This window comes from Tachyglossus aculeatus, chromosome X1 (assembly GCF_015852505.1).
Source record: "Tachyglossus aculeatus isolate mTacAcu1 chromosome X1, mTacAcu1.pri, whole genome shotgun sequence".
NCBI lineage: Eukaryota > Metazoa > Chordata > Mammalia > Monotremata > Tachyglossidae > Tachyglossus > Tachyglossus aculeatus.
Window position 1 is genome coordinate 117236238 of NC_052101.1, and position 121896 is coordinate 117358133.

The window sequence follows — 121896 nt, forward strand, 5'->3', positions numbered from 1 at the left end:
TCTTGGAGGAGGTGAGCTCTCAGTAGGGCTTTGAAGGGAGGAAGAGAGCTAGCTTGGCGGATGTGTGGAGGGAGGGCATTCCGGGCCAGGGGGAGGACGTGGGCCGGGGGTCGACGGCGGGACAGGCGAGAACGAGGTACAGTGAGGAGGTTAGCGGCAGAGGAGCGGAGGGTGCGGGCTGGGCTGGAGAAGGAGAGAAGGGAGGTGAGGTAGGAGGGGGCGAGGGGATGGACAGCCTTGAAGCCGAGAGTGAGGAGTTTTTGCTTGATGAGTAGGTTGACTGGCAGCCACTGGAGATTTTTGAAGAGGGTAGTAACATGCCCAGAGTGTTTCTGCACAAAGATGATCCGGGCAGCAGCGTGAAGTGTAGACTGAAGTGGGGAGAGACAGGAGGATGGGAGATCAGAGAGGAGGCTGATGCAGTAATCCAGTCGGGATAGGATGAGAGATGGAACCAGCAAGGTAGCAGTTTGGTTGGAGAGGAAAGGGCGGATCTTGGCGATGTCGCGGAGGTGAGACCGGCAGGTTTTGGTGACGGATTGGATGTGAGGGGTGAACGAGAGCAGATGCAGTTTAGGAATCCCTGTCTCGGGATCTGACCCAAGCATCCTTTCTCTCAGTTTCACCTGAGTCACCCCTCCCCTTGAGACTTTCAGCAGGCTGAGCCACCTCAGCTGATAAGGTACTGCCAAGGCAACACCCTGGGGGAGGAGGGGGTGAGCTGACTGCTAATATTCAAACAGTGGTATTTATTGAGCGCTTACTATTCGCAGAGCACTATACTAAGGACTTGAGAGAGTAACTGAGTTGGCAGGCACATTTCCTGCCCACAACAAGCTTACGGTCTAGAGGGGGAGACAGACATTAATATAAATGTGAGTCAGGGACTGTGTCCAACCTGATTATCGTACATCTATCCCAGCCCTTAGTACAATGCTTGGCTCAGTGAGCACTTAAAATAACACCATTGTTATTATTATTGCTTCTTGAGCAATTACTATGTGCCCTGATACAAGATAATCGGATCAGACACGGTCCCCGTCCCATGTGCAGTTCATAATCTAAGAGAGAGAGAGAACAGGTAGCTCATCCCCATTTTACAGATGAGGAAACTGAGGCCCTGAGAAGTTAAGTGTCTTCCCGAGGTCACACAGCAGCCCAGTGGCAGATCTGAGATTAGAACCCAGGCCCTCTGGCTCCCAGTCCCGACTTCTTTCTATGAGTCCACTCTACCTCCTGCTTCGAGCCCAGGATGGACCCAGGCGTTCAGCCCTCTAGTTCCCACTTCCTCCCCGTTGGGGGCTGGGGGGGGGAGGGGGGCGGAGATCCTGATAAGGGGCAGGATGCCAGCAGGAGAGGCTGCTTCCTGCTCTGAGCAGGATCGGAACTTGGGGCTGGGACTGGGGCTGCTGATAAAACCTTGGGGTTGGAATTAGCTGGGTGGGACAAGGGACCCAGGAGTCCTATGCCCCCCCCCCCCCCCCCACGCTCCTGCTTGCACCCTGTGCTGTGCTTCTTCAGCAGGGCAGGGAGGGAGGGAGAGAAGAGGGAAGGGAGGGAAGTCCAGAGCCCGGACTCCTCCGCAGCCCTTAAGCAGAAGTTGTGGTTAAAAGAGAGGCAGGGACCAAGCCCAGTGAAGCCCCGGATCAATAAGAGAGCCTGAAGAAGCCCTCCTGGCTAGCTCGCCCCACCCCTTGGCTGGGAGTCCAGGAGTCCAGACAGATGCACCTCATTCATCTCCAGGGGTCTTCTTGGTCCAACTGGCCTGTCTTCCCCAGACCTGGATCCTCTCTCTGGGGGAGAGATGGGAAGTTAGATGAGGGGACTCCCTCCCAGCCCCGCCTCCCACTTCCCCTCCTGCCTCCCCGCAGCTCTATCGCTGCTCAACAGCCCCTGGGCCCCCAGTCCCTTCCCACCAGGCCGCCCCTGCACACTGAGCCCAGGCATCCAGAGCCTCAGCAGCCATGTACGGGAATGTCGGGCAGGAGCCCAAGACCCCTAGGGCCCTGGAGGAGAGAAGGAAATCAGGTCCAAAGCCAGGAAGCAGGGGGGCAGGGATGCAGGCACGGTAGGGGGTGCTCTCCCTCTGTCCTGGAGGAGGAGGGGGGGTTGCCCCTCCCCTCCAAGAGGCAGCTGCATCGAGGAGAAAGGGGGCCGGTGAGGTGGGAAATGGAGAAGGGGCTGGTAGGTCCCGGTCCCGGTGCAGAGGGCCGTAGGAAGCGGGACAGTGAGGTTGGAAGCGGTGGCCTGCTGGGGACAGAAATGGAGAGGTGGGGGCTGGGGGCTAACGCTAGCCCAGGGTCGGGGGACAGGGGCGTCTCAGGCTCCCTCTCCCCGCAGGCTGCAGCGATGTGTACGTCCTGGAGGAGAGTGAGTACGAGGCAGTGGAACCAGCAGGAGGCTTGGCGTGGCAGGGCTCTGTGTCCAAGGGGTCTCTGTCCAAGCCTGGTGAGTAGCTGTGCTGTCCGCTGCCCTCCTAACCTCCCCAGCTGGCTCCCTTCTTCCCTCCGTTCTTCCCTCCCTCTCGGTCAGCCTGTCACCTCCCCCCTCTTCCCCTAGCCTGGGACCAGGCCCGAGGTGGAGACTGGGACCGGGCCTGGAGTCGGGGCTGGGCCTCCAGGAGTGGCGTTTGGGCCTTCGTCGGAGGGCTGCTGGCCGTGTTCGTATTCTTCCTGCTGCTTCTCACCCTGGGGGCCACCAAGTGTGAGTGAAAGTGTCCAAGGGACGAGGAAGGGTTGGAGGGGCAGGACCGTGGCAAGGGGGGGCAGGCCGGGTGGCGCCAAGGGGACGGGGCAGTGCCCCGGGGTGGGGGGCAGAACCGAAGGGAGTGCTGGAGGCCCCCCACCGCTTTCAGTGGGGCCTGAGCCCGGCCCCTCCCCGCTTCCCGATCCCTAAGCTGCGTGGGGAGCGGGAGCCGGGCCCAGGATGAGACAGGGGCGGCGTGTTCTCCGCTGCCTTCATACCCATTTTTCCCAGACTCGGCTGTGCAGTCGGAGAACCAGCGTCTCAGGGAGCGGGGTGAGTGGAGAGAAGTCAGGGGAAGTGGAGCAGGCCTGGGAGACTGGGGGCCCGGGGAGAATAGGAGGGATCAAGATGCCTGCTGCCCATTTCTCCTCCCCTTCCCCAGCCTCCAATTCAGCTGTGTTTCCTTCACCTCCATCATGACTCACTCCCCCGCCTCGGCCACTCTGACCCCTGGCTCTTCCCTACCCTTTGAGCCCGGTCCCCCCTCTGACCACTGCTTCTCTCCCCCAGTCTGCCGACCCTTCCTCCTGTACAACGAAGACCACAGACTGTGTGCGGTAGTGACACGGCCCGAGAGGGGCCGGGGGCGGGGGACTCTCAAGGCCGTCCCCTGTGACCCTGGGGCCCCAAGCCAGGCCTTCTTGTGGTTGCAGGGGGGGCGGCTGCTCAGCCTGGCCCAGGGCCTGTGTGTGGGGCCCAGCCAGAGGGTCAACCTGGCCCCGCTGGTGTTGGTGCCCTGCGGGGCAGCCGGCTTGGCCTGGCACTGTGGGGAGGGAGCGCTGCTAGGCCTACGTGGGCAATCGCTCTACTTCAACTACGGCAACGTCGCCTCCCATCTCGTCGTCCTCTTCTCGGGCAACCGCTCCTGGAGCCGCTGGGAAGCCCTAGCCCCCGGCCAGGTCCGCCACCCCAGTGGCAGCTGGGACGCCTGCAGCACTGACTGCCACCAAGGTGAGCCCTTCCCCTCTGGCCCAGGGTTGCCTAGTGCCCCGGCCCCCACACCTCCCACCTTTGCCTTCTTCCCGGTTTCCTCACCACCCGCCCCCCGTCAGTTCCCGCTGTCCCTGACTGGCCTCCTGCCAGCCTCTCCCCTGTCCCCTCACTCTCTTCCTTGGCCCCTGACAGTTCCCTCACCGCCCACTCCCCTATTCCCCCTCCCCCCCCCCCCACACCGTCTCCTCACCTCCCTGTTTCCCCTCACTATCTGGGGCTCCCGGAGAAGAGGGTCCCTCCCCCGACTCACCCCGGATCCTCTCGCCATAGATAGACCCCTCTGCCGCCCTGGCTGGACACCCCTGGGGAACCGCTGTTACTTCTTCTCCAGCTCCCTGGATGCCTGGGCTCCTGCAGAGGCGGCCTGCGTTGGGTTGGGGGCCCGGCTCCTCTCCATCAGCGACCCCTGGGAGCAGGTCCGGCCGGGTGTCGGGGACCAGGAGGGGGGCAGCCTGGCAGGGGCGGGGGCTGGGCGGAGAGGAACACCTACCTCCTGCCACTTTCCCACAGGACCGTATTATCAAGCTGCTGAAGGAGCAGGGGACCTGGCTGGGCCAGTCCGGGGCTCCCAGCTCTGCTAACTCCAGGTGGGATTCCCCTGCCTCACCACGGACGCTCGCTCTCTCATCGCCCCCGCACGCTCCTCCAGCCCCCTCTTGCAGCTCCTAACTCCCATAGACCACTCACTCCATTCTCCACCCCTTCTGTAATCTCCTTCCCCCTCCCAGTCCCCGCCTCATTCCCTTTTCTTGCCCCTCAGCTCCTGTATGGCCCTGCTTCCCAAAGGGACCCAAGTATCCTGGCCCTGCACAGACCCTCTCCCCTGGACCTGTGAAGAGGAGTCCTTCTGAGCCCCTCCCCTCTGCCTCCTTCCAAACCCACTCTGCACCCAGGAGGTGCCGAGTATTAAAAAAAGTTCCCCACTCTGGCTCTGCTTCCTACTTCCAGAAGGGCTATAGGGGGAAGCAGCAGAGGGAAGAGAGACCTCAAATCCCTGCTCCTCCTCACTCCCCGTGGCCCCGTCCTTGTCCCTGATCCCCCTACTCTCTTGTCTTTCCCCTCTGGGAGCCTGGGGCGGGGGCGGGGGGGCGGCAGGGAGAGCCATGCCTTGTTTCCCTTCTGCAAACCTAGGGAAGAGGCAACGGGAGTAGAGCTTCTGAGCTGGAGCCCCAGGGCTGAGGGAAAAAAATGCCAGGCGGAGACCACCTTCCTGGGGCTTCAGCCCATCCTACCATCCCGTTGCACATTCTGACTGTTAACCTGAACCCTTGGCCTCCCCAGCCATTTTAACCTCCTCCCTTTTCCCCTCAGTTCTCATCTCCCAATCCCCCGCTCACCACCCCCATTCTCCCCCACCCCCATCTCCTTGTTTTCTCATCTCCAGCAGTAGTTGGGTTTTCCCATCTCCTCTCCCAGCTTGCCCAAATCCCCCGAGTCCTCCGACTTCAGGGGCTGGCTCACTGCCTTTTTAAAATGGTACCTGTTAAGCGCTTACTACGCGCCCGCCCTGGGGTAGAGGCCAGCTAATCAGGTTGGGCACCGTCCCCGTCCCACCTGGGGCTCACAGACTCCATCCCCATTTTACAGATGAGGTGACTGAGGCAAGGAGAAGTTAAGTGACTTACCCAAGGTCACACGGCACACAAGTGGCAGGGCTAAGATTAGAACCCAGGTCCTTCTGGCTCCCTCGCCCATGCGGTATCCTCTAGGCCGGGCTGCTTCTCATTCCACTGTCCTCCCAGTCTCCCCTCCTAGTTCCCTGCCGCCCCAGGGACAGGCTCCCGAGGAGGGTCTGCCCTGATCCCGGGCCCCTGACCCGTCCCCACCCCTTCCACCAGTCCCTTAATCTTCCTCCCCTCTGGGCTCCAGAACTACATATCCCAGCAGCGCTCGCTCCGGGTGAGGAAAGGGAAAAAAAAAAAACAGTTTGGGGAAAGCATTCCTGGAATTTGTTTCCTGCCGGAGGGAGCGGGCTAGCGAGGGGGCGGCGCGGGGCGCGCCTCCGGGGCAAGGGATCAGGGCCGTCAGGACCCCCGGCCCCCCTAGCATGGCTGAACCCCTGCTCAGAAAAACCTTCTCCCGCCTGCGGGGCCGGGAGAAACTTCCCCGAAAAAAGTCAGATGTGAAAGAGAGAGGTAACGTTCTGGGCCCCCGGGAAGGGGTGGGCAGGGACGAGGGAGAAAGACGGGGTCGGGGGCGAGAAAGGGGGCAGGTGGGGAGAAAGAGAGAGAAGGAGGCCTTGGGTGGGAGGGAGAAGAGGGGCGTTCAAGGTCCCTGTCCCTTCTCAGGAGTCCCTTCCCCTGCTTCTCCAGTCCTTCTGGTCCCCCCCCCCCCCCCCCGCTCCTCCCCAGCAGTATTCAAGACTCTGAGGAAATCCCCTCGGCTTTTCTGCAGTCGGAATTGGGGGGTCACAGGGTCCTCCCCAAACTGGGGGTAAAGGTCGCTAGGAACGGGATTCTGACCAGGGGCGGGGGGGATCGGGACCGAAGAGGAAGAGGAAGGATGGAGGAAGGGGGGGGGGGAGAGAAGAGGGAGGAGGGGAAGAAGCGGGAGAAGTGGGAGGGATGTGGCAGCAAAACCGTTATGTGGCTGGAATGTCGTATCTTGCTCCGAAGTGAATCTCTGATGGAATCTGAGAGACGGGATCGAGGAGGGGGCCGGAGGGCCCCCACTCCCGTTTCCCTCTCAGGGCGTCCGGCTACGGGCTGGGGGAGGGCGGGGGGCACCGAAGCGGGGACAAGGGAACGGGAGCCGGGCCCCGAGGGAGGAGAAGGGGTGGGGGGGGGGGGGGGCGCGGGGGGCCGGGCGGGCCAACGGGGGCCAGAGGGGCCCTCACTGCCCTGTCCCTCCGTCCTCTCCTCAGGCCGTCCAGCTCAGCCCCCCGAGCCCTTGGCCCCGGCCGCTCCCCAGGCCGAGCCCCAGGCCGCGGGGCGGCCGCCGGGCGGAGAGGAGGCCCCCAGCTCCGAGCTGTCCCGCAGCCCCGGCCGCGGCGTCTACTTACAGAGCCTGGAGCCCAGCAGCCGGCGCTGGGTGCTGGGGGGCGCCAAGGCCCCCGAGGAGGCGCCCCGGGGCCCCGGGGCCGCGGGCCAGCCGGCCGGGGAGATCTGGTACAACCCCATCCCCGAGGATGAGCCCGGACCCCAGGCCGGGCCGGGCAAGGGGCAGGACCGCGCGGCCCCCGGGGGTAAGTGGGGCTCCCCTCCCGGTCCCAGCGGCGGCCGCCCCGCTCGGTCCCCTCCCGGCCCCGGCGGCGGCCGCCCCGCTCGGCCCCCTCCTGCCGTGCCGTGCCGTGCCGTGCCGTGCCCTGCCTGACTCTTCCGCCTGTCTGTCGCCTGTCTGTCTGTCTGTCTGTCTCCCTCCCGCCCTCCCAGGTCCGCCGGCGGCCGGCGGCCCTCCGGGCTCGCCGCCGGCCAAGGGGGCCCGGGGGCCCAAGTCCCCCGGGCCGGCGCGCCGGCTCTCGCTGAAGATGAGGAAGCTGCCGGAGCTGCGGCGGCGGCTCAGCCTGCGGGGGCCCCCGAGCCGGGCGGGAGCGCGAGCGGGAGGGCGAGCGGGCGGCGCCCGCCGGCTCCGTCATCAGCCGCTACCACCTGGACAGCAGCGTCGGGGCCGCGGGCGGGGCGGCGCGGGCGGCGGGGCGGGGAGGGCGGCCCGGCCGGCCCGGCCGGCCCGGCCACCTGAGCGACGGCGACTCCCCCCGAGCGGCCCCGGCGGCCCGAGCCGGCCGCCTTCCGGCCCTACGAGCCGGCCCCGCAGCCCCGCGGGCCCCCGGCGCTGTGGGGCCGCCTCAGCCTGCACCTGTACGGGCTGGGCGGGCTGCGCCGGCCCCCGGGGCCCCCGGGGCCCCCGGGGCCCGTGCCCTGCGAGCCCTTCTGCCTCCTGCAGGTGGACGGGGCCCCCCGGGCCCGCACGGGGCCCCTGCAAGCCGGGCCCGGGCCCGACTGCCTGCGCCTGGACCACACCTTCCACCTGGAGCTGGAGGCGGCCCGGCTGCTCCGTGCCCTCGTCCTGGCCTGGGACCCCGGGGCCCGGCGCCACCGGCCCTGGGCCCAGGGCACCGTGCTGCTCCCGCCGCTCTTCCGAGGTGCCTGCAGGGCGGCGGCGGCGGGGGGGGGGGGGGGGCGCCGGGGGCCGGGGGCCGGGCCGCGGGGGCGCTCGGAGGGGACCGCCGGGAGGGAGGGGAGCGGCCGCCGGCCAACTCGCCCGGGGCCCCCCCCAGGACGGGACCGCACCCCGGTCCCCTGCACGACGGAGCCGGAGCCCTCCGGAGGACCCCCCAGTCGCCGTCAGTGCCGCCGCCGCCGCCGCCGCCGCCGCCACGGCGCCCCGCCCCCCCAACGCGGCCCCTCTCTCCCCCAGGGTGCCGGGCCCAGCAGCTGGCCGTGCGGCTGGAGCCCCAGGGCCTGCTCTATGCTAAGCTGACACTGTGGGAGCAGCGAGAGGCCCCGGGGGCCACCGAGCCCCGGGTCTTTGGCCTGCCCCTGCAGCTTCTGGTGGAGCGGGAGCAGCCCCCGGGCCAGGTGCCCCTCATCATCCAGAAGTGCATTGGCCAGATCGAGAGGCGGGGGCTGCGGGTGAGCTTTCGGGGCCCTGCCCCACCCCTGACGTCCACTCCCTCCTCCGACCCCTAAAACCCTTCTTCCCTCCCGAGCTTCCGCCCCCTAAAACCCTTCTTCCCTCCCGAGCTTCCGACCCCTAAAACCCTTCTTCCCTCCCGAGCTTCCGACCCCTAAAACCCTTCTTCCCTCCCGAGCTTCCGCTCACCCATGGACCTTCCCCGCTCCTAGGGGCGGGGTGGAGGCGGCAGCCAGAGGAGGTTGGCACGGGCCTCCCGGGGCCCCGCCAGCGGCAGTGACCTCCGCCGCCCCCCTCTTCCCGACTTCAGGTGGTAGGGCTGTACCGCCTGTGTGGATCCGCTGCGGTTAAGAAAGAGCTGCGGGATGCTTTCGAACGGGACAGCAGGGCCGTCTGTCTGTCTGAGGAGCTCTACCCTGACATCAATGTTATCACTGGTCGGTGTTGGCCATTCTGCCCTGCCCTACCTCGGCTCCCTCAAATCACAGCCCTTCCCTCTGCCCTCACCGAGTCACAGCCTCTGGTTTCCTGCTCGTTTGACTCTTCTCCTCAGAGCCACCCTCTTCCTCCCCTCTTGTCTCTCTGCCCCCGGCCGGCAAAGCCCGCCCCGGTCCTTTCCGTTTCTCTTATCGTCGTCATCGTCAATGCTATTCATTGAGCGCTTACTGCGTGCAGAGCACTGGATTAAGCGCTTGAGAAAGCACAGTACAAGAGTTGGTAGACGCGCTCCCTGCCCACAATAGCGCACCCCCCACCCCTTCCCCTGAGTCCCCAGCTGCTCTGATCCCTGGTCGAAATCCCTGTAGCCTTAAGTCTCTTCCTCTAGGCCCCACCTCCCCCAAACCTGGGCTTCCCTCTCCTCAACCCCTGGGGGTGGGGGCAGGAGACGAGAGCGGGGGGAAGTGAAGGAGCAGCCGCCAAGAGGAAAGGGGGAAGAGTCGGTGGCCGTTCCCGGGACAGGGGAGCCCTGACCCAACCGAGGTTCCCGTCTCTGCAGGCATTTTGAAGGACTATCTGCGGGAGCTGCCTACCCCCCTCATTACCCTGCCGCTCTACCAGGTGGTCTTGGAGGCCATGGGGCAGGGGCCATCGGGCGGACGTGGGGCCGGCTGCCAGGACACCCGAGGACTCCTCCGCTGCCTGCCCGCCGTGGAGAGGGTGAGCGGGCCAGGGTAACTAACTGGTTGGGGGCCGGTTTCCTCCCTCCCCCACCCAACGCTGACTCGGTCTTCTCCCCCGCCTCCGCAGGCCACCCTGACACGACTCCTGGATCATTTGCGCCTGGTCTCTTCCTTCCATGCCCACAATCGCATGACGTCCCAGAATCTGGCCGTCTGTTTCGGGCCAGTGTTACTGCCTCCCCGTCAGGCGCCGGCCCGATCCCGGGGCCCCGGTCCCAGCATTTCCAATGCCGTCGACTTCAAACGTCACATTGAGGTGCTCCACTACCTGCTGCAGGCCTGGCCAGGTGAGCTTGGGCCTCAAATGCCCCACCCCACCATCGCTCCAGCCCTGGGCCTCCTCCCAGCGGACATTGCAGCTTTTGGTCCCCTATCGTCCCCGTGGGATCTGCCCACTGCCCCCTGCCCAACCCCCCGCCAACTTTCTCACTTACACAGTAGACCCCCTGGCCCCTCCCCGACTTCCTTCTTCCCCTCCAGAGCCCAGTCAGAACCCGGAGTCCCCGGAGTCCCCGGAATCCCCCGATGCTGCCATTTACCTGCGCCCCAAACGGCGCCCCGCCCTGGACCTGCCGCTGGGCGACTCTTTAGTGGTGACGAGGCCCCGGTGCCGAGGGGGACCAGAGAGCCCCCCCAGCAACCGCTATGCCGGCGACTGGAGCGTCTGCGGCCGGGACATCCTCACCTGCAGCCGGGACTTCTTGTCTGGACCTGACTACGACCAAGTGGCTGGGAGTGACAGCGAGGAAGAGGAGGCGGCCGTGCAGGGGAGGGCTGGGGACTTTGAAGGAGATTTTGCCTTGGTAGATGACCCCGAGGCCCCCTTCAACACTCGCCTCAACCTCAAGGACTTTGATGCCTTGATCCTAGATCTGGAGAGAGAGCTCTCAAAGCAGCTCAACGTCTGCCTCTGAGTCCCTCTCTCCACCCAGGAGGCTGTCGCCAGGGAGACCTCGGCCTGTTGCTGGGCACCAGCTCCTCATTGCCATGGACAATTTCCCTGGTGTTAGGGACCACCCTCCTGTCGCTGGGAGGCATCTTCCCCCGTCAGGAGGCACCGCTTTCTGGCCAAGGACCGTGTTCCCGTTCCCAGGGACCATCCTTCCTGCCGTCAGAAGTCTTCTGGGACGGCCAGAGAGCTTTAGGATTCCGATGAATTGCTGTGAGCACCCAAATGGGGAGAGGGCCCAGGGAGCTGGGCCCTCCCCCAGCCCCTTTGCTGCTGCAGGCCAGATCAGTATTAGCTTGGGCCACCGCTGCTCAATGCCACCCAGCCCCTCACTTAAGGAGACCTGAAGCCCCACCCCCTTCAAACTGGCTAGCAGTGAAGCAAGGGGAGAGCCCAACGCAGGTTCCTGAAGCTGCAGCCCCACGGCCAGCTCTCCCTGACCTTTTTCCTGACCTGGCAGAACTCTGCCTGGACCAAAACCCCGGGGGAGGGCCCAGCCCTGAGCCCTAGGACTGCAGCCCTGTCCCTGGGCCCGGGCGGCGGAGCCCAGCCTCTCAGTTGGAGGCGAGGAGGCGGGGAGCAAAGGGAGAGAAGGGAGGGAGGAGAAACAGAAAGTGGAGGCACGTCCACGATTGTCCCTCGAGGACTGCTAGGGCACAAACTCCTGGCAGACGCACAAGGACTTTTGTGCAACTGTGGCAATGTTGCCCTACTTCTTGGAAATTACTCCCCCCCGCCCATCCCTAGCCTCGTGCCCCCCTCACCCCCCCCCCCCCCCGCCCTCAGCCTGGAGAAGGCCTAAAATGAGGAGCGGGAGGCCGGGGGTGGGATTGAACTCAATCCAAATCCAGTTAGATTCTTTTTGGGGTCCAACCTGGCCCGTGGACTCTGCAGCCAAGTCCTTTTGGTGCTCACCTCCCTCCCCCTAGTCCCATAACCTCAGGGGCTGCCCCAGCCCTCCTGCTAGCTGCCTGCCACTCCCCTTGGGGACCCAGATCACTGCCCTCAGGCCCAACGCTGCTTCCCTCGCCCTCCCTGCCCTTTGGAACCCTAGCACTCTTGGCCAGGGGATCCTTGCCCCCCCGGGCCCCCCCCTGCTCCCCCAAGATCCGGTGCTGAGGCAAAGCCATTCACCCCCGCCCAAACCAATTAAGCACTTCTTTCTCCCTTGGCCCCGAAAGGAGGAAACCCACCTGCAGAGATGCCGGCTTGGGCAACTAGGTACGCAAGGGGCTCTAATTTATTGCCTCAGGCTGTGCGTGCGTGCATGCATGCGTGTGCACGCATGTGTGCGTGTGTGTGTATAAAAGAATGTGTGTGTGTGTGCACAGGCCCCGGAGTGTGTGAGAAGTCAGGGTCATCACCTCTGCTCCCTGGTTAAAAGCAGCTGGAGCAGCTCTGGCCTGCCGGGGACGGCTGCCCCACCCCCTCTGTGGAAGGGGCCCTGGGGCCAGGAGTGCCAAGGAGGTCTCAGCCTTCCCCAGTCCCCTGGCTCAGCACAGGGGGGCTAGGGCTGTGTTGGAGTCTCCCCACCGCCCCCCTCTCCCCTCCCCTGGAGAGCTCCCCTTCCCTCCCTCCCCCACAGCGCGGACAATAAAGCGGTATTCACGAGGCACGCACGGGCCGCGGTGTCCTTCGGTCCTTGGGGCCCCAGTCCCAACTCCAGCCCCAGCAGAGGGTTTATTGAGCAAAAGGGGAGGAAGGGTTCTCCGTATTTACCAGCTGGGGAAGCCAACAAGGCCCAGAGAGGGGGCGGAGTCTTTTGGCCAAAGGGTTAAGGGGGACGGAGGCCATCCGCTGGCGGTCAGGGGCCCCGGGACTCGGCCCTGCTCTGCTCAGCTCCCCAGAGGAAGAACTCCCGGGTCCCGCTCCCGCAGCCGGGCCCTAGGATCGCTCCCACACCAAACTCCAGCCACTCAGGCCCAAGGAGGACAGCAGCTGAACGGAGAAGGGCAAGGGCCGGGCTGAGGTGGGAGGGAAGTCCAATGACTGGGTTTAACGGAGGGGACGAAGCTGCGTCTGGCCGGGGGTGGGGGGGAAGGGGAAGGGGCACGGGGTGGGGCCGTCCCGACTAGATGGAGATGGAGCCTTCACGGAAGTCCGACTTGCCGATGAGAACGTTGATGAGGGTGGGCCGGCCCTGGTGGCACTGCTCCTGGGCGGCTTGGAGCACCTCCGCGGCTTTCCCCTCATTCTCCCTGGACAGCAGGAACCCGTGGGCCCCCAGCCCCTCCACCGCCGTGTGATAATCTGAAGGGGCAGAGGGGTCAACCACGCTGTAGTCAACTTGGCTACAAATCAACACCCAGAATCCAGCCTGCTCTGGGCCTGCAACGTGGCCAGCTGCCAAGAGGGTGGCCATCACCCCTAACCCCGCTGGAATCCGGCCCTGGAATACAACCTCTTCCGGGATGCGACAACCAGCCCATCCTCCCCTATAGCCCCGACCAAGTGTCAATCTACGGTATTTGTTGACCACGGACTCCACGCAGAGTCCTGGACTAAGTGCTCAATCTGGCTTGATCTCACCCCGAGTCCCAAGCCTCCCTCCCCACTCCGGGAACCCCCGGGTCCCCTCACCGTTGTAAGCCAGCCGACAGGCCACGTTGCTGCCCAGCATGGGCACCTGCTCCCGGGAGATCTGGGTCCAGCAGGCATCATTCCCCACCAGGGCGATGATGGGCGTCTAGAGAAGAGAGGAAGGGGGTTGGGGGTCAGAGGAGGGAAGCGGAGACTGCCATCACCCACACTGGGATTTCTCTATCTCCAGCCCCGCTATTTAGTCAGAAAGTCAGCTGCCGAGGGCTGGGGAAAAGGGCAGCGGGGAGCGGGACCCAGGGAAAAAGGGGGTAGGTATAGAAAAAGGGGGGAGCCCAAGCCTCTCCCCACCCTATCCATCACAGCCTCCCTCCTTGGGGTCCCAGCCTTTTTCCCTGCTGCCTCCTCCAACGGGCTCTTCCCCGACTCAGTTCGCCGGCGGGAGGGGAGGAGAGTACCTTATGACGGACAAAGGTATCGAACTCTATGAGGCTGTAGCCCAAAGCCCCATCTCCAAACAGGACCCAGACCTGAGAGAGGGACAAGAGGGAAAAGATCTGTCATCCCAGATCCTGGCCCCTGCCAGCCCCTTTCTCCCCTATTGCCCACTGCCCCGGGTAGATCCGCCTCCGGTCCCCAAAGCCTGGCACTGCCCCCACGAAGCCCCCGGGGGCAACTACTCCACTCACCTCTGCATCTGGTCGGCACAGTTTGGCTCCAAGTGCAAAGCCCCCCCCCGACACCCAGAGTCCCAAAAGCACCTGAGGAGAGACAGAGTGGGGCGGGGAGGGGAGTCTGCCCCCTGCCCAGGATCTCCTCCAAAGGACTTGGGGCAGGGAGAGAAGGGGCGGGCGGGCGGGCAGGCAGGGGGCCGCACCAGCCGTGCGCCCCAGATCCTGGGGAGTACTGGGAGGGCCCAAGATCGGCTCACGGGCTCCCTCACTCACCGGGGTCGAGCCAGCACAGGGGCCCGCGGGGCCGCACTATGTAAGCGGCACTGCCCACAAAGTCCCCGCCGTCGGCCACCAGCACCGAGTTGGCAGGCAGCGCCTCCTCCACCAGCCCCAGCACTTTGAGAGGGTTCAGGTGCTGGGCTGGTGACACCGCTGCCTTTTCCCTGCAATGGGGAAAGCGGGCTCAGCATTCCCCGGGGAGCAGCCCTTCACCCCTCAATGCTCCCGGCTGCTCCTCGGGAGTCGGGCACCACTCTCTCCACTTCCTGCCGCTCCCCGCCACCCCTCCTTCCCTTCCCCGAGATGCCTGGGCTTCTCTCGGCCTCTGCCCGGTCCCCAGGGACCCTCCCGAGCCCCGCCCCCCAGCCCCGGCCACGACCCACCGGTTGACCTGCTCCTTGCGTCCGTCGGCCTCCCGTAGCCCTTCAACCCAGTCGGAGGCCCAGGTCTGACCCTGCAGCCCCTGCACCAGTCGCAGCAGAAAAGACGCCACATCCCCTGGGAGAGGAGAGGAGAGTGGAACGGTGAGGGCAAGGGGGCGGGGGCCTAGGAAAAAAGCTTCCACATCCAGACAGTGCCTGACTAGGGGGCAGGGGTGTGAGGGTAGGGAACTGGGGTTGATGGGGTGGGGTGGGGGGGCTGTGACTTGTATTTCCCTGGCCTTGGGGTTAAGAAACTAAGGATGTTTGTGAATTTATTACTCCTGTCCACTGAAGCTCTCCCTACAGGGGTGCATCCACTGTTTCAGTGTCTGTGAATAGTAGTAGTTTACTACCGGCCCTATAGTAAGAGCCCAGGCCCGAGAGTCGAGTCGGGAGACCCAGGTTCTATCTCGGCTCTTCTGCTGGCCCGAGATGTGACCCTGGGCCAGTCTTTTCACTTCTCTGTCTTGGTTTCCTCATCTATAAAAGGGGGATTCAAAATACCTATTCCCCCTCCCCCTTCAACTGTGAGCCCCATGTGGGCCGGGGACCGTATCTGATCTGATCATCTAGTATTTACTCTAGCGCTTAGCACAATGCTGGGCATACAGTAAGTGCTTCACAAATACCACCACCGCGATTATTATTACTGTTGTCGATAATATTACTATTGTTGGAGAGTTGCCAAAACAGCGGATTCCATTTCCCTTCATTCTCCGTGCCACCAGCGGGGCGGGGTGGGGAGGGCGGGGGAAGGGGTGCTGGGCCTGCCTCGGTTTACCCTGGATGGCCTCGCGGGGCTTCCAGAAGAGATCGGAGTTGAGCAGTAGCTGAGCGCGGTCCCGGTTGACGGCAATGATGCTACTGCTGCGGTTCAGGACGCGGCCATAGGACAGGCGGAAGTCACACACGGTGCCTGGGTCGGGGGGCGGCGAAGGGGAGGGCGCCATCACTGACTGCGTCCCGGAGGCCACCCAGCCCGCTCTCCATCCAACCGCCTCCGTTCCTCCCCACTGCTCTTCACCCCGAGCGGCCCCGTCCGGCACAAGAGACCAGAGCCGGCCCGCCTCCACCCTCCTACCGGCCAAAATGACCACGTCGGCCTCCTTCAGGGCTTCGCGGCGATTCTGCCGGATGTGCAGGGGATGGTCCCGGCCCAACAGCCCTCGGGCCATTCCGCTCAGGAAGCAGGGGATCCCCAAGGACTCCACTGCCGCCCTGAGGGACCACAGGAGGAAACGTCAGCGAACCCATCTGCTTAGGGCAGCCCTTCCCGGACTGTCCTCTTCTTCCCAGTTCCTCCCTCCCCAAGCTCCGTGGCTCAACCCGAGGCCCTTCCGTCCCTCGTTGGCTCTACCCCAGAAGGAACTGGGGCAGGGCAGGGAGGCAGAGGGAACAGAGGGAGAACTGAGAAGCTACACAGGGATGTGGGAAGGCTTAGGGAGGACAGCGGCCGGATCCCCTCACCGGAGACTCTCGGATGGGGTGGGGGGCAGCAGGGCCTGGCTCCCCAGCAGCAGGAGCGGCTTCTTGGCCCGACTCACAAGTTCCACACAGCGCTGCACCTAATGAAGATAAAAAGAATGGGAGTATTGGTTGAGCGCTTACTAGGTGCAAACACCGTGCTAAGTGCTGGAGCGGATACAAGAGATGCCAACTGGATACGGTCCCTGTCCCATATGGGGCTCACAGTCGGAAGGGGAGGGTGAACGGGTATTTCATCCTCATTTGACAGAGGAGGCAACTGAGGCACAGAGAAGCGAACTGACTTGCACAAGACCACACAGGAGGCAAGTGGGGAGCTGGGACTAGAAGCCAGGAACCCTGACCTCCAGGACCAGGCTCTTTCCACTAGGCCACGCTGCTTCTAACAATAATAATAATAACTGTGGTATTTGTTAAGTGCTTACTATGTGCCAGGCACTGTACTCGGCGCTAGGGTGGATACAAGCAAATCGGGTTGGACACAATCCCTGTCCCACACGGGGCTCACCGTCTCCATCCCCATTTTACAGACGAGGTAACTGGGGCACAGAGAAGTGAAGTGATTAGCCCAGGGTCACACAGCTGCCAAGTGGCGGAGCGGGGATTAGAACCCATGAGCTTCTGACTCCAAAGCCCGTGCTGGTGCTTCTCCCAGGGAACCCAGCGGGGCAGAGCTCCCCCCCCGCCTAGGCCCATGCCCCCCTCCACTTAAACTGACTTGACCCCACGGCAGGGAGGTAGAAAGGGACTCTTCCCTCCTACCCCACAGGGGGACATCCACAGGCTGTCCCATCCCCGGCCGGGGACTGGGGGTGAGAGAAGCCCAGGTAGCTCACCTGCTGGGTAGAGGCCTGAGGAATGTTCAGCGGGAGGGGTCCTTCGGGCTGGGGCTCCCAGGCCCCAGCGAACAGGTTGGCCAGGTGATTTTTCAGGTACCTGGGACGGGGGGTGGGGTAGAGGAGGGAGACCGGACCGAGGTTAGCTGGAAGGCTGGAGGCAGGCCTGGTCTGAGAAGGGGCGGGGAGAGCCAGGGCCAAGGTGGGAGGGAAGGAGGTTCAGGCCACAGAGAGAGGCCTAAAGCTTAGGTATGCCACAAGGAAGTGTGCGTGGTCGGGGGCGGGGGTTCAGAGGAGAGGCGGAGGCCAGGGGAGCACTGAGGGGTTGGGGAGGGGGGGCCGGAGCTCACCAGGAGACAAGCTGGCCCATGAGGTTCTTGGGAGGGTGAGTAGGCATCACTTCCTTCTTCACCATGAAGTAAGGGTACAGCACATCAATAGGGAGCTCCACAAACACCGGGCCTGTGGGCAGCGGGGCCACGGGGGCGTTACCAGGCCCGCTCCCCCTTCCTCTTCTCTCTACAAAAGCTTCTCCCATCTCCTTCCTCCACGCGCCCCAAGTGTGCCCTCATATTCCCCTCAATCCACCACAGTACTGTGCTGTGGGGGCTGGGTCTCCACCTGGTTGGTTCCTCTACCCCCACTTCCCCCAGTCCCTTCCCCTCGTACCGGGAGTGCCAGACTGGGCAGCGGCGAGGGCAGCCCGCAGGGTGGGGATGATGTCCCGGACCCGTCGCACAGAGGCACAGAACTTGCAGAGTGGCCGAAAGAGAGCGAGCTGGTCGATGCCCTGGAGAGCTCCCCGACCCTGGGAAAGAAATCCGATCACCAGTCAGGGCCCCGTCCCGTGCCCCCCCTCGGGGAAGCCGCCCCCAGGGACACAGCATCTGTCAAATGAAGCTCCCCCCGCATCCACGCCAACCTATGCCTGGGGCTGCGGGGGGCAGAAACGGACCACTGACAGCCCTTGGAAATCCTAGAAGAGGAGGCGCCCGTGACATGCCATGCATTCTGCCAGAAGTGCAGCGGGACAAGATGATGTCCTATGCGTCATCTGCCATAAGTATGAGCTAGAGCGCTGCTTTTTTGGGAGGGGAACCCCTGACCCCCCCACACCCTCACTCCAAAGGCGTTGCCTTCCCCTCCCCGGGTCCCCGTGAACCTGGGCGCCGCTTCCGAGCCGCAGGACTCAGTGGCAGAAACGGAGGCGAAGGGAGGCTGGGCGCAGACGATTCAAAACCAGACGGAAAAAGCATCTGGTGTCGAATCGAGACTAGAGAGGGGACAGAGCGGCCGAAGAGAGACCGGCCGGCCGCCCTAGCACTGCACCAGGCCAGCCCCTCTCACCTGCAGCAGCGTGGCAGCCGCGCCCCCCAGGAGCAGCACTGGGGACTGGGCCATCTGGGCGTTCTTCACTGCCGTCACCGTGTTGGTGAGCCCGGGCCCCGCCGTCACCGCGGCAACCCCCACCGTCCCTATCAGACAGAACTTCTGTTACCTTCACGGCTGATGCTTGTGAGTAAGAGACTCCTTACCACAGCCCCACCCACCGAGCCTGTCCCCCAGGACTCATTCTGATATCACTTCACTGTCACCCAAACTCTACCCCTGACCTCACCCGTTGTTCCCGTCAGACTCCCCATCACTGTGACAGAGAGCCCGGCCTGGGACCCTGGGCCACACTAGCGGTCTGGGCCCTTCTCCCCCTGCCTCATTTTGGGCCTCCTGGTGCCAGGGGGGACCACAGTGCCCAACTACATAATAACAATAATGATGGCATTTGTTAAGCGCCTACTATGTGCCAAGCACTGTTCTAAGCGCTGGGGGGATACAAGGTGATCAGGTTGCCCCACATGGGGCTCACAGTCTTAACCCCCATTTTCCAGATGAGGGAACTGAGGCGCAGAGAAGTGAAGTGACTTGCCCAAAGGCACACAGCTGACAGTTGGCAGAGCCAGGATTAGAACCCATGACCTCTGATTCCCAAGCCCGTGCTCCATCCTCTGAGCCACGCTGCTCCTCTGTGTCAGCCCCAATGTCAAGGGTGTCCACTGGTCCCACAGAGGTTCCTGCGTGCCGGGACAGCTTTGGTTTCCACCGTCCCACCCCACCCCACTGCCCACCACCCCGGTCACTTTGGCAACTCTCCCCCTCTCCGTTCTCCCTCCTAATCTTCACAGTTGTCCTTACCAAGGCGGGCGGTGGCGTGACCCCGGCCCCCGGTCCCTTACCTGAGAGCCGGGCTACAGCGTCGGCAGCGAAGACAGCGGTGGCCTCATGGCGGGTGTCTACCACGCGGATGCCCAGCTTCTCGGCAGCCACCAGCAAAGGGGAGATGTGCCCGCCAACCAGGGTAAAGAGGAAGCGCACGCCGTGGGCCCGCAGAACCGCCGCCACGCTCTCCCCACCATGCCGCGGGCTAGACTGATCCACCTGTGACAGGGGAGGGGAAGGGAGCGGGAGGGGTCACCCTTCCCTGACTCAGCCCTCACTTCCTCTTCTCCCCTTCCCTTGGATTTGTACCCTTTGTTCACCCTAACCCTCAGCTCCGCAGCACTTACGTACATATCCCTAATTTATTTTTATTAACGTCTGTCTACCCTTCTGGGCTGTAATCAATCAATCAATCAATCAATCGTATTTATTGAGCGCTTACTATGTGCAGAGCACTGTACTAAGCGCTTGGGAAGTACAAATTGGCAACACATAGAGACAGTCCCTACCCAACAGTGGGCTCACAGTCTAAAAGGGGGAGACAGAGAACAGAACCAAACATACCAACAAAATAAAATAAATAGGATAGAAATGTACAAGTAAAATAAATAAATAAATAAATAAATAAATAGATAGAGTAATAAATATGTACAACCATATATACATATATACAGGTGCTGTGGGGAAGGGAAGGAGGCAAGATGGGGGGATGGAGAGGGGGACGAGGGGGAGAGGAAGGAAGGGGCTCAGTCTGGGAAGGCCTCCTGGAGGAGGTGAGCTCTCAGCAGGGCCTTGAAGGGAGCTCCTTGTGGGCAGGGAACGTGTCTACCTACTCTGTTATACTGCTCAGTGCTCTGCATATGGTTAAGTGCTCAATAAACATAAATGATTGATTGACTGAGGGCTCTGGGGCGATCTTAGTATGTGCTGAAGAGGCTAGGGACTCATTTGGACCCATTTGGGATTCAGTGCTTGGAACCGCTCCCCCCGGCCCCTTCACATCTGCTAGATACTAGCTCTCCCCATCTTCAAAAGCTTCCTGAAACCCCACCTCCTCCGAGAGGCCTTCCCAGATTACTTTCCTTCTTCCCAAGTCGCAGCCACCCAACTTTCACCTTAGTGCTTCTGCGCCTCTCAGCCACCCAGAGAACCTCTCTCCATACACTGTCAGTTCCTTGAGGGCAGCGATACTGTCTACCAACTCTACTGGCCTGGATTCTCCCAAGCACTTAGTACAGTGCTCTGCGCACAGTAAGTGCTCACTAAATACCACTGATTGATTGATTGATCTGTAAATCATTTTGTGCCCGTCCTTCCCGCTCCACTGTAAACTTTGACAGCAGGGATCACGTCTTAAATCGTCTAACTTGTAAATATTTTTATGCCTGTCTCCCCCATTAGAAGGTAGGGAATGTGTCACTTCATTACGGGTGGCTGCTCAACAAATGCTATTACTACTACTATCTACTCTCCTATATAAACCCTTATTTATTCTCCAATCTATTTTTTCCATTCTCTTCACCTCATCTATAAATCATTTCGTGCCAGTCTCCCCTGCTAGACTCTTAACTCCTGGAGGGCAGGGATTTGCGTCTACTAACTCTAACATACTCTTCTCCTCCCCGCCCCTACAAGAACCGTGCTCTGCACACAGTAGGTGTTCAATCAATACGACTGAGTGGAGGAAGAGAGCAATGAAGGGGTTGGGCTGAGACACACTAGAGGGATATCTGCAATATGGAGAGGATGATGAGTGAGTTTGAGTGGATGGATGAGTGAGTGAGAAGCAGACAGGCCTGGGTTCTAATTCTGGCCTCACCGCTTGTTTGCTGTGTGGCCTTCGGCAAGTCACAACTTCTCAGTGCCTCAGTTACCTTATCTGTAAAGTGGGGATGGAAACCGTGAGCCCCATGTGGGACGTGGACTGTGTCCGATCTGATTATCACCAAGATCCTCCCTTTCCTCTCCATCCAAACCGCTACCACGTTAGGACAATCACTCACCATTCATTCGATCAATCGTATTTACTGAGCGCTTACTGTGTGCAGGGCACTGTACTAAGCACTTACTCATCACATTCCGACTGGATTACTGCATCAGCCTCCTTTCTGATCCCCTGACCTCCTGTCTCTCCCCACTTCAGTCTGTACTTCACTCTGCTGCCCAGATTACCTTTCTACAGAAACGTTCTGGGCATCTCACCCGCCTCCTCAAAAATCTCCAGTGGTTGCCTATCAGCCTCCATATGAAACAAAAACTCCATTCATTCATTCCATTCAATCGTATTTATTGAGCACGTATTGTGAACAGAACACTGTGCTAAGCGCTTGAGAAGTACAAATTGGTAACGTATAGAGACGGTCCCTACCCAACAACAGGCTCACAGTCTAGAAGGGGGAGATAGACAACAAAACAAAACAAGTAGGCAGGTGTCAATACCATCAGAATAAGTGGTATAAAAACTCCTTATTATTGGCTTCAAAGCTCTCTATCACTTTGCCCCTTCCTTCCTCACCTCCCTTCTCGCCTTCTACAGCCCAGCCCGCACACTCCGCTCCTCTGGTCTAACCTTCTCAATGTGCCTCGTTCTCGCCTGTCCCGCCATCAACCCCTGGCCCACATCCTACCTCTGGCGTGGAATGACCTCCCTCCTCAAATCCACCAAACTAGCATACTTCCCCCTTCAAAGCCCTACTGAAAGCTCACCTCCTCCAGGAGGCCTTCCCAGACTAAGCCCCCTTCTCCTTTGCTCCTCCTCCCCTCCGCCCCCACTCGCTCCCTCTGCTCTACCCTCCTCCTCAGCCCACAGCACTTGTGTGTATACATGTACATATTTATAATTCTATTTTTATTAATGATATGCACATAGCTATTATTCGATTTATTTATATTGATGCTATTGATGCCTGTTTACTTGTTGTGATGTCTGTCTCCCCCCTCCTAGACTGTGAGCCCATTGTGGGCAGGGATTGTCTCTGTTGCTGAACTGTACTTTCCAAGCGCTTAATACAGTGCTCTGCACACAGTAAAAGCTCAATAAATACGATTGAATGATTACCTTGTAACTACCCTAGGGCTTAGAACAGTGCCTGGCACATAGTAAGTGCTTAATACCATTAAAAAAAAAAATGAATACAGGGCAGGGTCAGCTGGGCATCTCACTCTGGGCTTCCTGTTACTACCCTCGCCCCTGTCCTGCCTCATAAAGATAGCCAAGTGGCATCGATGCCTCTGCAGACGTTAAACAAATGATTGAGTTCGGCCAGACTCTAGAGCTCAGCATATCACAATCCTTGCTCCGGTCTCTGAGTTCCTGACCCACTGGCAAGGAGGTGAGGCATGGGCTTGGTTCTCCCCGACTGCCTTGGGCTGGCTCAAGCTATTCCCGGATGATCTGGGCTCTCTTCGACTCTTGAGGTCCTGGTCTGTACCCCCCCACCCCATCAGCCACGAAAGGAGGACCCTATGTCCCCTACACCCACGGGAGTGAGACCAGGAACTGGCCTTTTAATGTAGTTAAAACGTGGGCAAAATGGAAAGACTTTGAGTCTCTGAGCAGGCAGTTGACCCTGCAGAAGTTGTAAATGTTTCTTATTTGCTCTCACTATTTACTATGGACTTTGTCCATTCTGAAAGGTGGACTTTTTTTTCTGTTTGTGGGCTTCCCCCATTTCTTCAACTGTGACCTCCATGAGGGCGGGGACTAGGTCTGCTAATTTTCATTCCATATTATCTCAAACCTCCCCACCATTCTCCAATTCAGCTTTTGCGGATTCCCAGGGGGGGTCTCCACATCAAGGTATAAAGTCAGAACTTTGGGGCTCGGGACCCATTTCTCCACCTGCCTCCCTCGGAGGCCCCGAGGCCCCGACCTCCTTCTCCAAGGAGGAATAAATTAGCTATTCTTTGCACAGCCCTTTGTACGGCCCCACGCAACACCTTGGCATTTTGTTGTTTTGAAGAGTAGGGAATGAATGATTCCGCGGCCACGTGGGCTCCAAAGTTCACGGGGCTTCAGAGAACCAGAAAGCTACAATTCTTTGGTGCTAGGGGCAGTTGGGGGCTGACTCATTCCTTGATTACCTACATATCAAATCAATCGTATTTATTGAGCGCCTACTGTGTGCAGAGCACTGTACTAAGCGCTTGAATGCAAATGCAGGCCTACCTCCTGGTATCAGGGTGCCTCTGCAGAAGAGGCCCAAGCCAAGGGTGGAGTGACTGGGGGAGCAACAGCAGGGCCCGGTGAGGGGGTCAAAGGTGCACCCAGTGGGATGATCGGGACCCCGGGCCTTCTTTGCAAAATCCAAGGGAGAGAGATTGGACCCACTGTCCCCGGGGCCCCGGATCCCAGTACACTCGGCACTCTCGCCACCTCTCTGTTTGGGCCCCCGCCCCCCGGGCCGTCTTCCCCCAGGTTAGTCCGAGGCCACACCTTGTGTCTGAGCTGGTAGATCAAGCCCAGCCTGTGGGCAGCTCCGAGCAGGGCGGCTGCCAGGGTCCCGATTGCCAACAGGAGGCAGGAGCCATGGCAGCCACAAGCTGGGGTGGGGTCCGTCGAGGGCTCCATGGGGCAGCGAGGGGACGGCACCTACAAGAGCGGTCACGGTTGGGAAGGGGAGCCCCCACCCTGGACGCTGCCGACCTGTACTTCCCGAGCGCTTAGTCCAGTGCTCTGCCCACAGGAACCGCTCACTCCATATGAAGGAATGAGACCCCCGCGTCCTCCCGGGGCGCCCTCTTGGCCCCACGCCCCTCCGTGACGTCACCGCCCCGAGGCCCCGCCCCGTCACGTGACCCGCCCGGCCCCGCCCGCCTTGGTTTGGCGTCCCGAGCGCCCCTGCGGAGCCCGCGCGCGCCCCCTCGGCCCGCTCCCGGGGCCCCCCGCGCGCGCCCCTGCCCCAGCGCGCGCCCCTCACCCGCTGCGGGGCCGCCTCCGTCCCGGAAATGGTTTCGCCTCACGTGACCGCAGCACCGCCTCGAGTCATGGAGGCGGGATGGGCGGGGGGGGCGGGGCCGCGCCCCGTAGGGCGGCCGGTTCGTTCCGCACATCACCCCGCTCCTCCTCCTTTCCTTCTCCTGCCTATTTAGCTTTTTCATTCATTCATTCATTCATTCACTCACTCACTCACTCATTCATTCATTCATTCATTCACTCACTCATTCACTCATTCATCCATTCACTCACTCATTCACTCACTCATTCATTCGTTCACTCACTCATTCATTCACTCATTCATTCATTCATTCATTCACTCACTCATTCATTCTTAGTACACTGCTCTGCACATAGTAAGTGCTCAATAAATACGATTGATGATGATGATGATTCATTCATTCATTCATTCACTCACTCACTCACTCATTTATTCATTCATTCATTCACTCACTCATTCATTCATTCATTCACTCACTCATTCACTCATTCACTCATTCATTCATTCACTCACTCACTCACTCATTCATTCAATCAGTCAATCAATCAATCGATCGTATTTATTCATCATCATCAATCGTATTTATTGAGCGCTTACTGTGTGCAGAGCACTGTACTAAGCGCTTGGGAAGTACAAATTGGCAACATATAGAGATTGAGCGCTTACCGTGTGCAGAGCACTGGACTAAGCGCTTGGGAAGTCCAAGTTGGTAACACGTTGCCAGTTCTCCCCCCACCCCGGTCTTACCTCCTTCCCCTCCCCACAGCACCTGTATATATCAATCAATCAATCAATCATATTTATTGAGCGCTTACTGTGTGCAGAGCACTGGACTAAGCGCTTGGGAAGTACAAGCTGGCAACATAGAGAGACAGTCCCTACCCAACAGTGGGCTCACAGTCTAGAAGGGGGAGACAGAGAACAAAACCAAACATACTAACAAAATAAAATAAATAGAATAGATAGGTACAAGTAAAATAAATAAATAGAGTAATAAATATGTACAAACATATATACAGGTGCTGTGGGGAAGGGAAGGAGGTACATATATAGAGAAGCAGCATATCTTACCTCCCCTTCCCCACAGCACCTGTATATATGTATATATGTTTGTACATATTTATTACTCTATTTATTTGTTGTTTTACTTGTACATATCTATTCTATTTTATTTTGTTAGTATGTTTGGTTTTGTTCTGTCTCCCCCTTTTAGACTGTGAGCCCATTGTTGGGTAGGGACTGTCTCTATATGTTGCCAACTTGGACTTCCCAAGTGCTTAGTACAGTGCTCTGCACACAGTAAGCACTCAATAAATACAATTGATTGATTGATTGATTGATTGAAAGAGCCTGGGCTTTGGCATCAGAAGTCATGGGTTCAAATCCCGGCTCTGCCAATTGCCAGCTGTGTGACTTTGGGCAAGTCACTTCACTTCTCTGGGCCTCAGTTACCTTATCTGTAAAATGGGGATTAAGACTGTGAGCCCCCTGTGGGACAACCTGATCACCTTGTAACCTCCCCAGTGCTTAGAACAGTGCTTTGCACATAGTAAGCACTTAATAAATATTATTATTATTATTGTACGTATTTATTACTCTATTTTATTTGTACATATTTATTCTATTTATTTTAGTTTGTTAATATATTTTGTTTTGTTGGCTGTCTCTCCCTTCTAAACTGTGAGCCCACTGTTGGGTAGGGACCGTCTCTATATGTTGCCAACTTGTACTTCCCAACCGCTTAGTACAGTGCTCTGCGCACAGTAAGCGCTCAATAAATGCGATTGAATGAATGAATGAAACATAGAGAGACGGTCCCTACCCAACAGAGGGCTCACAGTCTAGAAGGGGGAGACAGACAACAAAACAAAAGAGAGAATGGGGCCTCGCGTACCTGTCTCTTGGGAGCAGGCCGTGCAATCCTTCACTCTCCACCCTATTCCGAGATACGTCTTCCTCCTGATGGACTGCCCCCATTCATTCATTCATGAATCGTGTTAATCGAGCAGTTGCTGTGTGCAGAACACTGTACTGAGCACTTGGAAAGTACAATCCGGCAACAAAGAGAGACAATCCCTGCCCACAACGGGCTCACAGTCTAGAAAGTGGAAGACAGACATCAAAACAAGTAAACAGACATCAATAGTATCAATATAAATAAATAGAATTTTATATATATATACACATCAGAACAAGATGACGTTCACAGACCCCCCCCCCCCCCTTCCACTTTACAGACCCTCCTCGCTCCCTGGACCCTTCGCCCCTTCACTAACTGTCCTCTTTCACAGCCTTCCCTCCTCCCTCACAGCCTTTCCCATACTTTTTTCTAATGGTATTCGTGAAGTGCTTACTAAGTGCCAGGCACTGTACTAAGCATTAGGGTAGATACAAGATAATCAGGATCGACACAGTCCTTGTCCCACAAAGGACTCACAATCGTAATCAACGTTTTACAGGCGAGGTAATCGAGGCCCAGAGAAGTGAAGTGACTTGCTCAAGGTCACACAGCAGACAAGCGGTGGAGCTGGGATTATACCCAGGGCTTCCGACACCCAGGCCTGTGCTCTGTCCTCTCCCCTAGGCCACCCTGCTTCACCTCTGCCCCTTCCAGACCCCTCCTGTCTGACTTCTTTCAACCTCTGGCAGACACCCCTGCAAGACTCCTTTCCCCTTACCCCGGGAAACGTAGGGTTTCTGTCAACCAATCAATGGTATTTATCAAGCTCTTACTATGTGCAGGGTACTATACTAAGCACTTGTCAGAGTACAATACAGAATAAGCCTACATGTTTCCTGCCCATAGTGAACTTAAAGTCTAGAGGGGGAGGCAGACATTAATATGAATAAATAAGTCGTTTGTAATGTATAATTTAAAGAAAGGTAAATAAGTTCCGTGGGGTTGGGTGCGGGGCGGATATCAACTGTCCAAAGGTCACAGATCAAATTACATAGATGATGCAGAAGGGAGAGCAAGCCAGGGAAAAGAGGGCTTTCTATGCTGCTCCCATCAACCTGCTACCAGCCTATTTGAACTCTGGTTTGTTTAAAATGGTATTTGGTAAGTTTTTATTATATGTCAAGCACTCTTTGAAGTGCTGGGGTAGATGTAAATTTATCAGGTCGGACCCAATCCCTGTCTCACGTGGGGCTTACAGCCCAAGTATGAGGAAGAACAGGTATCGAATCCTCATTCTACAGTTGAGGAAACTGAGGCACAGAGAGGAGTCGGAATTAGAACCCAGGTCCTCTGACTCTCAGACCTGTGCTCTTTCCACTAGACCACACTGCTTCCCGTATGTATTTGGTGTCCCAGAATATGGGATCTGCCACTTACCTGCTGTACGTTATCGAACAAATCACTGAACTTCTCTGTGCTTCAATTTCCTGATCTGTAAAATGCGGATGAATTACCTGTTTTCCCCCCTCCCCTTCAGACTGCTGGCCCCATAGGGGACAGGGACGTGCCCAATCTGGTTGTATTGTATCTTTCCCAGGGCTTAGTATTGTACTTGGCACATAGAAAGGGTTTAACAAATACCATTTTTCTTCTTACTTCAAAGGGTCAGAGGTGATCTCAAGTTGGGCAAGAGAGGGGATAATTTACCTGGTAGCCCATACATCTCCAGCAATTTGACAGACACAAGACATTAGGGACAGTATAGGGGAAGAGGGAGCAACAATTTGCACCAATCCTCCATCCCTTCCTTTTATCCTCTTAAAATGTCCTTAGGATCAGTGTGGGGCCTGGACAAATGACAGAGTTTAGGCAAGGAGACAAATCTTCGAGTGCTTTTGGGGTCTATAGCATGGTATTATAGTGAATATGAAAGAATGGACACATAATCAGGAGGACTTATTCTCTGGAGAAGACAGAAAATGTCCAGGGAAAATGTGGAAGAGGCAGAACAGCAGCTAGATGGGTAGAGACCATGACAACGATAACGGAAGAACCGTTAGAAAGGTTATGGATTATGGCACAAGACACGGTGTTCTGGAGAAAGTATATCCATAGAGTCACTGTGGATTGGAAATGACTCAACAGCACTTGATAATAATAAAATAATTAAAAGAGAATAAATGGAGAGGCACTGAGGAAAGGTCTGAAATTGTCTCTCTGTGTGTGTGTGTGTGTGTGAGAGAGAGAGAGAGAGAGAGAGGAGAGAGAGAAAGAATAAAATATTACATAAGTGGATTGGTGAGATATCATTCTGTCCTCTGGGGCTCCTCCCACCTCTAGAACCTGAAATACTCCATTTCCCCTGAAGTTAGGTTTCCATAATTTGTCTTTTTCTTGATCAGAAGGTCTTCCCTTGCATTCCACCTAAACTTTTCTCGTATTAATTTCCTCCCACTCAGCCAAGTTCCCTCTTTCATTCTCCATCTTCTGCCTAGCTCCTTGTCTCTCCGGCCATTTGATTCTTCAAGGGCCAGGAGTACAGTCTCGAAGCAGAGCTGAACAGAACCCAGCTCTGCCACAGATTTACCTGGTGTGGTCTATTCAAACAGGAGAGCATTAAGAAGAAGAATTGTGGTGTTAAGCTCTTGCTACATGCTGAGCCCTGTTCTAAGCGCTGGGGTAGATACAAGATCATCAGGCAGGACACAGTCCCTATCCCTCATCGGGCTTACAGTCTAAGTGGCAAACTCTGCTCCTGTCCCACCTCCTCCAGGATGACACTGACATGAATGAGGCCCTGTCTGTCAAATCTTTCAGTCTTAGACAAAGATGCTTGGGAAGCAAAAGGCTTGAGTTCCAAACCTCAGTTCCTTGTGGTCTCCTTCCTCCAGCAAATGTGTTTCAGCTCAGCCACATGAGAAGTGAAACAGCTCTAACCCCACACAGGGGGAAGGCTGGACTTGTGACTTCTGTCCTTTCAGAGAGCTAGGTTGGAGCAAGTCCTCTCTGTTCAGAAGAGACCCCAAAATTGATCACAGGGTTGGGAAGTATGCCTGAAGGAATGGGGTGGGTGTGGCCTAGAAAAGAGAAAGCTGTGTGAAATCCTTTTAAATTTATGGAAGGATATTTGGGGGATGAGGACGAGCAGCAGTTCTGTTCCCTCTGAAGAAGAGAGAAAAGGAAATGGCTATTGAAGGGTTAGGGTTGGCTTTGGAAGAACTTCCCAGCTACAAAGGTTGTGAGACGGAATGGGGCCCAAACCCGAGAGGTGAAGGGTCTCCCCATTAGCACTCCTGACTCCCCCGCTAGATTGCCAGCTCCTTGAGGGCAGGGGATTGGTTCTACTGACTATATTGTACTCTCCCAAGTGCTTAGTCCAGTGCTCCGCACCGAGTAAGCATTCTGTAAATCCCATTGGTTGATTGCTTGATTGTTTTGAGTTCAAGTCATATCCCCTGAATTTCCAGGGTAAACAGAAAGATACACACCTGCCCACCATCTTCCCATTTCGTCTTCCATCTCCTTTCTCAGCTTTTTCAATTCCAATGCCCTGCAGGTCCCAGGCCCCACCTCCATTCATTTATTCATTCATTCATTCCATCTTATTCAATCCTATTTATTGAGCACTTACTGTGTGCAGAGCACCGTACTAAGTGCTTGGAAGCATACAATAGAACAATAAACAGACACATTCCCTGCCCACAACGACCCTGTAGTCTAGAATGTTACTTCTCCAACTCCACCCCGGACACCTTAGTCTTGCTTCTCATCTCCCCCAAGCCTTCAGCTTCAGCCTTTGTCCCAAATCTTCTCCCCAACTCTCCTCTCCAAGACTTCTGGCCAGCCCTGTGTGATGGCTTTTTTTTTAATGGCATTTGTTAAGCGCTTACTCTGTGTCAGGAGCTGTACTAAGCACTGGGGTAGATACAAGGTAATCAGGTTGTCCCACGTGGGGCTCACATTTTAAATCCCCATTTTACAGATGAGGTAACTGAGGCACAGAGAAGTGAATCAGTATCACTTTCATCCAGACACACACTGACACCCCTAGGGAGGCAGGTACATGCTGATACCTCCAGACAGATAGACACAACATGACAGACTCAGACAGGCAGATACTTGCTGCTGCCTCCAGACCGGCAGACTCACTCAGCCCCAGGCAAACAGGCTTGAACACGCCAACACAGTCTCTCACTAATTCTCTTCTGGTACTACTGCCGGCCACTTATTCAGTTTTCCCAATCCTTATAATCCAGGCCAGGGCAGAAGAACAGTGCTTGGCATATAGTAAATGTTTAACATTATTATTGTTATTATTATTTCTAGGAAATATCCACAGGGCATGTGGAAGCCTTTGGTTAGCCTTACTCAACCTGAGGGCTTTGAGTTCAATATCTCAGGCCTAGCTGGCTTGATAATGATTATGATCACTCTTCCCACCTTCAAAGCCTTATTAAAAGCGTATCTTTTCCAAGAGACCTTCCCCAACTAAGCCCTCATTTCCTCTTCCTCCACTTCCTTCTGCTTCGCCATTGCAGGTGAATTTGCACCCTTTCGTATGCAGGGAATGTGTCTTCTATATGTTATATTGTACTCTCCCAAGCACTTAGTACAGTGCTGTGCACACAGTAAGCACTCAAAAAATACCACTGATTGATTTACCGCTCCCACAGTCCCATAGTCTATTTATATTAATGTCTGTCTCCCCATCTAGACTGTAAGTTTGTTGTGGGCAGGGAATGTGTCTACTAACTCTGTTACGTTGTACTCTCCCAAGCTCTTAGTATGCTGCTCTGCACACGGTAAGCACTCAATAAAGATGATTGATTGATTATTCCACCCTTTCTATGTGCTAAACTCTCGGCACACTCTAAACAGCTAAACTCTAAGGTCCTCAGAGCCAATTTCTCTATATGACTTCAAGGCCGAGGAGCCTAGCAAAGTGGCCTCTGTAGAGGCGACCCAAACTTCTAGCTGTGCAAGGAATAGTAGGCTAGTCACCGTTGTATAGAAGGTGGCCACAGAGTAGTTCTATTCTGGATCGCCTCCCGACTCAGGCCTAATGGTGATTATGGCGGGTCCCGAGGTGACCCTTGGGTACCGGCCATCTCAAGGTCAAAAGCTATCTCGTGACCACCTGAGCCAGCAGGCGGGACTCGGAAGTGAGGGTGGGATACTGCCCTCACGACCAAATCTGCTAGATTGACAGCCCAAGCCGGGAATACAGAAGGTGTCCCTCGCCCCCGTGTCAATCAAATTAGGTATGGAGGAGGGGGGAGGGCAGAGATTGGATAGACTGAGGCCGGAAGCTGGAATGGCCTAGGGGCACAGGCAATAGATACCTGTCGCCTCTGACCTTCAGGGTCAGAACACCAGGACATGCAGCAGTAGCCCACGTGTCTCTCTCTGCCCAGAAGGCCAGATGCCCGCTCTGCAACCAGAACCAACACACTGAGGCAAGGGCCGCGGGACGGGTGAGTGTCTCGTGGGTGGGACCCAGGTACCCCACTGCTGATGGGAATCATGAGTCGATTCCTCCCATGTAGGGAGAGCACATAGTGAGAGCTAGCCGCCCACCACGTGCGCGGGTAGTGGAATGAATTCTTCCCATGTGGGAAGGTAAGTGGATTCTTCCCGAGTGGGAAGTGCACATGGGTGAGAGCTAGCCGCCTCACCCACGCGCGATTAATGTACGATTGTGTTCCTCCCGTGTAGGGAAGCTCTGATATTGCTAATTGATTATATTCCTCCTGAAAGGGAAGTTCAATCCATTGCGCCTAAACAATTAAATAAACTCAATTTGCCTCTCGGAATAAATTTTATATAAAACTCAGGCTTTCCATCCCCATCCTCTCTCTCTCTCTCTCTCTCTCTCACCTCACTGATCACCGAACCCATCATCCCCAGACAATGGGTGACATGGCAGCACCTCCAAAGTGCATAATCATCACCTCTGTAAGGTAGAACGCATAGGCAGAGAAGACTTCGCACCTGATGTTGGCAGAAGGGATCCTCAAAATGGTAGCTACAATACAGGTGAAATAAATACAGGTGGAGAAAGACAAAAGTGTCAAAGGAGGTGATGCTGTCCAGGTGCCAGGAGAAGATCTCTTCCTCCCTTCAAAGCCCTACTGAGAGCTCACCTCCTCCAAGAGGCCTTCCCAGACTGAGCCCTCTTTTCCCTCTCTTCCTCCCCATTCCCCCTGCCCTACCTCCTTCCCCTCCCCACAGCACTTGTATATATATATGTACAGATTTATTACTCTATTTTACTTGTACATATTTACTATTCTATTTATTTTGTTAATGATGTGCATATAACTTTAATTCTATTTGTTCTGACGATTTTGACACATGTCTACATGTTTTGTTTTGTTGTCTGTCTCCCCCTTCTAGACTGTGAGCCTGTTGTTGGGTAGGGACCGTCTCTATATGTTGCCGACTTCCCGAACGCTTAGTACAGTGCTCTGCACACAGTAAGCGCTCAATAAATGTGATTGAATGAATGAATGAATGAAGATCATGCTAGTCTCAGGTTTTGTTTTGTTTTTCTAGTAGTCGGTAAGTGCTTACTATGTGCCAGGCACTGTACTGAGTGCTGAGGTAGATAGAAGTTAATCACGTTGGACACAGTCGCCATCCCACATAGGGCTCTGAGTTTTAATCCCCATTTTACAGATGAGGGAATTGAGGCCCCGAGAAGAGAAGTGCCTTGCCCAAGCTCACACAGCAGACAAGAGGTAGAGTCAGGATTAGAACTCAGGTCCTTCTGACTCCTGGGCCAGTAGGCCATGCTGCTCCTCTAAAACCCCCAAGAACCTGAAGCATATAGCTGAGCCATGATCATCATCATCATAATAATAATGTTGGTATTAGTTAAGCGCTTACTATGTGCCATGCACTGTTCTGAGCACTGGGGTAGATACAAGGTAATCAGGTTGTCCCATGTGGGGCTCACAGTTTTAATCCCCATTTTACAGATGAGGTAACCAAAGCACAGAGAAGTGAAGTGACTTGCCCAAGGTCACACAGCTGACAAGCGGCAGAGCTGGGATTAGAACCCATGACCTGGGTTCTAGAGAAGCAGCATGGCTCAGTGGAAAGAGCACAGGCTTTGGAGTCAGAGGTCATGGGTTCAAATCCCGGCTCCGCCACGTGCCATGTGTTTTCTTCCCAAGTGGTTAGGGCAGTGCTCTGCACCCAGTAGATGTTCAATAAATACCACTGATTTATTATTATTATTATGGTACTTATTAAGCACTTACTATGTGCCAAGCACTATTATAAGCACTGGGATGGATACAAGTTAGTCAGGTTGGACGCAAGTCACTTCACTTCTCTGGGCCTCAGTTTCCTCATCTGTAAAATGGGGATTAAGACTGTGAGCCCCACGTGGGACAACCTGATCACCTTGTAACCTCCCCAGCGCTTAGAACAGTGCTTTGCACATAGTAAGCACTTAATAAATGCCATCATTATTATTATTATTATGACCTCTGACTCTCAAGCCTGGGCTCTTTCAACTAAGCCACGCTGCTTCTCTCAAGCGTGGCTTGAGATCATGGCTACAGTGGGAGTGGCAGATTGTTCTGTAAAATACACACACACACAGAGTTGACCTTTGTTGTGGAAGGAGACACCCCTGACAGTGAAGTTGACCTTTGACTGTGTGTGTGTGTCTGTAAAGGCCAATGAGAGCAAAATGGGCCCAATCAATCAATCAATCATATTTATTGAGCGCTTACTGTGTGCAGAGCACTGTACTAAGCGCTTGGGAAGTACAAGTTGGCAACATATAGAGACAGTCCCTACCCAACAGTGGGCCCCACTGGGCACACAGAAAGGCCGTCCTTTGTGGTGGCATCGTGCTGGATGTTTGCAGTGCTTAGTACTGTTTCCTCCCTTGCCTCCTTGTCTCTCGTTCCTCACGAAGCTTGTGCTTGAAGTGAGCCGCTCCTTTTTCGATTGCGGCACATCATGCCGGCCTATCCCTGGCAACCAACGCCCAGTTTTCAGCTAGCTTGTGTTTTACCATATCCTTATGACATTTTCTCTGCCCTCCTTGCTTTTGTTTTTCCAGTTTTAGCTCTCCCAGCAGCAGCTGGGAGTAGCTCCTGGTGGGCAGGAACTGTTTTTACCAACTCTGTTGCCTTGCTCTCTCCTAGGAGCTTAGTTCAGTGCTCTGCACACAATAAGTGCTCAAAAAAATGCCACTGAATGATTGAGTAGAAGTCACAGTATTTCCTTTCATTCATTCATTCATTCAATCGTATTTATTGAGCACTTACTCTGCGCAGAGCATTGGACTAAGCGCTTGGGAAGTCCAAGTTGGCAACATATAGAGACGGTCCCTACCCAACAGCGGGCTCACAGTCTAGAAGGGGGAGATAGACAACAAAACAAAACAAAACATATTAACAAAATAAAATAAATAGAATAAATATGTACAAGTAAAATAAATAAATACATACAGTAATAAATACGTACAAACATATATACATATATATAGGTGCTGTGGGGAGGGGAAGGAGGTAAGGCGGGGGGATGGGGAGGTGGAGAAGGGGGAGAGGAACGAGGGGACTCGGTCTGGGAAGTCCTCCTGGAGGAGATGAGCTTCTCAGATGAAGTCACTGAGGTACAAAAAAGTGTAGTGACTAGCCCAAAGTCACATGGCTAATAAGTGGCAGAGGCGAGATTAGAACCCAACACCTTTGACTCCCAAACCCAAATTGTTACCTTTCAACCACACTACCAACCCATTTGTTAATACCTACCAGCAAGAATGATGGTTAGCCCCTTACAGAACCTATTTTTTGCCACAAATATCAGGGGAGAGCGCGAACGCAGTCCCCCACTACCACAAATTATGCAGTCGAGTTTCCTGCATTTGGGGAAATCTCAGGGGTCAGCACAGCCGGAGTGCAATGGCTGAGCCTCACCCTGGGAAAACCACCTACGTGATCATGGTGTCTCCCCTGCCAGGTAAGTAATCATCATCATATCCTGCTGGGTATCTTTGTGCGGTTGTTCATTCATGTGTGTGTGTGTGTTGGGGCGGGGGGGGGGGGGGTATGTTTTTTACGGGATAGAACTGGGTTCAGGTGAGCATAGCTTCCGTGCTCAGAGAAGCAGCATGGTATAATGGACAGAGGATGGGCCTGCGAGTCCGAAGGTTATGGGTTCTAATCCCAGCTCCGCCACTTGTCTGTTGTGTGATCTTGGACAAGTCACTTCACTTCTCTGCACCTCAGTTACCTCATCTGTAAAACAGGGATTGAGACTGTGAGCCCCCCTGTAGGACCCCAAGTGGGGTGCTTGTGTCCATCCCAGCGCTTATTACAGTCCCTGCCCCCAAACGGGGCTCCCAGTCTAAGTAGGAGGAGAACAGGCATTAAATCCCCATTTTGAAGTTGCAGAGAAGTGAAGTGACTTGCTCAAGGTCACACATCAGGCATGTGGTAGAGCCTGGATTAGAACCCAGGTTCTCTGGCTCCCAGGACCGGGCTTTATCCACTGGGCCATGGTGCGTCCACTGGGGGTATCATGAAGAGGAAGGGTGATCAAAGGGACATCCTCAGGTTTGGGACATTGGAGAACAAATGCAGTCACTGCTATTTTATCTCTCCACTTCATCTCAGGAGCCTAATAAGAAAGAAAAGAATTGAGAGCATGGGAAAAAATTGTTTGGCAGAGGCTCTTGGAAATGAGCTCCTTCTGGACCCCAGATCCCTCCCAAATCATGGAATTGCAAGGAATTGCCAATTATCCATTATCAACCCTACCAGCCTCTGCAATCAATCAGCAGTATTTACTGAGTGCTTACTGTGTTCAGAGCACTATACTAAGCACTTGGGAGAGTACGCTGAAGTTGGTAGACAAAATCCCTTGCCTTCAAGGAGCTTACAGTCTACTGTTTGCAGGACACAGTGCTAAACGTTTGGGAGAGTATATTAGAGTTGGTAGACTCAATTTCCTCAGTCGATCAATCAACAAATCAATGGTATTTATTGAGCACTTATTGTGTGCAGAGCACTGTACTAAGTGCTTGGGAGAGTACATTATAGCAGTGTTGGTAGACACATTCTCTGCCTACCAGGACCTTATGGTCTTGAGGGGGAGACAGACATTAATAAAAATAAATGGAGATCAGCGAGATAAAATAGATGGGGCGATCTGATTGAGTGCTTTCAAGCCAATGGTAAGGAGTTTCTGTTTGATGCAGAGGTGAACGGACAAGCACTGGAGGTTCTCCAGGATCCCTGTCCACAAGAAGCTGACAATCTAGTGGCAGCCTAATTGCCCTGATCCAATACGAGTGCCTTCGTATTGAATTTTGAGCCAGAAGGCTGTCAAGATGATGAAGTCCATACTTCACTCTGCTGCCTGGATCTTTTTTTTTTTTTTTCAAAAAGGTTCAATCCATGTTTCCCCACTCCTCAAGAACCTCCAGTGGTTGCCCATCCACCTCTGCATCAAACAGAAATTCCTTACCATCCGCTTTTACAGTCCCTCTAGATTGTAAACTCACTGTGGGCAGGGAATGTGTCTGTTTACTTTTATATTGTAGTCTCCCAAGCACTTAGTACAGTTCTCTGAACACAGTAAGCACTCAATAAATACGATTGACTGACTGACTGACTTTAAAGCACTCAATCACCTTGCCCCCTCCTACCTCACCTCGCTGCTTTCCTGCTGCAATCCAGCCCGCACACTTCATTCCTCCAATGCCAACCACTCATTCCTCCACTCACTGTACCTTGATCTCGTCTATCTTGCCGCTGACCTCTCGCTCACATCCTGCCTCTGATCTGAAACTCCCACCCCCTTCATATCTGACAGACCACCACTCTCCCCACCTTCAAAGCCTTATTCAAAGCACATGTCCTCCGAGAGGCCTTCTTCGACTAAGTCCTCATTTCTCTATTTCCTCTCCCTTCTGCCTTGCCCTTGTGCTTGGATTTGTCCCCTTTATTCACCCCACCCTCAGCCCCACAGCACTTATGTCCAGATCTGTAATTTATTTTAATGTCTGTCTCCTGCCCTAGACCGCAAACTCCTTGTGGGAGGGGAATGCGTTTATTGACTCTGTTGTATTGTACTGTACTGTATTGTATTGTTTTGTGTTTAGTACTGTGCTCTCCACATAGTAAGTGCTCAGTGAATATGATTGATTGATTGGTTGAGAGAGCAATCGATCAATAATATTTATTGAGTGTCTATTAGGTGCAGAACACTGCCTTAAGTATTTATTTCTTCACCGATCCATCTTTCTTCTAGTCTCTTTTTCTTCCCAAGTGGTTAGGGCAGTGCTCTGCACCCAGTAGGTGTTCAGTAAATACCACTGATTTATTATTATTATTATGGTACTTATTAAGCACTTACTATGTGCCAAGCACTCTTATAAGCACTGGGGTGGATACAAGTTAGTCAGTCAGGTTGGACACAATCCCTGTCCTACATAGAGCTCACACTCTTAATCCCCATTTTCCAGATGAGGTCACTGAGGCCCAGAGAAGTGAAGTGACTTGCCCAAGGTCACACAGCTATGTGGTGGAGATGAGATTAGAACCCATGACCTTCTGACTCTCAGGCCCGGGCTCTAGCCACTAAACCATGCCCATTGATTGCTCTCTCATTCTTGAGATGAACATTCATTGGGTCAGGACTACCAGAAGAGGTGGGATTGCAGGGGGGCTAAGAAGATAGGGAGAGTTGTGGTCTGGTGGGTGTGAAAGAGGTGAGAATTTATTTTGTTAATGGTACTTAAATACTTACTATGAGCTAAGCACTGTACTAAGTGCTGGGGTGGATACAAACCATCAGGTCAGACACAGTGTCTGTCCTACATGAGGCTCACAGTCTAAATAAGAGGGAGAATGAGTACTGAATCTCCATTTGACAGATGAGGCCCTGAGAAGTGAAGTGACTTGCCCAAAGTCACACGGAGCCCGAATTAGATTCCAGGTCTGTGGTCTTTCCAGTAGGCCACACTCCTTCATCCAAGCCAGAATTCCAGGAATTCCAGGCAGGAAGAAAGGTGTGAGCAAGAGATTAGGTGTGGGAGAGTGGAGAATGAGGCACAGTGAAAACGTGATTTTGGGAGGAACGAAGAGGGTGAGCTGGGGTGTAGTGGGATAAGAGAGCTGATAAGTAAGAGGGAGAGAGCTGGTGGAGTGCCCTAAAGTCCATGGTCCAGAGTTTCTGCTTGATGCCCAGAGGAATGGGTAATCAGTGGAAGTCTGGGAGGAGTGGGGAGAGGTGTGCAGAACAATTTTGTAGAAAAATGACCCGAGAAGCACAGTGAAGTATACACTGGAGAAGGGAAAGGCTGGAGGCAGGAAGGTCAGCGAGTTGGCTGATCCAGTAATCCAGCTGGGATTTGCCAAGTGCCTGGACCAGGTCGTTGGCCCGACATAAACAGGGTAGAAGACTCATCTGCGGGAGATCTCAATCTCAGGAAATCCTATGAATAGATCAGTCTGAAAGCCAAACCGGACTCTAGTTCTCGTCTCGGTGACCCCTCTGACCGTGGCTCAGCTTTTGGCCGGATCTCCTTCCTGCCTAGGGACCCATTCTCTCACTGCACGGAAGCAACTGCATTTAAACATCTTCATCTTGGGTTTTCCCTGTCCGAGGGCTCCACAGGCCAAGTCCCGTTTGAGAGTTTAGTCCCCTGGGATTCTATGCCTCTTTCTTAAGTGCCAAGACCAAAGGACCAGGGTCACATTACAAGACGACACTGAAGAGAGAGCCGCTAGGGAGAACCGTCCTGACCAATGGGGAGGAGCCTCCAGGTCTCTGGCTACTCTCCCCCACGGCTCCTTATTCCTGCTATTTTCCAGGCAGCCCAGGGAAAGGTTTCAGGAATCCATGGTTGCTTTTTTCAGCCCAGCTGAGGTTTGGCAGCTCTTCATGGCCCAACTAGCCAGGTGTAGGCTATTCGCAACCATTTGTTGCCCGGGGAGCTGGGGTGCAGGGTTCCCTGTTTTTGGTAAAGCCGACGGGCTTCTCGAAAATTCAACCTTTAGGATGCCTGATTTTTGTTTCTATCTGGGGCATCTATCCTTATCTTTTATGTTGTTTGAGTGTTGTTTGGTATTTGTTAAGTGCTTACCGTGTGCCAGGCAGTGTACTAAGTGCTGGGGTAGATCCAAGCTAGCAAGTTGGACACGGTCCATGTCCCACATGGGGTTCACAGTCTGCATCTCCATTTTACAGACGAGGTAACTGAGGCCCAGAGAAGTGAAGTGACTTACCCAAGGTCACACAACGCACAAGTGGAGGAGCCAGGATGAGATTTCAGGTCCTCTGACTCGCAGGCCAGGGCTATTTCCTTTAGGCTACGCTCCTTCCTCATGGCTCCCTATGGATCTGTCATTCGGCCCCCTCTCCCCACCTTATATTGGCGGGCCAGGAACTGTGTCGGAATATGGCCCAGGTATTCTTTCCCATTACGGTGCTCAGCCCACAGTAAGTGCTTAATAAATGCCATGACTAATGATTCATTCATTCATTCATTCATTCAATCACATTTATTGAGTGCTTACTGTGTGCAGAGCACTGTACTAAGCGCTTGGGAAGTACAGGTTGGCAACATATAGAGACGGTCCCTACCCAACAGTGGGCTCACAGTCTAGAAGGGGGAGACAGGGAACAAAACAAAACATATTAACAAAATAATGATAACAATTGTGGTATTCGTTAAGCCCTTACTAGGTGCCAAGCACTGTACTAAGCACTGGGGTAGATATAAGACATCAGGCCAGACACAATCCCTGTCCCACGTGGGGCTCCCAGTCTAAGTAGGAGGGAGAAGGGCTATCGAATCCCCGTTTGACAAAGGATGGAAACTGAGGCCCAGAGAAGTGAAACTACTTGCCCAAAGTCAATCGGTCATATTTATTGAACGTTAACTGTGTGCAGAGCACCATACTGAGTGCTTAGTGCACAAGTGAGAAGCAATGTGGCTCAGTGGAAAGAGGCTTTGAAGTCAGAGGCCATGGGTTCAAATCCTGGCTCTGCCAATTGTCAGCTGGGTGACTTTGGGCAAGTAACTTAACTTCTCTGGGCTTCAGTCACCTTATCTGTAAAATGGGGATTAAGACTGTGAGCCCCCCGTGGGACAACCTGATCACCTTGAAACCTCCCCAGCGCTTAGAACAGTGCTTTGCACATAGTGAGCGTACATATTTATTACTCCATTTATTTATTTATTTATTTTACTTGTACTTATCTATCCTATTTATTTTATTTTGTTAGTATGTTTGGTTTTGTTCTCTGTCTCCCCCTTTTAGACTGTGAGCCCACTGTTGGGTAGGGACTGTCTCTATATGTTGCCAATTTGTACTTCCCAAGCGCTTAGTACAGTGCTCTGCACATAGTAAGTGCTCAATAAATACGATTGATGATGATGATGATGATAATTAAGGTCACACAACTGGCAAGTGGTTGATCCAGGGTTGAAACCCGTGTCCTCCGACCCCCAGGCCTGGGCTCTTTCCTCCGACCCCCAGGCCTGGGCTCTTTTCACCTCACCCTGGGGCTCCTCCGCTACTATTTACTCCCGAAGAAAATCTCCAAGTAGTAACCTTCACTTTTCTCAACAACTGCATACAGCCTCACATCCCCCCCAGCATCCATGTTAACCCGCCCCCAAACAAGTAGCCTCTGGGCATCATCTCACGTTCACGCTCACACATCCCCTGGAAACCACAAGCAATTAGAGCTCAGGGAAGGAAGAGATATATTTAGAGCCTGGAAGAATATAGGAAGGTTTTGATGTCAGCAGGCTCCAACTGCGGTCCTTTCGCTCCAAGTGATCCCTCCCAGGGTTTCCGCCTGAGCTGCTATTGGCAGGGTTGGTTAGCAGAGAAGCATTAGTATTGTCAGATCCCATGGGTCCTCCCCGCCAGCCCCGAGGCCTGAGGACAAATGTAACCCAAAATTTGAGTAAATATAGGCCCGACAGCCCTGGACAACCTGAAGACTGATTTGGAAGCAAATAGGTGCCCGACACATAGAAAAAAAATCACACTTATTCGTTCATTCATTCATTCAATCATATTTATTGAGCGCTTAAGCACCGGACTAAGTGCTTGGGAGAGTACAATACAACAACAAACAGACACGTTCCCTGCCCACAACGAACTCACAGTCTAGAGGGGGAGACAGACTAAATCAATCAATCAATCAATCAATCGTATTTATTGAGCACTTACTGTGTGCAGAGCACTGTACTAAGCGCTTGGGAAGTACAAGTTGGCAACATAAAGAGACGGTCCCTACCCAACAGTGGGCTCACAGTCTAGAAGAGTGTGAAATACATTACAGATATACACTCATGTGCTGTGGGGATGGGAGGGAGTATGAATGAAGGGAACAAGTCAGGGCAATGCAGAAGGGAATAAGTCTAGGCTAGACTGTAAGCTCATTTTTAATGGCATTTGTTAAACGCTTATTCATTCATTCATTCATTCAATCGTATTTATTGAGCGCTTACTGTGTGCAGAGCACTATTCTAAGCGCTTGGGAAGTACAAGTTGGCAACATATAGAGATAGGTCCCTACCCAACAGTGGGCTCACAGTCTAGAAGGGGGAGACAGAGAACAAAACAAAACATATTAACAAAATAAAATAAATAGAATATGTACAAATAAAATAAATAAATAGAGTAATAAATATGTACAAACATATATACATATATACATGTATATATGTATCTGTATATACACATATATACTATGTGCCGGACACTGTACTATGCACTGTGGGTAGATAACAGCTAATCAGGTTGGACACAGTCCCGGTCCCACATAGGGCTCACAGTCTATAATTTCCATTTTACCGATGAAGCACAGAGAAGAGAATTGAACCCCTGACCTCTGACTACAAAGCCTGGGCTCTTTCCACTGAGCCACACTGCTTCTCTCTAAAAAAAGTAGAGTGGGGCTGGGATGAGTATCAAAGTGTTTAAGGAGTACACGGTCGAGTGCATGGTGGATGCAGAGGGGAGGGCGGTTAGGGGAAATGAGGGGCTTAGTCCAGGAAGAGAGCAGATAAGTAGACAAGAAGCAGCGTGGCTCAGTGGAAAGACCCCGGGCTTTGGAGTCAGAGGTCAGGGGTTCAAATCCCAGCTCCGCCAACTGTCAGCTTTGTGACTTTGGACAAGTCACTTCACTTCTCTGGGCCTCAGTGACCTCATCTGTAAAATGGGGATTAAGACTGCGAGCCCCCCGTGGGACAACCTGATCACCTTGTAACATCCCCAGCGCTTAGAACAGTGCTTTGTACATAGTAAGCGCTTAATAAATGCCATCACTATTATTATTAAGTAAGGTAGGGTGAGGCAGTGGACAGCCTTGACGCTGACTGTGAGGCGCTATGGTACGATGAAGAGGGAGAGGCTGGAGGCAGGGAGACCAGTGAGGAGGTTGTTACCATCATCTAGTCCCAATAGGACTGGAACGTGTATCAGCTGTTTGGGTGGAGAGGAAGGGGTGGGTTTGGAACACGTTCTGCCCAGCACTTGGTACAGTGTTTTGCACACTGGAAGCACTTTATAAGTGTTATTAACGATTGATCGATCGATTGATTGAAAAAGGTGAAAGTGCCTCCTGCAGTAATTATCAGGGCACCTCCCTGATCTCTATTTCCGGGAAGCTTCCAGCCAGAGTCCTTCTGGACCTACTATTGCAGAGGATTATTCACTGCATGCTCCCTGAACCCAGCCAAGTTCTAATCCTGGCTCCACTACTTTTCTGCTGCTTGACCTTGGGTAAGTCACTTCACTTCTCTGTGTCTCAGTTACCTTATCTACCTCATCTGGAAAATGCGGATTAAGACTGTGCACCCCTTTGGAACAAGAACTGTGTCCAACCTGATTAGCTTGAATCTACCTCAGCACTTAGTATGGTGCCTTGCACATAGTAAGTGCTTCACAAAAACCATAAGAAAACAACAACAACATGTGTCTTTAGACCATAACATTGCAACGGGGGCATGATCTTTGTAGCATGTCTGATTTAGGAAAAGTGCAAGGAGCAACACTGAAACTCTCTCTTCCTCCCTTCAAAGCCCTACTGAGAGCTCACCTCCTCCAAGAGGCCTTCTCAGACTGAGCCCCCTTTCTCCTCTCCTCCTCCTCGTCCCCCCCGCCCTACCTCCCCCTCCCCACAGCACCTGTATATATGTTTGTACATATTTATTACTCTATTTATTTTACTTGTACATATTTACTGTTCTATTTATATTATTAATGCCATGTATATAGCTATAATTCTATTTATTCTGATGGTATTGACACCTGTCTACTTGTTTTGTTTTGTTGTTTGTCTCCCCCTTCTAGACTGTGAGCCCGTTGTTGGGTAGGGACCGTCTCTGTATGTTGACAACTTGTACTTCCCAAGCACTTAGTACAGTGCTCTGCACACAGTGAGCGCTCAATAAATACGATTGAATGAATGAATGAATGAAACCTCTTAAGTATTTTCCTAGTCATTAGAAAAGCATTTGCCATTATTAGATCTGGGTTCGGACACTGACTAAATAAATGGGTTGCCCTGTGAAGTTTATCTGACTGAGAGCACAGTGATATGTTCTGTCACATGAGAGTCAAGTGCTTACTATGTGCCCAGCCCAGCAATAAACACTGGGGTAGACTGTAAACTCACTGTGGGCAGGGAATGTATCTGCTAACTGTGTTGTACTCTCTCAAGCATTTAGTACAGTGATCTGCATATAGAGAAGCAGCGTGGCTCAATGGAAAGAGCACGGGTTTGGGGGTCAGAGGACATGGGTTCTAATCCAGGCTTTGTGACTTGTCTGCTGTGTGACCTTGGGTAAATCGCTTCACTTCCCTGAGCCTCAGTTACCTCATCTGTAAAATGGGGATTAAGACTGTGAGCCCCACGTAGGACAACCTGCTGACCTTGTATCTACCCCAGCACTTAGAACAGTGCTTGGCACATAGTAAGCACTTAACAAATACCCTAATTATTAATTATTATAGTAAGTGCTCAATAAATACCATTGACTGATACAAGTTAATCAGGTTTGAACACAGCCCAAATAGAAGGGAGAACAGGTATTTGATACCCCTTTTACAGATGAGGTAACTGAATCCCGGAGAAGTAAAGGGACTTGCCTAAGATCACACAGCAGACAAGTGGCAGAGCAGGATTAGAACCCAGGTCCTTCTGACTCTCAGGCCCAGGCTCTATCATTCATTCATTCAATCAATCAATCAATCAATCAATCGTATTTATTGAGCGCTTACTATGTGCAGAGCACTGTACTAAGCGCTTGGGAAGTACAAATTGGCAACACATAGAGACAGTCCCTACCCAACAGTGGGCTCACAGTCTAAAAGGGGGAGACAGAGAACAGAACCAAACATACCAACAAAATAAAATAAATAGGATAGAAATGTACAAGTAAAATAAATAAATAAATAAATAGAGTAATAAATATGTACAACCATATATACATATATACAGGTGCTGTGGGGAAGGGAAGGAGGTAAGATGGGGGGATGGAGAGGAGGACGAGGGGGAAGGAAGGAAGGAAGGGGCTCAGTCTGGGAAGGCCTCCTGGAGGAGGTGAGCTCTCAGCAGGGCCTTGAAGGGAGGAAGAGAGCTAGCTTGGCGGAGGGGCAGAGGGAGGGCATTCCAGGCCCGGGGCATGACGTGGGCCGGGGGTCGACGGCGGGACAGGCGAGAACGAGGCCTAACGGTGAGGAGATTAGCGGTGGAGGAGCGGAGGTTGCGGGCTGGGCAGTAGAAGGAGAGAAGGGAGGTGAGGTAGGAGGGGGCGAGGTGATGGAGAGCCTTGAAGCCCAGGGTGAGGAGTTTCTGCCTGATGCGCAGATTGATTGGTAGCCACTGGAGATTTTTGAGGAGGGGAGTAATATGCCCAGAGCGTTTCTGGACAAAGATAATCCGGGCAGCAGCATGAAGTATGGACTGAAGTGGAGAGAGACACGAGGATGGGAGATCAGAGAGAAGGCTGGTGCAGTAGTCCAGACGGGATAGGATGAGAGCTTGAATGAGCAGGGTAGCGGTTTGGATGGAGAGGAAAGGGCGGATCTTGGCAATGTTGCGGAGCTGAGACCGGCAGGTTTTGGTGACGGCTTGGATGTGAGGGGTGAATGAGAGAGCGGAGTCGAGGATGACACCAAGGTTGCGGGCTTGCGAGACGGGAAGGATGGTAGTGCCGTCAACAGAGATGGAAAAGTCAGGGAGAGGACAAGGTTTGGGAGGGAAGACAAGGAGCTCAGTCTTCGACATGTTGAGCTTTAGGTGGCGGGCGGACATCCAGATGGAGATGTCCTGAAGGCAGGAGGAGATGCGAGCCTGGAGGGAGGGGGAGAGAGCAGGGGCAGAGATGTAGATCTGGGTGTCATCAGCGTAGAGATGATAGTTGAAGCCATGGGAGCGAATGAGGTCACCAAGGGAGTGAGTGTAGATTGAGAACAGAAGGGGACCAAGCACTGAACCTTGGGGAACCCCCACAGTAAGAGGATGGGAGGGGGAGGAGGAGCCTGCAAAAGAGACTGAGAAAGAACGACCGGAGAGATAAGAGGAGAACCAGGAGAGGACGGAGTCTGTGAAGCCAAGGGCAGATAGTGTGTTGAGGAGAAGGGGGTGGTCCACAGTGTCAAAGGCAGCTGAGAGGTCGAGGAGGATTAGGACAGAATATGAGCCGTTGGATTTGGCAAGCAGGAGGTCATTGGTGACCTTTGAGAGGGCAGTTTCCGTGGAATGAAGGGGATATTCAATTCAATTCAATTCAATTCAATTCAATTCAATCATATTTATTGAGCGCTTACTTTATGCAGAGCACTGTACTAAGTGCTTGGGAAAGTACAATGTAACAATAAACAGTGGCACTCTCTGCCCACGATGAACTCACAGTTTAGAGTGGAGGAGACAGACATCAACACAAATAAATAAAATTACCGATACATACATAAATGCTTTGGGGCTGGGAGGGGGGGAAGAGCAAGGGGAGCAAGTCCACTAGGCCTTGCTGCTTTTCAAATTTCCCACCACCCCACATCCCTCTTCCCCAAACAGAGTTTCAGGGACTACCTTAGTGGAATTCTACCGGCCACTGGGAGCCCAATCCCATAAAACTATTTGGCAGTGAGTCCATCTCATAATCTCTGCCTAATTCATTGACAGATGGACACATATTCCTTGGTTTATTCATACCTGTGCAGTGGAACCAGCTCTTGCTCTATCTCAGTAACCCCCAACACCGCCTTTATTGGGTTTCATGAGCATAACAACATAGCTTTGATCTGGGGAATAAATCCGCTTGCTCATCTGGGTAAACTTTATTGGAATTGAAACAATATCCGTGAGGACAAAATTTCTCCCGATGAAGTGCTGAAAAGTTAATTGGGTCAGCATGAGAAATCTTGAAGCATTAGTTACTCATCCAACTCTTCATAGAATTTCCTGGAAATAACATTTGGACAGAAGACAGGGATTGTGAACAGGGATATCACTCACCAAAATCGTCATCTGCCTCTAACAATGGATAAATTGGCAGGCCTGAAAGTTTCACACATACTCACACACACACACACACACACACACATGCACACACACATCCCTCCCCCTCTCCAGTCCTCCCAGAAACATTCCACGCGTGGTCCTTCACACCTGACAAGACCCTGGATAGAGAAAATTGCTGTCAGGCAACTGCATTTAGCTTTTCTGAATGATTCTGGATTTTGACATTTGCAGAGGGAGCAAACATGTCCATCCTTCTGCCCAGCTTTCTGGTTCCTATGATTTTGAAGGGGAAAACGATTTTCATCTCTGGGGCTGGGCCAAAGGGAGTCATTATTTCTGGTCTTTGAGGAATTGCTTTCCAGGGTTTGGAGGCCCTCGGGATAATTCGGTCATAGAGTGACTAAGTCCTCCTCCAAACTGGACTTCATCGTTCTCAGCCTGGACTGTGGCCTAGCCCCGCTTAAAGGAAGGTTCATCAAATCCCCCACCTCTTAGTTTTCCTGGTGTGATCTGGCCCGAGCCCTGTAACTCTCAGATGTTTTCATCTGGGATTTCACCCCAGGCTTCCAAGGGATTCCCTTCCCAGTAAGCGCTCAATAAATACGCAGCATGGCGTAGAGGATACAGCATGGGCCCGGGAGTCAGAAGGTCATGGGTTCTAATCCCCGCTCCACCACTTATCTGCTGTGTGACCTTAGGCAAGTCACTTCAGTTCTCTGGGCCTCAGTGACCTCATCTGTAAAATGGTGATTGAGACTGTGAGCCCCACATGGGACAGGGACTGTGTCCAACCCAATTTGCTTCTATCCACCCCAGCGCTTTTAGTGTAGTGCGTGGCACATGGTAAGCACATAGCGTGGCTCAGTGGAAAGAGCCCGGGCTTTGGAGTCAGAGGTCATGGGTTCAAATCCCGGCTCCGCCACTTGTCAGCTGGGTGACTTTGGGCAAGTCACTTCACTTCTCTGGGCCTCAGTTCCCTCATCTGGAAAATGGGGATGAAGACTGTGAGCCCCACGTGGGGCAACCTGATCGCTTTGTATCTACCCCAGCTCTTAGAACAGTGCTTGGCACATAGTAAGTGCTTAACAAATACCAACATAATAATAATAATAACAAATGCCACTGATGGCTTTGCTTGATCCCACCATCTTCTCCACCCAACTGCTATAGACTGTAAACCCCTTGTGGACAGGGAACATGTCTACCAGCTGCTGTACTGTACTCCCCTGATCGCTTAGTACAGTGCTCTCCTTCCCCCTCCTTCCTCTCCCACTCCTCCCCCTCCCCATCCCCCCCGCCTTACCTCCTTCCCCTCCCCACAGCGCCTGCATATATGTATATATGTTTGTACGTATTTATTACTCTATTTATTTTATTTGTACATATTTATTCTATTTATTTTATTTTGTTAATATGTTTTGTTGTCTGTCTCCCCCTTCTAGACTGTGAGCCCGCTGTTAGGTAGGGACCGTCTCTATATGTTGCCAACTTGTACTTCCCAAGCGCTTAGTACAGTGCTCTGCACACAGTAAGTGCTCAATAAATACGATTGAATACAGCATGGGCCCTGGAGTCAGAAGGTCATGGGTTCTAATCCCCGTTCCACCACTTATCTGCTGTGTGACCTTAGGCAAGTCACTTCACTTCTCTGGGCCTCAGTGACCTCATCTGTAAAATGGGGATTGAGACTGTGAGCCCCACATGGGACAGGGACTGTGTCCAACCCGATTTGCTTCTATCCACCCCAGCGCTTTTAGTGCAGTGCATGGCACAAGGTAAGCACATAACAAATACCACTGATGGCTTTGCTCGATCCCTCTATCTTCTCCACCCAACTGCTATAGACTGTAAACCCCTTGTGGACAGGGAACATGTCTACCAGCTGCTGTACTGTACTCCCCTGATCGCTTAGAACAGTGCTCTGCACACAGTAAGTACTCAATAAATCCCACTGATTGAGCGATTCAAGGGTTGAGACCGGTTCTACCTGGGCCTAAGGAGAGGGCTCATTGTTTAAAGCTGTCTGACAGAAATGTGCATTGCTGAGTGAGCCTGTCCCCTCCCTCTATGCAGGATGCAAGCCTATCCTGTCACACCCTCTCAAGGGACCTTTAGCTGTGGGCACGTGGCCCCCATTTGGAGATGGGGCAGAGTTGGGTAGTGTATATGCACGTTAGCGATACTGCAGTCAGCATAGTACAGCTGCTGTTTCTCCCACTCCCTTTGCAATTGTTTCAAATGATTTCCCCGGTAATAATTGTGAATCTAAGTAGGCACACACCTGCTTCATACACACAAACAGTGTGTGTACGGGGGGGCGTGCAGAGAGAGGGGAGGATTTATAAGAAGATTGCCTTCCCATCTGTGGTTCCCTCAGGAACCTTGGATGGGAGAAATAATAATAATAATAATAATGATAATAATAATTGTGGTGTTTGTTAAGGGGTTATTTTATACCAAGCACTGTACTAAATCCTGTAGTAATACCATATAAGCAGAGCAGACATAATCCATATCCCACCCGGCGTTCCCATTCTAAGGGGTATTGAATCCCCATTTTACAGATGAGGAAATTGAGGCACAGAGAAGTGAAGTGACTTGCCCAAGGTCACACAGAAGGCAAGGGCTAAGCGCTTAGAACAGTGCTTTGCACATAATAAGCGCTCAATAAATACAACTGAACGAAAGTGCCAAACTGGGATTAGAACCAGATCCTCTAACTCTCAGGCCCCTCATTATGACTATTTAACAGTTAGCGGGAACCTAAGATGTGCAAACACTGTCCAAAATTCACAAAAGATACAGCCCCTGATCCCCAGGAGGGCAAAGCCATAAAAACACCAACATCTTGAGTCCAACCTGCTGAGAGCTGGCAAACTGCAACTTCTGACAAATTGAAAGTCAAAGCTCAAGACCTGGGAAACTCTCACATGGGGTGACTTCTGCACGGGTCCCACTGTTTGGAACAGACAGTCAGTCAGTCAATCAACTGTATTTATTGAGCGCTGATGTGTGCAGAGCACTGTACTAAGCGCTTGGAAACGTGCAACACAACACACATTCATAAATTCATAAGTGCTTGAGTTGCCTGAAGGGATGATATGGCTCAGGGGGCTGGGAAATTAAGTAGAGAAGGCTTGTTGGAGGCCGTGGGATTTTAGGAGGGCTTAGAATGTAGGGAGAAGCGGGAGTCTGTCGGATGTGGGGAGGGAGTTCCAGCCGGGGGAATGGGGTCGAGCGAGGGGACGGAGATGGGAGAGTCGAGAGTGAGGTCCAGCTAGAAGGTTGGCCTGGGAAGAGTGAGGGTAGGAAGTGGGGGATAGAAGGAGAAGAGAGCAGGTAGGTCAGGAGGGGCCAGATGATGATGGTATTTGTTAAGCGCTTACTATGTGCCAAGCACTATTCTAAGCACTGGGGTAGATATAAGGTAATCAGGTTGTCCCACGTGGGGCTCACAGTCTTAATCCCCATTTTACAGTTGAGGTAACTGAGGCACAGAGAAGTGAAGTGACTTGCCCAAAGTCACACAGCTGACAAGTGGCGGAGCCGGGATCTGAGCCCATGACCTCTGATTCCCAAGCCCGGGCTCTTGCCACTGAGCCGCGCTCTAGTGGAGAGCCTTGAAGCAGGTGGTGAGGAGCCTGAATCTGATCTTCAGAGACCCAGGGAGCTGGGGAAGGTTTTGAGGAGAGGAGAGACGTGGGCTGAGCAACACTCCAGGAAACCGATCCGTGTGGCGGCCGGTGCTAGAGAGTGGAGTGGGGACAGGCCGGAGGAAGGTGGGAAACCCGCGGGGAGGCTGATGCAGTAGTCTGGCCGAGGAAAGCCCGAAGTTTGTACCACGCTGGTAGTGGTTTGGGTGGAGAAAAAGATTGAATACTGCACAGCAAGATAAAACAACATAAGAACCTAAAGATAACAAATAGAAAAGGAGCTGCGGAACATCGTGGCTAAAAGGAGCAGAGTTCGAGGCTTCCTATTCATTCATTCATTCAATTGTATTTATTGACCACTTACTGTGTGCAGAGCACTGTACAAAGCTCTTGGGAAGTACGAGTTGGCAACATATAGAGACGGTCCCTACCCAACAATGGGCTCACAGTCTAGAAGGGGGAGACAGACAACAAAACAAAACATGTGGTCAGGTGTCAAGTCATCAGAATAAATAGAAGTAAAGCTAGATGCACATCATTGACAAAATAAATAGAATAGTAAATATGTACAAGTAAAATAGAGTAATAAATCTGTACAAACATATATACAGGTGCTGTGGGGAGGGGAAGGATGAGGGGGAGAGGTAAAAGGAGGCCGGGCTGTCCAGAGTCCAGCGGATATCACAGCCTCTGTCTTGGACATGTTGAGTTTTAGGTGGCGGGCAGACATCCAGATGGAGATGTCCTGAAGGCAGGAGGAGATGTGAGCCTGGAGGGAGGGAGAGAGAGCAGGGGCAGAGATGTAGATTTGGGTGTCATCAGCGTAGAGATGATAGTTGAAGCCGTGGGAGCGAATGAGGTCACCAAGGGAGTGAGTGTAGATCGAGAACAGAAGGGGACCAAGAACTGACCCTTGAGGAACCCCTACAGTAAGGGGATGGGAGGGGGTGGAGGAGCCTGAGAAAGAGACTGAGAATGAATGGCCAGAGAGATAAGAGGAGAGCCAGGAGAGGACGGAGTCTGTGAAGCCAAGGTTGGATAGCGTGTTGAGGAGAAGGGGGTGGTCCACAGTGTCGAAGGCAGCTGAGAGGTCGAGGAGGATTAGGATAGAGTATGAGCTGTTGGATTTGGCAAGCAGGAGGCCATTGGTGACCTTTGAGAGGTCCGTTTCTGTGGAATGTAGGGGACGGAAGCCAGACTGGAGGGGGTCGAGGAGAGAGTTGGCGTTGAGGAATTCGAGGCAGCGCATGTAGACAACTCATTCAAGGAGTTTGGAAAGGAATGGTAGAAGGGAGATAGGGCGATAACTAGAAGGTGAGGTGGCCAATTGAGGACTCACCCCAAATAGAAGCTTCTAGTGAGCTCACCGCCCATTTGGCCCAGTCTGAGCTTTTCTGTGGAGTTTTCCTGGGATGGAACTGCAAAGCTAAGTGGTTTGGGTTAGTTCCCAGGACTTCCTGCAGCTGGTAAATATCTTTGTCTCTCCCATTTCAGCCTGGAGTTCAACCAGTTCATCCTTGAGATAGTTGTGCTTGGACCTCAGCTCCTATGTCTTCCGCTGGGCCTCTTCCTCTCCTCATTTCCCCTCCTCCTCCGCCTTCTCTTACTGCTCCTCCTCCCTCTCTTCCTGCTCCTTCTCTCTTCCTCCTCCTTCTCCTCTTCCTTCCCCTCCTTCTTCTCTTCCTGCTTCTCCTCCTCCCCTCCTATTTCTCCTCTCCTCTTCCTCCAACTCCTCCTTCTCTTTCTCCATTTTCTTCTCCCCTTCTCTTCCCCCTCTTTTTTTAAATGGCATTTATTAAGCGCTTACTATGTGCAAAGCACTGTTCTAAGCACTGGATAATAATGGCATTTATTAAGCGCTGGGGAGGTTACAAAGTGATCAGGTTGTCCCATGGGGGGCTCACAGTCTTAGTCCTCATTTTACAGGTAAGGGAACTGAGGCACAGAGAAGTTAAGTGACTTGCCCAAAGTTACCCAGCTGACAATTGGCGAAGCCAGGATTTGAATCCATGACCTCTGACTCCCAAGCCCGGGCTCTTTCCACTGAGCCATGCTGCTTCTCTCTTCTCCTCTCCTTTTCTTCTTCTCCTATTTCTCTTCCTTCTTCTCCCCCTCTTCACGGCCACATCAAACAGAAACTCCTTACCACTGGCTTTAAAGCACTCAGTCAGCCTAACCCTAACCCTAACCCATCCTACCTAAGTGCTTAATAAATGCCATCATTATTATTATTATTATTATTATTATTATTATTGCAGCCCAGCCCGAACACTTTACTCCTCTATCACCAGTTTACTCACTGTGCACTGATCTCATCAATCTCACCGCTGACCCCTTTCCCACGTCTTCCCCCTAGCCTGGAACTCCTTCCCTATCTGTATACACTAGACCACCACCCTCTCACCTTCAAAGCATTATTAAGGTCACATCTCCCCCAGGAGGCCTTCCCCCGGCTCCCTCTCCCTTCTGCTTTTTCTGTGCACTTGGATCCGTGACCTTTGGACATTAGATATTCACCCCACCCCCAACCCCACGGCATTTATGTACACATCTTTAAATTATATATTATAAATTATATATTCATATTCATGTTTGTCTCCCCCTCTAGACTGTAAGCTCATTATAAGCAGGGAATATGTCTGCTAATTCTGCCATATTGTGCTCTCCCAAGTGCTTAGAGAAGCAGTATGGCTCAGTGGAAAGAGCACGGGCTTTGGAGTCAGAGGTCATGGGTTCAAATCCCAGCTCCGCCAATTGTCAGCTGTGTGTCTTTGGGCAAGTCACTTAACTTCTCTGGGCCTCAGTTACCTCATCTGTGAAATGGGGATTAAGACTGTGAGCCCCTCGTGGGACAACCTGATCACCTTGTAACCTCCCCAGCGCTTAGAACAGTGCTTTGCACATAGTAAGCTCTTAATGCCATTATAAGTGCTTAGTACAGTGCTCTGCACATCATAAGCACTCAATAAATACCATTGACTGATTGATTGATTCCTCCTCTTCCTCCTTCTCCTATTTCTCCTTCTCCTCTTCCTCCTCCTTTTCTCCTGCTCTTCCTGCTCCTGCTCCTCCTCCTCCTCCTCCTCCTCCTTTCCTGTCTCTTCCTTCTCCTTGTCCTACCTATGCTGTGCAGTCAGGTTTGAATATGGCAGGAAACTTTTCCAACTCCACAAGCTATAAGCAACACTGAAAATGCTCCAGACAGTCATACAGGAGCTACTAAATACAAGAGGCACACATACAGTTGATTATAAATCACTCTGCAGCGTCAGCGTAGCTCTCCAGATTGGCAATAAAACTACAGTATACTGAAATTTTGAACCAGTCTGCCTTAGGAAAACACATCTAAATATTTTCATGGGCAACGCAGACCCAAAAGCTGTCATTGAATTCTGCAATTTAACACAATCTACAGTGAGGCTGAGAGAGGTCCAAGAGCTAAAAACTGAATCCCGATAAACCGATAAACAGAAGGAGGCCCTCCTCCAGCAGAGACTCTGGGAAAATCATGATACAAAGAGAGGGAACTGAAATCAGCCTTCAGCCTTCAAAGCAGCATGGGGCCTAGTGGATAGAGTAAGGGCTTGGAAGTTAGAAGGACCTGAGTTCTAATTCTGGCTCCACCATTTGCCGGCTGTGTGACCTTGAGTGAGTCATTTCTCTCTTTCTCAAGCACTTCATCTGTAAATTGGGGATGAGGACTGAGCCCCATGTGGGACATGGACTGTATCCAACCTGATTAGCTTGTAAGTACCCCAGCGCTTAGAACAGTGCTTGACACACAGTAAGCACTTAGCAAATACCATCATTATTATTATTGTTACAGCTCACTGACAACCATCTCTCCAGGTGTCTGTCACGTGTAGATCCCTTCAGCCGCACCCAATGATTAAGCTCACCATCAGAAGCGCCACTTTCAAATACAAAAGCAACTATTTATTCACCCGTTGGATTAAAACTGGTCTGGATATTCTTCCTCTTGAGAAGCAGCATGGTCTAGTGGAAAGTCCCTAGGCCTGAGAGTCAGAGGACCTGGTTCTGATACTAGCTCTGCCACTTAATAATAATAATAATGGTATTTATTAAGCGCTTACTATGTGCAAAGCACTGTTCTAAGCGCTGGAAGTTAAGTGACTTGCCCAAAGTCACACAGCTGACAATTGTCGGAGCCGGGATTTGAACCCATGATCTCTGACTCCAAAGCCTGGGCTCTTTCCACTGAGCCACGCTGCACTTGTCTGTTGTGTGACCTTGGGCAAGTCACTTCACTTCCCTGGGCCTCAGTTTCCTCATCAGTAACACGGTGATTCAAAACCTGTTCTCTGAATAATGTGGGACAGAGACTGTGTCTGATTCATTCATTCATTCAGTCGTATTTATTGAGTGCTTATTGTGTGCAGAGCACTGTACTAAGAGCTTGAGAAGTACAAGTTGGCAACATATAGAGACGGTCCCTACCCAATGAGGGGCTCACAGTCTAGAAGGGGGAGACAGACAACAAAACAAAACATATAGACAGGTGTCAAAGTGGTCAGAACAAATAGAATTAAAGCTAAATGCACATCATTAACAAAATAAATAGAATAGTAAATGTGTACAACTAAAATAAATAGAGTAATAAATCTGTACAAATATATATACAAGTGTGGTGGGGAGGGGAAGGGTGGGGGGGTGGGGAGGAGGAGAGGAAAAAGAGGGTTCAGCCTGGGAAGGCCTCTTGGAGAAGGTGAGCTCTCAGTAGGTCTTTGAAGGGAGGAAGAGAGCTAGCTTGGTGGATGTGTGGAGGGAAGGCATTCCAGGCCGGGGGAAGGACGTGGGCTGGGGATCGATGGCAGTTCTCTTTTTCCGAGTGTTTAATACAGTGTTTGGCACATATACCATTATTAGAGGTAAACACTGTGATTTGATAGTTGATCTGTGAGTGTAAGCTCCTTGAGGGCAGGGATTGTGTCTACTACCTGTTGTTTTGTCCTCTCCCAAGCGCTTGGTACGGTGCTCTGCACACAAGTGCTCAGTAAATACCGTTGATTGATTTACTGATTGATTCATCAAGTCAGTGTAATAATCTGCTGAAGCTTTGTCTTTACAGTGGCGATTTCCTCTTCCTCAATTAGTATATGCTGAATATCCACCGAGCAGTAGCATGGCCTAGAGGATAGGGCACAGGCTTGCAAGTCAGAAGGACCTGAGTTCTAATCCCAACTCCGCCTCTTGTCCGCTGTGTAACCCTGGGCAACTCACTTCTCATCTCTGGGTCTCAGTTACCTCATCTGTAAAATGGGGATGAAGACTATGAGCCCAATATGGGATAAGGATTGTGTCCACCCTGATTGCCTTGTAACTTCCCCAGCACTGAGAAGAGTGCCTGGCACATAGTAAGGACTGAACAAATACCATAAAAAATAAAATAGAGAGTTCTGGATAGTAGGACAACGTGAAGACATGTGCAGGCCATTCATTCATTCATTTATTCAATCGTATTTATTCAGCGCTTACTGTGTGCAGAGCACTGTACTAAGCACTTGGCAGCCAGCCCTCTGAATTGGCTCTCCTTGAGGAGACCAAAGGGGAGATGCTTCCTCACCTTTTCATCAGTTCAAACAGCTCTGTGTCCAGGCATCAGGATGCTCAAAAATAGTACGACTGAGAGTGGACATGCATCCACTCACCCCTCACCGGCTCCTCCCTCCCCATGATCTAACACCATGTCATAATTTTTTTATGGTATTTGTTAAGCAATTACTTTGGGCCAGGCACTGTACTAAGCACTGGGGTAGATACAAACTAATGAGGTTGGACACAATCCATGTCCCACATGGTGCATCACTGTTGATGGCACTACCATCCTTCCCGTCTCACAAGCCCGCAACCTTGGTGTCATCCTCGACTCCGCTCTCTCATTCACCCCTCACATCCAAGCCGTCACCAAAACCTGCCAGTCTCACCTCCGCAACATTGCCAAGATCTGCCCTTTCCTCTCCATCCAAACCACTACCTTGCTCATTCAAGCTTTCATCCTATTCCATCTGGATTAGTGTATCAGCCTCCTCTCCAATCTCCCATCCTCCCGTCTCTCATCATCATCAATCGTATTTATTGAGCGCTTACTGTGTGCAGAGCACTGTACTAAGCGCTTGGGAAGTACAAGTTGGCAACATATAGAGACAGTCCCTACCCAACAGTGGGCTCACAGTCTAAAAGGGGGAGACAGAGAACAAAACCAAACATACAAACAAAATAAAATAAATAGAATAGATATGTACAAGTAAAATAAATAAATAAATAAATAGAGTAATAAATATGTACAAACATATATACATATATACAGGTGCTGTGGGGAAGGGAAGGAGGTAAGATGGGGGGATGGAGAGGAGGACGAGGGGGAGAGGAAGGAAGGGGCTCAGTCTGGGAAGGCCTCCTGGAGGAGGTGAGCTCTCAGTAGGACCTTGAAGGGAGGAAGAGAGCTAGCTTGGCGGATGGGCAGAGGGAGGGCATTCCAGGCCCGGGGGATGACGTGGGCCGGGGGTCGATAGCGGGACAGGCGAGAACGAGGTACGGTGAGGAGATTAGCGGCAGAGGAGCAGAGGGTGCTGGGTGGGCTGTAGAAGGAGAGAAGGGAGGTGAGGTAGGAGGGGGCGAGGTGATAGAGAGCCTTGAAGCCCAGGGTGAGGAGTTTCTGCCTGATGTGCAGATTGATTGGTAGCCACTGGAGATTTTTGAGGAGGGGAGTAATATGCCCAAAGCGTTTCTGGACAAAGATAATCTGGGCAGCAGCATGAAGTATGGATTGAAGTGGGGAGAGACACGAGGATGGGAGATCAGAGAGAAGGCTGATGCAGTAGTCCAGACGGGATAGGATGAGAACTGGAATGAGCAGGGTAGCGGTTTGGATGGAGAGGAAAGGGCGGATCTTGGCAATGTTGCGGAGCTGAGACTGGCAGGTTTTGGTGACGGCTTGGATGTGAGGGGTGAATGAGAGAGCGGAGTCGAGGATGACACCAAGGTTGTGGGCTTGTGAGACGGGAAGGATGGTAGTGCCGTCAACAGAGATGGGAAAGTCAGGGAGAGGGCAAGGTTTGGGAGGGAAGACAAAGAGTTCAGTCTTGGACATGTTGAGTTTTAGGTGGCGGGCAGACATCCAGATGGAGATGTCCTGAAGGCAGGAGGAGATGCGAGCCTGGAGAGAGAGGGAGAGAGCAGGGGCAGAGATGTAGATCTGGGTGTCATCAGCGTAGAGATGATAGTTGAAGCCGTGGGAGCGAATGAGGTCACCAAGGGAGTGCGTGTAGATCTCCCCACTTCAATCCATACTTCATGCTGCTGCCCAGATTGTCATTGTCCAGAAACACTCTGGGCATGTTACTCCCCTCCTCAAAAATCTCCAGTGGCTACCAATCTACCTAGGCATCAGGCAGAAACTCCTCACCCTCGGCTTCAAGGCTCTCCATCACCTCGCCCCCTCCTACCTCACCTCCCTTCTCTCCTTCTACAGCCCAGCCCACACCCTCCACTCCTCTGCCGCTAACCTCCTCACTGGGCCTCGTTCTCTCCTGTCCCGCCGTCGACCCCCGGCCCATGTCATCCCCCTGGCCTGGAATGCCCTCCCTCCCAACATCCGCCAAGCTAGCTCTCTTCCTCCCTTCAAGGCCCTACTGAGAGCTCACCTCCTCCAGGAAGCCTTCCCAGACTGAGCCCCCTCCTTCCTCTCCCCCTTCTCCACCCTCCACGCCCCCATCTTGCCTCCTTCTCTTCCCCGCAGCACCTGTATATATGTATATGTGATTGTACATATTACTCTATTTATTTATTTATTTTACTTGTTCCTATCCTATTTATTTTATTTTGTTAATATGTTTGGTTTTGTTCTCTGTCTCCCCCTTCTAGACTGTGAGCCCCCTGTTGAGTAGGGACCATCTCTATATGTTGCCCACTTGTACTTCCCAAGCGCTTAGTACAGTGCTCTGCACACAGTAAGCGCTCAATAAATACGGTTGATTGATTGATTGCCTGGATCACTTTTCTACAAAAAGTGTTCAGGCCATGTTCCCCCACTCCTCAAGAACCTCCAGTGGTTGCCCATCCACCTCTTCATCAAACAGAAACTCCTCACCATTGACTATAAAACACTCAATCACATGGCCCCCTCCTACTTCACCTCACTGCTTTTCTGCTACAACTCAGCCAGCATACTTTGCTCCTCTAATGCCAACCTACTCATTGTGCTTCAATCTCATCTATCTCACCGCTGACCGCTCACCCATGTCCTGCCTCTGGCTCGACACTCCTTCCACTGTCATACCCGATGGACAATTACTATCGCCACCTTCAAAGTCTTATTGAAAGCACATCTCCTCCAAGAGGCCTTCCCTGAGTAAGCCTTCATTTCCTCTTCTCCCACTTTCTTTTGTGCCACCCTTGCATTTGGATTTGCACCTTTTATTTATCCTTCTCTCAGCCCCACAGCACTTATGTACATAGATAGCCACAATTAATTTATTTATATTAATGTCTGGTCTCCCCCTCTAGACTGTAAGCTTGTTACAGTCTACCTGCTTTATTAGTCTGTACTCTCCAAGCTTAGTACGATGCTCTGTACACAGTAAGTGTTAATTAGAGAAGTAGCATGGCTCAGTGGAAGGAGCCCGGGCTTTGGAGTCAGAGGTCATGGGTTCAAATCCCGGTTCTGCCAATTGTCAGCTGTGTGACTTTGGGCAAGTCACTTAACTTCTCTGGGCCTCAGTTACCTCATCTGTAAAATGGGGATGAAGCCTGTGAGCCCCCCGTGGGACAACCTGATCACCTTGTAACCTCCCCAGCGCTTAGAACAGTGCTTTGCACATAGTAAGCACTTAATAAATGCCATTAAAAAATTAAATATGATTGATTAATTGGACATCTGAGCCTCTTGCTTCGAAGTGCAGAATCATTTTAGAGGGGAAAGGAAGAGGGGTAATATTAATTGTGTTATTTATTAAGTGCATACTCTGTGCCAAACACTGTACTAAGCGCTGGGGTAGGTGAAAAATAATCAGGTCATACACGGTCATTGTCTCACATGGTGCTCACAGTCTACATAAGAGGGAGAACAGGTATCTAATCCCCATTTGACAGATGAGAAAACCAAGGCCCAGAGAATTCAGTCAGTCAGTCAGTCGGTCGGTCAGTCAATCATATTTATTGAGCACTTACTGTGTGCAGAACACTGTACTAAGTGCTTGGGAGAGTACAATATAAAAATGTACCAGACACATTCCCTGCCCGCAATAAGCTTACAGCCTAGAGTGGGTGATAGACATCAATATAAATAAATAAATTATAGATACGTACATAAGTGCTGTTGCCCAAGGTCACTCAGCAAAGATGTGACAAAGCCAGGATTAGAACCCAGGTCCATTTGACACCCATGCCCGTGTTCTATCCTCTAGGCCATGCTGCTTTCTGTGCCCTTGGCTTCCTTCTGGGTCCAGGATTCACCTGGAGCATTCGCCCACCTCTGTCCTCTGGGCCACTTCCCTCTCCTCGTCCCAAGCAAACCTCAAGTCACAGCTCCAGGGCTCAAGTTAAGCATTTCCCTTTCTTTCTCCTCTCCTCCCCCTCCTCTTCATCCCCAACTCAGCATAACCCACTTTCAATCCCTCCTCATGGACAGGCAAGAAGGACTACTGCTGCCATCCCCACCCCCCAGGAAACCAGAAGCCATGGAGAGAGACAGAGAAACAGAGACAGAGTCGGAGACAGAGATCCTGGCAGATCCCCTCACAATACTTGTTGAGCTGACCCACCATATGCAGGCCACTGTGTTCAGCACTCCTAGAAGAATATGTCTTTTGAACGTTCTTCCTTCTAGGTATGTTCCAAATACTGTAAAACTCATGATATATTAAATACTGAACAAGAAGAAAAAAAAGGAGGAGGATGGGGGAGGAGGATGAGGAGGACCGAGGAGGAGGAAGAGAAGGAGAAGAAAGAGGAGGATGACAGAGAAGCAGGAGGAGGAAGAAGAGGAGGAAGAGGAAGGAGGAGGAGGAGGAGGACGATGGAGGAGCAGGAGGAAAAAGAAGAGGAGGAAGAAGATGGGAGGAGGAGGAGAGAAGGAGCAGGAGAAGGAGGAGGAGGAAGAGGAGGAAAAGGGAGAGGAGAAGGAAGAAGAGGAGGAGGAGAAGGAATAGGAAGAGGAGGGTGAGGAGAAGGAGGAGGAGAAGGGGAAACCCTATGCCCACTGGCCCCTTCCATTCAATCAATCAATTGTATTTATTGAGTGCTTACTGTGTGCAGAGCACTGTACTAAGCGCTTGGGAAGTACAAGCTGGCAACATATAGAGACAGTCCCTACCCAACAGTGGGCTCACAGTCTAGAAGGGGGAGACAGAGAACAAAACCAAACATACTAACAAAATAAAATAAATAATTCCACCCAACCCCCTCTGCTTCTAGGAGACCCCTTCTCTCCTGAGTTTCCCAAGGACCCCAGAAATGGCTATTGTGACAGTGCTGTTCTCTGGTTTGCTGGGCTCCCCTCCTCCTGCTTCTCCTGAGAATAGTCCTCCTTTTCTTGTGATTGGGTTGGAACCATGGCTAATTCTCTGTTCTGTTTGGCTGGGGCCCAATGAGGGCTAGATGTCCCATGGTTAGAGAAGGGGCATTGGTTTCTGGTTGTTGTTTGTTCTCTGGAAAAGAAGAAATCTGGACTTCCCACAAGAGGGCTTAGAGAACAGGTAGCAAAACCTGGGGGAGCAAGGCTTTTTATTTTTTTGATGCTATTTGTAAAGGGCTTACTATGTGTCAAGCACTGTTCTAAGCACTGGGGACATTAATTAGGTTGGACAGAGTCCCTGTCAAACACAGGGCTCACAGTCTCAGTAGGAGGGAGAACAGGTATCCCCATTTTACAGTTGAGGAAACTGAGGCGCAGAGAAGTTAAATGACTTGCCCAAGGTTACACAATAAGTATTTGGCAAAACTGGTATTAGAACCCAGATCCTTGAGACTCCTAGGTCTGTGCTCTATCATTCCATCATTTATTCATTTGTATTTATTCAGTGCTTACTGTGCAGCACACTTTACTAAGCGCTTGGAAAGTACAATTGAGCAACAGAGACAATCCCTGCCCACAACGGGCTCACAGTCTAGAAGGGGGAGACAGACTTCAAAACAAGTAAACAGGCATCAATGGCATCAATATAAATAAATAGAATTATAGATATATACACATCATTAATAAAATATCCACTAGGCCAGGCCGCTTCCTCACTTTGAATCCCATCCCCGCCACCCCCACTGCAGCACTGATGTACATATCCTTATTTTCTGTTGTTTCCCCCAATTTAATTTCTTAAATAGTTTATTGACCCGTCTCCCTGGCTAGATTGTCAGCTCTTTGAGGGCAAGGATCGTGTCTACCACCTCTGTTGTACTCTCCCAAGTGCTAGGTACAGTGCTTGGCCCACAGTAAGGGCTCCATACATATCATTGATTGATTGATAGGGGGAGAGGGAGGCTGAGAGCAACAATAATAATAATAATAATAATGGCATTTATTAAGCACTTACTATGTGCAAAGCACTATTCTAATGCTGGGGAGGTTACAAGATGATCAGGTTTTCCCACGGGGGGCTCGCAGTCTTAATCCCCATTTTACGAATGGAGTAACTGAGGCACAGAGAAGTTAAGTGACTTGCCCAAAGTCACACAGCTGACAAGTGGAAGAGCCGGGTTTTGAACCCATGACCTCTGACTCCAAAGCCCATGCTCTTTCCACTGAGCCACACTGCTTCTCTAGGCACTAGTGTAGGCACTAGAGGGGATGGGGAAAATCTCTGGGGTGCCTACGCTGTTGGTTAGGATGGGGAAAAAGAGGAAAAGTTTAAAGTCAGCCTGGAGAAGAGAGTCCAGCCCAAGGGAAGTCTCTGAATTCCAGAGGGTTTTGTCTCAGAGCATTTTTCTGTGTTTTTATATCAATTTCAATTAAGTAGCTAGACACTACTCCCCTTCTTTGTGCAGCTCAGTGATCCTCTGCCTCTCATCCATAAGATACCAAGCCCAAGTCCCTGGTTTGGACTGACTGGTAGCAGAGGAGAGTCAGGATTTCTGTCATTTATTATTTTGCTTTCAATCAATTGCATTTATTGAGAGCTTACTTTGTGCAGAGCACTGGACTGAGCGCTTGGGATAATAATAATTGTGGCATTCGTTAAGCGCTTACTAGGTGCCAGGCACTGTAATAAGTGCTGGGGTGGATACAAGCAAATTGGGTTGGACACAGTCCCTGTCCCACGTGGGGCTCACACTCCCCCTTTTAAAGATGAGGTAACTGAGGCACAGAGAAATTTAGTGATTTACCCAAGGTCACACAGCCAACAAGTGGCAGAGCTGGAATTAGAACCCAGGTCCTTCTGATTCCCAGGCCTGTGCTCTAGCCACTAGGCCATGCTATTTCTCATCTATGAGAAACGTAAGAACATATACACACATATAGCACAGTTAGACTGAGACAAATACTTAAACACAAGTACCCATTCTGACAGAAGTCCCATTCGCGTGTTCCTCTGCCTAAGTTAGGCCAGAAATGTCCTTCCTGGAGGCAGGGGAATGGACAAAATAAACTCTTCGCAATCTTTCTAGCTCTATGATTCTATGATCACAGCCACAGAAAACCACCTAGCAGTAAGATTCAGAGGTGGGCAGACAGACAGACCCCCTCAAACAGGGGATCTTTTGCCTCAGGAAAAGCCCAGTTTAGGGATGGCGATGAGGGGGACCATAATAAGATTACTAGAAGGAAAGGTAGAGATGGTATTAGTTAAGCGCTTACTATGTGACAGGCACTGTACTAAGCACTGGGGTGATACAAGCAAATTGAATAGAGATGCGAAGGGAAAAGTGGGAAGGCTGAAGAAGGGTTTAAATAGAGCCAGGGGGCATTGGCTTAGTTTTAAGAGTTGGATGGTCCATCCAGGAGGACCACTCTCACCGGCTTCCCCCAAGTGACCTGGTGTCACTGTCGGAGACAGAAGCCTGGGCCGTTTGGACCACCAGTCTGAACCAGTTATGATGCCACACATGGTTTCATGTGCCTACGTGAGAAAAGTGAGAAATGAGAGCTGTTCCCCGGTGAAGTGACCCCCAGGTCGTCCTTGCTTCAGATGAGAGTTGCTAAGCTGCGGAGGCTCAGGCTGAGCCCTTCCAGAGGTGATTGGGTGTGCCCCCTCACCCCCACCCCTCCTGGTCCACTGTCCATTTGATCCTAAGTCTGAACATTTCAGGAGAGAGGGCCTGAAGGGGGTAGGGCAGTGGAGTCTCAAACCCTCCCTCTCCAGAGAAGGCTGCCAAGCTGCCTTAAAGCAGGTCCTTCTCTTCCCCTCAGCCTGCTCCCCTTTGGGAACTGCAGATGACTTGGGAGGGAGAGACTGGAACAGTACAAGCCTGTTAGACTGTTCTGCGGCGAGGGATGGAGGCAGCTGGCCCCCCTGCAGGGCCCCCTTCCTGCTACCAACAGGAGGCCAGAATGATGCCAGTGGGGCCCCTGGGCTATTGCCACCTGGGCTGGGGGATTGCAGGACTCCAGAATTCATCACAACCCCCAGTGCCATCAGACTGACACCCACCCTTTCCCCTTGTGCACTTCAATTTCATCCTCAGCACTGGGGACATATGGATACTTCATTCATTCATTCAATAGTATTTATTGAGTGCTTACTGTGTGCAGAGCACTGCACCGAATGCTTGGAGAGTACAATACAGCAATAAAGAGAGATAATCTTCTATTTCTATTTTTTATTCTGCTTTGTGATGCCGTTTCATTCAGATGTATTTGTCTCTTCCTGCTTGAAACTTGTTCTTCAATCAATAAGTCACTCAGGCAACCAGATATTTTGAGCGCTTATTCTGTGCAGGGCACCGTACTAAGCGCTTGGGAGAGTATAGTATAACAGAGTCAGAAGACACTTTCCCTGCCCATAAGGAGTTTACAGTCTAGAGGTGGAGACATTTTTTTAATGGTATTTGTTAAGCACTTACTATGTGCCAAACACCATCCTAAGCTCTGGGGTAGGTAATAATAATAATAATAATAATAATAATGGCATTTGTTAAGCACTTACTATGTGCCAAACACCATCCTAAGCTCTGGGGTAGGTAATAATAATAATAATAATAATAATGATGATGGCATTTGTTAAGCACTTACTATGTGCAAAGCACTGTTCTAAGTGCCGGGGAGGTTACAAGGTGATCAGGTTGTCCCATAGGGGGCTCACAGTCTTCATCCCCATTTTCCAGACGAGGTCACTGAGGCACAGAGAAGTTAAGTGACTTGCCCAAATTAGTTCAGCACAGTCCCTATCCCACATGGGGCTCACAGTCTAAGTAGGATGGAGAACAGGTATTTAACCCCCATTTTACAGTTGAGAAGACTGAGGCACAGAAAAGTTAAATGACGAGCCCAAGGTCACACAGCAAGCAACTGGCAGAGCCGGAATTAGAACCCAGGTCCTTCTGACTCCTAGGCTCAAGCTCTTTCCACTAGGCCGTGCTGCTTCTCTAAATTAAAATATACCCAACAAAATATATTACAGATATGTACAGAAGTGCTGAGGGGCTGAAGGTGGGGGAATGAACGGGCACAAATCCAAGTGCAAGGGTAATGCAGAAGAGAGTGGGAGAAGAGGAAATGAGGGCTTAGAGAAGGCCTCTTGAAGGAGATGTGTCTTCAATAAGACTTGGTAGATGGGGAGCGATTGTCATATACAAAGAGGGAGAGCATTACAGACCAGAAGCAGGACCTGGGAGAGGGGTAGGCAACGAGATAGACGAGCTCGAGAACAGTGAATAGGTTCGCATTAGAGGAGCGAAGTGAGTGGGCTGAGTTGTAGTAGGAGAGTAGCGAGGTGCGGTGGGAGGGGACAAGGTGATTGCTTTAAAGCTGATGGTAAGAAGTTTCTGACATGGAAGTGGATGGGCAACCACTGGAGGTTCTTTAGGAGTGGGGAAACATGGACTGAACGGTTTTGTAGAAAAGTGATCCGGGCTGTGGAGTGAAGTATGGAGTAGAGTGGGGAGAGGCAGGAGACGAGGATGTCAGCAAGTAGGCTGATGCAGTAATCAAGGGGCGTTAGGATAAATGCTTGGATTAACATGGTAGCAGTTTGGTTGGAGAAGAAAGGGCAGATTTTAGCAAAGTTGTGAAGGTTAAACCGACTGGATTTAGTGATGGATTGAATACGTGGGTTGAATGAGAGAGATGAGTTGAGGATAACACCAAGGTTGTGGGCTTGAGAGACAGGAAAGATGGTGGTGCTGTCTACAGTGACAGGAAAGAAGAGAAGCAAGAAGACCTAGTGAATAGAGTACGGGTTTGGAAGTCAGAAGGACCTGAGTTCTAATCCCAGCTCTGCCACTTGCCCTTGGGGTGACCTTGGGCAAGTCATTTAACTTCTCTGTGCCTCAGTTCCTTCATCTTAAAAATGGGGATTAAGACTGTGAGCCCTATGTGGGACATGGACTGTGTCGGACCTGATTAATTTTGATCTATTCCAGCAGAAAGAACAGTGCCTTTAACATAGTAAGTGCTAAACAAATACCATTTTAAAAAAAGTCGGGGAAAGGACAGGCTTTGGTTAGGAAGATAAGGAGCTCTGTTTTGGACATGTTAAGTTTGAAATGTGGGTGAGACATCCAAGTAATAATGACAATAATAATGATGATGGCATTTATTAGGCACTTACTATGTGCAAAGCACTGTTCTAAGCACTGGAGAGGTTACAAGGTGATCAGGTTGTCCCACGGGGGGCTCACAGTCTTAATCCCCATTTTACAGATGAGGGAATTTAGGCCCAGAGAAGTTAAGTGGCTTGCCCAAAGTCAAACAGATGACAAGTGGCGGAGCTGGGATTTGAACCCATGACCTCTGACTCCAAAGCCCATGCTCTTTCCACTGAGCCATGCTGCTTCTCAAGTAGACACGCTCTGAAGGCAGGAGGAAACGCAAGGCTGCAGAGAAGGAGAGAGATCAGGGCTGGAGATGCAGATTTGGGAATCATCTGCATAGAGATGGTAGTCGAAGCCATGGAAGTGAATGAGTTCTCTGAGGAAGTGGGTTTCGATGAAGAATAGAAGCTGATGATGATGATACAATGATGATGTTGATGACAACGAATAGAAACACGGATTCTGAGAAAATTCTCATTTCTAGCAATGCCTTCTGAATAAGCCAGGAAGATTGTAGTAGTACTTAGTCCAGTGATCAATAAATGCCATTGATTGATCGAGCAATTGATTGAGCGATTGAGAATAAGCCTGCAACTGTGGTCTTTTTGCATCTTCTTTTGAACAACCTCTTCTAGTAAGGTGCCACTGGTAGCAAGCAGGAATGAGATCGTGGCGGGGGGGGGAGAGAGAGAGAGAGAAAGAGAAAGAGGAGAGAGAGAGAGAGAGTTATGCTGAAACAGCATAGCATGATGGATAGAGCACAGGCATGGGAGTCAGAAGGTCATGGGTTCTAATCCTGCCTCCACCACTTGTCTGCTGTGTGACTTTGGGCAAATCACTTCACTTCTCTGGGCCTCAGTTACCTCATCTGGAAAATGGGGATTAAGACTGTGAGCCCCACGTGGGACAGGGACTGTGTCCAACCTAATTTGTTTGAAACCATGCCAGTGCTTAGTACAGTACCTGGCGCATAGTAAGTCCTTAACGAATACCACAATCGTTTTTAAAAAATTATTATTATTATGCTGGCAAGGGTAGGAGGTTGGTTTTGCTGGTTGCTGATGTCTGCTGGTCTCTTATGTCTCCTTCTCCCCCGCCTCTTCTCCAGCTTCTGAAATGCCTAAGACTGAGTCTGCCAAAAATGAGAGCCAGGCGGGACTAGAGGATCGTTTCAGCCGAAAGATCATTGACCCTCTCCTCACTCGACGGTTTAAATTCCATATGCTCAACTGGCTACCCAAAGCTGGAGGGAGGATTTCCCCCAGGACAAGGACCCGGGGCTGAAGAATTCTCTGTCCTTAGCTGAACCCACAGAAGGTAACATCAACTCCTTTTCCCATGATCCTTCCACCCATGTTTCCAGGCACTTGACCAGGACCTCCAGGAGGTTATGCTGAGGTTACATTCTTCCTCTTTGGCTGGAGTGCTCACAACTGAAATAGTTTGCAGGCTGGCTGGGACTCAGGCCTAGCTAGAGCCTCCACAGATTCTGCACTCAGACTGAAGGCGGGCAGGGAAATCCACCCCCTCCTCGACCTCCTTGTTCAAGCAGCATTGAATAGTGGATAGAGCCTGGGCCTGGGACTCAGAAGGTCATGGGTTCTAGTCCCAGGTCCACCACTTGTCTGCTGTGTGACCTTGGGCAAGTCAATTCACTTCTCTGGGCCTCAGTTACCTCATCTGTAAAATGGGGATTAAGACCGTGAACGCCAATCGGGACTGGGACTGTGTCCAACCCAATTTGCTTGTACCCACCCAAGTGCTTAGTACAATGCCTGGCACATAGTGAGTGCTTCTTAACAAATACCATAACTATTATTATTATTGAGCCGTTCACAGAGGGTTCCTGGAGGGAAAGCCAAGGGTGTAGAGGAGAACATTAGGGGTGTTAAAGGGTCAGGTGAGCCCTCCACTCTCCAAATTCATCCTATGTGGCTCCAAAAGAGTCTGTTTGGACTTCCAGGGTCAGGCCTCAGAGCATGTGATTTCAATCAATCGATCAATCGGTCATACTTCCGGAGCTTTTACTCTGTGAAGAGCTCTGTGTGGAGAACTTTTTTTTTCGTAGTATTTTTTAAGTGCTTACTATGTGCCAGGCACTGTACTGAGTGCTGGGGTAGATACAAGCTAATCAGATTGGACACAGTCCATGTCCCACAAGGGGCTCATGGTCGTAATCCCCATTTTACAGATGAGGTAACTGAGGCACAGAGGAGTTAAGTGACTTGTCCAGGGTCACACAGCAGACAAGTGGTGGAGCCAGGATTAGAACCCAGTTCCTTCTGATTCCCAGGCCTGTGCTCTATCCACTGGGCCATGCTGCTTCATACTTGGGAGAGTACCATGATCCCTGCTCACGAGGAGCTTACAGTCCAGCAGAAGAAACAGACTAAAAGAAATTACTGAGAGGAGAAAGACGGCAAGGGGGATCATTATTATTATTCGTATGGTATTTGTTAAGCGCTTCCTATATGTCAAGCACTGTTCTGAGCACTGGGGTAGATACCAATTAGTCAGATCAGATACAGTCCTTGCCCAACATGAGGCTCACAGTCTAAGTAGGAGGAAAAACAGGTATCGAATCCCCGTTTTACAGTTGAAGAAACTGAGGCGCACCGAAAGCCCAAGGTCACACAGCAGACAAGTGGCAGAGCTGGGATTAGAACCTAGGTCCTCTGACTCCTAGGTCTGGGCGTTAGAGAAGCAGGGTGGCTCAGTGGAAAAAGCCCGGGCTTTGGAGTCAGAGGTAATGGGTTCGAATCCTGACTCCGCCAATTGTCAGCTGTGTGACTTTGGGCAAGTCACTTAACTTCTCTGTGCCTCAATTCACTAATCTGTAAAATGGGGATGAAGACTGTGAGCCCCATGTGGGACAACCTGATCACCTTGTAACCTCCCCAGCGCTTAGAACAGTGCTTTGCACATAGTAAGCGCTTAATAAATGCCATCATTATTATTTCCACTAGGCCACATTGTACGATCTCTGCATTCATGGAATTTACGATCTAGTGGGGGAGGCAGGCACTTAAATAAATTACAGGAAGGGAGAAGCGATAGAGTGCTGGGGGTGGGGAGGGTGGGGAAGGGAAGGAGTATATAGCACGAGTTAGTGCTTAAGTAATAGGGTGTCTAAGATATGTGCATAAGTGCTATATGGGGGTGGAGGTTATGTAAGTACTTGTGGAAATGCAGAAGTGGGAGGTGGGGGTGAGGGGACTCTAACTGGAGAGGTTAGAAACCCATCAGGGAAGGGCTTCTGAAGGACATGGGATTTCACAAGGGCTTTGAAGATGGGGTGAGCCATGGCCTACCAGATGTGAAGGGGGAATGAGTTTTAAGCAGAGGAGGGGGATATGAGCAAGAGTGATGAGAACAAGGCACAGTGCATAGGGTGTCTTGAGAGAAGCTAGGGTGCAGTGAGAGAATAATAATAATGATACTAAAAATAATAATAGAATTTGTTAAACACTTACTACGTGCCAAGCGCTGTTCTAAGTGCTCGGGGAAATACAAGCTAATCAGGTCAGAAACGGTCCCTGTCCCACATGAGACTCACAGTCTAAGAAGGCAATAGAAGAGGCAGAAGAGAGTGGATGCTGAGAGGCCCTCAGATGGCCGACCGTCCGTCTGCCCCTCCACCCGGGTTCATGCTGTAGTCCCTGGAGCAGCTGGCAGTGTGAGATGCTCCCTCAGCCCCAACGCCCTCCATCCCGCCCCCTTCACCGCCCCAACCCTGGCTCTTCCTTGTGGAGGAGTTGGGTAGAGGTCTGGGGAAGGAATGTTTCTGTGAGATTTCAGGCATGGCTAGGGATTTGGAGGTAGCAGAATAAAGGACAGGAGGGGTTGGGGCAGTCAGTCAGTCAGTTGTATTTACTGAGTGCTTACTGTGTGCAGAGCACTGTACTAAGTGCTTGGGAGAGTACAATATAACGATATAACAGACATATTCTCTGCCCGCAACAAGCTTACAGTCTAGGGGTAGGATTGAGCTAGGATAGGTGTGAGCTTGAACAAGCCCTCACAAGATCCAGCAGCCCAGACTGCCTGTGGCTCCCCACTCCCACACGGACACCGCGGCCCCCCGGAACGACACCCCACGGGCAGACCCTGCCAAAGCCGTAGTTGGAGCCGGCTCCTTTCCAGACAGAAGGGGAGGGACCTGAGGCCCTGGGCTGATGCTGCGGGGAGGAAAAATGAGGAGTTAGTGTGAACTAGGCAGAAGCAGCAGGACCTATTTATTTTACTTGTAGATATTCTATTTATTTTATTTTGTTAATATGTTTTGTTTTGTTCTCTGTCTCCCCCTTCTAGACTGTGAGCCCACTGTTGGGTAGGGACCGTCTCTATATGTTGCCAACCTGTACTTCCCAAGCGCTTAGTACAGTGCTCTGCACACAGTAAGTGCTCAATAAATACGATTGAATGAATGAATGAATGAATGCCCTAGTGAAAACAGCCCGGGCCTGAGACTCAGAAGACCTGGGTTCTATTTGCAGCTCTGCCAATTACTTGTTGTGTGATCTTTGGCGAGTCACTTAACTTCTCTGTGCCTCAGTTCTCCTGTTCTCCTTCCTCCTTAGATTGTGAGCCCCATGTGGGACAGGGACTGTGTCTAACCAAATTAAGCCGTAGCTACCCCAGCACGTAGAACAGTGTTTGACATATAGTAAGTACTTAACAAATAACATAAAAAAACCCCAAAACCAAAACCAAACAGAAGACCCTGAGCACTGGCATTCCCAGGCTGCCAAAGACCCATGACTCCTGGAGGAATCGCTTGCTGGTTCCGGACATCGGCTCCAGTACATCAGTCCTCAGGGTTAAAGATGGGACGATATCTGTCCCATCTGTCCTTCAAAGCCCTACTGAGAGCTCACCTCCTCCAGGAGGCCTTCCCAAACTGAGCCCCCTTTTTCCTCTCTTCCTCCCCATCCCCCCGCCCTACCTCCTTACCCTCCCCATAGCACTTGAATATATATTTGTACAGATTTATTACTCTATTTTACGTGTACGTATTTACTATTCTATTTATTTTGTTAATGCTGTGCATATAGCTTTAATTCTATTTGTTCTGACGATTTTGACACCTGTCTACATGTTCTGTTGTCTGTCTCCCCCTTCTAGACTGCGAGCCCGTTGTTGGGTAGGGACCGTCTCTATATGTTGCCGACTTGTATTTCCCAAGTGCTTAGTACAGTGCTCTGCACACAGGAAGCACTCAATAAATACGATTGAATGAATTAATTAATTAATCTGTCTCCCCCACTCTAGACTGTAAGTCTGTTGTGGACGGGGATTGCCTCTCTTTATTGCTGAATTGTCCTTTCCAAGCACTTAGTACAGCGCTCTGCACACAGTAAGCACTCAATAAATACGATTGAATGAATCAATCAATGAATGGCATCCAGCCCCCCCCGGCTCATCTTCCCTCCTGTGACCCACTGTGGACTGTCCATCCATGAATTGATCCAAAGTCCCCTGGAAGCTTCTGATATTGTGCCTGCATACATTCCCAGGAATGTGGTGCAGGTGATGGGTGATACAATGGAAGATTTGTTCAGGGGAGGATTTCTCACCTATCAATCAATCAGTGGTATTTATTGAGTGCTTACTGTGTGCAGACCTCTGTACTAAGTGCTTGGGAGCGTATAATATACCACCTGCTGGGGGAAGTGATTCCTTTTGTTAGGAACCTGTCACCCTCTAACTCTGGTGGGTGCCCCCATGACCTGGTCTGGGGTTTGGGTATTGATGGATGAATTTATTGATTGACCCACAATTCTGGATTCTCCTTTCAGGATATTTTAAACTTCAGGCCCCTCCCTGCTCAGCCTGAAGACCTTCTGGGTCTGTCGTCCTTTGAGCCCCCTGATCGTCCTATTGCCTTCTCTGGGGAGGCCTGGGGAGGGTGTGAAGAGAAGGGAGAGCTGAGGAGGGCGGGCAGAAACCTGGGGGACAGACCAGGAGAGTCGATGGTGATGTTGAGGCTGCTGGGCAGGGGCTGCTGAGGCCTCTGGGAGTTCTGCTGTGCTGGACCCCCCACCCCCCAGCTCAGGCACTTATTTCCCTCCTCAGACTCATGGTAGCAGGTTAGGGGGCCTCTTCTTTATCCTCCCCCGAGGGGACAGAAAAGACCACAGACACCTTAAACTAAAGATATGTACTTTGAACTTTGGATGTTCTGGGGGCTGACTGGATGCTTGCTCTTTGTGCTTGTGGACAATCCCTTGTTATGGGCAGGGACTGTGCCTGCCAATTCTGTTGTACTCTCCCAAGTGCTTAGTACAGTGCTCTGCACACAGTAAATGCTCAATAAATACAATTGATTGATAGTAAGTGCTCAATAAATATCATTGATTGATCCTGCAGTGTCCAGAAGGGTGACAGCCGACACAGCCTCCTGGGTGCTCTCTTCCTTGCTGGGGCCCGATTTCTTCACCCCCACTGCCACCCCCTGGTCTCCAGTAAGGGGTTGATGACAGCACCCCATTCTCTCCACCCCCCCCCCCCAAGCCTTATGGAGGGCTCGGGGGAGAGTGGCCCTGGTGGCACAGCCCCGGTCATTCTTGGGCTGTTTTATTACTGAGTCTCACCATCTGCACCAAACTCCAGAGCCTGCTGGTCGGGAGCACTGCCTCACCCTGGGACCCACCTCCCCACTCATGACTGGGCCTTGGGGTGTACTGGAAGGGGACCCTGGAATGGGGTGGGGGAGCAGCAGGTGGAAAGAGTGTGGGGAGGGCAGGCTTTGCTGGGGTTGCAGAGGCAGCTTGGGCGGCCTGGTAAAATGAGGTGGGGCGGGGGGGGTCGATCAGAACTGGATGTTCCAGGAGGAGGGGGAAAAGGAAGGTTCTGTGGAACCTGGGAGACGGGAACAGCCCCTTCCTGAGGAAGCTGGGGCTCCCTCACTTCAGAACTGGGCCCCAAATCCTCTTTCCAGGAGCACAAACTTCCAGGAGAAGTCAGTTGGATCGTGGTGAGTGGGTGAAACCTCCTGCCTGGTTTGAGCAGCAGTGCTGCCCTGTGGATACGTGTTTGAATTGCACCCTGGAGCAGTTCCAGGCAGTTCCGGCTCGCTCTCTCCCAGAAAGATGAGTAGGAGAAAGAAGAAGAAGGGATGGGATCGGGATCGGATAGGATCCACCGTGGGATCGAGTTTGCCCTGGGACCAGGCTTGCTCTGAGATGGGGTACCAGCTTTGCGGCCTATCTAGGCCAATGGGAGCAGAATTTGGGGGCCCAAAGCAAGAGGGGATAGGATCAGAGAGGAGGAGAAAGGAAGAGGAGAGAAAGACGGGAAAAGGGAGAAGACAGAGGGAAGAGAGATGAGGCAATCGGCCCTCAGGGCCATCAGTCCACCCTGCATCATTCCAGCCTCACTGGAAACTCCGCAGAGGCCATGGCACAGCCACCTCGGAAAAGAAGGGCTCTTCCTCCTCCTCCCCCGGCAATAACAGCAGCAGCCCCCACTCCCTCTGCAGTCAAGTGGGTTCACCTCCACTGCCCCCTGCCCACAACTGCTTAGCCCAGGACCCTTATGGGCCTCATTGTTGGCCTCTGCTGGGATTCCAAAGAGCAGAGATTAGTTCCCTCTTTATCAGCTGGGCTGGGTCATTATTTAACCCCAAGTCACCCTAAGCAGGGTCAGTTTAAAGTGTAAAGTGGCGGGCTCCCAACAGAATTCACCCCTTCTCCAGGGCAACTGCACCTTCAGCTCCTCACCCAGGCCCCTCCTTGGGACCCTCAGCCAGCCCCGGAGGCCCTGATGGGGATGTGGGCATTCGCTTTGGTGGCCCCGGGTCGGCTCCTGCCGGGTGTGGCAACTGCCAATTTACCCAGTGACTAGAGAGCAGTCTTACCCCAAAGTGTATTGCGACCGGACATCCCAGCTTAGATAGGATGGTCACATTTTGGGGGGTTGTGTCCTGTCACCCGACCAGCCCCTCCTCCTCCTGTTGAAACTCCTGCTCTCAGCAGTGGAGGGAGGTGGGGTGCAAACCCTGCTGACTCTGCCCAGCTGCCTTCCAGGATTTCATTACAGGGGGGCCAAAGCAAGAGCGGAAGGATCAGAGAGGAGGGGAAGGGAAGAAGAGAGAAGGAAAAAGGGAGAAGAGAGAGGCCGGAGAGATAAGGCGATCGGCCCTTGAGATAAGGCAGTCCCACCCTCGCCCTCCGCTCCCTTGCCAGGTCTGACCTGGTGGCACCTGAGCCTTCCCTGCCCCAATGGGGACCCAGGCTTTCCTCCCCAAGGAGGGGCCCCGTCGCCACAGCTCCCTCAGCTTTGACCCCCTCCCTCCTTTGTTGGGGTTCCCCAACTCCCCACTCCACATGCACGCAAGCACACAACACACATACACACACACACGCACACACACACCTGCAACGCGCACTAACTACAAGTTTATTAGGCAGGCAGCTTGCGGGGAGCGGCAGCTACAGGGTCTGCTCACAACAGGAGACAATATTACAAAAATATCCTAAAAATAATCCTTCTATTTCTGGCAGGGGTCGGAGGACGGGCAGGCGTGGGGGTGGGGGTCCTGCTCCCCTCTCTTTGCTTCCAAGGCCCCCCCCCCGCCCAGCACATATATTTACATAAAGATTTTCATGAAATGTACGGATTTTCTAGCGGAAATGCTGACCTCGCCCGTGGGGGGCTTAGGCTACATCCACCCACCCACACAATCCCAAATCCTTCCAGGAAAGGTGGCAGATCAGATAGGATCCCAGAGCTGGTGGGGTTGGGAGTGCAGCAGGGTGTTTTGTGGCGGGGGGTGGAGGGGGGGACGAGAGGGTGCAAACGAGCCCCCCGCCCTCAACCGCCACAGGAGATGCCAAAAAGCCACGGAATAAATTAGATCTGGAATGTGGTGAAGTGGAAGGGATGGCCGAGGGGAGACAGGGCAGGGAGAGGGTCACAACTTGGGTGCCACGCCGCCCCCCCCCCCCCATCACAAAGTGGCCGCAGGCTCCACGCCCGCCCCTCCTGCCCAGGGGCAGGGGAGGCCTGTGGCGTACTCACACAGCTGTGTACCCAGTACACACGATACAGTGGCTGGGCCCTTGGGAGCCCAGGGGGCAAGGAGAGGCAGAGGGCAGGTTAGTAGGGTGGCAGGGGAGGGTCATGAGGGACGGGAGGGTATCGGAGGGCCATTCTCCATATATATATTTTGTAAAAAAAAAATAATAAGTTTGTTTAAATGACTTTGTTCTATACAAAATGTAAAAAAAAAATACTTGTGTCAGAGAGATGGAAATGATAGTCGAGGGGTGGGGCGGCGAGAGAGAGAGAGAAAAGGAGGAAGAAGAAAGGTGGCAGCAGGGGGCTATGAGGACCCCAAAGAAAGAAGGCCATCCGTCCCCCGTCCCCCGCCCGTGCCCCCCTAGACTGCCTCAGCCCCCCACCCCAAACTTGGCCTGGGGGCTGAGGCTGTCCCCCCGGACGTACGCCTCTGAGGACAAGCCCCGTTCTGGGGGCTGGGGGGTTGTGAGGGGGAAGCATGGCTTCATGCGAACACTTGCCTCTTGGAGCCTGCCTCGGGCAGGGGTGCCAGCTGGGTCTGGGGGGTCGGGGCCACAGCAGGGCTGGGGGTGGAGTCAGACCAGTCTGAGAGCGAGTGGGGGGAGGGACTGGACCACTGCTCAGGGGACTCTGGGGAAGGAGTCAGGTAAGGGTGCTCACTGGGCACCCGCAAGTAGTGCTTCGGGGGGCTGCCCTGGGCGGAGGGCACATAGCCATGCTGGGAGGGGGGTGTGGGGTACTCCTCGGGCCCCCCAGCCCCCGGCGGGAAGTACTGGGGGGGCCGCTCCTTGGGGGAGATGGGGGCCCCGGCCCGGGCCGGGGGGAGCAGCTCCTTGGGCCCCGGCCCAGGCTGGGGAGTCAGCAGCTGGGAGCTGTGGGCCAGCGGCAGGGGCCCAGGCAGCAGGAAGGAAGGGCCGGGGGGGTGCAAGTTGGGGTGGGAGCCCCCAGTGGGGGGTGCCGGGGGCAGCCGAGCCCAGTCAAAGGGCACGGACACAGGGCTCACCAGGCCAAGGTTGACCACGCAGCCCCCAGGGGGCCGGCCCAGAGCGCCTCGCCCGCCACCCCCGCCCAGAGGCAGTTCTGCCAACTGGGCCAAGGACACGGCGTAGGGCCCGTCCAGCAGCCCGGGCACCAGTGGGGTGGAGGGGACGGACAGCGGAGCTGGGGGGAAGACCCCCGGGGAGGCGGGGGGCCCCCCGTAGGGCCGGGGCGAGTCCAGGGAGTCGACAGGGGACAGGGTGACCGAACTCTCTAGCAGGGGGCCCGGGCAGTCCAGCGTGAGCTTCTTGCTCCGCCCTTTGGCCCCACCTGGCCCTGCCCCGGCCTTGCCTGGGGGACGCCGGCTCTTCTTGCCCCCCGGTGGGGTGGGCTTGAGACCGGGTAAGAAGGCGCCCGCTGGGCAGAGCAGGGGCGAGAGGCCATGGGGGCCAGCAGGGCTGCGGGCCGTGTTATACTCCTCTAGCAGCCGCACAATGTCCTGGTGCAGCCGCTCTTGGGCCACGTCCCGTGGTAGCCGGTCCAGGTGGTCCGTGATCTCCCGGTTGGCAAAGTGATCCAGGAGCAGTTTGGCTGCCTCGTAGCTGCCCTCCCGGGCCGCCAGAAACAAAGGGGTCTCCTCCTGAGGAGGGCAGCGGGAGAAGGGGCGGGGCGGGGGGGTCAAGAAAAGTCAGCCAGGAGCCGAGGCACCGGCTACCCCGCTGAGGAGGGCAGGTGACAATGGCGGTGGAGGGGGAGGGGGAGGGAAGGAGGGGAAGGACAGGGAGGGAAGAGGTGGAGGAGGAGGAGGAGAGAGGCCTCACCTTACTGTCCTGCATGTCTTTGTTGGCCCCGTTCTTGAGCAGGGCCACAGTGGCCTCCACATTGTTAACAGCGGCAGCCCAGTGCAGCGCAGATTTACCTGAGGGAAACGACAAATTTCGATCTCTTCCCTGCTCCCCACCCCCATACATCCAGTGGCCCCCAGGTCTCCACAGAGCACCCCCCGTCTTGGGGAAGATGAACAGGACTCCACCCTGCTCTGGCCTCCCCCGCTAAAGGCATCTGGGCTGATTCTCATGCCAGCGGAAGGACTGGGGAGGGAAGGAGAGAGGGACGGAGGGGAGGTTGGGCTCACATGCAGGTAGCCCCTCCCCTCCCTGCTCCTCGCCCGACCCCCCCATACCCAGTTCATCCACAGCATTGACGTCGGCGTGGCAAGCGATCAGCTCTTCCACCATCCCTTCCACTGCCAGCCGGGCCGCCAGGATCAGCGCCGTCGAGCCATCCACCATCCGGGCATCCAGGTCCGTGGAGCGGTTGCGGATCAGGATCTGGGGGGGAGGGGGTGGTGTCAGAGGAATGGAAGCGGGGGAGCAGGACCTGACCCGCCCCGTCCAGCCCCATCCACGCCTCTCCGGCAACGCGGCCCACCTGGAAGACCCCCTGGGCATCGGCGGTGACGGCAGCGTGCAGGGGCGTACGGCCGGTGTTGTCTTGGGCGTTGGTGTCGGCCCCGGCGTCCAGCAGCCGCTTGGCGGCATCGGCCCGGGCGTAGCGGGCAGCCAGGTGCAGGGCGGTCTCCCCGGTGCGGTCGGTCTGGGCACCCAGCTGGGCCCCCTGACATATCAGGTCCGAGATAATGTTGGCCGAAGCGTCCTCCCCTTCCTCCTCCTCGGTCAGCGCCGGCTCCAGCGCCCCTCCGCAGAATGAGGCCAGCATCAGCGGGGTGAAGCCATCTGTGGGCGCAGAGGGCTGTCAGGTGTTAGGTGAAGACTTCCTCTCCCACCCTCAATGCACAGCTCCAGAACCTGGGGATCTTTTGCGCCCTGCCACCCGTCTCTTTCGCCACCCCCGCCCAACCCCACACCCCGCAGGGGCCCGGTGGACTGAGCTTGGGCCCGGGAGTTAGGGGACCTAGCCGGCTTCCAGTCCCGGCTCTGCCACTGGCCTGCTCTGTCACCCAGGTCACTCGAACTCTCTGGGGCTCAGTTTCCTCATCAGTAAAAGGGGGAGAAGAGAGACCGGAAGGCCCGTGGGGGACAGGGGCTGTGTCTGGTCTGACAGCCTTGGATCTACCCCGGTGCCTCGCACATAGTAATGGCTTGACAGATGCCACCGCTATGACGACGATGACGACAGTGACGACCCCTACCGACTGCCACCAGAGGCATGCTGGGGACACGGAGTGCTGGGGGCCCGGGGCGCCGGGTAGGGGGGAGAGGGTCCGGGACGGCCGAGGGCGGAGTCAGCGCAGGGGGCTCACCGGGGCCTCGCACATTGACATCCACGCCGTCGGCATCAAAATCGCCCTGGGGGGGAGTCAGGGCCATGGAGGGGGGCATGCGGATGTCAGCCGCCACCAGGTGATGTTGGGTCCACTGGCGACAATCCACAGGGTTCTCCGCCTCCCCGCCAGCCTCCGCCTCCTCCTCCTCCTCCTCCTCTTCCTCCTCCTCCTCCTCCACCTGGGGGAGGGGGAGGGCAGGGACACAGCTCAGGGAGGGAGGCAGGAGCCCAGGGCCAGGGGTGGCTCAGTTGGGGCTGGCATCCTGCCTGGGAGAGGTAAGCCCGGGGGTCAGGTACCTTCAATCTCTTGGCCTCCGGGCACTGGGTGTCCAGCCAGTCCTCAGCCGACTCGCCCATCAGGCTCTCGCCCTTGGCCATGTTCCTGAAAGAGACCAGGCGGGGGGCAGTTTCGGCAGTGCCGGGGCTGAAAGGGACGGAGCAAGGGGCCCGGGAAGAACAAAACCCAGACCCGGGGAGCTGAGGAGGGCACGTAGCTAGGGAAAATCGGGAAGGTGGGACCAGCGGAGCATATGGTGTGAGGGTTCCCGGGATAGGGTGGGGCTCGGAGGGAGTCGGGGAGGGTCTCACTTCATGCCCAGGGCATCCTGGCCCACGGGTTCCCGCCGGCCCTTGTTGCCAGCCTCCTTGTTGAGCGCGAAGCCCTCAGGGAACCACAGGGTGCTGTGCTCCCGCTTGCGTCGCGCCACCAGGACCCCGAGCACCAGGATCACCAGCAGGATCACGGCCCCCACCACCAGCAGGGGCAGAAGCCGCAGCCCTGATTCGGGAGCTTGTCCCGGTGGCTCTCCTGGAGGGCGACGGGGAGACGGACGGACGTGAGGGGTGTCGGAGGAGGGGGATCCCCGATCTGCCCCAACCCCTTCTCTTCCGGCTCCTCCTCCTCCTCCACCGCCCCCGAACCCTCTCACCGTCGGGCCTCTCTTCCCCCGGCCTTCTCCCTCCCTCCCTCCTTCCCTCCCGCCCACCTTCACCTTCGACCCGCACAGCCTTGAGCGGGTAGGGGAACTCGAGCCTCTCGACGGCTGACAGGGCCCCCAGGTAGTCGGCGGCGCTCTGGGCATCGGGAAAGCAGTGGTGACTGTTGGGGGCCTGGGAGCACAGGCGATTGTCTATCTCCAGCATCACCAATGAGCTGTGGAGGGTGGGGGAGGAAGAGGAGAGTGGGACGAGACAGATGAACCAGGGGAAGGGGGTCCCACTAAGCCAGCACCCCTGCCCGCCCACCCTCTGCCCCAGTCGATCCTCCCTCCCTCCACCCCCGCCCACCTCACTCACCCAATGACCTCAGGTGCCAGCTCCCGGCGGGGCCGGTGACCAGAGCGATAGTAGGGAAAGACCATGAGGTTTCCCTGGGCGTCCCGGCGGAAGCGCAGGGTGGTCCGCAGGATAGCGCTGAGCCGCTGCAGGAAGCTGGCACTGGAGCGCAGCAGCTCCTCGGGGGGCAGCAGCACGGTCAGCACCAACACGCCCCGGGCCAGCAGCTCGGGCACAGCACTAGCACAATCCAGGCCGTCCCAGCCGCACTCCTCTGTGTTGCAGCCCTGGTCGCAGCGCCCATCCGCAAAGTGGTCGGAGCAGTACTTCTCGTACACGGGGCTGGGAGGGAGGGAGGTTTCAGCGTGAGGGGGCATGAGGCTGGGGGACCGAGGGATCGGGGAGAAGCCAGGGGCAGGGACCAAGCCGGTCCTCCCCCGGTCACTTCCCCCGAGCCCAGAGATCGTGTCTGGGGAAAAAAGCAAGAAGGTTCAGGGGTGGGCAGGAATTGGTTCTGCTCAGTCTGGGGCTCCAGGGAAAGAAAAGTGAGCGGTGCGGAGGGGAGCCAAAACGGGGAAGGGGTGACTGGGGGAGGGGAGGGGATCCCCATGCTGCGGGGTCCTCACTTGCAGCTGCGCTCCTGCGTGTGGCAGTCAAAGTTGTCGTAGAGACAAGCAGGGGTGTTGCAGGCTGGGTCACAGCGGCTGTTGTTGAAGAGGCGCCAGCATTGCAGGGCCTGGCACTGGTGCCAGGGGTCGTCCACGCTGAGGGAGCAGTCGCCCCCGTCCCACTGGCAGGCGGGGGAGTTGCACTCGCGGTCACAGTAGCGGTCACCCTTCTTGTCCCGGCAACTGGGCCGGGGGCAGAGCGGCTCCTCTGGGGGCAGTTGGGGTGGGGGCTCCAGAGCCACCCGTCTCCGCCCCTCGCAGCGGGCCCCCTCCCAGCCCGGCGGGCACTGGCACAGGTAGAAGGGGGCGCGGGACACCTCGTGGCAGGTGCCCCCGTGCCGGCAAGGGGCTCCCGCGCAGCTGCTGTTGGCCCGCAGGCGGCAGGAAGGCCCGGCCAGACCCGGGGGGCAGGTGCAACGGGGCCCCAGAGGGGTGAGCTGGCACGAGCCGCCGTTGAAACAGGGCAGGTCCCGGCACGACTGCCACTGAGTGGGCCGTTCGCAGGTCAGACCTGAGAACGCCTGAGAGAGGGGAGATCGACTCAGTGGGCACCCCCCCCCCCCCCTTGCCCCCAGTCTGGGCTCGCCCTGACCCCAGGGACGTCCCTCGGCTCCCCCGGGGCCCCGCCCACACCCCACAGGTAGGGCAACCCCTGGCCGCCCCCCACCCCCTCCCCACCTTCCATACCAGGGGGCAATGGCAGGTGTATCCCAGTGGCGTGCCAAGGCTCAGCTTACACTGGCCCCCATTGTGGCAGGGCTGAGATTCACACGGGGTCACCGGGTTCTGGCAGCGGCGCCCTGGGAGGAAAAAGGGATCATAATGGGGCTGGGGAGGTGGGGCTCTGGGGAGTGGGATTCTGGGGAAACGGAGGGCGATGGGAGCCCAGTGGGGGGGCAGGGCACTTCGTGTGGTGAAGCCCCAGTTCGTGGCAGTGATGCGCAAAGTGGGCACCGGTTTGAGTCTCTCCACCTTCCCTGCCTCAGAGGAGAAGCCTCTGGTGGAGCCCTGGCCTCCAACCGGTCCTCTCCTTAAGGAGGCTCCGTGGGAGCCTTCCAGCCCCAGCTCCACCCCCTCGGAGAAGCTCTGCCCCCGGTTCCACCCTCACCAGAGAAGCCAGGCTTGCACAAGCAATGGAAGCCGTTGGCATCCTGCAGGCAGTCGCGGGTGTGGGCGGCGTGGCAGGCCCCGGCCCGACACTCGTTGAGGTCCCCCTCGCAGCGCCGGCCGGTGTAGCCGGGGGGACAGTTGCAGCGGTGCCCCCCAACCTGGTCCACACAGGTCCCGTTGTGGAGGCACTTGGGGCCCTGTTCCCCGGGGCCCCAGGCACAGTCATCCTCGTTGATCTCACACAGGACCCCTAGAGAAATGGGAGGAGCAGCAGGGGAGAGCTCGCTCACAAGTGTCCCGAGTGCTCCTCCCCTCCCTCCCGCTCTGCCCCCCACCCGGCGTCCCCTTACCCAGTGTGCCCGGGGGGCAGGAACAGACGTAACGGCCTATGAGGTCAATGCAGGAGCCTCCATTCTGGCAGGGCTGGGACTCGCACTCGTCCACCTCGCTCTCACAGTCTGGACCCTCGTAGCCGGGCGGACACTGTAGAGGTGAGATGAAATGGTCACCCTCTCCTAGCGCAGCACTTCCATCCCCTAGGAAGCTCGCCCCCCACCCCCACCCCACCTTCAGAGCCCCCTCCTGTCCTCCCCCTCCTCCTTGCTCTCACCTCACACATGTAGCCCCCCATATAGCCACGGCAGGTGCCCCCATGGCGGCAGGGCTGAGTGGCGCAGTGCTCCACCTCTTGCTCGCAGTAACTGCCCGTGTGGCTGGCCTGGCACACGCAGTAGTGGGTGCTGCCTGTGTCCACGCAGCGGCCCCCCGCCCGGCACAGCTGGTCCAGTCGCACCCCTGGTCCCAGAGAGGATCCCGTCCATCAGAGGTGCTCCAACCCCCTTGCCGCGGCCCCGGCCCTACGCTCTTCACCGGCTGTGGCCGGAGACCCGGGAGTCCTCGTTCCCGCCTCCCTGCCCTTCCTGGGTCCCCCGGTCACCTGAGAACAGGACCTTAGCCCGGCTCCCCCGCCCCACCCCCCACCGGGCTCTCACCCCTCTGAGCCGCAGCATCCTTGCAGGAGAGGCTGGGGATGTCACAGTAGCGGCCGCTCCAACCGGGAAGGCAGTGGCAGGCGAAGGAAGCCCCGGTCTGGGCACAACGGCCCCCGTTCTGGCAGGGCGCCCGGCTGCACCAGTCCACCAACGTCTGGAGAGGAAGCCTCGTCAGCTCCCGGGCCCCGGGGTCGCCGGCCCCTTGCCCCCTCCCACCGTCCCCTCAGTTTCCCCGGCTCACCTGGCACTGGGTCCCCGTGTAGCCCTGGGGGCAGGAGCAACGGTAGCTCTCTACCCCATCCACACAGATGCCACCGTGCTGGCAAGGCTGGGAGAGGCATTTGTCCACTGGGTGCTGGCAGTGAATGCCGGTGAAGCCAGGTCGGCAGTGGCAGGTATAGGAGTTGATCCCATCGACGCAGGTTCCCCCATTGAAACAGGAGCTGTGAGGAGGGGGCGGTGAGGCCTGGCGGCTCCTTGCGGTGCACCGGGGCCCCGTCCCCTCCCCACGGGAACCCCGCGGTAGAACCCCGGATGGGCCAGAGAGGAAGAGGCCCAGGATTCCCTAAATTCTCCGGGTGCTGGACTTCTGAGTCCAGTTGGCCCACGGGGACAACCAGATAGACACAGACCACCCCCACCGCCACGAAGTAAGGCCCGGGGCCACTCCGGGGCCAGCTGGGCCCCGGATGCTCTGCCACAGCCCCCTTATCGCTGGGATCACCTCTCACCCGTCACCCAGACACATGCACCCACCGCCCCGCCGAAAACCGACCCCTGGGGCCTACCTGTCGGTGCAGTCTTGGATGTTGTGCTCGCACAGGAGTCCCCCGTAGCCAGGGGGACAAGTGCAGGTGAAGCTGGCCACATAGTCCGTGCAGGTAGCCCGGTGGTGGCAGGGGGAGTTCTGGCACTCATCAATCTCAGTGGCACAGCGGGGACCCGTGAAGCCGGGGAGGCAGGTGCAGGAGAAGGAGCTGATGCCATCCTGACACGAGCCACCATTCAGACAGGGATCTGCAGGGCGGAAGTGGGTATCAACAGAGGAGCTGCTGCGGCTTCTCCCTCCCCGCTGCCCCTCACCCACACCACCGCCCGACCTTCTCGCTGCTCCGAACCCCGCCGGGAGTGTGGGAACAGAGAAGTCGAGGGGCAGGAGCGGTTTCCCCGGCCCGGTCCTTCCGCGGGTCAGCAGCCGCCTCGGGCTGACGGGCGCCAAAGCCGGAGGTCGGCTCTAGGGAAGGGAGCCCATCTGGGCCCGGCACTCACTGGGGGCACAGTCGTCGATGTCGCTGTCACAGGTGGGCCCGGTGTAGCCGGGGCGGCAGGCGCAGCTGAAGCCGCCATGCAGATTGGTGCAGGTGCCCCGGTGGCGGCAGGGACTGTCCTCACACTCGTTCACATCCAGCTGGCACCGGGGACCTGCCAGGGGTGGGGGACCCAGGTCAGGTGGCTGCGAGGGCAACCCGTGGGGGTGGGGAGAAGAGGGGAGTCGGGATGGTTTCACGGCCCGGCGGGAGCCACGAACCTTCGAGGAAAGAGTCTGGGAGCCAGTGCTCGGCCCGGGTACATCCCGGCCTGGGCAGTTACCCCAAGGTCCACCGGGGGGCGCTACTGTGGGCCCAGAGGGGAAGGAAGGGAAGGGGAGAAGTGGGGCGGGAAGGGCCGCACCTTGCCAGCCTGGAGCACAGGTGCAGGTGAAGCTCTCAAAGTCTGGAGTGTGCTCACAGTGTCCCCCGTTCTCACAGGGGTTGGGGGTGCAGGGAGACAGTACATTCTCACAGTTGCGGCCTGCCGGAGGAAAAGTCGTATCATGTACATGGGTGGGTGTGTATCAGGTGAGCCACCCCAGCCCCCAGTTGAATCCCAACCTCTGATCTCCAACCCACCTTACAAACCCAGTCCCCCCACCTCCTTTCCCCCCCACCGCCGCCGCTTTAGCTGCACCCGTACCGGTGTAGGGCAGGTGACAGTGACAAGTGTAGCTGGCGATGCCATCCACACAGAGCCCCTGATTGAGGCAGGGGGCTGAGGCACAGTCGTTGATGTTGGTCTGGCAGTAGGAGCCTGGACAGAAGGAGACACCAAGGGGTGCAGAGTGAGGGAGGGGCAGTGGGATTAAATAATAATAATAATGATGGTATTTGTTAAGCGCTTACTGCATGCAAAGCACTGTTCTAAGCACTGGGGGGATACAAGGTGATCAGGTTGTCCCACATGGGGCTCACAGTCTTAATCACCATTTTACAGATGAGGGAACTGAGGCACAGAGAAGTTAAGTGACTTGCCCAAAGGCACACAACTGACAGTTGGTGGAGCCGGGATTTGAACCCCTGACCTCTGACTCCAAAGCCTGTGCTCTTTCCACTGAGCCACGCTGCTTCTCTGATTGGAGGTGCAAGAGAAAAGGTGTCCTGAAGGGGGGAAGGGGAGAAGGGTGGGAGGGAGGAAGAAGGAGAGGAGGAGGGGAGGAGGAAAAGGAGGAGGAAGAGGAGGAGCAAGGAAGGAAAGAGAGAGAAGGGGAGGAAATGGGAAAGGAGACAAGGGGAGTCCTCTAGACTCTAAGCTCGTCGTGGGCAGGGATCGTGTCTACCATCTCTGTTGTACTGTACTCTCCCAAGCACCTGGTACAGTGCTTTGCCCACAGTAAGTGCTCAATAACTACCATTGATAGATGGAGGAGATGGGAGGAGAGAGAAAAGAAGGAGAGAGAAGGGGAGGGGAGGGGCGAGGAGGGACATACCCTGGAATCCCTCCCGGCAGGTACAATGGAAGCCATTGACATAATCGGTGCAGGTGCCCCCAGCCTGGCACGGGTTGGATTCGCACTCGTTGCGATTCTGATCACAGTTGGGGCCGGCCCAGCCTGGTTCACACTCACACCGGTACCTGGAGAGGGGCATGGGAAAATAATAATGACAATAATAATAATAATAATGTTGGTATTTGTTAAGCACTTACTACGTGCCAAGCACCGTTCTAAGCGCTGGGGTAGATACAAGGTAATCAGGTTCTCCCACGTGGGGCTCACAGTCTTCATCCCCATTTTACAGATGAGGTAACTGAGGCACAGAGAAGTTAAGCCCAAGGCCACACAGCTGACGTGTTGGGGTCGGCATTAGAATCCACAACCCCTGACTCCCAAGCCCGTGCTCTTTCCACTAGGCCACGCTGCTTCTCATCAGAGGGGCAGCTGGCACTGGGGAAATCGCAGGAAGACTCGGCTCATGGGGGTGCGGGGAGAGATCGTTGAGGAAAGGGCATGGGGGAGAGTGGGATGCGGAGCTGAAGGGGGAGAAATGAGTCCGACAGCACGTCCGGCGAAGAGCAGCAAGAAACGTGGAGAGACTGGGAGGAGGGCTGGGGGAGGAAGACCTACCCACTGAGATCATCCAAACAGGTGCCGTGGGCACAGGGGCTACTGCTGCACTGGTCGCGCTGAGTGTGGCACAAGGGGGGCAGGAAGCCAGGGGGGCAGAGACAGCGGAAGCCGTTCTCTCCATCCACACAGGTGCCTCCGCCCCGGCACGGATTCGAGGCGCACTCATTAATCTCCACATTGCACAGGGGCCCTGGATGGGCGGGAGGGAGAGACCCTTCTTGGTGCCCGCCTAGCCTCACTTCCCGCCCACTCCCTGACCATGCTGCACCCTCCACCCCCAACCCCTTCAGCCTCAGGCGCCTCCTCCCCACACACCTGTGAAGCCAGGTTGGCAGATGCAGTCGTAGCGGTTGATCCCGTCCCGGCACACGCCATAGTCACAGGGGTTGCTGGCACAGTCATCGTTGTTTACCTCACAATTCACGCCTTCGGAAGAAAGAGCGTCGTCAGCCGCAGCTCCCGGGGCTCTTTGCCCCAGGAGCTCCGGCCCCTCTTCAGTCAGCCCGCTTGCGAGCCGGTCCCCAGGTGCCACCCTCGAGCTCCCGACCCTACCTGAGGTGCCCAGCGGGCAGTAGCAGAGGTATTTGTTGACCAGGTCGATGCACTTGCCACCGTGCTGGCAGGGGTTGCTGTGGCACTCATTGAGCTGGTTCTCGCAGCGGTAGCCGGTGTAGCCCGGGGCGCAGGCGCAGGAAAAACTGGCGATGCCATCCAGGCAGGTCCCGTGGTGACAGGGGTCCGGGGAGCAGTCGTCCACATTCTTCTCACACAGGGGCCCCTCAAAGCCTGCACGGGTAGGGGCAGGAGGGTTATTCAGCGGCACATCTCCGGCTTTGAGGCTGGAAGCCCAGGAGGGCAACTGTCACACAGAACCCCAGGCTGGGCGGATCTGGGGGCCCTTCACTTTTAGTCCAAACTGGCAAGGTTGCCCGGTGAGATTAAGCTCAGCTTTTTAGGGCTCCCGGGGCCTCCAGGAAGATCAGCTGGAAGATCAGCTCCAGGAAGTGAAGCTGCGTGGCCTAGTGGATAGAGCCCGGGCCTGGGGGTCAGATGGTCATGGGTTCTAATCCCGGCTCTGCCACTTGTCTGCTGTGTGACCTTGGGCAGGTCACTTCACTTCTCTGGCCCTCAGTTCCCTTATCTGTAAAATGACTTGTGAGGCCTATATGGGACAGAGACTGTGTCCAACCCAATTATCTTGTATCTACCCCAGTGCTTAGAACAGAGGCTGGCACACAGTAAGCACTTAACAAATACCACAATTATTATTATTATTATTATTATCAGCCAGGGGTAGTGGGCATTCTGCTCGCTCACCCTCCGCACAGCGACACTCATAGCCGTTGGGCCGATCCACACACTTGGCACCATTCTGGCAGGGTGTGCTGGCACACTCATCAATGTCCAACTGGCACATGGCACCACTGAAGCCTGGGAGGGAGGGATGCAGGGACAGAGGGATGGAGGAAAAGCGGGGGGGATGACGACGGGGGCAGGGGGGCAGGAGGAAGGGGGGAAGGAAGAGGTCAGAACTGCCAGTCACCCGTGCCCTTTCCCACGCTCCCCAGATGTCTCCGCTACCCAAACTCTTGTCCCGTCGGCAGTCCCACCCGCCTCCCCCAGAGAAAGGAGAGGACCCTGGTCCACAGCTCCTTTCCTGACGGGTCCGGTCCCCTCGACCCACTCACCAGAGGGGCAGGTGCAGCTGAAGCCATTGACCCTGTCCCGGCAGACACCCCCATTGACGCAGGGGTTGCTCTCGCACTCATCGATATTCACTTCACAGTATGTGCCGCTGAAACCTGGTGGGAGGGGGAGTAAGCGAGATTGAGCCAACCAAGGGGGCGGGGGACAGGGCAGACCGGGGAGAGAGGGTTGTGAGACGTGCGGGGGGGCAGGTAGGAGAACCTGTCCCAGACAGTGGGGGGGGCTTCGGAGAAGTGAGATCACCTGGGCCAGCACAAGACCACAACCCTCCCACTCATCTGCCTGACTTTCCCCGTCCCGGAGTCCCAATCTGCTCCCGCTCCCCCAGAGTCCCCTTCCATTCTAGCCTTTCCCCTTTTTCATCCCCTTCCCCGCTTCGCCCTTCCCTGGGCCCCGCCTGCAGCTGGGGCTGGGGCTGCCCCCCTTTGGGGGGGGACACAAAGGAATCCGGGACCTGGCCCCTCCCCCAGGGCATTAGCATGCCGAGCACGGTCACCGCTGCCTGCCACCGACGGACTGTCTGCGCCTCCGCGCCGGCCCGCCACCGCCACCGCCCCGCCGGCCACCAGAGGACCAGCCCCCAGGCGGGGCCCCTGGACGGGGGAGGGGTGGGACCGGCCAACTGAAATAGGGGAAAAGTGGAGAATGGGGGCGAGGAGAGGAAAAGGACGGGCCACCGATCTGAACTGGTCTTGTGTGATGGGGTCTGATCCTCTGCCCCACCTCCTGCCCCGCCCTCAGCTCCCCCTAATGAACTCTCGGGGGTTATGGGGTGGAACTCGCTGGGAGCCAAGGGTGGGGGGCTGCTTAGGGGAGACCCGGGACCAGACCTTCCCTGGTCTGGCCCCACCCACTCCCCCGGTGAAACTCCTCCCGCTCACTGGCCCTTTGCGCTCCCTTTCACGTAGGGAACGGATTCCCACCGAGCCCCCGCCCACTTCTCCCAACCAGCCTCCTCACCTGCCATGCAGATGCAGGTGAACTGCCCGATGCGGTCCAGACAGGTGGCATCATTGTGGCACGGCCCCGACAGGCACTCATTGATGTCAGTCTCACAGCGGGGCCCGGTATATCCACGGCCACACTGGCACTGGAACGAGCCCTGGGTGTTCACACACTTCCCAAAGTGCTCACACGGGTTGGCACCTGCCAGATCATAGGCTAGTGGGCATGATGCCATCAATGCCCCCTGGCCCACCTCTGGGTTCTGCACCCTTTGCCACCTCACCTTCCCACTGCCCCTCCTGCCCAGTTTTCCCTCTAGCCTTATCCTCTTCATTCAATCAATCATATTTATTGAGCACTTACTGTGTGCAGGGCACTGCACTGAGCGCTTGGAAAGTGCAATTCGGCAACAAAAGCCACTTCCCACCACCCTTGGATACTACCCTCTTTCTGCCAGCCCCATCTCCTGCTCCCTGCCCAAGCCCCTGCTCCATTATTGGAAGCTGGCACTCACCCTCCTCTCTCCCACCTCAACTGGCCAGTCCCCTCTGGGGTGACTGACCGCTCCATCTCCTGGGTGCCCTCCCCCGGATCCTCACCGATGGAACACTCGTCCACATCCTGATCACAGGCCCCCCCGGTGAAGCCTGGGGGACAGGTGCATATGGCACGTCCATTGACGGGGTTGGTGTCACAGATGGCATCCTCGTGGCAGGGGTTGCTGACGCAGGCATCATCCAGGTGGCACAGGAGCCCTGCAGGGGCCAAAGGCCTGGGTGTAACCCACTCCCCACCAACTCCATCGCTCAATGTCTGAGGAATAAAGTGTGCGGGCCGGGGGCAGAGCCTCTGTGCCAACGGGCAAGGGTTTGGGAGTAAATCACAACTAAGCGACTGGTGGGGTGGGGGAGAGGAGATGGGGCAGAAGTTCCTAGAACCTTAGAGCTGGAAGGGACCTTGAGAGATCACCCAGTCCAGCCCCCTGCCTCCAGGCAGGTGAGTAACGAAACCACCAGACAGACGGCTGCCTCTACTCTTTTCTTAAGGATCCTCAGATGAGATTGAGACTTCACAGCCCGGGGTGGCTTCAGACTTGTGGGCGCCGAGGCAGGGAAAATTTTGTGGCCGCGCCCTCGTCCATCCACCGTCCACCAGTCCGTCCCGTTCCCTGGCCTTGCCCTTCCAAGTCCCTGGCCCCGTTCCGTATGATGTCACCGAGGTGTGATGCTGTATGTGCACACGGCATAACGTGATAATGTCATATGGAAACCCATGGGATCGTCCCAACTTAGGGCGTTTCTCCGGAGGAACCCCTGAAACCCCTTGCTTCAGAGCTCCCCTCTCCCCAGTCCCTGAATTGGGCAACCACTTCCCAATTTTCAAAGCCCCGCTGCCCCCATGTGGGCCCAACCAGAGACAGATGCCTCGTGGTTCGTTGGCTTGCCGTGAAAAGTCAGTCCCACCATTCCCGGTTTGGGTTTTCTTCTCCTGACAGGCAGTCCTTCCTTAAGTCCAACACCTGACCTTCTCGAATTGAAGCCCAGTTCTGCTCGTTTGGCTCCCAGTGGATTTGGAGGACAACTGGGCAGTATCCTTGACCTTCTCTTCTCCAGGTTAAAACACCCCCATTCCCCAAACTTTTCATTCATTCAGTCGTATTTATTGAGCACCTTACTGTGTGCAGAGCACTGTACTAAGCACTTGGGAGAGTACAATACATCATTCCCCTCTTCCCCTATTCCCTTCATTCCCCTATTCCCCAAGCTTTTCTTATGGGACCGAGCAACCCCTCATCCCGCACAGCCGAGGGACGCACCTGTCTTGCCCATGGGGCAGGCACAGTAGAAGGAGGCTACACGGTCATGGCAGGTGGCACCGTGGAAGCAGACGGCCGTGGCGCAGTCATCGATGTTCTCGCTGCAACTCTCACCGGTCCAGCCGTTCACACAGACGCAGCTGTGCCCCCCGTTGGTGTTGAAGCAGGTGCCGCCATTGTGGCAAGCATTGGGCTGCAACTGGCACTCATCCACATCCTCTGTGCAAAACTGGCCTGAGAGGAGGGAGAAAGAAAAGTAGGCGACATCACCCAGTGTTTGCCAGGACTTGGGTTACCCAGCTTGTGTCCAAGTCAGCTGTGCCCCCCACCCACCTCGGCTCCCCTAGTAGCCGCGGCTGCCCCTTCCCATACCTGTCCACTCAGGAGGACACTGGCAGTTGTACGTGTTGACCCCATCCACGCAAGTGCCTCCGTTCATGCAGCGATGGCCAGGACAGTCGTCCATGTTCACCTCACAATTGTGCCCCTCAAACCCTGGTGTAGGGGTAGGAGGGAGCGGGAGGCGAGGGAGGAGGAGGAGGAGGAGAAGGAGGAGAAGAGGGAGGAGGGAAGACAACAGTTGCTGGTCACCTGGCAGGGCTCTCCAGGGGGTGAGCTCGGGTTGAAAGTTGGGGAGCCATCCAATGGGGAGGAAAAGCCGAGAGCAGAGGTGACCCCAGAAGATTCCTGGGGACCTGGACCCAACGCAGTTCCGAGGCAAATTTAAGCACCCCCCACTCCCACCAATTACACACACACACCCCACCCCCCCACCCCCACTACCACCAAAGCAGATGTTAGGGCTCTGGGGGAGGGGAGAGCAGCAGGGCCAAAGAGCAGAGAGTTGGCTGCTGGAGAACTCCTCTCTGATTGTTTCCTTCCCGGCACACAGCCCGGCTTCCTGCCCACTTCCTGCAGCTTTGGTAGGGAGCTGGTGGCTCCGGGCCCTGGCCAGAGGGCACCGTGCAAGAGAGGAGGACGAGGAGGAAGAGGAGGTATCCGGGCGGGGAAGGTGGGTGAAGGAAGACAAGGTTTTCCCCGCTACCGCCCCGCCAACCCCCACCCCGGTCCACGGCCATCAAGCCACCCCTCACCAGGCAGGCAGGCGCAGTCGTAGGTCAGCTCTCCGGTCTGGCGGCAGGTGCCCCCGTTGAGGCACTGGGATGGCGTGCAAGGGGTGTAGAAGCTCTCACAGAGGGGCCCAGTGAAGCCAGCCTCACACTGGCAGCGGAAGGAGCCCGGCACGTTGAGGCAGGTGCCCCCATGCTGGCACACGCCCCCAGCCCGGCACTCGTCCACGTCACTGCGGCAATTGCGTCCCTGGTAGCCGAGGGGGCAGGTGCAGTTGTAGCGGCCGTTGGTGTTGGTGCAGCGGGCGCCATTGGCACAGGGGTTGTTGGCGCAGGCGTCAGTTAAGGAACAGTCCTGGCCTGCAGGAGGTGGGGAGGTGGGGAGTGAGGAAGGTGAGTCCCAGACCCAGGGAACTACCCTGCTCTGGGCACGATGTCTCACTGAGGAGCCCAGGGGAAGCGGCCCCAGACACATGAGTCCTAGTTTCACCCAGATGTGGGTCCTTTGGCCTCATCTGCCCACGGACGGGGGTGCGGGGCGGAGGGGGAGGCAGGCTTCGAGGAGCACCACCATGTGCCTTGCCCTTCTCAGGTCCTTCCCCTCTCCCCTTCCTCACCTCGGAAGCCCCGAGGGCAGCTGCATGTGTACTGCACGGTGCCTTCCAGGAGAGAGCTCTTACAGATGCCCCCATTGGCACAGGGTGAGCGGTGGCAAGGGTCCTGAAACTGGCATCGCTCCCCGATCAGCCCCGGGCGACACCTAAGGGACACAGGGACACCCAACGTTGAGTGGTGGGTTCCGGAGGGGTGGGCGGTGGGGGAGAGCGGAGGCCGGGGGCCCGGGATGGTCCCGGCTCGGGGTGACATTACTTCCCATCACCTGCTCTTGCTCTTCCCAAGGCAGGCCCGGAAGCTTGCAGTCTTGGTCCTCACCAGGGGAAGAGGCACTGCAGCGGGGGAAAGGAGAACTCAACCAAAACCCAAAGAAAAGGGCGGGAGGTGCCAGGAGGGCCTCAGCAGGGAGGGAGAGATGGAAGACAGCGAGGAGAGGGGGGCAGCCAGGGGGCAGAAGATGTGGCTGAGAAAGGAAGTGAACAGGAGCAGAGAGGACTGAGGGCAGTCGAAGAAGAGGAGGAACAAGAAAAAGCAAGGAGAAAAGGGGAGGAGGAGGAAGAGGAGGAGAAGGAGGAAGAGGGGGAAAGGGAGGAGGGAAAGGAATGAAAAGGGAGCTGTGAGGGGAGGGGGGGAAGGCAGGTCATAGTGGAAGTTCAGGGTCAGAGCTACGAGGGGTTGGGCGGGGCGGGGCGCCCGCGGGAATCCACTCCTTCATCCCAAGAGGCTCTGAGTGGTGACAGTGGGGATCAGCAACTGTTCCAGGACAAAGGAGAGGGGGTAAGGGGGGAAGCCTAGCCCCTCCCCAAAGGCAGCCCAGCGAGGTCACTGCCCAGAGCCGGCGGCGGCTTAGGGGATTTCACAGGCCGTTACACCCAAGGAATTCGGGAGGCTAGGGAAGGGGCTAAGGGGGTAAGGATGGGAGGGAATAGCGAATCCGCCCAAAGCAGCAGGGTGGGAGAGGGACGCACTGAAGACGGCGGAGAGGGAGGGGGGGGGACAGGGAGGCGGGACAGCAGAGAATCAACCGAACTGCCGAGCGCAGGGCCTGCCTGATGAGCGTTAGTGGAGGCAGCAGGAGGCCACTGGGGCTGGGGCTAGGCTAAGCAAGCCGGGCTAGGGTGTGTTCAGAGATGAGAAGGGGTCATGAAGGGGATAGAGGGGACAGGAGGGAGACCACAGACTTGGCTGGGTGGCAAGGGGGCGGGCGGGGAGAGCGGGGGAGTGCGGAGCCCGCTGGGCAGCCCCAGCCCCACAGCTGGTTTGCATCAGGCACAGTGGCTCCGGTTTCGGCTCCTGGGGAGCAGCCGGGCGGAGAAAATGGCATTCCCATGCACAGCGGCCTCTAGAGAGGCCTTCGAGCGCTGAGACTCCCACTTCGGCCCCCCAAAAGACCTGCGCCCACCTATCTGCCCCGCAATCGGGACTCCGGCTCGCGCAGCCCCTCCTCAAACCCTTCAAGGCAGGTCCACGACAGAGGGCCTTACCTCCAGTAACCCTCCCGCCCAGGTGCCCCCGAGGCCCACCCCTGCACTTAAAACCCCCCAGAGCCGCCTCCGCTAGACTGACTGGGTTCCCCGAGAACCACCCCTTGGCGGCCACACCCCGCACACCAACTCTTTCCCATCCCCAAGCCCCTCGGAGACCCTCCCCCCTCCCCGCGGTCCCGCCCGCCCCGTTCAGCCGGGACAAGGTCAAGAGCCCGCGCGGCCCAGCGGGGGGCTGGGGGAGGGGGGCAGCTCCCCTCCCCCTTCGCTTCCCGCGCAGAAAGTAGGAGGCAAACCCCGTTACCAGGGCAACCGCACAGGCGACAGGGCAGCCGCGCGGGACAACGGACTCCCCCAACCCCGGCGCCTGGACCCGCGGGGGGCGTGAAGGAGGGAAGGAACTTCACCCTTCCCGCCCGCCCGCCCACCTGCACCTTGGGTGGGGCAACCACCTCCCCGGACCCCGTGGGGACAGAATCATCAATCGTATTTATTGAGAGCTTACTGTGTGCAGAGCACTGTACTAAGCGCTTGGGAAGTACACAAATTGGCAACATATAGAGACAGTCCCTACCCAACAGTGGGCTCACAGTCTAAAAAGAATCACTCTAGCCCCTCGAACCCTGAGGTGTTGGGGGGAGCACCAACCCCTGAGAGGGAAGGCATTCCTTTCCCGCCTAGGCCTTGCAGGGGGATGGTGGAACGACCCTCCCGTCCTAACCCCTCGAGAGGGGAGGACCCCCCCCCTCAACCTTGTTCCCCTGGGTCTCAAGGACGGGGGAGAGGGCGCAATACACCCCTCTTTATATTGGAGGCTTTGTCCAAGCGTCCTGACCCTGAACCCCGCGGGATAAGAGGGAGCAGGGTTGGGATTGGGGGACTCCGCCTCCGCGGGAGGACCTGGACCAGGGATTGGGGAGGGAGCTTCGGCACAAGGAGATGAGGGGGAGGCGGCTCCTGGCAGCCTGGGAGGTGGTGGGGAGCGAAGATGGTTTCTTAATGGTGATAGGGGGCGGGGGGGGGGGGGGGGGAGCCCCCCGCGGGCAGGAAATAGCGGAGGCGGCGGCTGGGGCCTGGGAACGGCTCCCGCCCGGATTAGCAGTAACTCGAACCAGACCTCGGTTTAGCAGGGGGCGGAGGGGGCTCGGGGAGACCCGGGTTGGGGGGGGGGGGGAGGCTTCCACAGTGCCCAGCCCCGCCCCCCCCCGAAAGGCTGCCCCCAGTCCCCGGCTCCGAAAATCCCGCCCCCCCGCTGCCCTTTTTCCCCCGGGCACCATCGTTCCTTTAGGCCCCGGCCGGCCCTCGTTGCTCGCCACCCACGTGTCCCGGTGGTGGCCCCGGGCTCCCCGGGTTTGGGGGGCACGGCCTGTGGGTGCTCAGGACCCGGCGCGGCGACCCCCCACCCTCCCACCCAGAGAAAGGGGGGTGGCGGCAGGGGAGCCTGGGATCCCCCTTCCTCGCCCTGTGCTGACTCAGCCTGTCCCCGCCAGCGCAGTCCTGACTCAGTGCCCGCGAGGAGGGCCAACGAGTCCGGGCAGGAGGGAAAGGGATGGGGAGAAGGGGCGGGAGAAGAGGCGCAGCTCCCTGGGAATCGGGGGGCCGGGAGACCCGCAGCACAAGGGCTCCCTTTTAGTCGCCCCCCGAGGTGGGGAGGTGTCGGGATGGAAGAGTGCCGCGGCCTGGCCCCACTAGAAGAGGGCAAGGGTGGCAAAGGGCGCCTCGGAGGGAAACGCGTGGCCGGGGGCGGGGGGGGGGGGGGAAACGGGCAAGGGGCGAAAAAGGCAGGGAAGGCTACGCTGAGCTGGAGGAATTAGTGGGAAATGAGGAGGGGACACGGGGGCCGAGAGAGACGAGGAGGGGGGGAGGGCACCGCCCGAGGCAAGTTCTCACGCTCGAGTCACAGCCGCAGCCCCCGCAGCCCCAGCGCCCTCCAACCGGTCGGTCCGGTTCCGGGCCCTGCCCCAGCTCCGCCCAACCCTGGGCCCTCCCGAGGACGTGCGCGGCCTTCGCGGCCGCCCCCACCCCCACCTTCCCGCCCGTTCCCAGGTTGGCACTGGGGAAAGAGGCCAAGAGCCCCTCTTGGATGGAAGGCGGGATGCCCCGAGCAAAGCTGGTTGGGGAGTGGGGGGGGGGGGGGGGGGTGCGATGTCGGGGAGCAAGCGGCGGAGAAAGAGCTGGAGGGAGAGGAAGCGGCGGGGGGGCGCGGGGGTGGGGGGGGAGAAAAAGTGAATCCTGATCCCGGGGAATCTAGAATCCAGACCGGGCGGCCGTGCTCGCCGGTGATTCACCTGTTCGGGGGCGGGGCCGCTGCGGGCTCATCCACCTGTCTGGCACATTCCAGAGAACACCGCAGAGAAGGGCGGAGTCGGAGGCGGGGCCGGGAACCACAGGGAAGGAACCCGCCACAGCTCACCCACCGAAGTTGGGGACAGCACCACGCGGGAGCCGGCTCCCTCCTTTCCGACGTCTCCCCCCCCCCCCCCCCCCCCCGCCACTCCCCACCCCCAGCCTCCGTCCCGCAACTCTCTAGGCACAGAGACAGGGATCTAAGATGCCCCAAGCAGTCACCGGGCCTCTCTCCCCTGGGTGCCGTTAAAATACGGGGGAGGGAGATGCCCACGACTGTTCGGTAGGAACGTCCTGCCATGTGCGCAGGGGCACGGAGGAAATGGGACTTGGTGGTGATGAGGTGAGAGACGGGGCAAGGTTAGACACTCCCCCACTCTGGGGAAAGGAGCTAGGGCAGCAGTGTCCTATTCATTTCCTCCACCCCTTTGCTGAGCTCCTCATGTGGCCTCCCCAGCACCGAACTACTCAAAGAAGGACCTCTGCGGAGTCAGAAGAGTTTACTAAGCCTGGAATTTCACAGTTAGGGTGGGAGAGGAGGAGAGAGAGGAAAAGGAAGAGAGGGAGGGAGGGGGAAAGGGGGAGGGAGGGAAGACAAGAAGGGATGGGTAAAGGGACAGAGGGAAGTTAGAGGGAGAGGGAAGGTGGGAAAGGGGAAGGGAGGGCGGGGGAAAAGAGAGAAGGAAGGGAGGGAGGGAAGGAAGGAAGGGAGGCAGGGAAGGGAGGGATGGAGGGAAGGGAGAGGGAAAGGAAAGGAGGGAGAGAAGGAAATAAGAGGCGGGAGAGGGGAGGAAAAGGGGAAGAGAGAGGGAGGGAAGAAAAAGAGAGAGAGGGAAGGAAAGGAGAGATGAGGGAAGAAAAAGGAGTGAGGGGAGGGAGAAAAGGAGGGAAGGAAAGGAAAGAGGGAGGGGGATGAGATGGTGAAGGGCGATAAGGAAAGAAAGAGGGAGGGAAGGGGAAAGGAGAGAAGGTGGGACTAAGAGAAGGAAGACAGGAGGGAGGCAAAGAGGGAAGGAAAGAAAGTTAAACTTCCTTACTTCAGGCCTGACCCCAACCTCCAATCAATCAATCGTATTTATTGAGTGCTTACTGCGTATAGAGTACTGTACTAAGTGCTTGGGAGAGTACGCTATAGTGGAGTTGATAGAGGCCCTCTAGAGCTAAACTGTTCTGCTTCCAATGAGGGCAGAATCTGACTCGACAGTCCCACCATGACATCCGCTTGGTGCCCCTCCCCTTCACCTCTCCTCATTTCCCATGTACTCACACACAAGCGGCCTCCCCATTAGAGAGCAGGGTACAACGGCCTCCGTTCTCACATGGCCTCACTCCGTCGAGACACTGGGCAGCTGTGGGAAGGGTAGAAAGGGAGGGGTTAATTTGGCAGACACTTCATCAGTTCCTGTATCTTCCCCTCATCACCTTGCCCTGCCCTCTGCTCACCCTCAACCCTGGATACCCATTCCAACCAGGAGTTTTGAGGAGTTCTCTTCAGCAACGGAAAATTAAGGCACCGAGAAAGGTTGACGGTGCCAGAGCTAAAAGATCCCAGGTATCCTGCCCTCATCCCTAAATCCCAGTGCCCGGGTGCTTCGCACCAAATCCTTGGGTCATCTTTTCTTTCCCCTGGGTCAGCAGGTGGAGGGAGGAGCTGGTGGAAGTTCTTGGGGTAGGGGACTGAGGGTTCAGGGTGCCCTCCTTCCTGTCCACCAGACCAGGAAGTTCCCACGGGCCACTGCCCTCCTTCCCACCCCCAGCTGTTTCGGCAGCAGAAGCCCCATTGTGCGTTGCAGCTGTTGCTGCCACCTGGGGCCCTGGTCCCCCTCATCCCCCCCCCCCCCGCCCCCCACACCCTGGCCCAGCCCCTGTTCCCCTGGCCCTGATGGGGAGGTGGGGGGCGGGTGCCTTTGTTCAGTGGGAATGTGGCCAGGGGTGTGGGAGGGAGGGAAGGAGCTAAGATTGTACTCCTGCCTCCCCCAATGCCCTGCCCCTCCTTCAGTCCCTTGGCCAGCCAGATGAGTTGGCTTTAGCCACCTGGGTTTCAAGAGCCGGAGAGGTGAAAGGAATTTAGGCGGGCCAAACACCTGAGTCCTAAGAGGGAAGTACTGAGGCCCAAATCGAAATCAAAAACCAAATGGATCAATAAGTGATCGCGGGAGATTTATACGCTTAGTTGTGTGCCCCACGAGATCCAAAGGGGGCAGGGATTGGGGCAAGACTGGACCGGGGCCTGTGTATGCCCTGTACAGAACCCAGCAGTGTGAGTGTTCGCTCCCAAGTGTTCCCTCCTCAGCTCCCTTAAATCGAAGCTTCTTCCCTCGTGCGGGAAAGGGAGGGAGGGAAGGAGGGAGGGACGGATGGGCTGGGCTGTGGGAGGCAGCGCCCGGAGCGGGGACGCTAAGGATCAGCGTATTCTCCTAGGACAAGTTCACACAGGAGCTGGAGACCTCGTTCCAGCCCGGGGCCAGGGAAGTCACGGGCTCCGATTGACGGAGAGGCCGGTGCCCGATCTCTGTCCCGGGCCCGGAGCCCCCAGCCCAGCCGTCTTCCCTTCCCTCCCCTTCCTCCCTTCCCATCTCCGCATCACCCCTGGAGATCTGGCCTACGTGTCCCCTTCCCGCTGTGGGCCAGGACCACGTCCGAGCCATCCCGGCTCCAAAATTAGCCCCTGCCCTAATGGCCCCTGGTCCACGATATGATAATGCCCAGGGGGCCCGGCCCTTCGCCCGACGCCTGGGAGGCTGTTCAGCGCAATCCCCCTGCCCAGCCCGCTCCTCCAGCCCGTCTCCCTCATTCGGGCTTTTGTTACCAACTCTCGGCCGTCGCCACCGAGGAGAAGAAAGCGGGGGGCGGGAGGGAGGAGGTCGGGACTGGGGCTAGGCGGGGGCTCAAACGCTCCCCCCCCCCCGCCCCCCGCATCTGGGCTGCGGCTCCGCAGCTGCCACCTCTCCCCCTCCCCTCTCCTGCCTGTTCGGCCCGAACGGGAGAGAGAGAGTGAGAGAGAGAGAGAGAGAGAGAGAGAAGGAGGGAGGGAGGGAGGGGGGCACATTCCGGCATTGTCTCTGGGAAGAAAGAAAGGGCCGTGACGAGGGGGGCGAGGGGGCTGGGGCCGCAGGGGAGGGGAGAGAAGAAGGATCGGAGAGAAGGGGAGAGGGGAGGGGACAGGGTGTCTAGACGGCCGGGTATTGTCCCCGGAGGGGGGAGGAGTAAAGGAATCGCGGTCCCCCGGGGTCAGGGCCCCCCAAGATGGGGAAGAAACCTTCGGCATTTCCCACCCCTCCATCTTTCCCGGAGAAGCACACGTGGGCGATCGCACGGGCCCCCTCGCCTCACCTCCCTCCCGCTCCACTCTGGAAGGCGGGTGGGAACGGGAAAAGTGGGTTAGGGGGCGTCTTGGGGAGGGAAGCGAGACTGAGGGAGGCGGGAAGCTCAGAGGATCTACACACAGTAACTGGAGCGCGGGGCGGGGCGGGGGGGGAGAGAGGAGTGTCGGATAAGGGAGCTTGGGGTTTTTTTTTGGGGGGGGGGGGGGCGGGAGCCCAGGGACGGGAGGAAGGAGGGAGGGAACGAATGAGCCGCTCCGGACTCCGCGCTCCGGTTCTTGTCGCCTTCCATCGATGGAAAGAAGTTTACTCCAAGTAAATAGAAAGTGGAGAACTTTTCTCCGATCCCCCCTCCCCCCTTTGCAGGTCCTCCCCCCTCCGCTCCTCTCCCCCCTGGGCCCCCAAAGCGGTGGTCCCCCGCCGCCGGCTCCCCGGCCGGCCGGAATGAAGGGGCCCTTTGTGCAGGGGCCGCGGGTCCCCCTCTCCCAGTGGCCGCCCCTCCTCTCCCAGTGCAGCCCCCCCCCACCCCGTGGGGGGAGGGGCGAGGGAGGGGAGGGGGCGCGGGGAAGGTCTCAGCGGAGCCCTCGCTCCCGGCCGTTCCCAGGCTCCGGCGCGGCCGGGGAGGGCGGGGGGGCGGGTAAAGGGGAGCGAGGGGGAGGGGGAATCAATCAATCGTACTTATTGAGCGCTTACTGTGTGCACAGCACTGTGCAGAGCGGGGGAAGCGCCCGCTGGCCCCGAGGGCGGTCATCCTGGGGGGGTGCACGGGGATCCTCCCCCGGGAAAAAAGAAAAGCAGCCCTTCGGCGCTCCCTCCCCTCGCCCCCGAGCCTTCAGCTGCGGAGCTGGAAGCGCCTCGGGTCCCGGGGGCGAGGAGGCAGAAGTTGGCGGTGGAAGCGGGCCCGGCCCCCGGGCTCCACCGCGGACAAGGCGCCGTGGCCCTTATAAGGCCCCCGGGCCTCCGCCTTCCCACGGTGGCCCTTATAAGGCCCCCGGGCCTCCGCCTTCCCACGGTGGCCCTTAGCAGGCCCCTGGGCCTCCGCCTTCCCACGGTGGCCCTTCTTATAAGGCCCCTGGGCCTCCGCCTTCCCACGGTGGCCCTTGGCCTCCACGTGCCCGGGCTGGGCCCCGCTCCCCTGGGCCTCCCGCCCCTCCGCCCCCCAGCTCGGGCCGGCCCCCTCACCTGCGGCGGCTCCCAGCCCCGCAAGCAGCGCCAGGGCCAGCAGGCTGCGGGCCGGGCCCCGGCCCCCGGGCTCCATCGCGCTCGGCCTGCGGGCCACGGCGCCTTATCCGGCCATGCTGGGGGCCAGGGTGGGGGCGGTGCGGTGGGCGCCGGAGCGAGTCCCCGGCCGCCGGTCCGGGCCGCCAACTTCGCCCAAGTGAGGCCCGCTCGGGCCCCGCCCCGCCCCGCCCCGCCCCGCCCTCTCCATCCCTCCTCCCGGGGGCGGATCCCTCCGCCAAGCTGCCTTCGGCCGCACTCCCTCCTTCCCTCTCCTTTCCTTCCCTCCCCTTTCCCTCTCTGCCCTCCCTCTCCCTTCCCTCCCTTCTCCTTCCCTTCTCGTCCCTCCCTCTCCCTTCCCTTTCCCTCTCTGCCCTCCCTCTCCCTTCCCTCCCTTCTCCTTCCCTTCTCATCCCTCCCTCTCCCTTCCCTTCCCTTTCCCTCTCTGCCCTCCCTCTCCCTTCCCTTCCCTTCCGCTCTCTGCCCTCCCTCTCCCTTCCCTTCCCTTCCCTTTCCCTCTCTGCCCTCCCTCTCCCTTCCCTCCCTTCTCCTTCCCTTCTCGTCCCTCCCTCTCCCTTCCCTTCCCTTCCCTTTCCTTTCCCTCTCTGTCCTCCCTCTCCCTTCCCTCCCTTCTCCTTCCCTTCTCGTCCCTCCCTCTCCCTTCCCTTCCCTTCCCTTCCCTTCCCTTTCCCTCTCTGCCCTCCCTCTCCCTTCCCTCCCTTCTCCTTCCCTTCTCGTCCCTCCTTCTCCCTTCCCTTCCCTTCGCTTTCCCCTCTCTGCCCTCCCTCTCCCTTCCCTTCCCTTTCCCTCACTGCCTTCCCTCTCCCTTCCCTCCCTTCTCCTTCCCTCCTCGTCCCTCCCTCTCCCTTCCCTTCCCTTCCCCTCTCTGCCCTCCCTCTCCCTTCCCTTCCCTTCCCTTTCCCTCTCTGCCCTCCCTCTCCCTTCCCTCCCTTCTCCTTCCCTTCTCGTCCCTCCCTCTCCCTTCCCTTCCCTTCCCTTCCCTTTCCCTCTCTGTCCTCCCTCTCCCTTCCCTCCCTTCTTCCCTTTCCCTCTCTGCCCTCCCTCTCCCTTCCCTCCCTTCTCCTTCCCTTCTCGTCCCTCCTTCTCCCTTCCCTTCCCTTTCCCTCTCTGCCCTCCCTCTCCCTCTCCCTTCCCTTCCCTTTCCCTCTCTGCCTTCCCTCTCCCTTCCCTCCCTTCTCCTTCCCTTCTCGTCCCTCCCTCTCCCTTCCCTTCCCCTTCCCTCTCTGCCCTCCCTCTCCCTTCCCTCCCTTCTCCTTCTGCTCTGCACACAGTAAGTGCTCAATAAATACGATTGATTGATGCACACAGTAAGTGCTCAGTAAATACGATTGATTGATCTGCAGTCTGAGTCGGTCTTGGTTGAATAAGATCCAAAGTTCAGTCTCCCAATACCTAGAATTGATTTTATTTTTTTTTTAATAGCAGGCCAAGCTTTGAAAGAAGCTTGCTATTTGTTTGGAAATGAATGTGCCAAAGGAGAAAAGAAGCTTTGGTTGTTCAATAAAAGAATGAGTAGCACTGGCTGTATATATCTCGGAGCATATATTTTCCCCCTTCTAGACTGTGAGCCCACTGTTGGGTAGGGACTGTCCCTATACGTTGCCAACTTGTACTTCCCAAGCGCTTAGTACGGTGCTCTGCACACAGTAAGTGCTCAATAAATGTGATTGATTGATTCTTGTCCCTCCCTCTCCCTTCCCTTCCCTCCCCTTTCTCTCTCTGCCCTCCCTTTACCTTCCCTCCCTTCTCCTTCTGCTCTGCACACAGTAAGTGCTCAATAAATATGATTGATTGATTGATCTGCAGTCTGGGTTGGTCTTGGTTGAATAAGATCCAAAGTTCAGTTTCCCAATACCTAGAATTGATTTTATTTTTTTTAAATAGCAGGCCAAGCTTTGAAAGAAGCTTGCTATTTGTTTGGAAATGAATGTGCCAAAGGAGAAAAGAAGATTTGGTTGTTCAATAATAGAATGAGCAGCACTTGCTGTATATATCTTGGAGCATATATCTTCCCCCTTCTAGACTGTGAGCCCACTGTTGGGTAGGGACTGTCTCTATATGTTGCCAACTTGTACTTCCCAAGCGCTTAGTACAGTGCTCTGCACACAGTAAGTGCTCAATAAATACGATTGATTGATTGATTCTCGTCCCTCCCTCTCCCTTCCCTTACCTTTTCTTCCCTTCCTTCCCCTCTCTTTCATTCCCCTCTCTTCCTTCCCCTCTCTTTCATTCCCTTCCCTCTCCTTCCCTCTCCTCCTTTTTCCTTCCCCTCCCTTTTCCTTCCCTTCCCTCCTCTTCCCCTTCTTTCCATCCCCTCCCCTCCACATCCCTTCCCTTCTCTTCCCTCCCCCCTCTCTCTCCTCTCTCTTACTGAGCAGCGTGGCTCAGTGGAAAGAGCCCGGGCTTTGGAGTCAGAGGTCATGGGCTCAAAACCCAGCTCTGCCAATTGTCAGCTGTGTGACTTTGGGCAAGTCACTTAACTTCTCTGGGCCTTAGTTACCTCATCTGGAAAATGGGGATTAAGACTTGGAGCCCCCAGTGGGACAACCTCATCACCTTGTAACCTCCCCAGTGCTTAGAACAGTGCTTTTGTACATAGTTCAGCGCTTAGAACAGTGCTTTGCGCATAGTAAGTGCTTAATACATGCCATTATTATTATTATTATTTTCTTCCCTCTCCCTTCCCTTCCCTCCTCTTCCCTTCCTTCCCCTCTGCCCTCTCCCTTCCCTTCTCTATCCCTCCTATCCCTCTCCTTCCCTCCCCGCCCTTTTCCTTCCCTTCCCTCCTCTTCCCCTTCTTTCCCTCCCCTCCCCTCTACACCCCTTCCCTTTCCTCCCCTCTCCTTCCCCGTCCCCTTCTTTCCCTCCCCTCCCCTCCTGTCTCCTCCACATCCCTTCCCTTCTCTTCACTCCCTCTCTCTCCCCTTTCCTTCTCCCCCACCCCTCTCGCTTCCCTTCCCTTCCCTCCCCTCCCTTTTCTTTTCCTTCCTTCTCTCCCCCTTCCCTTTCTTTGCCCCCCTCCCCTCTCCTCCCCTTCCCTTCTCTTTCCTCCCTCTCCCTTCCCTTCCCTCTGCTCCCCCCCTCCCCTTCTCTCCCCTCTCCTCCCCTTCCCTGCTCTTCCCTCTCCTCCCCTCCCCTCCCAACTGCTCCCCTTCTCTCCCCTTCTCTCTTCCCCCAGTCCAGCTTCCACACTCCTTCTCTCAGTCCCACTCTTGTCTACTCTTCCATCCCTCAGCCCTACACCCACATGACAGTACTCCCTCTTGGAGACAGTCCTCTTGTGGAGGAATTGCCTCTCTGGGTGGCCTAACTTAAATAGTCCTGCCCCAGTTCTGAATCACACACACATATCCACACACACATACCACACCAAGCCCTCCTTTTGCCTCTAGTTCCTCTTCATCTTCATTCCAAACTGAACCCATGCTCCCAATGGAATAAACTCCCAGGAGGGGACGTGTTGACTGGGAGATTCCCCAAGTGGCCATCTCCTCAGCAAGCAGGACTGTGAGCCCGTTGTTGGGTAGGGACTGTCTCTATATGTTGCCAACTTGTACTTCCCAAGGGCTTAGTACAGTGCTCTGCACACAGTAAGTGCTCAATAAATACGATTGAATGAATGAATGAATCCAGCCTGTTCTTAAAGATCCTTCCTGGTAAACTTGTTCACGAGAAGCAGCATGGCTCAGTGGAAAGAGCATGGGCTTGGGAGTCAGAGGTCATGGGTTCTAATACTGGCTCTGCCACTTAGCTGTGTGACTTTGGGCAAGTCACTTAACTTCTCTGTGCCTAAATTCTCTTATCTGTAAAATGGGGATTAAGACTGTGAGCCCCATGTGGGACAACCTGATTACCTTGTATCTACCCCACCACTTAGAACAGTGCTTGGCACATAGTAAGTGCTTAACAAATACTATTATGATTATTATTATTATTGTTCTAGAGTTTCACCATCTTCATAATTCTTCTTCACTTGTAACCCACTGGACCATTAGAATTTTGCTGAGGGTATGATATACTCTGGAGGGCCACATGATGATGATTATAATGATATTTGTTAAGCATATGCTATTGTGCCAAGCACTGAACTAAGCACTGGGGTAGATGTAAGACCCAGTCCCTGTCCCCCGTGGTGCTCACAGTCTAAGGGAGAGGAAAAACGGGTACTGAATTCCCATTTTGCCGATGAGGAAAAAGAGGCACAGAGAAGTTGAGTGACTTGTGCTTTGCATATGATTTCTATAAGTCAATCAATCAATCAATTATATTTATTGAGCACTTACTACGTGCAGAGCACTGTGTGTACTAAGCGCTTGGGAGAGCACAAAATAACAGAGTTGGTAGACATGTTCTCTGCCCACAACAAGCTTACAATCTAGAAGAGGAGACAGATTCATTCATTCATTCAATCGTATTTATTGAGCGCTTACTGTGTGCAGAACACTGTACTAAGTGCTTGGGAAGTACAAGTTGGCAACATATAGAGACAGCCCCTAACCAACAGTGGGCTCACAGTCTAGAAACATATATTAATATAAAGTAAATAAATTATGGATATGTACATAAGTGCTATGGGGTTGAGGGAGGGATGAATAAAGGGAACAAATCCAAGGACAAGGGCGATGCAGAAGGGCGTGGGAGAAGAGGAAATGAGGGCTTAGTCAGGGAAGGCCTCTTGGAGGAGAAGTGCCTTCAATACGGCTTTGAAGGTGGGAAGAGTGATCATCTGTCGGGTACGAAGAGGGAGGGCACTCCAGGCCCGAGGCGGGGTGTGGGCGAGAGGTCGGCGGTGAGATAGATGAGATCGAGGTACAGTGAATAAGTTGGCATTAGAGGACTGAAGTATGTGGGCTGGGTTATAATAAGAGAGTAGCGAGGTGAGTTAGGAGGGGGCAAGGTGATTGAGTGCTTCAAAGCCGGTGGTAAGGAGTTTCTGTTTGAATGGGTAACCACTGGAAGTTCTTGAGGAATGGGGATGCATGGACTGAATGTTTTTTGTAGAAAAATGATCCAGGCAGCAGACTGAAGTATGGACTGGAGAGGAGAGAGACAGGAGGCATCAAACAGAAGCTCCTTACCATCCGCTTTAAAGCACTCACTTGAAGCCAGGCAACAGGAGGGCATTAAGCCATTTTTTTAACGTGTCCTTCCACTGGCCTGACTCAGAAAAGGGGTTTCTGGGGAATCATGTGTCCACCTCCTGCTTCTGGCTTTCTGACTGGTATGGGGCAGAGTTTGGGGTTTTAGTAGTAGTAGTAGTAGTAGTAGTAGTAGTAGTAGTAGTAGTAGTAATGGTAATTCATTCATTCTGTCATGTTTATTGAAACTGTGTGCAGAGCACTGTACTAAGCGCTTGGGAGAGTACAATACAACAATAAACAGACACATTCCCTGCCCCCAATGAGCTTTCTTATTGAGTACCCACTGGGTACAGTGAACCTGGGAAAGTACAACAGAAGCATGAGGCATGTCCCCTGTCCAAAATGAGTGTATTTTCTCACGACTGTAGAATTGATTATAATTATACTTATGTACTTATGTATAATATATATATGTATAACCATCCTATCTTGATCAACTTCTTTGCTGACCTCCCTACCTCCTGTCTCTCCCCACTCCAATCTTCTTCCCGCTGTGCTTCTCTCCCATTTCACCCTGCTGCCCAGATCATTTTTCTACAAAGCCTTTCAGTCCATGTCTTCCCACTCCACAAAAACTTCCAGTGGCTGCCCATCCAATTAATCAATCAGTCGTATTTGTTGAGTACTTACTGTGTGCAGGGCATTGTATTAAGAGCTTGGGAAAGTACAAGCAACAATATAACAGGCGTATTCCCTGCCCACGATGAGTTTACAGTTTAGAGGGGGAGACAAACATTAGTATAAATAAATAAATTACAGATATGTACATAAGTGCTCTGGGGGCTGGGAGGGGGGATGAATAAAGGGAGCAAGTCAGGGTGATGTAGAAGGGAGTGGGAAAAGAGGAAAGGAGGGCTTAGGCAGGGAAGGCCTCTTGGAGGAGATGGGCCTTCAGTAGGCTTTGAAGGTCGGGAGAGTAATTGTCTGTTGGATATAAAAAGGATGGTGTTACAGGTCAGAGGCTGGATGTGGGTGAGGGGTTGGTGGTGAGATAGACGAGATTTAGGTACCGTGAGTAGGTTAGCATTAAAGGAGCAAAATGTGTGGGTTGGATTGTGGTAACAGAGTAGCGAGGTGAGGTGGGAGGGGGCAAGGTTATTGAGTGGTTTCAAGCCCATGGGAAGGAGTTTCTGTTTGATGCAGAGGTGGATGGGCAACCACTGAAGGTTCTTGAGGAGTGGGGAAACATGGACTGAATGGTTTTGTAGAAAAACGATCCAGGCAGCAAAGTGAAGTATGGACTGCAGAGGGGAGAGACAGGAGACATCAAACAGAAACTCCTTTCCATCAGCTTTAATGCACTGAATCAGCTTTCCCCCCTTCCTACCTACTTAGCTGCTTTCCTTCTACAACCCAGATGGCACACTTCACTCCTCTAATGCCAAACTACTCATTCATTCATTCATTCATTCATTCAATCATATTTACTGAGTGCTTACAGTGTGCAGAGCACAATACTAAGCTCTTGAGAAAGTACAATACAACAATAAACAGTGAGGATCCCTACTTACAATGAGCTCACAGTCTAGAATGGGGGAGACAGACATCAATACAAATAAATAAAATTACAGATATGTACATAAGTGTTTTGGGGCTGGGATGGGGGAAGAGCAAAGGGAGCAAATCAGGGTGATGCAGAAGGGAGTGGGAGATGAGGAAAAGTGGGACTTAGTCTGGGAAGGCCTCTTGGAGGAGAAGTGCCTTCAATAAGGCTTTGAAGAAGGGGAGAGTGGTTGTCTGTCGGATTAGAGGAGGGAGGACGTTCCAGGCCAGAGACAGGACACAGGATAAGGGTCGGGGGCGAGACAGGCGAGACCGAGGCACAGTGAGAAGGTTAGCACCAAAGGAGCGGAGTGTGCGGGTTGGGTTGCGGAAGGAGAGAAGCAGGTGAGGTAGGAAGGGGCAAGGTGATGGAGTGCTTAAAAGCCAATGGAGAGGAGTTTTTGTTTGATACAGAGGTGGATGGGCAACCCCTGGAGCTTTTTGAGGAGCGGGATGATGTGTCCAGAACGTTTTTGTAGAAAAGTGATCTAGACAGCAGAGTGAAGTATGGACTAGAGAGGGGAGAGGCAGGAGGCTGGAAGGTCGGCAAGGAGGCTGATGTAGTAATCCAGACGAGGTAGGATGAGTGACTGTATTAACATAGTAGCAGTATGGCTGGAGAGGAAAACGTGGGTTTTAGCAATGTTGTGAAGGTGAGACTGTCAGGGTTTGGTGACGGATTGAATATGTGGGTTGAATGAGAGAGAGAAGCCAAGGATAATGCCAAGGATCCGGGCTTGTGAGACAGGAAGGATGGTGGTACCGTCTTCAGTGATGGGAAAGGCAGGGAAAATCACGGTACCTCGATCTCATCTATCTCACCGCTGTACTCTCGCCCACGCCCTGCCTCTGGCCTGGAACCCCCTCCCTCTTCATATCCGATGGACCATCACTCTCCTCACCTTCAAAGCCTTATTAAAATATCAGCTCTTACAAGAGGCCTTACCTAACTAAAGCCCTCATTTTCCCACTCCCTCTCCCATTTGCATCACCTTTGTACTTTGTTCACTTTTAAACACTTGATATTCACCCTACCCTCAGTCCCACAGCACTGATGTACATTTCCATTATTTAGTATTATATGTCATTTATATTACTGTCTCCCTCTCTAGACTTTAAGCTCCTTTTAGGCAGGGAACATGTTCATTAACTCTGTTCTATTGTACTTTCCCAAGCACTTAGTACAGTACTCTGCACACAGTAAATGCTCAATAAATACAATCGATTAGGTAGCAGTGTGGCCTAGTGGATCGAGCCCAGGCCTGGGAATCAGAAGGACCTGGGTTCTAATCCTAGCTCCACCACTTGTCTGCCGTGTGACCTTGGGCAAGTCCCTTAACTTCTCTCTGCCTCAGTTACTTCATCTGTAGACTGGGAATTAAGACCGTGAGCCCCATGTGGGACAGGGACTGCGTCAAACCTGGTGAGCATTTATCTACCTCAGTGTTTAGTACCATAAAAAGGGTAGCAGTGACTGTCTGGTGACACTGTACAACAGTCTCACACAACCTGTTGTGGCCTGAAGTGGCCCCTGTTCTCATGGTCCTGCTATTTTCCAGCTCCGTTTTGTCAGTTTTGTGGAGGACAAACTTGTATTTTGTTGTTTTTGTTGTTGTTTATAGTTTCTTGTTTTTTAAAGAAGGTGGAAAAGACCCCCGCCCCATCACCCCCAACCCTTACTAAGCCACTCTAAGAATCGTACTCAGTGATGACTTATGGAACTGGTGAGGGTCCAGAGGTGTCTGCTGCTGTGGAGATCTCAGAGATATTCCGTTCTGTGACTGCAGATAGCACCCCCTCTCCCTACCCACCAGCTGTTTTGCAGTGTGTAACATTTAGTAGTTCCAGGGCCTGGACAGGGACTGGATGGCTCAGGGCAAACCATCAGTGCATCACTAAAAAAAAAAAACAAAACCCTCAAGCACAACTTTCCCCTCTTAATCATTAGTGTCTGAGTACCAAGAAAACTCTATAGAACAATTGCAGATGGAGGTGGCGGGTTCTGGGAGAGCTGTGTCCATGGTGTAGCTGTGGGTTGGAGACAGCATAAGACAAGACAAGACTGAGTGGACTGTAAGCTCGTTGTGGGCAGGGAATGTGTCTGTTTACTGTTGTATTGTACTTTGCCAAGCGCTTCGTACAGTGCTCTGCATACATTTAGCACTTAATAGATATGATTGAATGAATTGAATGAAGGAATGAATGAATGAATACTGCTTACCCAAATGGCAAGGATCCAGAAAAGGTGCAATGTTGTATTTTCACAGACAAAATGTGCAAGAGAGTCTCTCTTGAAGGAATTCACCCTCACTGATGCAGTCAGGTCAGGGGGCCCCAGAGCCATGGAGTGCTGTTGTTGCGGGGAGGAGGGACGGTCTACACTTAAGCCACTTTGTGGTCACACAGCAGCCCACAAAGCAGCCACAGTGTAGACTGTCCCTCCTTCTCCCACAAGTGGGTCTGGCTACTGCCTCTGTGGGAGGCTCCCAGTGAGTGGAAAGGGGATGGGGAAGAGAAGAGGAGGAGGAGGAAGAGGAGAGCGAGGGGTCTCTAGTCCGGCCGGTAGTCTGGACCCAGTAAAGCCGCCAGGGTTAGGGAGAGTTGATGTGGCTGGGGAGGGATGGGCCGGTGGAAGGATCCAGGAAGAGCAAGGGGATCATTCCCCTTGCTATTCTCAATGACGACAACCCTCCCCTGACAGCTCCTCCCCGCCTGCCCTGGGCCCCGGGATGTGGGTCTGCGGGATATCTGAGATAGTTAGACATAGGCCCTGGTCCAGGGAGCACCCACGGGAACCAAGATGATCAGCCAACCCCTTCGGCCGGGCCAGGCCAGGCCAGATACCGGTCCCCTCATCATCTGTGATGATAGAATTTAGCATCCACTTGGAACTGCACCAGCCTGGGGCTGTATGGGAATTTCGAGCTAAAGTCTGTCTAAATACCTCCCTGTAGGAGCTCCCAGTCTAGCCAAGCCTGAAGGCTGCCTGGAGGAGGAGGAAGAGGACAGACAATACTCTCACCCTTTTCAAAGCCTTATTGAAGGCACGTTTCCTTCAAGAGGCCTTCCCTGACTAAGCCCCCTTTCTCTTCTCCCACTCCCTTTCATGTCATCCTGACTTGCTGCCTTTGTTCTCCCTCCCCCCACCCCACAGCACTTATGCTCATATCTGTAATTTATTTATCTATATTAATGTTTGTCTCCCCCTTTAGACTGTGAGCTCGTTGTGGGCAGGGAATGTGTCTGTTACAGTATCGTTACATTGTACTCTTAGTAAAGTGCTCTGCACACAGTAAGTGCTCAATAAATGTGATTGAATGAATGAATGAAGAAGGAGGAAGAGGAGGTCAGCCCCCAGGCAGTCTCATCAGTGGGATCGAGCAGTGCCAGGGGAGGGGGATGCAGCATGAGCTAGTGGAAGTAGCCCAAGCCTGGTCATCAGAAGACCTTGAGTTCTAATCTTGGCTCTGTCACTTGTCTGCTGTGTGATGTTGGACAAGTCATTTCACTTCTCATTTCACTTTTCATTTCACCTCCCCACATCCACCAAGCTAGCTCTCTTCCTCCCTTCAAGGCCCTACTGAGAGCTCACCTCCTCCAGGAGGCCTTCCCAGACTGAGCCCCCTCCTTCCTCTCCCCCTCTTCCCCCCTCCATCCCCCCGCCTTACCTCCTTCCCTTCCCCACAGCACCTGTATATATGTATATATGTTTGCATGCATTTTTTACTCTATTTATTTATTTATTTTACTTGTACATATTTATTCTATTTATTTTATTTCGTTAATATGTTTTGTTTTGTTCTCTGTCTCCCCCTTCTAGACTGTGAGCCCCCTGTTGGGTAGGGACCGTCTCTATACGTTGCCAACTTGGACTTCCCAAGCGCTTAGTACAGTGCTCTGCACACAGTAAGCGTTCAATAAATACGATTGATTGATTGATTCTCTATGCTTCAGTTACCTAATCTGCAAAATGGGGATTAAACCCTCCTCCCGCCAATTTAGACTGTGACCTCCATGTGACACAGGGACAGTGTCCAATCTGATTACCTTGTATCTACCCCAGTGCTCAGTACAGTGCCTAGCACATAGTCAGCACTTAACAAGTACCACTAAAAAAAGAATCATACCATCAGCTTCCTCATCTTAGAGCTAAAGGACAACTCTGAGGTTTATACTCAGGAAAATTGTAAGTTCAAATAATATTCTTAGTGGCCTGAAGTTATCTTGATTCTCTCTCTCTCTCTCTCTCTCTCTCTCTCTCTCTCTCTCTCTCTCTCTCGCTCTCTCTCTCTCTCTCTCCTTCTTTCTCCCTCCCTCCCTCCTTCTGTGCCTTCAGGCTCCCACTATCAATATCTCAGGTCCTTTACACAAGAAGTGAATGGCTGGGAAAGGGGTGACAAAGGGGGTGGGAAGGGAGAGAGGGAGCCAAAGTCAGGAAAAGGGGTCAGCGAGGTTCCCTGGCCTCTGGGCCACAGCTGGTCATACACTGGTCTAACCAAAATCTCCTCTGCTGCAAACTGAACTCAATTCACTCCTCTGTGGAGCTCGGGAACAATTGGTCAGTGTCCTCCTCATTATGCTGTCAAACCCTCAGCTTTCTCTTCAACAGAAGAGCCTCAACTCCTTTAACCTTCCCTCCAAAAACCACTTTCCACCCTTTTTATGATTATTGAGCCCTTTCCCCAGCTCTAAACATGGCCTGGCCTATGCTGAATGCAACAGAAGATTCCAGGATGCGGTTTGGAGTACAACCTTGGTTTTCTTCAGACTTCCCGGCAGTCCATTCTGCTGGGAAGCCAGTCATAATCCTGTGTGTGGGGCGGGGGGGGGGGGGGGGGGGGGGGGGGGGTGTACCTCGAAAGCACAGACACCAGCATATAGCAGTTCCTTCACTCTGTTGCCCGGATCATTTTTCTACAAAAACGTTCAGGACATGTCACCCCAGGTCTCAAAAAACTCCAGTGGTTGCCCAACCACCTCTGTATCAGAAAAAAATTCCTCATCATTGGCTTTAAAGCACACCATCACCTTCCCCCCTCCTACTTCACCTCCCTTCTCTCCTTCTACAACCCAGCCCACACACTTCGCTCCTCTAGTGCTAACCTTCTCACTGTGCCTCGATCTCGCCTGTCTCGCCACTGACCCCTGACCGCATCCTGCCTCTGGCCCGGAATGCCCTCCCTCCTTTAATCCGACAATGACTCTCCCCTCCTTCAAAGCCTTATTGAAGGCACATCTCCTCCAAGAGGTCTTCCCAGATTAAGCCCCACTTTTCCTCATCTCCCACTCCCTTCTGCGTTGCCTTTGCTCTTCTACCCTCCCAGCCCCACAGCACTTATGTACATATTTGTAACTTTATTTATTTGTATTGATGTCTGTCTCCCATTTCTCCCCCCCCCACCCAGACTTTGGCTTGTTGTGGGCAGGGAATGTCACTGTTTATTGTTGTATTGTACTTTCCCAAGCTCTTAGTACAGTGCTCTGCACACAGTCAGCGCACAATAAATACAAGTGAATGAATGAACGTCCCCCAAATACTTTTAATGACTGTTGTAACCAGTTGGTTTGGAAGAGAAACTCTGTGAATCAGCCCTCTCGGCACATCCTTAAGTGTGGCTGATCAGGTCTGGACCTACCACTTAACCTTACTTTACTCTGATGATGATAGGGAAGGGTGAGACAAAGCCCCTTTAACTCTCATTTGACTGACCATTACTGTCACGGAGTAGCCTGAGGATCTTCGTGAACGTCTCAGTGAACTTCTCAGGGCAAATTAATCGCTGGAGCCCTCAACTCTTGGCGGGGGTCAAATGCTTTAGTACGGTCTAGGAAAACAGTATCAGAGGCTTGTGATTGCTCCTTGCACTTTTCTCGTATATGTCATGATACAAAGCTCACTGACCCTGGTCCATATGTTGCTTTGAAGCCACATTGTGATCCAGGGAGTGCATGACTGACTTGATTATTCAGTCTAAAATCACTCTCCCCACCTTCAAAGCCTTACGAAAATCCCATCTCTTCCAAGAGGCCTTCCTGAACTAAACCCCCATTTCCCCTACTCCCTCTCCCATCTGTGTCACCCTTGCAACTTTGATTTTTGCCCTTTATTCATCCCTCCCTCAGCCTCAGAGCATTGCATGTCCACATCTGTAATTTATTTATCCATATCTGTAATGTATTTATCGGGTGCTTATTGTGTGCAGAGCACTGTACTGTGCCCCTGGAAGAATGCAGTACAATTATAAGACAAGTCTGCTGTGTGAACTTGGGCAAGTCATTTAACTTCTCTGTGCCTCAGTTACATAATCTGTAAAATGGGGATTAAGACTGCGAGCCCCATGTGGGACAGGGACCGTGTCCAACCTGATTTTCTTGTTTTTACCCCAGTGCTTAGTACAGTGCCTGTGGGCAGGGAACATGTCTATCAACTCTGTTATACTGGACTCTCCCAAGTGCTTAGTAAAGTGCTCTGCACAAAATAAATCCTCAAGAAACACAATTTATTGATTGATTGGTTGAAATTATTTATTTATATTAATGTCTGTCTCCCTCTCTAGACTGTAAGCATTATGGGCAGGGAAGGGAATCTTCTAATTCTGTTGTACTCTATCAAGTGCTTAGTGCAGTGCTCTGCACACAGTAAGTTCTCAATAAATACCATTGATTGATTGATTGATTCATTCATTTATTCAAGGTGGAAGGCATGTCCTGCAGATCTTTGTATTGTTCTGTCCTCTGGTAGGATGGTAAGGCCCTATAGCTACACACAACCAAAGGTTTTCATTGGCAACACAGAACTATAGGCTGTCACCAAATTCTGCTACCTAGGCAGTATGTTGCTGATTAGTACTTCCCAAGCTCTTAGTACAGTGTTCTGCACACAGTAAGTGCTCAATAAATATGATTGAATGAATGAATGAAGGAAGGAAGGAATAGGCAGTAGAGTAGGCAATGACGTGTGGAGAGACAAAGAATTGGGAAGAAGAATAAGAGAGGCCAGCAAGGCTATTGAGAAATTAGGAGACAGTATTTGATGACAATGAGGCTTCAAGTTTGAGACCTCAACCAATCAGGGAAGACTCATCCAGCTTCTCAAGTTTTACCAGAATCCCTAATGGATCAAACTCAACATCAAATCTAGGTCAAGATGATCAACAATGAAGTCCTGGGACACAGCTAGTGCTCCAGCATGAAGGCAATGCTTACAGCAACCAAGCTTCACTGGGCAGTAAATGGGAGGAGAATGAGTAATAGCAGTTTCCCCAAGTGTACTATCATCATCTTCATCATCAATCGTATTTATTGAGTGCTTACTATGTGCAGAGCACTGTACTAAGCGCTTGGGAAGTACAAATTGGCAACATATAGAGACAGTCCCTATCCAACAGTGGGCTCACAGTCTAAAAGGGGGAGACAGAGAACAAAACCAAACATACTAACAAAATAAAATAAATAGAATAGATATGTACAAGTAAAATAAATAAATATGTACAAACATATATACATATATACAGGTCTACACTATAGGGTTTTTGGTGAACTGAAATGGGATGCAAGCAAGTGGGGAGGGCAGGAGTGAAGCACAATCTCAAACACTATGATGTAGAGGTGGAATGCTGGGGAAACACCAGAAGCAGACAGACCAGTCTGCCAGGCAACAATGGGGGAAGATGGTGCTGTCCTTGAGTGGAGGCTTTGCGAAGATCAGGATGTCAAGAGACAGTCTCAAAAACAGAAACAGATCTTGTGTGGAGCAACTACGTCAGCACAGCAAAGAGCTCTACATGCACACAATGTGGACTAGAACGTCAATCTTGCATTGGTCTTTGCAGCCACTCCTACGCACACAGATAGGGTTTCACTGTTAGTAACATCACCGTGGAACATGAAGAACTTTCTATAGAAACATTTAGAGCTGGTCTTCATTTACACACACACCCTCACACACAGAGTAAACTCCCCACCATCTAGCTGTGGTTGATCCAAGCCAGACTTTAAGAGATTTATTTCAAACTACTTTAGTGTACCTAATTACACTGGACTTTTTTTTTCTTATTAACCCACAGACTAAATCAAAAAATTTGTGCCAGAACACGGTGAAACACCAGTAGTTTGAGTTGGGTGGGGCCCACGCCTGGCCTGTATCAGGTTACCCACCACTCCTGATCTAGATAACCAAGAGTTGACCATATATCAGGGGATTACTTTCTGGTTCTCATACACCTGACTCTGTGTTTAATGTTACCACCTCTTACCTTCTGAGGTGTTAACAGCTATGCCCAGTTCGGCACCCAGAAAGTTAATGATACTAATCTCAGTTGGTTCTACCATTGCTAGAAATCATGAAATAACATCTACCCTAAGCTTGACCCCTCTGATGACCTGAATTGGGACACATGCAAATCAGGGAGGGCAGAACAAACATGGAACAGGGTTGGGTGAAGCTGAGCAGGTAGGTATGAGCAACGATCAGAGGCAGAAGAATCATGAGTGATGGACAATTAGGTTTGTTCATTCATTCATCCATCTATTCATTCAATCATATTTACTGTGTGCAGAGAACTGTACTAAGTGCTTGGGAAAGTACAATACAACAATAAACAGTGACTTTCCATGCCCACAATTGCTTGTATCTTTTAGACTGTCTTTTAGACTGTGAGCCCACTGTTGGGTAGGGACTGTCTCTATGTATTGCCAATTTGTACTTCCCAAGCGCTTAGTACAGTGCTCTGCACATAGTAAGCGCTCAATAAATACGATTGATTGATTGATTGTATCCACCCCAGGACTTAATACAATGCCTGGCACATAGTAAGCGCTTAATGAATACCACAATGGTGAGACTAAACGTGCACTCACGTACATCGACACATTATGACAGCATTGATTTTTTTCCATTTGATAACAGAGTGCAGGCACTGCCGTATCTCAGAGTTGGGTGGTTGTCTTGCTTCAAGTCAGATCATCAGTCAATACGTCAACCCATCAGCTGGTGTGTCTTGAGTGTTTATTGTGTGTAGAGCACCATACTGAGCACTTGGGAGAGAACAGTAGAATAAGTAGACCCCCATCTCTGCCTTCAAGGATCTTGCAATCTAGCTGGGGAGACAGAGATGTTCTCAATTACAGGTAATTCATCATCTAAATGGCCATTCCCACAAATATTCTGCTGACATGATCACCTGATTCAGGCCACAGGAGCCTGGCCTTGATTAATGATATGTATATTGCTATAATTCTGTTTATTCTGATGGTATTGACACCTGTTTACTTATTTACTTGTTTTGTTTTGTTGTATGTCTCCCCCTTATAGACTATGAGCCTGTTGTTGGGTAGGGACCGTCTCTATATGTTGCCGATTTGTACTTCCCAAGCGCTTAGTACAGTGCTCTGCACACAGTAAGCGCTCAATAAATGTGATTGAATGAATGAATGAATGAATGAATGAATGAGTGGGGAAGACGGACATCAGTACAAATAAAATTACAGATATGTACATAAGTGCTTTGGGGCTGGGAAGGGGGAAGAGCAAAGGGAGCAAGTCAGGGTGATGCAGAAGGGAGTGGGAGATGAGGAAAAGTGGGGCTAAACCTGGGAAGACCTCTTGGAGGAGATGGGCATTCAATAAGGCTTGTTGAAGAGTAAAGTTTGTTGAAGAGCAAAGTGCTCAAGCTGGAGAATAATAGAAGAGAGCAGATATGTTAGAGGGAATAATAGTAAGCGCTTACTATGTGCCAAGCACTGTACTAAGAGCTGGGATAGACAAAAACAGAACCAGGTTGGACACCATTCCTGTCCCATATGGGGAAGAAGTGGTACTGAACCCCCATTTTGCACATAAGGAAGTCGAGGCACAAAGAAGTGAATTGCCCTAGGTCAAACAGCAGGTAAGTGGTAGAGCCAGGATTAGAACCCACATCTGCTCACTCCCAGTCCTGTGCTCTTTCCACTAGACCACACTGGTTAAGAGATTGCAGCTCATGGAGAAGCTCTGAAGCTAAGGGTCAGGAGTGTCTGTTTTATATGCGAAGCAATGAAGAGCCATTGGAAATTTGGGGGAATAGGCGAGGAAGAGAGGTGAAGCATTCAATCCATATTGTTTGTATTGTTGGTGGATCATCCAAATGGAAATGTCCTGAAAGAAGTGGGAATACTACATTGGAGAGCAGGAGAGAGGTCAGGGCTGGATATTTAGATCTGGGAGTTAACTGCATCATCATCAACATTTACTGAGGGCTTACATTGTGCAGAGCACTGTACTAGGTGTTTGGAAAAAAACAAATGGACATAGTCCTTGCTCTCAAGGAGCTTACGATCTGATGGGGGAGACAGGTAGACAAACGATGCCAGATTAAAATAGGTAAAAGAGCAAGAAGACAGCCACAGATGATGAAAACAAAAGTAAGCAATTCAAGAAATAAAGAATCAGCAAAATGAAAGAACCATACCCGTGAGTGCTAAGGGACTGGATAATAGTGATATCTGTGTTTTTTGTTAAGCATTTACTGTGTGCCAAGCCCTGTAATAAGTGCTGGGGTAGATACAAGATCACCGGGTCCCATACGGGGTTCATGGTCTAAGGAGGAGGCAGCACGGGTATTGAATCCCCATTTTGCAGATGAGGGAACTGAGGCATAGAGAAATGAAAAGACTTGCCCAAGGTCACACAGCAGACAAGTGGCAGAGCCGGGCTCCCAAGTCCAGGCTCTTTCCACTAGGTCATGCTGCTTCTCCAAGAAACAAAGAAACAATAAACAAATAGAGAAGCAGTGTGGCTCAGTGGAAAGAACACGGGCTTTGGAGTCAGAGGTCAGGGGTTCAAATCCCGGCTCTGCCAATTGTCAGCTGTGTGACTTTAGGCAAGTCACAACTTCTCTGTGCCTCAATGACCTCATCTGTAAAATGGGGATTAAGACTGTGAGCCCCCCGTGGGACAACCTGATCATCTTGTAACCTCCCCAGCACTTAGAACAGTGCTTTGCACATAGTAAGTGCTTAATAAATGCCATAATTATTATTATTACCCCAAGTCCAGTGGTCTGTGCACACATTAGCTTTTTTTTTTTTTTACCATATTCAGATTCAGAGATCAACCTCACCCATTCTCTGGGTGCCGTACTCCCTTCTGATGTGAGGCAGAGAACACACAGAGCTGGTAGTTGAAACTATGTAAGCAGCTGAGCTCCCTGAGGGAGGGAGTGTAGAGCAAGAAGACTAAGGGACCCAGAAGTGAGTCTTGCAGAACATCCACAGTTAAAGAAAGATGAGCCAGAGAGTCTGAGAAGAAGCAGTCAGGGAGGTAGGAGGAAAACGAAGGGTACTGTACGTGTAAGGCCAAGGTCAGGGAGAGGATGGTCAACTGTGTCTAAAGAGGCAGAAAGATCAACTGTGTCTAAAGAGAAGAAAGCATTCGATTTCACCAGAAAGAGAGCGTCGGAGTCCTTGGTTAAGTGCAATCTCAATAGGGAGGAGAAAATCGAGGAGGAAGCTGGCAAAGGTGCCATGGAAGAGTCTAGACAAGAAAGGGAGAAGGGTGATGGAGTGATAGCTAGAGGGTATGGTCGGGTCAAGAGATGATAATCTTTCAAACTGGTTTTTTACTCTTCTATAGGGTGAGTTTAGATGGGCATGTAAATCCCTGAACCTTCTCCTCAACACGTTATCTGACCTTGGCTTCACAGACTCCGTCCTCTCCTGGTTCTCCTCTTATCTCTCCGGTCGTTCTTTCTCAGTCTCTTTTGCAGGCTCCTCCTCCCCCTCCCATCCTCTTACTGTGGGGGTTCCCCAAGGTTCAGTGCTTGGTCCCCTTCTGTTCTCAATCTACACTCACTCCCTTGGTGACCTCATTCGCTCCCATGGCTTCAACTATCATCTCTATGCTGATGACACCCAGATCTACATCTCTGCCCCTGCTCTCCCCCTCCCTCCAGGCTCGCATCTCCTCCTGCCTTCAGGACATCTCCATCTGGATGTCCGCCCGCCACCTAAAGCTCAACATGTCCAAGACTGAGCTCCTTGTCTTCCCTCCCAAACCTTGTCCTCTCCCTGACTTTCCCATCTCTGTTGACGGCACTACCATCCTTCCCGTCTCACAAGCCCGCAACCTTGGTGTCATCCTCGACTCCGCTCTCTCATTCACCCCTCACATCCAAGCCGTCACCAAAACCTGCCGGTCTCAGCTCCGCAACATTGCCAAGATCCGCCCTTTCCTCTCCATCCAAACCGCTACCCTGCTAATTCAAGCTCTCATCCTATCCCGTCTGGACTACTGCACTAGCCTTCTCTCTGATCTCCCATCCTCGTGTCTCTCTCCACTTCAATCCATACTTCATGCTGCTGCCTGGATTATCTTTGTCCAGAAACGCTCTGGACATATTACTCCCCTCCTCAAAAACCTCCAATGGCTACCGATCAATCTGCGCATCAGGCAGAAACTCCTCACCCTGGGCTTCAAGGCTGTCCATCACCTCGCCCCCTCCTACCTCCCCTCCCTTCTCTCCTTCTACTGCCCAGCCCGCACCCTCCGCTCCTCCACCACTAATCTCCTCACCGTACCTCGCTCTCGCCTGTCCCGCCATCGACCCCCCGGCCCACGTCATCCCCCGGGCCTGGAATGCCCTCCCTCTGCCCATCCGCCAAGCTAGCTCTCTTCCTCCCTTCAAGGCCCTGCTGAGAGCTCACCTCCTCCAGGAGGCCTTCCCAGACTGAGCCCCTTCTTTCCTCTCCCCCTCGTCCCCCTCTCCATCCCCCCATCTTACCTCCTTCCCTTCCCCACAGCACCTGTATATATGTATATATGGCTGTACATATTTATTACTCTATTTATTTATTTATTTATTTATTCTACTTGTACATTTCTATCCTACTTATTTTATTTTGTTGGTATGTTTGGTTCTGTTCTCTGTCTCCCCCCTTTTAGACTGTGAGCCCACTGTTGGGCAGGGACTGTCTCTATGTGATGCCAATTTGTACTTCCCAAGCGCTTAGTACAGTGCTCTGCACATAGTAAGCGCTCAATAAATATGATTGATTGATTGATTGATTGATTGATTGAAATTAACTAGAGCATAGGTGGCTGAGAAGATGGCTAATGAAAAACTAGGGAAGTTTTGGAAGGAGAGAGGGAGATGGAGAAAGGGAAAGTGGAATAAATAAAAGCAAAATAAACAACAATCATCACAGTAATTATGCACTTTGGAGAGTACAAGAGAATGAGAAGCAGTGTGGTCTAATGGAAAGTGCATGGTACTGGGAATCAGCAGACCAGGTTCTAGTCCCGGCTCTGCCAATTGCCTGGGGCAAAACACCTCATGTAATAATAATAATAATTTAAAAAACCATAATACCAACAATCATAATAATTGTGGTATTTGTTAAGTGATTACTATGCATCAAGCACTATAATAATAATAATAATGGCATTTGGTAAGCACTTACTATGTGCCGGGCACTGTACGAAGCATTGGGGGGCACTGCAAACACTGGGGTAGATACAAGCTAATCAGGTCGCACATGGGGTTCATAGTCTAAGTAGGAGCTAGAACAGGTTTTGAATCCCCATTTTGCAGATGAGGGGACTGAGGCACAGAGAAGTGAAGTGACTGGCTCAATGTCACACAGCAGGTATGTGATTCCCAGGCCCAAGCTCTTCACTTTGCCCCAATTTCCTCATCAGTACAATGGGGATAATACACCTGCTCTCCCTCTCTAGAGGAGAGATTTATATATTATATAATATAAATATATATTTATATATTATATATAACTTATAATTTATCTATTTATATATTATTATTAAATTATTATATATAAAGATATAATGTATACATTATTATATATTTATACAGTTTATATATTTAAAAATATATATTTATATAGTTTATATATTTATATATATTTCGAGACAGGAACTGGTCCAATCTGATTATCTTGTACCAACTCCAGGGCTTGGCACAGATAAGCACTTAATCAATACCATCATTATTATTAGTAGTAGTGGATATGATCCCTGCCCTCAAGGAGCTTACGTGTAGTCAGGGAGGCAGACACTAAAATAAATTACAGATTTTGGAGGAAGATAGGAAAGGGAGTATAAACATGAGTGAGTGCTTAAATGATAAAGTATGTGAGAAATGCACATTAAGTGTTTGGGGTCAGGGGTGCTTTAGATAAAATAATAATAATAATGGTATTTGTTAAGCACTTACTATGTGTCAAGCGCTGTTTTAGCACTGGAATAGATACAAGATAATCAGGTTGGACACAGTCCCTGTCCCACATGGGACTCACAGACTTAATCCCCATTTTACAGATGAGGTAATTGAGGCACAGAGAAGTGAAGGGACTTGCTCAAGGTCACGCAGCAGACAAGTGGTGGAGCTGGGATTAGAACCCGGTCCTTCTGACTCCCGGGCCTCTGCTCTATCCACTAGGCCACACTGCTTCCCAAGATGGTAATGAAGTGCTGAAGAGGGAGTTGGGGGGTTGTAAGCTGGGGAGAGTGGTAATCAATTGGTGAAGGCCTCTTGGAGGAGATGTGATTTCAGGAGGACTTTGAAGATAATAATAATAATGGCATTTATTAAGCGCTTACTATGTGCAAAGCACTGTTTTAAGTGCTGGGGAGGTTACAAGGTGATCAAGTTGTCCCACGGGGCGCTCACAGTCTTAATCCCCATTTTACAGATGAGGTAACTGAGGCACAGAGAATCAATCAATCAATCGTATTTATTGAGCGCTTACTGTGTGCAGAGCACTGTACTAAGCGCTTGGGAAGTACAAATTGGCAACATATAGAGACGGTCCCTACCCAACAGTGGGCTCACAGTCTAGAAGACTGTGAAGTTAAGGGAAGTTAAATGACTTGCCCAAAGTCACACAGCTGACAATTGGCGGAGCCGGGATTCAAACCCATGACCTCCGACTCCAAAGCCCGGGCTCTTTCCACTGAGCCACGCAGTAGTTTAGACTTCCTGTAAATTGGGGAGAGCGGTGGTCCGTGAGATATAAAGAGGGAGGGAGGGAGTCGCAGGTAGGGTGGCGGGCATGCGTAAGGGATCAGCGGTGGGAGAGGTGAGAATGAAGCCCAGTTACGAGGTTAGCATGAGAGGGATGAAGAATGTAAGTTGGAGTGTATTCCAGTCCACCACTTCTCTGCTGTGTGACCTTGGGCAAGTCTCTTAACTTTTCTATGCCTCAGTTCCTTTGTCTGTTAAATGGGGGTAAAGACTGCGAGTGCTGGGGATCTACCCTAGCGCTTAGTACAGTGCCTGACACACAGTAAGTGATTCTCAAATACCATATTAAAAAAAAAGATTGAGTGCCCAACAGCCAATGGCTAGGGGTTTCCTCTT

At 53.8% G+C, this 121896-nt stretch overlaps 3 protein-coding genes and 1 non-coding gene across 4 annotated transcripts; 1 reads left to right on the plus strand and 3 right to left on the minus strand.

Moving 5' to 3' along the window:
- Window positions 1-5710: 5710 nt before the first annotated feature.
- Window positions 5711-11211, plus strand: SYDE1 (synapse defective Rho GTPase homolog 1). The gene is given in 10 exon segments (XM_038740502.1): window positions 5711-5873; window positions 6602-6922; window positions 7110-7246; window positions 7248-7430; window positions 7432-7819; window positions 8095-8309; window positions 8621-8747; window positions 9308-9468; window positions 9559-9778; window positions 9972-11211. Coding segments are annotated over 10 exon segments (2274 nt in total). The 5' UTR covers window positions 5711-5785; the 3' UTR covers window positions 10406-11211.
- Window positions 11212-12064: 853 nt separating this feature from the next.
- ILVBL (ilvB acetolactate synthase like) lies at window positions 12065-23604 on the minus strand. The gene is given in 16 exon segments (XM_038740467.1): window positions 12065-12690; window positions 13021-13126; window positions 13437-13508; window positions 13668-13715; window positions 13717-13739; window positions 13926-14095; window positions 14315-14429; window positions 15135-15269; window positions 15435-15571; window positions 15821-15918; window positions 16675-16774; window positions 17025-17136; window positions 17344-17482; window positions 18022-18149; window positions 18906-19107; window positions 23324-23604. Coding segments are annotated over 16 exon segments (1899 nt in total). The 5' UTR covers window positions 23459-23604; the 3' UTR covers window positions 12065-12511.
- A 10947-nt stretch (window positions 23605-34551) lies between these two features.
- On the minus strand, window positions 34552-34715 carry LOC119920218. The gene has a single exon (XR_005447976.1). It is a non-coding gene; the product is annotated as a U1 spliceosomal RNA (small nuclear RNA).
- Window positions 34716-73986: 39271 nt separating this feature from the next.
- On the minus strand, window positions 73987-99915 carry NOTCH3 (notch receptor 3). The gene is made up of 34 exons (XM_038740501.1): window positions 99804-99915; window positions 96566-96647; window positions 91471-91613; window positions 90878-91213; window positions 90156-90278; window positions 89784-90017; window positions 88567-88722; window positions 87983-88168; window positions 87004-87117; window positions 86633-86746; window positions 85868-86101; window positions 85631-85741; window positions 85313-85505; window positions 84677-84822; window positions 83887-84000; window positions 83605-83724; window positions 83203-83355; window positions 82722-82950; window positions 82175-82376; window positions 81934-82087; window positions 81552-81736; window positions 81292-81424; window positions 80940-81191; window positions 80519-80631; window positions 79790-80352; window positions 79185-79505; window positions 78881-79041; window positions 78477-78696; window positions 78186-78270; window positions 77866-78028; window positions 77034-77338; window positions 76786-76933; window positions 76424-76521; window positions 73987-76242 (listed from the first exon to the last, which is right to left on the minus strand). The coding sequence occupies exons 1-34, from the start codon at window positions 99877-99879 to the stop codon at window positions 75109-75111; spliced, it is 7101 nt and encodes a 2366-aa protein (XP_038596429.1). The 5' UTR covers window positions 99880-99915; the 3' UTR covers window positions 73987-75108.
- Window positions 99916-121896: the final 21981 nt, after the last annotated feature.

Excerpts from the sequence above, each read along its gene's own strand:
- NOTCH3 (XM_038740501.1), bottom strand. The coding sequence starts at position 99,879 with ATGGAGCCCGGGGGCCGGGGCCCGGCCCGCAGCCTGCTGGCCCTGGCG. Across the intron at positions 96,648-99,803 it reads GGGGCTGGGAGCCGCCGCAG|CTGCCCAGTGTCTCGACGGA; the intron begins GTGAGGGGGCCG and ends CCCTTCCCACAG. Across the intron at positions 88,723-89,783 it reads CTGCCCCATGGGCAAGACAG|GGCTCCTGTGCCACCTGGAT; the intron begins GTGCGTCCCTCG and ends TGGCCCCTGCAG.